The 129122-nt window shown below is 44.6% G+C and overlaps 3 protein-coding genes across 3 annotated transcripts; 2 read left to right on the top strand and 1 right to left on the bottom strand.

Moving 5' to 3' along the window:
• Positions 1 to 25936: 25936 nt before the first annotated feature.
• Positions 25937 to 95862, bottom strand: LOC146175016 (uncharacterized). Its single transcript, XM_084585507.1, has 12 exons — positions 95802 to 95862; positions 95065 to 95188; positions 92875 to 92957; positions 91670 to 91731; positions 88081 to 88152; positions 86113 to 86187; positions 83173 to 83319; positions 82003 to 82101; positions 72885 to 73017; positions 71175 to 71260; positions 70180 to 70419; positions 25937 to 26180 (listed from the first exon to the last, which is right to left on the bottom strand). Exons 1-12 carry the CDS (start codon positions 95860 to 95862, stop codon positions 26031 to 26033), a joined length of 1332 nt encoding a protein of 443 aa, XP_084441633.1. The 3' UTR covers positions 25937 to 26030.
• A 4810-nt stretch (positions 95863 to 100672) lies between these two features.
• On the top strand, positions 100673 to 102712 carry LOC146175017 (uncharacterized). The gene has a single exon (XM_084584299.1). The coding sequence runs from the start codon at positions 100673 to 100675 to the stop codon at positions 102710 to 102712; it is 2040 nt and encodes a 679-aa protein (XP_084440425.1).
• Positions 102713 to 102856: 144 nt separating this feature from the next.
• Positions 102857 to 113144, top strand: LOC146175018 (uncharacterized). The gene is made up of 11 exons (XM_084584363.1): positions 102857 to 103049; positions 103508 to 103582; positions 104137 to 104251; positions 104605 to 104669; positions 105026 to 105079; positions 105185 to 105299; positions 105653 to 105708; positions 108402 to 108595; positions 110271 to 110430; positions 110803 to 110914; positions 112841 to 113144. The coding sequence occupies exons 1-11, from the start codon at positions 102863 to 102865 to the stop codon at positions 112890 to 112892; spliced, it is 1185 nt and encodes a 394-aa protein (XP_084440489.1). The 5' UTR covers positions 102857 to 102862; the 3' UTR covers positions 112893 to 113144.
• Positions 113145 to 129122: the final 15978 nt, after the last annotated feature.

Raw genomic sequence — 129122 nt, forward strand, 5'->3', positions numbered from 1 at the left:
TTTGGTCCAGTAATGACTGCGACATTGCAACTAGCGCCCGGGCAAAATTTTGACGGCGACCATCGAACTGGGCGCGTTCTGTAATACCAGTACATTAACTTTGGCCCAATTTGGCCGAGATCAATTTTCAGGTGACCCGGCAAAATTTTGGGGGTGCCCCAGCCCAAATTTAATGCGACCGTATCGGTCCAGGCGCGGTCCATCACCAGCACATTTTCATGTCTTGCTAACGGTTATAGCGCCGTTATGCAGCTGCGACACTGTTGCAAGCAAAAAAAATAAAAAAATTTTCCGGGGTAGTTGCCTCCAGATAACTGCATTCGCACTAAAAGCCGGCGTCCACCGTTGACCTCCCACGGCAAGGAATTTATACATTTTGGAGCAAAAATCAACTGCACTAAAACGGAAAGTCGAGCTGGGCTAATTTCTACAAAAAATTGAGATGGCACTGCACCAGTGTACGATCTCAGCCCATGCAAGAGAACACAGGGTCTAATGATGAAACGGAACGCACCATGGCCTATAATTGTCACGGCTGTATAATCGTGCAACATTCCTTGGCTCAGCACTTTATAAAATACATACTGCAAGGACTGTTTCACTAACCAACCGTGACTAATTATTCGCATTAAAGAAAAAGTAGAACTATTATGATTTTTCCTTATCAAAAATTGGCAATCATGAATCTGCTTTTCAGTAATAAATATACAAGGTGATGTGGGCAGTTGATGCTATACACTCATAATCATGTAAAAGGCACTGAATAAAATCCCTAGAGCATTTTATTCCACAGAAAAGAGTAAATAAACCTTCGAAAGTGCTGTTTTTAAAATATGCACATAACTACTCTGAAAATCGGCACAATGTACGCAAGACATGACCTCCCCAAAAATATAGTAGAAGTATTTTTGAAGCTGCGAATTCCAAAATATTTCTGTCGCCTAAAAACAAGAACTATATACAAGGTTGCCAAGTCTAAATTAGAGGACAAGAAAATATAAACAAAGCTTCGAAAACGATAAAAGCATTTTGGAGTCGTCGTGACCTAATTGTAATTTTCTGTAATCTAAAGATGTACTCTCTAAGGACGTCGCCCTGTACCACGATTTTTTTTTGGAGAAGTCTCACACCACCTTACTGTACAGCTTAGTGTTCCCGGAGACTGCGAAAAGTCATCTGTTACCACCATAGCGTATTTTCCATCTGAGAACGGACCACAAAAATCAACCGAAACTTCCACACACACTACATACAGCGCGAGATAGACAGAAAAGTCCGGTCTGTTATTAAATTGCATTGGTCCTATTTCTGTGCGTACTTTAAGTTAATCAAATGAGCCCCTCAAGTCCCTAAACCTGTCTGCTCATTTAGCCGCCAGAACTATGTTTTTTTTTTTTTGCCTTTCAGGCTGCATGATGCAATACAAAGATTGAATCAGGCACAAACTAACTAGACAAATCACGCCGCTTACACTCGTTATAGCTCTGCACTAACTCCTTACAGGGCATATATTAAAAGTCGTAACTTAAATAAAAAATTGTTCTAAAACAACTTACATGAAAACGCCATGAATGATCCGCTCAGTTGCCGTGCTGGCGATCGCAGAAGTGGCTGGATCACAAATGGCAGCTTCGGCGGGAGCAAAATGCGCGCGAAATGCGCCGCCGTCGTGATACCTGATAGGGAAGCGCAGCCGCGGTAGAACAGACCCCCCCCCCCCCCCCCCCCTCTTCCTGACACCGTCGCACACACACATAGAAGATGAGCGAGAGAAGTGGGTGGGGAAGGAACATAGAGGAGGAAAAGCAGCGCGGTTCGAGGACGATGCGGCGCTCGCTCCATAAGCCAGATCAGACTCACTGCGCTGTGAAAGCGGGCTGCCGGCGTTGCTTTCCCACGCCTCGTGGCTGCATATCACGTATTCGCGCTAGCACAGCGCATACTCGTTGTAGTCCGCAGAGGTTGTCTATCATTTTCTGCAAAGCTTGTAATACACACTCACGTTTGTGCTCAGTCGCAGCTCGAAAAAGAACCCATTCGCTCCTGCTCAGGGCGTCTTCGGTGCCCCTAAGTGACCGTACGATCAACTCTTGCAAACACGGACCTTACAGCCAGGTGCCATTGCAACAATCCTTTGATCAGCGCTGCGGCTGTTCCAAGCACGTTCAAAAAATGAAGGCGTCTCTGAAATGTTGCAGAAAAGCTGCAGCTAGCGGTTTTGGGATGTTCGGCTTCATTGGTTAGTACCAAGAGAGGGTGGTGGTTGTCAGCGAGGTCGCATAATATGGGAGTTCACCCGAGAAACACTTCCAACTCACTTTGTAACTAAACCATTTCCTCCAAACTTTCAATGCCACGCGTTGTAGTTAGATCACAAGCAGAGCCTTTCACGTGCCACATGCATAGGTGAAAGCCAAGAATTCTCTACATTTAACTTTTCTCCTCACCTTTCCTCCGAAAGAAGCAGGTTGACCTCCGCATCATGACTGCAGAGTTACCAACGTGCATTGATGCCGTACCAACAGAAAGTATTAAGCGCGAAGCGGCTTTTTGGAGCTGCGAGGCGGTGAGTATCTTCAAGCTCTTTTTTTTTTTTTTTAACGCTTTCAGTTGCCTTTTTCATTTTAACAATGTCTGCCTTTTTCAGAGAAAAATTTAAGAGCCGCATGAGCACCTTAAATATTTACTCCCAATTCCCCTTTTAAAGCACCTAACTTTACTAACAGTGCCCTCTTTATCTTTTTTTTTCTTTTTTTTCCTAGTCAGCGCGTAGTGGTCAAACTTGTCATTCCACAGAGCAACAGACATTCTCTACCTTCGGCGTTTTAAAAGTGTGAGGCGGATGTGTGATTGGTCCGAGGAGCGAAAAAGGCACAGGAGACATACGAAAAAGACAAAAGACTGCCGACGAGATACTGCCAGCGGTCCGCGCTACCGAAAGGAGAGTGAGCTGCACAAACTCAAAAAGAGGCGATGCGGCGGCGCGGCCGCCGACGGGTGTCGTCTAGCTCCCGCGCAGGGGTTTCCGATGGGTATCGGGTTAATGCTGGTATTTGCTAGGGTACACACTCGTACACAGACCCGGTCCAACGTTAAAATGGCGAGGAGTCTCTGGCATAAACCTTCCAAGCACTCTTCTTCACAACAGAATAATTCGTTCTACGAGAAGATCACACTTGCCAGTCAGTGGCACTGTTGCGCGATTTTCGCGTCTTTACACAATAATTATTTCGCTCCCCGCCCCTTCTTCCCTCTTTTCGATTCTGCATCCATAGCGAAGCTTGTTTTGTTCCTTAAGCGCAAAATATTGCTTATGTGTTGCTATTCCATCACATCAAACTAAATGTTTTATAGTAATTCGCGCCTTCCCGCTGTGTTTTGGCTGTAGGGGCTCCGGAGGGGGGGGGGGGGGGCGCTGCGGTGAAACTTGGCTCCTCCTAATGCAGAACCCTGCGCACGCCTACGAACAGAACAGATTCGATTGTGTTGGGACCTTGACAGAGGTGCCCTCTATCAACTACTGTACTTCCTGTACGTGGCAGATCTAGCACAGAAGCTGGTTCAGTCTGACCTTGGATTTGATTTAATACACGACCAGCGGGATCGACGAAAAGCGCCAACTCCCGGCTTTGGCATTTGCGGACGACCTGGTATTGATAGCCGAAAACAGCGAAGACCTGCAATGTTTGCTAGATATCTGCCACACGTACAGAGACCACTTACCACACTGGGGCCTCGTTTCAACGCCCGAAAATCAATCGTTGTACGACTGGCCGGCGCCAAAGGTGACTTAGCTGAGTCCATCGCTCTGCGGGGAACGTTTGAGCGCAGATACGGAGTATAAATACCTGGGAGCCATTGTCTGCAATCAAACTGGCCTATATCATAAGTACGCTGTCAGTGTACGCCAGACGGCCCTTCGAGCGCAGTGCATACTTCGCCGCCGATGCTTAATGAGGCTATAACCGATTCGTTATGGTCCGAGACTTCTGGAATCTTGTCAGTATTCCTGCCCGCATCTTCGCGAAAGCGGTTGTCTGTCTCCCATCAGGGACGAGAGGGTGATTAGAGCGGCGCCAGGGAATCGAAGTTGGCCGCACAGCAGCTGGGTGCCACGTGCAATATCCAACGAAGAAATTCAGGGCGATCTCTCCTGGTCATCCCTCAAGGCGCGAGAAGCTTCAAGTAAGCTGGCCTACCGGGACCGCCTCCAGTTCATGGGCCGCAACAGATGGGATCGAAGAGTGTTTGAGCACTTGGCAACTACGTGCATCCACACAAGCTGGGTCAGAGGCCTACTGTGGGCTATACTCAATCCACGAGAAGAAAATTGATCTGTTACTAGCGCCAATTCAGGAACACCTCAAGTCCGATGCGCGGGAAGTATATGAAAGGATGGGGTGGCAGGCTGGGTCATCGAGAGAAACAGCGTGTTGAAACAAGTGCCCTCGGCGCTCGCCTAATTGCGTGGGGAGGGAGGAAGGGTGTCTAACTCTCCTGCGACAAAAGCAGCCACGCTTTCCTTTTTTTTCCTATAGTGCGGAAAGGATGAAAGGGGCGGGCAGGCTGGCCACTAAACGAGTGACGGCTTGGCGATGCCTTGTGCACAGCACACAGCAGTATGCAGGCTTTCTTCGTTTTTATTATTATTTTTTCGTAGCAGTGAGGCATTGACTGCGATGATCTGAGCTGTAGCGGATGGACCTCTTAAGATTCGACTGCTTATGTGCGCGCGACCTGGGCTCAATTGGCCATTTTTGTACTTTAAGCTAAGCCCCTTACGTGACACAACATCTTGCATAATATCACAGCTTAATTCCAAACGTGAACGTACGTTTACGCGCCCTTTAGAAGATGCTCTCTCTCTTGACAGTTCTTTACCGCCACTACAAAACTGCACGTGTGTGCGCGCAAATAACGTTTTCGTTAGAATGAGGGATGATGAATAATTTCATTTACGCCCATCAAGGAATCTTCCTCCCCTTTTAGCAGGATGGAATCCCTTGAGATTTAGCGGTGTCCAGGGCCAGATGGATGATTTTATTTTGGACGTCTTTGTTTTGGCTGATCATTAAAGCCTCCCAGGAATCCAAATTCCGGTGTGGTTCGTTGTATCTAGGGCATGTCCACACCATATGCCTGCAATTTCTTTACAGTATTCGCACCGCGAGTCCTGTATCGCCGGATGCCATCTGCTCGTCCACATCAGCAAAGTGCACTTCGAGCATGTTTTGAAGAGCACCAAGTAACATAGGCAGTGTCTAGAGTGGCGTACGACGGTGTTTTTATGCAGCCTTCGCGTACCGTGTACCACGGTACGTGCAGCACTACGTACTGCTACCTCGTCATGTCCCGGACAAGTGTTTTACAGCGGCGTGTTTAGTGAGAAGTGTCAAAAAACATCGGGCCCCAGCTACATCATGAAAGAGAAGTTCCCAAATGAACACGTGCGACGCCAAATGCCGCGAGTTTGCCGGAGTGGTGCCGCTGCTAGCGCGGTGGACGACGGCGCACTGGCCCTAGTCGTCACTAGGCCTAGATTGTTTCGCATCGAAGCCACCGCTAACGGTGCTTTCGATTTCATCAGCACTGCTGTAAATGGCCTGCCCAGTGTAAAAAATAAAAAAAAGGTCTGCCTACTGTCTTGCAAAAAAAAAAGGATATGGCCATATATGGGCCAGGCCTTAGCAGCGGAGATAGCGTACAAGAAGGCCGGGTGAGCCAGCGCTACACATGCGGCAGCTATTATGCAGAAACTTGCTAGTTATCACAGTGATTCTCACGAAGTGGTCAGTGCGGATACGCCTTTATGTCAGGCTTGTTATTCTAAGAAAGACTATTTCACTACGCACGCTGGCGCAAGAGATCCGCCGCTGCCGTAGCACGCCTCGACGCGGCGATAGGACGATGCTTGAGCGCGCTATTGACGCCAGAGTCGGAAGCAGCTCCACGCATGGTGTTGTAAATAATTAGGATATTTGTAACTGCAGCTTCGTTATGCAACGGTTGCGCGCTGTGCAGCAGTGGTGAGCTGTTATTTGCGTTAACTGAGGCTAAGGTCGGCTCTCAGTTAAGGCATCCGCATATGTTGATGTGGTCCTTATTAATCATCTTCATCTTTGCGTCTGGAATTAAACGGATTAGGTGGAACGCTTCCAACTCAGGTACGTTCTTAGGGCTGCACAGGTGCGTCCATCCATGTTTATATGAAGCCCCTACCGACGAAGGCCGTACCTGAATATTACCAAAATGCATGCCAAATTCGGCATTGTGAAATAATGTTAAAAAAAACGGAGGCAGTGTCCAACGAGCGCATTGCGAAACGGCGAGGTAAATAGCGTATACCTTTGGCCGGCCTCGTGGTCCGGCTTGTCCACTGCTATTTTGGCCCGCCGTGTGGATGCTGTCGCGGGCCAGACCTAGCCGGACCATGCCAACACCTCCTAAACTGTCTAGGAGGTGTTGACCATGCGCGATCGACACCACGCGACCGGTCCGCGGCCCAGTCCGTGGTCCGTCGTGTGGATACACCTTAATTGGGCGCAAACGCGCCTCCTCCGTTCACAGACGCCGCGAGGTCCGTGGTCCGCGGTCCGAGAAAAATGCCCAGCCATTTTCGCCCGCTCCGGTCCGCGGACCTGGCGCGGACCTCATGAACCGGAAGTGGAACGTCACATGACGCTTGCGGACCAAAACAGGTCTGTGGTCCGTCGTGTGGATACACCATACACTTTAGTGCGAGTTGGTAGAGAAAGAAAAAAAAAAAAGCCTGCAACTTTCTTCATATAACCGCTTGTTTTCTGATTAGAATTTTGGCTGCTCGTGTCAGTGTCTGTTTTTCTAATCGGTAATGATTGAGAATATCATGATATGTTTTCAGCTTCTCGCTCTGAAGGGGCTCTCTGCTCGACGAAACCGCACTGGTATCCCGGTGTGTAAGTCCTCGGGCCAGTGCATGCGCTATCTCGTTTATTGCCCCGCCGGAGTGGTGCAGTGGTTAAGACGCTCGACTACTGTGCCGGAGTACCCGGGTTCGAACCCGACCTCGGCGGCTGCGTTTCGATGGAGGCGAAACGAAGAGGCGTCCGTGTGCTGTGCGATGTCAGCGCTCGTTAAAGATCCCCAGGTGGTCGAAATTACTTCGTAGCCCTCCACTACGGCTCCTATTTCTTCCTTTCCGCTTTCACTCCCACCTTCCCTTACGGCGCAGTTGAGGTGTCCACAGAAAACAAGCGAGACAGTTACCGCGCCTTTCCCTTCCTATAAATCACCAATATATCTCGTTTCCTCGCAGGCCCTCGTGGGTCGGAGTCCAGACGAGGTTAATTAGCTCCACCGGTGGTGGTCCGGCAGACATAACCTTAACTGTTTCGGCAGATACCCTGCCTACGTTGTAGTTTCGGACAGCCGATGAGGAACTGGTTACAATCGCCCTTACATTCTGTTGTTAGGACCAGCGTGATGGCCACCTCCTCAGCCGCTGTTGCGTCCCTCACGAGCCCCGGTTTCCGTCCTCCCTGGTTGCTAGGACTACGTAACCCGTTCTGCGTTCGTATTCCGCCGCGTCAGTGTAAACCACGTCCTGTCTGTTTACTAGTTTTTTTCTGTTTACTCTGGCAGCGTCAATGAACTCGTCTAGTGTGTGTGAAATCCCCATGCCGAGAATTTTCTGGGTGGATGTGTACGGAGGGAGGCCCAGGATGATTTTGACACCTTTTCCAATTAGGATTTCAATCTTGTTAACAAACGCACCACCCCAGGAGACTCGCATCTCCACCCACCCCAGCCAGAGGGGCTTTAAACAGCGCGCCTCTCTCTCTTAAAAACAAAGAGAGAGAGAGAAAAAAAAAACACGACAGTGTGAACGTCACCAGTGCCTCCTGGAGGAGGCACTGACGTCACCCATCTGTCACGTGATTGCGCACTCTGCATCTGCATGCCTAGTAAAGCACGTATGGCCTAGAGACGTGAGGCCGTGCGCCCATTTCTGCTCGTGTTTACGCACTATGCGCGCGTTTTGGAATTTTAGCTTGTGCTTTGTAAGTGAACAAATGTGTATACTCGCGTAATGCTGTCAGCAGGCCGCACTGGACGCAAAGTGCCACAACGCAGCGTGCGCACTTTTGGCAAACGATTGGGGCCCTGTGTCACGTTTGAAAGGTTCGAAAGAAGGCCTGAACGATTTTATTCTGCCCGACTACGGGGCAGACGTGCAGTTTACAAGGCAGTGACTGAACTTGCACTGGCTGGCTTGTTGCCGGTGATCGAAGGCGAGCAGCGTTGTATGTGACTACGGCTACCAAAATGCTACCACGCTTGCGATACGCTGTTCATATTTTTAGTGTTCCAAATGCTTGACTGGGCTTTGCTTTTGCTTTTTTTTTATTTTGTACCTTGCAAGTTTGAAGTTTAATATTCATTTCTAACTATATGTGCCTCATTCTGCGCACTGGTGCCGGTTCACACCACGGCGCAAGTTAAAGGAAGTGCACTTTGGTTGTGCGTAAAATTTGTGGTTGGCTTTCGAAGTAACAGCACTTTGCGGACGCTGGGGTTGAAACCACTATTCATCGGGGTTGAAACCACTATTCATCCGCCGCGGTGGCTGAGTTGCTTTGGCGCTCTGCTGCGGATCCCGAGGTCGCAGGTATGATCCAAGCGAAGCGCACGAACTGTTAAAACGCATCTCGGTTTATCTTGGTTTGCTGCTACCACCGTAAATAATTTTATATCCACATTATTTGTTTTTATGATGCCGATATTGTTTATGGTTACCTGGAGTGTAATCTTTTCTTTCGATCACGGTGCTTGTCTTATTGTACTGTTTCACGTATAGTCGTTGGCGTCCTTATTCTGTGCACACATGAGAGATTAACTACTGCGCCGTGTTTGGTGGTTCTTTTAGTGTTGTCGTCAGTAGCTGCAATTACAATGAGGGGATATCTGAAGGTTATGCATCTGCCTTCAAGTAGAAGCCTGCTGTGTGGACTTTGTGGCCTCCATATGGGATTGAAAGCTATGCTTTAAGTTGGTGTCATGAAATGTTTTTGGTTGCTTTATTTTTCCTTTTCTTTTAAAAGTACCGCTTGTAGCTGCATGAACAGCTTTATCTCATGCATTTGCCTACCAAACCTGCTTCTATTAGTTGCTTATTAGAATGGACATACTGCAGGTGAATTGGGGTGCTGGGTTTTCAATTGCAGTTTTTTAATATGTTGCATTTTAAAAATAAAGTTCCAAAAGTCCTCATTGCTTTAGTTGCATTATGTGACACTGCTTTGATTAAATGTATTGAATGAGTGGTGCATGCATGTTGCCTTTTTTCCTTAAATATTTATGACTACGATTTGATGGCAGTTATAACAGCTGACTGAGAGAGAAATAACTAGTTTTTAGCACTGTCCCCTTTTTTCAGTGAATAATAAGGGCCTCTGCTATATTTTGTGTCTGTGTCATGATTATAGCAAAGCAGTGTGATTGCTTATGTACTGTGATTTTGACTTGAAGTGAAGAGAGTCCTTGGGTGTTGACATTATTTGAAGCTGCTCCGGACAGCATGTTTCATAAATCACAGGGCTGCTTTGTTAAGAAAAACCATTCATTGACTTTTTTCTGCCAGTTGTGGGATATAGCTTGCAAGCAATAATATACTAACCAAGTTGCCCTTAATTCATCATGTAGTGCAAGCGACATGAGAAAAGCACCGCTGTGTTCTGCTTTTGTTTATTATTAATGCATTCATTTTACCCCGCTGGGGTGGAGTAGTGGTTACAGTGCTCGACTACTGTTCCCAAGGACACGGGATCGAGTCCCAGCCTCGGCGGCCGCTTTTCGTTGGAGGCGAAAAGCAAGGTGCTTGTGTGCTGTGCGAAGGCAGTGCACGTCAACGATCCCCAGGGGATCACTACGGCGTCTCTCATAGCCTGAGTCGCTTTGGGACGTTAGACCCCACAAACCAAACCAACCAACCAACCACACCATTACTGCATTCTGAAGGAGGGAAAATTATTGAACCAATTTTGGCAAACATGCCTAGGCTTTCTTTGTGAAGCTAACTAGTGTTTTGCTTAATAGCTACATATTCTACTTTGGTAAGTATGAATAACTGGCTTATTTATTTAATGATAATTGGCCACAGTGGCCTAGGGTATGAGCCTTGCATACAGGTGGTGCATTCTATCCTCTAATGTCACTAGGGAGCTATCTCTGCCTGGTGCTCTTCTTAACTGGAATAAAATGCTAGAGAAATGGGTCTGTTCCCCCATCTGTGTCATGAGGCTTTTGGGCTAAAGTGGCCATTGCACCTTAAAAGTTGGTCAATATCATATTTATTGTTTCTTCCTTAGCTTTACGTAGTACCAAACTGTTTGGAGCATTAGGACCTCTGTTATGCTTTTTCATATCCTTTAGTTTCTGCTACCTCTTTTTCATTTCAGAAGTCAGTACATTATTTCAACTCTGTTGTTTTTCGAGTGAAGATCTCGGTAACACAAGCCAAAAAAGCTGGTTTTATTCCCAGTGCATTATTTTTATCCTCTCCGTGATGACATCACAGTGATAAGCAGCTTGCTGTCATGCTAGGGGGCATCACGGGTATGCTGCCTGTTGGCAACTGATTATGCACGCTCATGACGCAGCAAACTCTGTGACAAAACTTATATGCCGTGCATGCTTCTTGTGCCTGTTTAATGATATTTTCACAATATCTTGCTTATTTTCCTTGTTGAAAGTAATAAGAGTTTTATCAGCAAGTGATATGCTGTACTCATGCCTAATGGAATTGGAATTATGGACCACTTGGCGATTCATAATTAGATGACAAAAGTGTGAGAGCAACAAGGGCATAAGAAGACTGAAAACAATGAGCGCAAAGATTATACTGAGGTTTATGAATGCAGGTGTAGTGTGCCAATGAGAAAGATCTTTGGCATATATGCTGAAATATTAGATAAAATTAATTTCCAACCTTATGCAAAAAAGCAGCAGCAGAATAAACAAACGATAAATTTTTGCCTATAGAGGCCACTGAAAACATTCTGACATGTCTGTTTCCCGGAAACGTGCATTTTTTAAGCCTCAGTCAATTCTCTTTGCCCTTTAATTCTTTCACTGATCTTTGTGTTGCAGAGGCGGAGTAGACAAGGACAAATGCATGGACGAATGTGTAAAGTTTGAAGACAGCATGCTCTCAGTGCCTTGAGGAAAAAATTCCGAGCACTTATAACTGCATTAGTGAATCAGGAAGACTGTTTTATACCACAGACAGGAGTTGTTGCTCCTTTGAGTACACGAGGTGCAGATGCAGTCTTCCGATGGCTTTGAAGACTATATCATATTTCAATTTCCTAGTATTCTCTTTATTTTGTGTGTTAGTAAATACATGTTAGCATGCAATTTTTTTTATTTGAATTTTTTATTTGATCACTGACATGTTTTAGGAGGCATGCTCACTTGGGCACAAAATCCTTCAAGGGGCTTTTTGCAGTCGTCTTGTTTTGTGGTGCAAATAGACCTGCACATTCCAAATTTGTCGAGATGAACTGCTGCTCTATTTGCTTCAACTATTCCAAACGGCTTTCCCTGCTCCACCGTGCTCCAAAGCTGCCCAAAACCAGCTGCCACAATAATATACTATTAGATTTAGTGGAGCATGTTTTTGTTCTGCAGTGGGGAATAGTATTAACTACAAAAATGCAATCAACCAATTCTATTAAGTGAGAAGCGCAGCTGGCCAGTGGCACGCTGTGAGTTGAGTATCTGTGCTATAATTGCCGCCATAGTCAAAACGATGGCAGCACACCGGTGGTGGAAATATAACACAATTGCATTATTGCTAATACGAATAAAGTTTTTCATAAAATAGAGAAGCATAGAGCATATTAGGTATTTGTTTGGAAGTAAATTTAAAACGAGTCACAGTTGATTGCAAAAGAAAACACTGTACATTGATATAGGACGCCCTTTCAGTTTTTTTAATCATTGGTGGAGAAAGAAGGGAGAACAGCAAGCGAAGCAGATCCCATTAACTACTGTGAGCCATTAGGAAGCTTGTCCGGCTGCAGAGAACTGCACTAGTTTTTCTAATATTTCTGTTGTGAAAATGAGCAGGTACGTTACCATCGAGCCTCTTATCAATAAATTATAAGCGTGTCAAGCCTTTGTTAGACAAAAGCATTAAGTGTTATGGGGCTGGTGCACCAAAAGTGCCGCCCACGGGGGTGGCGCAGTGATTAAAGCGCTCGACTACTGTGCCCAATGATGTGGGATCGAATCCCGGCCTCGGTGGCCGCTTTTCAAATGGAGGCGAAAAGCAAGGTGCCCATGTGCTGTGCGATGTCAATGCACGTTAAAGAACCCCAGGTGGTCGAAATTTCCGGAGTCCTCCACTACGGCATCTCTCATAGCCTGAGTCGCTTTGGGATGTTAAACCCCACAAGCCAAACCAAGGCAGTCATAAAGCACGCAAGCATTCCATTTAATGCTCTTTTACAAATTGTTGCTCAGGTTAGCTGTATTATTTTAAGCATTGTACATGTTTTGGTCATTTGCATTTTCTTGTGAAAGATGCTTGCGTAGTGAGCAAAGCATTGAGCGTTAAATGCATAAGGATATGTTTCTTTTTTTTTGGGGGGGGAGGGGGGAATAAAAAAATGGCAATTATTAAAGGTGTTTGACCCTTGAAACATGTTCTTGTACATAAAAAAATGCTTCAAAACTTATTTTATTGCCCTGAAGCTGCTCAAGAACGATATTATTACTACAATTTTACTAAATAGCAGCTTGTTTATGAATCTTGTTTTATGGCATAAGTACTGCTTGAAACCACCTTTTTCAATGCAGGCTCTTCTACTCTGAATCTTTGCTTCGCTGGAACTGCTTTTGACCCTTCTATCCTGTTGCTGCTCATCATCTCGGCAGCATAGCTTTCCAGCTATGTGTGGCTTTCAACAAGACGGCTGAAGTAGCAGTGCATTCACTGAATCTGGCTTCATACCTTATTCCGGCCTGGCTACTACCACTTTGAAGCAGCACCTGAATCCTGCTTCACCTACACAAGCCATCACTGCCTTGGGATCGCCTGGGTCATGAAAATGCTATGAATGCAACCTGCAATATCCCTTCTCACACAGGTTAGTTGCCTGCCTCAAATATGTTGTGTTGGTGTCAGTGTTGTGCCCCCTTTTTCTAATTTCTACTGTAGGTTATCCATGGCTGTCAACTTCATTGCTTCAGTGGCCATGTCATATGTCTGAATGTTTTGTCATAAGGCATTGAACTAAAACTTGGAGAGAAACAAGAAGCTCACTTGAATTCCATCCATTCTGTCTGAAAAGCGTCAGTGCAGCTCAAGGTTGGCAGAGTTCATCATTCTGACCTCAAATTTCATGAATGCATCTTGAGCAAATAGTTATTGGAAATATACTTGGCTGTATATCTTTCCATGGTGATGCACCGGAAAGAGCTGAGCTAGGCAAACCAGCCAATTCAGTTCCTTTTTTTGTGTCCTATGGAGAAACTTAGCAAAAGTCTCCTTGGAAATTCAGGCTTTCACTGACAAATACAAAAAGTTTATTTTCTTTAATTTTATTGATGTTAGAGATGTAAAGCTGTCGAAATCTTGGATCGTTTCTCTGTTTGCAGTAACTTAATACCAGATTTACTCATATGAGCTGATCCCCAACTTTTTGCATCAAGAATTTGTTTTAATTAAGCATAGGTTTTTCTTGTATTCGTTAGTCTTGTGATGTCACGATCACCAGCGCAAACCATGGCAGCATACAAACATTCCGCACTGATAAAGTCTGTTTTCATCTTTTGCCTTGGGCTTTTGCATTGGTAGCATGTTCTTCGAATTTGGCAGAATGTTAGTGTGCAGTTTACCATGGGGGACAGTCTAGCATTGAGATGAGCGTAGCAGTTCTAATGTTATCACCAAAACACTGTTAAAGTGTTACATAAAATTTTATTGAAAAAGCAGGACCTTCAGACCCTCAAAGGATTTGTCAAGCTTGAAATTGGGAATGAAAAAGCCTAACCCCTCTCATGTCATAGCTGACAAACATTCGCAATGCACACACATGACTGTCCAGCATGTTTCCTTAACCTCACGTAAAAAGCATGCTTCTGAACTTCTTTTAGCGCTGGTGTACTTGGTTGCTGTATCTCACTGCATATGGCAGGCACTTTGGAACTGATGGTTGGGCAATTTGGTACGCCATTTCAAGAACAGGTGGGCTTAGACAAAGAGGACAAAGGGAAGGTACATACAGATGGGTGCTGACTTGCAACTGATGTTTTACTGTTTGGAACATAGAATAAATAGGTCAGGCTCCAGACAACAAAAACAGAAATTAATCGCACTGATTCATGCGCATAAACAGCTAACTAAAAGAAGATGAAACAGCATCATCACTTGGCTAACAATCCCAATTTTTGCTGATAATTCTGATGTATGCAAAAACCAGATGTATGCAATAAGGGACAAAGCGGGCAACGTCATCACGAATATGGACAAGATAGTCAAAGTAGCCTAGGAGTGCTATACAGATCTCTACAGTAGCCAAAGTAGACAGGACCGTAATGAGATTGGCGGTAGAGAAAAACAGTCAGACGTTCCACCAGTGACAAAGGACGAGGTCAAGAAAGCACTAGAAACTATGAAAAGGGGGAAATAAGCTGGAGAAGATGAGATAACTACAGATTTGCTGATGGACGGGGGGGGATATCGTGCTAGAAAAACTGCCCACCCTGTATACGCAGTGCCTGTTGTCATCGACGGTACCGCAACCATGGAGGAATGCAAACATCCTCATTCATAAGAAAGTGGACTCTAAGGACCTTAAAAATTACAGACCAATCAGCTTACTGTCTGTTACGTATAAGGAATTTACTAAGGTAATCGCTAATAGAATCAGGGCAACCTTAGACTGCAATCAAGCAAATGATCAAGCAGGGTTTCCGAAACGGTACTCTACTATCGATCATATTCATACCATCAATCAGGTGAAAGAAAATGCTCGGAATATAATCAGCCTTTATGCATAGCATTCATTGATTACGAAAAAGCATTTGACTCAGCTGGAACATCGGCGGTGATGCACGAATTGCGAAATCAGGGGGTAGACAAGCCGTACGTGAAAGTGCTGGAAGATATATATAGTGGCTGACAGGAACCATAGTTCTGTATAAAGAAAGTAACAAAATTCCCATAAAGCAAGGTGTTAGGATAGGAGACACAATCTCCCCAGAGATATGGACATCTTAGAGGTTGCTTAGAGGAAGTATTCAGAGACTTCGAATGGGAGCAGTTAGGGATAAGGATAGATGGAGAGTACCTCAGTAATCTGCGATTTGCTGATGACATTGCCTTGCTAAGCAACTTGGGGGATGAACTGCAAATAATGATTGATGCCCTAGCCAGGAAAAGTAGAAAGGTAGGCTTGAAAATCAATATGCAGAAGACTAAGGTAATGTTGAACAGCCTCGGGAAGGAACAGCAGTTTACATTAGGTAGCGAAGTACTGGAAGTAGTAGGCGAATATGTCTACTTAGGACAGGTAGTAATCGCAGATCCGGACCATGAAAAGGAAATAACAAGAAGAATAAGATTGGGATGGAGCGCATTTGCCAAGCACTCGCAGATTATGACTAGCAGCTTACCGGTATCACTCAAGAGGAAAGTATACAACAGTTGCATCTTACCTGTACTCACCTATGGGGCTGAAACGTGGAGGCTAACCAGGAGAGTTCTACTTAAGTTGAGGACAACCCAGAGGGTTATGGAACGAAAAATGGTAGGGGTAACATTAAGAGATAGGAAGCGTGCAGAGTGGGTCAGAGAAATAACTCAAGTTACCGACATTCTAGTGGCAATTAAGAAGAAGAAATGGACATGGGCAGGACATAGTGCGGAGAGGATAACCGATGGCCGCTTAGGGTAACAAACTGGATTCTAAGGGAAGGAAAGCGTAGCAGGGGGCGGCAGAAAGTTAGGTGGGCGGATGAGATTAAGAAGTTCGCAGGGGTCAAGTGGATGCAGCTAGCACAAAACTGGGTTAATTGGAAACATATGGGAGAGGCCTTTGCCCTGCAGTGGGTATAGTCAGGCTGATGATGATGATGAATCACGTTTGCCAAATAAAATGTACTTTCTCATGCACATCTCGCCTAGATAACGGTGCGAAAATAAGGAAGTGGGTATACTTTCCAAATCTAAGCACCCCTCACTTATGGCATTGCGATCATGAAAAAAAAAAGGGAGGGGTGCTTACAATTGAGTGAATACAGTGTAAACTTTAAGTGCCTTTCAAGCACACTGCACACTTTTGAAAAACATCTCAGCATCCACTATAGTGACTGAAAGTAAAGTTTACCAGCTATACTTCCATCAAATGTAAGTGTTAAGCAGTCATGGAGATAAGCTAACAAGGGAGATTATTGAAGCTACACAAATCGCCTGTCCGAAAGACTGCATGTGTCAGCAGCCCTTCCTTAGCATTGTGAGCAAAATAATTACAATTTCTAGCTACAGGGAAGTGATGATGCTGTTTCATCTTTTGGTTGGTTATTTATTTGCTTGAATTAGGTTTTCTTCTTTTTCTTTCCTTTTTTTTCTTCACTGTTTTGAGGCTGACCTATTTATTCCACGTTCCAAGCAATGAAACTTCATTTGCAAGTCATTGCATGTAAGTCTTCATCTCAGGTATGCAGGTCTTGGAATTGAATGGCGGCGCAACACGGAAACGGACACAGACAAGAAGGGGACACCACATGCGCACACTACCAAATTTATTAAACGGAAAGGTGGCATATTTATACGTCCATCTCAGGCATCAGACTCATCGCCACAGTCCGCTCCAAACCCAACACGTGAACGCCGAGCAGCACCAACAGGAAATCAGACAAGATATTTCTAACCTCAGTAGATAAACTATCAAAAACGGGGAAAAAAAAACTTTTTTTTTCTTCTGCCCGATTTTCGAGCACAATCCGCTCAGCTTTTTTGGGCGCTGAGAAAACGACAGGTACGTCGTACCGGCCGGCGACCTTCTTCAGGTTATGTGCCACTCGGTGAATATAGGGGACCACTTGTGGTCGCCTTGATCCCGGCTTAGCATGGGATTTCTTCTTCCCTTTCATTTTTTGTAGGAGGGTCTCCGCTACGCGGCAAACAACAGAACACGGGAAACCAGCCATTCGAAGTCTTTCAATCTGATTGTTGAAACTAGCCTCAGCCATGTGAGCACAAGACCTAAGTAATGCGGACTATAGGCAAAGTGAAGCGATCGCCCTTTTTACAGTCTTGGAGTGTGCTGATTTGTACGGAAGCAGTTCCTTTTTGGCACGGGGGGAATAGAGCGTAGCGTAGCGGAGACCCTCCTACAAAAAATGAAAGGGAAGAAGAAGAAATCCCATGCTAAGCCGGGATCAAGGCGACCACAAGTGGTCCCCTATATTCACCGAGTGGCACATAACCTGAAGAAGGTCACCGGCCGGTACGACGTACCTGTCGTTTTCTCCGCGCCCAAAAAGCTGACGGATTGTGCTCGAAAATTGGGCAGAAGAAGAAAGCCGTTTGCGAAAAGAGGCACGGCAAGCATTACTGTTCCTGTGCTGTCGGAGTGGTCTACGAAATCCCACTGACGTGTGGAGGGGTCTATATAGGCCAGACGGGTCGCTGTATTAACGACAGAGCACGGGAGCATGAGAAATCGTTAGAAAACGGAGGCGGGTTAAATTTGTCTACCCATTGCAAAGAATGCAACTGTGAGCCAATGCTTAATGGTATAAGGATTCTGGGCAGGAGTCGCGATCAGGTGGCACTGGAAATTCTTGAAGCCTTTGTGATCAAAAAGAAGGGTAGCATTTGTGTTAGCGACTCGTCTTTATCCCTCCGTAGAAATGAAGTTTCATTCCTTGATAATTTTTTGTGACGGCATGCACTGTGCGACTTTAAGCCCGAAATTTTTAATGGCCTTGTGATGTTTAGTTAGGCGGGCTGTTAATTTCCTCGCTCGTTTGATTCTGCATTTGCTACCAGTGCATTTTGTTGCTGTTGTTTTAGGTTTGACCGCTGTTGTTTCTTTTGTTTTGACTCTGCTTTTGCTACGATCGTTTTTAGTTGCTTTTAGGTTCCTGACTGTTTTTGCTCCCCCTTTTTGACTATGCCTTTGGTATACGATTGGGTTTGACTGCTTTTGCTTCCTTTGTTTGACTCGGCTTTTGCTATGATCGTCTTTTGTTGTTGTTGGCCTAGTTTTTTTTTTTTGACTGCTTTTGCTTCTTTTATTTTGACCCTGCTTTTGCTACGATCGTCTTTTGTTGTTGGCTTAGGGTTCTGAGTGCTTTTGCTTAACTGTTTTGACTCTGCTTTTGCTACGATTGTTTTATCGTTTTATTTTTTATTTGTTAGGGTTCGGGCTGGTCGCTTCTCATGTCTTACTCTGCTGTTTTCGGTCCTCACTGCATTTGCTATGAGATATGGCCTGCCTTCCGTTTAAAAAAAAAAGGCTTTTTTTGTTTTTGTTTTTGATAGTTTTTCTGCCGAGGTTAAAAATATCTTGTCTGATTTCCTGTTGGTGCTGCTCGGCGTTCACGTGTTGGGTTTGGAGCGGACTGTGGCGATGAGTCTGATGCTTGAGATGGACGTATAAATATGCCACCTTTCCGTTTAATAAATAGTTGGTAGTGTGCGCATGTGGTGTCCCCTTCTTGTCTGTGTCTGTTTCCGTGTTGCGCCGCCGTTCAATTCCATCATGCACCAACTCGCCCCCCAGGCCGTTATTCTGAAGGTCTTGGAAGTGGCAGTGAACATATTTTAAAGTGAACAATGCCAAGCACTGGTGACAAGTTGTGGCTGCACATAGATCTGGACAACAAAAGGGAATTTTTTTAAATAACTGGAAGAATCAGATTGGAAATGAGTGTATTTGACAAGTGCTCTCAGATAATAAATAGTGTTATATGTGGGTCGAGGCCCCATCGGTAGCGTTGGCCTAGCTGCTCCGTGACTCGGCAGAAGGCCTCAGTGGTCCCGTCAACGACGAGGCGTCGACTAACAAAGCAATGTTTAATACAACATCACATAGGAACGGGCAGAGAAGCAGGTCCGGAGAGAAAACTGACACGCTTCCGAAACAGGTGTCTGACGTCTCTGCGATGTCTCTGAAGTCTCTCTGCAGTCTCTCGCAGCGGAATCAGCTGCTGCTTTTTATACGCTCTGCAGTTCACAGGGAAAGGGAGAAGTCATGTCCAAGCAAGCCCTGCTGACTCAGTCTCGGTGGCGCGACAGAAATCTCCACCTCCTCTTAACAGGAGAAGGCGACGCTCTCTCACTCGAGCATCAGGCTTGGCCAGCGTTTGCACACACTCACGCACACAAATTACGGATTGCACACAAATTACGGCACGTGTAAATTCGACGCGCCGGATCACGTCAGAATTGGGCGGTTGATTGCACGGTGCTGCAATGGGCGAAATGCTCGCTGATTTGACTGATGTTACGCTGCGTCGTCTGTCGCACATAACAGAGGCAAATCGTAACAATGGCTTTATATCAACATCCCTCAAAAGAAAGTTTGTGGCAGCCATTTGTTGCCGGCATTCACCTATGAAACAGAAACATGAAGGCTAACGAAAAAGATTCAACCTAAACTGAGTACAACATAGTGGACTGTGGAAAGGAAGATTATAGGCGTAACGTTGAGAAAGGAAGTGGGCAGTGTGGGCTAGACAGCACATGTTCTAGTTACAAGTGAGCAGAAATTGGCTTGGGATGGGCATTCAATGCAAAGACAACTGTCACTAAGAGTAACTGAGCAGACTCCAAGAGGAGGCATACGTCGCACGAGGTGGATGGATGAGATTAAAAAGTTTGTGGGGTCAAGTTGTGTGTGGCTAGCACAGGGCCAGATTAAATAGAGGAATATGGGAGAGGCATTCCCCCTGCAGTTGGTGTGATTATTGGTAGACCTAGATTGCTTCACATTGAAGCCACAGCCAAAGGCACTTGCTAATTGATCAGTGGTATAGTAAAGGATTTACTTACGAAACAGCCTTCCTTGCTATCTCAGTGTCTTATAACAGCAAAAAAAAGACAATGAATTTCAATGATACCTCAGCAGTAGAGCTCACATACAAGAACCTCAATGAGTCAGCACTGCACCAGCAGCAACTGCTATACGGTTGTGATTAAAAACTTGCTTGTACTGCAGATCACAGTCAAAACTTACTGATATTGCAGTTATCACTCAAGGCAGTCTGCAATCATCAAGAAGTACAGTCGATGACCAATTTTTCTGAACTCTAGGAACTGCAAAAATGCCCGAAAATTGGGGTAGTCTGAAAACTCAAATTTTGCAGAAAAAAGTTACTTTACACAAACTTCCGATTGCCACTATGGTGGAGGAAGTGGTAAGTAGAAGCCCAGTCTGATGCTTGACGGTCTCTCCACGCAACAGACAGTGGGCGGCTAACTGGTGTTTGATGGCTGTGCTGCCATATCGGCACCTCGCATGCGAACATGTTGGCTTAGACAACGTCCTGATGCGAAAGCAAACCTGCCAGTATGAGTTCGCTGAACTGCCACTTTTTGAAGGTGCTTCACCGCATAGTTTTTTGCCGTGCGGTGAAGCATCTCCAAAATGCTGCAGGTGTATTTGCAGCGGTGAGCCCATATTTCTGGCTTAAAATTTGCTTTATGCAATTACATTTTCAACCCCCTGTAAGTCTGAATTTATTGATGTTCTACAAAACATGTTATATAGAGGCTTGGCTATTGGCAATGGTGCCGCGGTGAATGCAAATGAAATCTGAAAAATCAAAGAATCAATCATGCGTCTGAAATTTCGGGAGCTCATATACTCTGGAGCATGGGTACTGCCATGAGAAAGTCCGAACAATCAAGTATTTCTAAAAAGTTATGTTTGAATTTTAGGTCGTTGACTATATTCATTTTTGACATACCTTTATCTAAGGGCTTCGTAAGGAAAAAAATTTTGCCATGCTTTTCTGATGCTGGCACAGGGACCCACCATAGTGGCATGTTCAGGCAGTGCTCGCATTGGATGATGACACTAGTTTTGCTGAAGGTACATGTGAAGCAGGAAATGGATCATGCAAGGGTTAAAGTGCTCTATTGATGAATACGTTGACTAATGTCATTAACAGTCGTGATGGCTTGTAAGCAAGTGCAAACATTGTGCTCTGTATAGGCATTTTATTGGGGCTGGCACTGCAGATGATGCGGTGGCTAAACTGTTTATGATGTCACCAGAGAATTTGAACATGCCGGTTGCTGTGAGTAGGAGGAAGTTCAGTCTCAATTTCAATTGCATATTTCAGGAAAAAGAATGCCTCTATGGAGCCCAGACTTGAAAATAAAATAAGGTGCGTTATTATCTGCTCAAATCCAAAACTGCAATATGTTATATGATTATGTCATGGCATCTTTAACTGAACTTATTGTGTGCTTTGACACCTTGAGTGACACTTTATGCTATGCAGTAGTGAATGCACTTGTAAAATAAGATATCAATGTAAAACGAATCGAACGTTTGAAAAAGCATACAAGAAAGAGCAGTTCCTAAAAACTGATCAGTGTCGTAGAAGTAAAAACTTATTTAACAACAACAAAGCTGAACAATTTGTATTAAGGAATCATAAGTCGACACCATCCAAGACAAATTCTTAGCCTGTCAAGAATGGCATTGTGCAGTAGGCCAGAATGAAATGATGACTTCATGGTGATTGGAAGCGGATTGGTCAGCATGTGTTCACCCCAGCAATTGGCTCACAAATAGGAAACATTGAAAATAGCAATGCTGCAGCGTTAGCGTGCCTTGCAACATAGTTGTATGCATTATTGTTTTTTGTTTGATGTTTCGCTCTTTCGTATAACAAATTTCTTAATTTTGTTAAATTAAAGCAGGGTTGTATGTTTTAACATAACAGCAATAAAGGTACTATTCTCCAGAAAATCTGGCATCGGCATTCTGAGCAAGAAATCACAGGCATGTCTCTGGGATATGATAGCAGGCAGCTGATATGTCCAAACACTAATTGGTTGTAGGGTTGTATGATCTCAGGCTACCACGTGACATGGACGGTTTGGCAAGAGCTTCCAACTGTGGCTTCTCATTTCAGATGGGAGGGCGGGAAGAATCAAAACCTCCAAGACCCTTCCATTTAGTTAGGCACATTACTCGTAGGCCATGCAGGCACATTTATGCGGCTTGGTTTAGCAGAGCTTTTTATTTATTGGGTGATCTTTCAGATGACATAGTAGCTTATGACATAGTATGCTAGATTTGTAGTGAGATAATAGTGGCACAAATTAAGGTAGTGAATAAATTAGTGGCGAAGTGCATTTACGTGGGCGAGGGTCCACAAGTGGAATGAGCCGCAGGTCAGTAGATGTTTGCTTAAAGGCTGCCTCCTTTTTTGTTTATTACAATTTCTACCTTTTAAAACACTCAGTGAGGCTACATACCTGGTCAGCTGTTAGTGCATTCCATGACTGCACTCCTAATGGAGTGCACTCCACTTGCATTGTTTGCCTGTACGAAAGTGCACTTTCCAAATGGCACTCCCTATACTCGTGCACTTAAAAGGGGTATAATATTATGCTGCAGTCAAGAAACACAGAAAAGGCAAGGAGATATTCTTTGTCCTCATGCAGTGAATGGGGTGTGGGTCTCATTCCCTTCCTGAGTAGGCTTGGAGAGCTATGGAAAGTTGTTTAGGGTGAAGCGTGATAAGACTAATGTTGAAATTTGATTCTTTCTGCAGAGTTTGTTGCCCGGTTTTTCCAAGCTCGCCATTCACTGCATAAGTCAGCATGGGTATATAAAGGCTGTTTCTTGGGAGCCAGCTGAGTTGGCAAGTGGGTGAAGAGCACGAAAAAATAAAATTGGTTGCATGACTTGAACTTCTTTGGCATATTTGTCTTCTCATTATAGCATATTTGCAACAGTGTACCAACATCAGCATCACGGCTCTTCGATACATTGTGCTGTTCCAATCTTCATTATCAGCCATATATTTTTTAACAGTAATCCGCCAAGATAGGGATCGTAATTTAATATTCCCATCATTGGCCTCAGGTGCCATAGTAAACAATGATGCCTGTACTCTTGCTGTATTCATGATGCAAATTCGCAGAAGAGCTTTCAGAGAACTGCAATCCATGCGCTATCCCGCTGGTTTCTGCTGATCCAAAGATAAAAAATTTGTCCCTTAATATGTTAAATTTGTTTTTTGGGCCGCATAATTGCTTGGTGCAATTGAGTGCTTGCTGCTACATTTGAGGCCTCTGATCAATTTAGCTGGAACATAACTATTGTTTTATATAATATTTTAGTGGTGAAGTTCTGCTCTTATTGCATAAATATGCATAAGTTAACCATCTTAAGAGTGAATTTGGCAATGTCTGGCAGGCCTTCAAGGCCAGCTTTACAGTTACCACTTTTTTATGGAATACAGACTTGGGCCTTCAATGCTGGTCGGCTTCTGCCAACCTGGTGTGTGCCCGACTGTGGGCCCATAATCGGCCAAGCACATTTGGCCGGCCAGGTGGCGTTAAGTCAGGCCTACGTGCTCGGGCCGAGGACGATGGCCGGCTTCTGCCCAACTTATATCTGGCCAACTGTGAGCCGGAATGTTGCCAAGCATGTTTGGCCGACCAGGTTGGCATTCAGTTGAGCATGCGTGCTTGGGCCAAGGATGCTGGCCGGCTTGTACCCAACTTAGTACGTGGCCGACTGTGGGCCATCAACCTGCCGAGCACCCTTGGCCATGCAGGTCGGCTGCCGACCTAAAACCAGTGAATGGCCATTGGTCGGCAGTCGGCCAATGCTGCCTGGGTTGTTCGTCATGTGATGACGTAGAAACAATTGAACATTACGTCCTCTCCTGCCGCAGGCATGCTACTCAGAGCAGAAATTATTTAGAAATTCCTCTTGCTCTTCCAGGATTGCAATTTAGCAGTTCCTGTCCTCCTATCCTTTGGTGGAACCGTCAAAGGGTATGCCCTAAAACCGGTGTGTGAGTTACTTTACAAGTACAATATTGCTACTGGAAGATTTGTGTGTTAGCGCTGATCTGTCTGAATTGTACTCTTTTTTTTCTTTTTATTATTATTTTTAATATTTTAAAATGTTATACCATTTTTATTGTTTTCTATTACTACCGCCTCAAGGTTCCAAAATATTTCAGCAACACTAACTCCTAATCAGTAGGTTATCTATCATACAGTCAAATCGACATTATCATTTATATCACCTACAATGAATTCTGGCGAATCCCCCAAAGTTGGTATGTGCCATTATAATGAAGGAGAAAAAAAGAAGAGGAAGGCAGCTAATGCTTTTGATCAATGTTTGGTTCAGCAGCTTTAAACCCTTGTAATTTTATAGTCTAGCATAACCACATTCGGCTCACTTTCGTTTCGAATATTGAGCATCCCCATGGGGTCAAAATTACTCCGTAGCCCTTCACTACCGCTCCTCTTTCTCTCTTTCCACTTTAACTCCCACCTTCCTCCCTTTCCTTACGGCGCGGTTCTGGCGTTCACAGAAACAAGTGTGACAGATACTGCGCCTTCCCCTTCCTATGAACCAATTATTATTATTATTCTTATATTATTATTATTATTCAGTTCTGTTCCTTTTTTGTGTATTTGTTCCACTTATAGCCTTCTGCCATCGTACTTGGTTGCTTGCCTATTGTTTCTACGATTGGTTCAATATTTTTGTGTATAGTTTTGTTTGGTTTGCGGGGTTTAACGTCCCAAAGCAACTCATGCTTTGAGAGACGCCGTAGTGGTGGACTCCGGAAATTTTCGCCACCTGGGGTTCTTTACCGTGCGCTGACGTCGCACAGCACACTAGCGCCTTGCTTTTCGCCTCCATCAAAAAGTGGCCGCCGCGGCCGGAATTCGATCCCGCATCTTTGAGAACAGCAGTGGAGCGCTGTAACCACTACGCCAACCCGGTGGGAGATTTTTGTGTTTACTTCCTTCTCACATTTGGACTTTTTGTGTGAATTTATTCGTTTCGTGTTTATTATTCTATTTAAATACTGTATTTTATCGCTGTTTTGAACATGTACCTTCTTGCAGGCAGTTATGTTCTTTTTCTTTTGAGCAATCCTTGTTATCAATTTTGCAGGCATGTGTTCGTATGCGCTTCCCTCTTTTGTATAAGTCTAATTTTATATTTTGGTACTACTCCTCTTAATAATGCCCTGGCGGCCATGAGGGTATCGAAAATGAACAAATAATATGCACTACCAACCATCACGACCGAACGACTGGAACGACTTTACTGTCGGCTCTGGCACCTATATTTGCATCATTTACTTTTGTAGCATCTTTTTATTGCAGTCAGATGACAAGTGTTATGAAAACAAATGAGAACAGAGGAGCGCGGATGGCCGCATTGGTTGCGTTTTTGTGACTGGCAGTACGCTTGTAATTTTGAATGCGTGAATTACGTCGATGTCAACCACAAAGCGCCAACACACATAAATACAAAGGGCGGCACGCTCCATCATGAAGGACTACAAGCTACTAGACTCTTTAATAAGTATTGGCACTGCACCGAACGTCCTGCTATCGGGATTGGGCGAAAACAGTGGAAAGGGTAATTATTGGGACGGAAATACAGAGAGTCCGGTGGGTATGTGAGCTGAGCGCATAGCAGCCCATGCATTTTCTGTAAACCTACATCCTGTCAGATGAGAAGTGCGCGTGCTGTATATAGCTGGTACACATAACAGAACGGTTGTAAATCGTTGCACCTGCTTTCTTTATACTTATCTAGGGATTTGCGGTTTCTTAGGAAATCGTGAATTTCATTCAAATTTGGCGCTTTTTTTCTCGAAGTGTGGTTTGTACAGTTTACAAAGTTTCGTCTGAACGAGCTGGATCGTATGTTTGTCCACATTTTATTCGGTGGGTTGAAAATTTTATTCGGAGTCCTCTTGAATCCAGCTCAAATTTAGTCGATGCTGGACAAAGTTCTCAGTTGCTGCTAGTGACCATTGCTGCAGATCACCCCGTTGAATGACGGTAGCTCAGAGAAACACTTTTTCAGTGCTTGCGCGCACCTGTAGACGTCTTCAAACGTGTTGTACGGTGCAACTGGTGCGAAGCGGATGAGAGAGCCCGCGATAACATCACACTGAAACAGGAAAAAAAATGTTTAGTGGCCGTGTCGCGCAAACTCATGACGCTTTAATGAACAGGCAAAGACATTTTGTAATGGGCTCTGGTCTGTGTTCCAGCAACTGCGGATGACTTAAAATTCACACGAACCTGGACAGAGCAACAGACTATTGCTTCTGTTCTCTCTTATGAGATCACTCTGATGTGTGCCTCCTCAGAATTTTGCAGATATTGCAAAGAACTGTCTGGTACAGCCAGATCAGGTTTACGCGTTGTTAAGATTCCGGCGCATCACCGAGCGGTGCGGTGTCTGGTTTCTTCGTCTAGTTCAAAGGAAGCTGTTATTTTCCCCAAGCAGCGAGAAATTAGCCAGCCTCTATGAAACTACGAGCCGACGCATCACTGTTATAAGGATAGGCTTGCCGTACAGAGTTTGTTGAGGCACATAGAGTTTCTAAGAATTGCCACTGTAAATGTGTATAAGAATCAATTATTCTTTCATGAGTTCTTATGTTTCCATCAAGCACAATGTGGGCTCTGAAGTCCGCACCCCCGTGGGTCCTATAAGGGCTACTGATTTAAGCCGACGGGGGGTGGGGGTGCAACTATGTATCTCTCGGTCCGAGTGGGCTGCCCACTTAGGCTTAAGTCAGTCGCCTTAGGGACGGATGAAGATAGCCAAAGTGGGGTTGCGCTCCCTTAACCTGCTTTCTCTGATGAGCTTAGCCAATCTAGTTCACCACAGAGACCTATGTGGAGTTGGTCACAAGGGCCCCAGCTGGCCCCCTGCGGGCTTCCAACGTAAGCCCAAAGTGGGTTTCATTATATAATGGCCCGTGTAGGCAGCCGAAACCTTCATTCAGACGGTATTTTGTGATCTGCCTACCCCGCCATGCTCCCCCGTAGTTTATACATTGGACCTATTGGAGAAGACTCTGAAGACGAACATTTGTTTTCTCATTTAGCCCCTCCAATACTCTGATAATCGCAATTTTGACTTGCCGGAACATTTCCTATAGGGCCCGATGTGGGTATGCTTCAAGGGCAGCCCCTGGTAATAATGCTCCCATGCTAACCTCATATAATATATAAGATCATGCAATATTTTTTTCAACGTCAGCCTTTTATAAAAAATCTGCCAGACTCTTCAGGACTATAGAAATATGCGCAATGAAGCCAGCCTGTACTAATAGACGACGCTGTTAGTGCATGCATCACAGATTTGACCAGAAGTTATCAGAAGTTAATTTTCTCCTTTCACATATGTGTCCGCCGCGATGTGCGCACAAAGCATGCGCGTGTTCCGAACTCGCTAACTGCTCACTGAATAAAAAGTGCGAGAGGGAGTGCCGATCTTTTAAAGTGGTTTCAAATACGCACACAAATATTATCGGCCCATTTCGCTAAAACGTATATGCTGCAAAACGCTTGAATTACACGTAGCTCGCACATGAAGAAATTAAAGCCGGGCAAGCAGCACTTTTGAATGAAATAAAAGCTATTCGTGCTAAATTGACTCATCAACACAACATCTTTGGCAAAAATAAAATAAGGCTTATAAAATTGCGGATGACTGCGCCTCATTGAACACTCTCAAAGGACAGCTTACTAACGTCGAGTGTCTGGCTGAAAACAATTTGCAAATGATAGAATCTATGGTGCATAGTGTAGATTACGCTAAAGACTGTGCTTGTCGTTCTAACTTTGCGTTCTTACGCCTAAAACACACTGACCGCATGGAGTCAGAAAAAGATATTGGTGATGGCTAAGCTGGGTTAAGCCTGTATATCGAAGCAAAAAGCTTCGGCGATGCCATGGCTTAACTTGTGGTTCTTTGGCGTATTTTTGGCTTACTTCGTTGTTCACGATTGCACCTTATATATATTCCATGGCATATCATCACAGTGAAACATTGATTACAGCCGTACATCGCATAAGACTAAACTTTATTCCGATTTCACATCATCATCACCGTTACACTTTTCTATAGACGTAAACACAGCCCGGTGAAATCGCGCGGCACCGGCTAAAGGTCAAGCGGCAGAATCGCGGCGGTGGTTGCGGCGGCTCCGACCAATTGCGCCTCTGCTGTGACGTCACGTGGTTTGCGCATGCGCAGCTGTGGCTTTTTCTAACGACGGAGCACACGCGAGACTCGGCATTGACTACCCTCAAAAAACATTAATCGATCTCTGCGGCACTAACCTCAATGTTTTAATCGGGCCGCTGGTCATTGACAGGGCACAAAGGTTCGTTTGTTACGACACGAACAAAGACAGACCGATAATAGTAAAAATCACACATTTCAAGGAAAAGAATAAGTTGCACCAACGCAAAGAAATTAAAAAGAACCGACTACAGCCTTACTGAAAAATATTCCGCAAACACCCGCCTTGTTCATAAGAAACTCATCGAATTTAAAAAACCCGGCCAGGAAAATTCACTATCCGGGCAAGACAATGCAAATAGGAAATAATACATATGCTTTCGATCATGCGTCTCAACAGGTAGTGTCTATTGTGACGCGTGATACCACAGGCAGCTCCCTCCTCATGGCTTTCAGCCAGCTCCCAACATCGTTCGTTACCTAATTCAATTATGTTTTTTACACTAACATCCGAAACCTTCTGCCAAAACGGGATGCACTCGCATGTCTCACTGAAACCACTGAATTCGACATAGTCGTACTTACTGAAACTTGGTTAAATGAATCTACACGCATTAACGAAATGCATCTCATATTTCGAAATTTTGATGTCTTACGCCTCGACCCTGTTGGCATATAAGGCGGGGCCGTCTTAGCAGCCGCTCAAAGTATCCTTCAGTTCTCCTTCGCGCACCTAATTTTCACCGCCCGCTGCAGCGCTGTCATTCACTCGGAGTCCAATTTGTTACTCTAAGCATCAAATATCCTCTCTTCTCATTACATGCCCGTGCCCATTTTTGCTTCTTGATTTCCACTACAGTGTCATTACCTCGAGTTATTTCTTGGACCCACTGTGCACGTTTCCTGTCTCTTAACGTTACACCCAGTTTTCTTTCTATAGCCCTCTGTGTTGTCCTCCACTTTATTGAAGTCTTTTCAGTAGCCTCCACGTTTCAACCCCATATGTTAGTGCAGGTTAGACGCCACTTTTGTATACTTTCCCCTTGAGCGATACCGGTAAGTTAAAGGATAGTGTTATTCTCCTAATTACTTCCATTAAATTATTAGGATCTGCGGTTACAATCTGCCATAAGTCGACATATTGGTCTACGACTTCCAGTGCTTCGCTACCTACTGTGAGCTGCGGTTCTAACCCAAGGCTGTTGAATATTACCTTTACCGGCCGTTTTGCTGGGATTCGAAGTAGAATGATGTTGCGATCGACTTTAGCTGCAGGTAATAGAATGCGGACGGCCTCTTGCGAGGCAAAGCCTTTCTCGATATTCCAGATAATAATTTTAGTGTCGCTAAAGATCAAGCTAGCCTGCGTTCCAACGCAAGCAAGACCCTACTGAAAAATCCTGTATAAAATTCGTACAGGAAGTCGTATACAGGTTTACTGTACAGCATCTGGAATACAGGATTGGGGGCTATTTCAGCAAATTCCTGTACTGCCCTGGAAAGTCCGGAATGAAACCGCGCGGAGCTCTGATACGGGAATGGCCTGTATTGTTGATGGCCCTCGTTTCCGGAAAAAAAAAGCGTCGCCAGGGTGGAAAAAGCATGCAACAATATAAAATAAAACGACATTTAAAATAATAAAAAAGGACAGGTCATGTATTTCGGACATGACCTGTCCGAAATAAACCCGATTAAGCTTCATACAGGACTGGCCCGCCCTTTTTCACAACAATACCGGATTGGGATGTCATGTATAAGATGCATACCGGGAATGGTCTGCCCTGTATTAACTCTATACCGGACTGGACCGTCCGGAATGAGATTCATACCGGACATGACCTGTCCGATATAAACCCGTTTAAGCTTCATACAGGACTGGTCACACCGGTATCAAATTTATACGGGATAATATAGGACCGGTTCAAACCCGTTTGTCGCGACACGGGATTTTTCACAAGGGAAGCTATTGTGACCTCTTCAACCGTGCCCATTTCTACTCCGAATGGTGGCGGAAACTAGTGCCCCGCGACCATAGACTACCGCAGCGACTGCCGCCCAAGATCAGCCGGTTGCAACGTTTACGTAGGCGACGTCATGTACTCTGATTTATTTTTGTCTTTTAGCCAGTGACTCTTTTACCTTCTCTCCTTGTGGTATTTTGGGTGCATGTTGCGGGGGCAGAGGAGGAACGACATTGTTCTCGCGTCATTATGGAGTTAGGGCGACCTTGTCGCCTGTGCCCCTATTGGCTTTTCGGCCCAACCATTTTAAGATGATCCCATCCCGTGCGTGTCCTACTTAATTTCTCATGCTCGGCGATTCTCACCGCTCCAGCAAGTTCGGTCCAGATATTAAGCACCTCCATTTCTCGCAGGTGATCCGTAGAAGAGGAGATATGTGGACCCAGCGCCCTCTTGACATACGCCAAATTAGTGCGCCTATATTATCTTTTTCAATGGTCCTGATGTTGAGAAAGAGTGCGGCGTAGCATATTCGGCTTAATATGTACGCTTGCATACTGAGCACGATCGCACTCAAAGGCAGACAAACATGCAGTTGTATATGCATGAATCGCCTGTTGACGTCAGTAGCAGTCTTTACGTCCCAATCGGTTATGATATAACGAATTGTCCACGTGATGGCGTCACAGTCATCTCTATCGTTAACATCACTGCCCCTATTAGCATCTACCACGAGCTATCCTATCAATCACTATCTACCACTAACTAGCGGTGGCGATCTCCATGGCAACCGCTCTGTGTTTACGCTAGACAAGGAGAATTGGTTCATAGTCATTGGTTTATATGATTGGAAAAGCGTTGTATATGTCACACTTGTTTCTGTGAACAATGGAACCATGCCGTAAGCCATGGAAGAAAGGTGGGAGTGAAAGTGGAAAGAAGGGAGCAGTAGTATAGGACAATGAAGCAATTTCGACAACCTGGGCATCCTAACGTGCACTAACATGCGGCTGCGTTGTGGCGGAGGCAAACCGAATAGGCGTTTGGAGCCAAGCAGTAACCCTCGCCAACAGCAACATCGGCAGGTCTCACAGCCCTGCTGCGAGGCTGCTTTCTCTGTACGCTGTCAGTGCTCGTTTAAAATCCCCAGGTGGCCGAAATTACTCTGCACCCTTACATTACTACACATATTTCATAAAGGCCCCAGGTGGTCGAAAATACTATGCAGCCCTCCACTACGGCACTTCTTTCAGTCTTTCTACTTTCTCTCATCTTCCACCCATCCCTAATGGCACGTACCAGGTGTCCACGGGTGATTTGGGACAAATACTGCGCCTAGCGTTCGCTGTGAACCAATTGTAAGAAAACTATGAAACGACTGTGGATTGAAAAGGCGGTGTTACAGAGGCTGCCCTGGCAAGACTTGCAGCTTTTGCTCTGGGAGTAGGTTTAAGTCATGCGTAAACCGTAACATTTTTTATTTGATCAATTAGACACAACAAATGTTAGCAACATTAGGCATTGGCTTTTCTGACCATTGTCTCACCGTTGAAGCCAGCTTTTTTGAATTGTTCATTTTCAAATTTTTTTACAAACTTTACCTATTACTCACTCTACTCTCTTTATCAGCATCTTCAAGCAATGGGTTTTCATTCTGAACCTTTCGACACGTCTGAAATTATGTTGTGCCATCGTTTCTTTTTAATTTCTTTAAATATACAAATAATTACAATGCTTTTATTGACCCATCATTGCCTTCCACACAACAATCAGTCAATTACCAGAGACACAAATGAGCGTGATAAGGTGTTTTTTACGCAGCCTTGATTATTTCTAACATGCGGTGCCAACTGCGTTCGCCACTACTACACCGACAGCTTTTCGACCAAAGGAGGTGTATAAGATATCGCGTAAGAGTAAAGGGCTTGGATTTCAGCGAAAGGCACCGTGCGCAGAGCAATAAAAACGACGCACGCACACAACAGCAGATAAAAATTGACTCGGGTTCTTTGCAGCAACCCGTGGACCCTAATGAATGGATCGATGAATGGACAGTTAGACGGACGGACAGACGGACGGATGGCTGGATGGATGAATGGACGGATGAATAGATGGGATGAATAGATGATTTAATGGTGGATGGAAGGATGGATGGATCGATTGTACACCTTATGAATGGACGGACAGTTGGAAGGATAGAAGAATGAATGGACGGATTGATGGATGGACGGGTGGATATTAGGAGAGTCAACGTTGAAACGAGGTAGTAATAGTCATCACCATGCTCACGTTTTCGCTCGCTTTTTAAATTTGGCAACTATTCAACTTTAACGACTTTACAATTACACAGGTTATATTTCAGTACCTTTTTTTCAATTTCGCTCCCAGCGCGTCGTCACCGTGCTATGTATTCACTAATCTTCCAAATGCCACTTCCTAAACTCTTAAGTTTGATTCAATCCCGCTTCCTTTGTTACCTCTACCCTAGGGGCCTCGGTAAGAGTGACTATGTCGGCATCGACATCTAAGTCGCCAACGGTAAGCGCCGTTAGTCGGCGGCCGGCAGACCTCCGAGCATTGCTGTCGCCGCTTGCTCTCCGAGGCGAGACAGCCAGTTCGTATACCTCCTCTACTCTAACAACATTGACCACATTTTTGCCGTAGCTGCCGTCGTGTTGCTGACAATGCACCCACTGGTGTATGAATTACTTGCCTACGCCAGCTTTCCAGCCCAACTTACCTCAAGGTGGGTTTTGTCACAAAGACTCTACGTCCGTGTTACGCGTGCCCTCAAGTACTCTACAAGGAACCTTTGCAGGAAGATTGCGGGCACGCCATGCTCGGCCTGGCACGGGCGATGTGGGACCTGAAGCGGAATTTTCTTGGTGGCTCCATATAGCTAGTCACGGGGTTCTTAGAACCAAGCCCACCTTTAGTTTGAATCCGTCCTAAGGTGCCAACAAGGTACCGATTGGGTAGCATGTGACAGCGCCCGCTTTGAAGCTCTGCATGGCCGATGAGTAACTGCTCCATATCACCGTCACGTTCACAATTGGGACGATGATGATGAGGATGATGTAGGGGTCAGTGGGTAGATGGATGGGTTATTAGAATATTCTGTTTGAGACGGGGTGGTGGCAGTTTCCACCTTTCTCGGTTCTTTACTGTGAAAGCAATTTTACGACAGCCAAAGCGAGACCGCGGGTGGTCGCAGCTACGTCGCTAAGAGGCAGCTACGCGATGAAGCGGCATACTTACGCCACGACGAAAAAGCCTATGACGATAAAATCTACGTATCTACGGTATTCTCATAAAAAATCTTCCTGCCATGACATTTGAATTCTCGCTATGGAGTTGCCAACTCCGGTCGCTCCTTTCATATGGGAGGGTGATATCAGAATCAGCCTGCCCGAACCGTTTCCATTTTCGTTACCCCTACGACACGCTGGAAGGTTCATACGGCTTGGTTGAAGCATGACTTTATATGTAGGCTGGCAGCTTAAGCTCTCCCTTAAAGGATCAGCTTAAGTGTCCCCACCAATCTAATACCTTACACTGATAGGAAATGATAGGGGAATAATGCAGCAGGAAAAAGGAGCTTCAGCTGTTGAATCACAATTAATCATGTGTTAGCCAGAGCTAAACCAATGTAATTGTTTTAGCTATCTCTTTAATGCTGTGGTAAATTTTTGTGAGATTAGTTTTTAAGCTTCCCCCTGCTGCATTGCCGCACTGGTTAGGGCGCTTGAATACTGTGCCCAAGGATGCGGGAGAAAATCCCGGCCGGTGGCCGCTTTTCCATGGCGGCAAAAAGCAAGGCGCCCATTTGCTATGTGATGTCATTGCATGGTAAAGAACCGCTTGTAGTTAAAATTTTCGGAGCACTCTACTAGGGCGTTTCTCATAGCCTTAGTCACTTGTATTAGACCCTGTTAACCAAACGAAACCAGTCATTTAATTTTTATTTTTACACCTACGTCATCGTTCTGATTTTCAGACACAAAACTTCTAATCGCTTTTTACCACCTTGTAACGCAGATTAATTCCCTCCACCACTGGTCTCTGCAAACCCTATGGCCTCAAGAACAGTGACTGCGCCTGCGTCTTGATCCGAACGAATACTATGGCATGCGGGTACATCATGTTGAGTTGTTTATACAAATTTACCACACACTGCAGATGTTTCGTTTTCGTCATGTGATGTAGATTTGCACAGCGTGTTCTAAAGCACCCTGATCTAGATTCTCAAAAGTCGGGCACTGTCTATTGAGTTATCAATAAAAGCGTCATTCCTGATCTGCCTTTTCAAATTTCGATATATTTCTACACTCTGCTTCTTTTTCATGGAATTTATCCACTTTAATCATTGTGTCTTTTGCCCCCTATTTAACTCTACATCTCTGCCCTTCTATATTGCAGACTTAGTGGTTAGTTTCTTGGTTCTTTTTCCCCGTTTTCATTCAACGCTTTTTAAATATCGGAATGCTTTAGTTACCTTCATCTTACCCTCCATTTTCCTCAAGTGTTCTTCATGTAATATTTTATTGTGAGCTTTCGCGCTCCTCCACACACCCAGCCTATATCACCCTGCTCCGCCTCGTTTATGTTATTGCTGCGGGCACCTACTGCTAATCGTCAAAAAACTCTCTGATTTATTTACAATCTCGGCACGCATCTAGGCTCAAAACCAGATACCTAAAAGTGAACACCATACTTCCTTTCCAGATACTCCTCAGCCCTTCAAACCTGTTCTATACCCACAATGTTATCCTAGCATCTGTTCGCTCTTTACAGTTCGTGCTTTTCCGTGTATACTAGTCCTTCGTGCATCCACACTCTGATATTGTGAGCGCTGTATGGCACTTCATCGTAAACATGGGTGCACGTTCTGCTTAATCTTCATCCTTCTTTCTTGAGGAGATCCATCGTCATCGCTCAGTGTGTGATTTGCTTTAATGTGCGACTCGGGCCTCAGGTCTCTAATACACCTGGTGCACCAAGCCCGTCCTTACACCTGGTGATGGAGGTGCGTATTGATTTCCCCGTTGCCTCGTCCACTGCATCTACCTGGAGCTCCGTTCCGGTCGCCGCTTGATCTCTACCACCATCGTCATGGCCCAAGAACCGCGGATGTTTTGTGTTCTTCGCTCTCCACCCAAGTTCCCCTTTCTACTTGGACTCTGAGCAGCCGTCCGTGTGACGCCTAGACGTTGTCCGGCCTACGCGGTGACGACGCTGATGGCTGGCTTGACAACTACGACCTCGTCAGTGCCTTTAACCGATGGGACGACTCCCTCAAACTTAAAACGCGTCAGTTTACTTGACGGACATGGCCAGAACATGGTTTTTGAACCACGAGTCGACAATTCTGGACTAGGCCACATTCAAGACAAAGTAACGCGAGATATTCTGCGCTCCTTCAGTTCGAACGGAATCCGCTAAGAACAAGCTGGCTGCTCGAGTTCAGGAATCCGGTGAGACTTGTTCCTCGTATATTGAAGATGTCCTCGCGCTTTGTCGGTGTGTAAATGACACCATGCAAGAGGCCGAGCGGGTCCGACACGTAATTAAGGGCATTGGATTACTCGCTTTCAATGCCCTGGCTGTGCAGAACCATACCACCATCGACACCGTCATCTCAACCTGTCAACGACTGGGTGAAATACAGTCCATCCGCCTTCAGCCTGATCAGCCTTCCTTCAGTTCTACTGAAGCCTTCGACCTCCGTGTGTTTATCCGCGGACTAATTCGTGAAGAGGTTCTAGCTCGAGGTGATTCGTGCCTCTCCACACATGAGCCGTATCCTCCAAGTACCGGCCTGCACAGCATTATCAAATAAGTGTTGACCTGCATGACTTCACGCCCCCCACCGTCAGCCGCCCCTACCACCTGACTTGTGCCTACGTACCCAAAGATTGCATCGTTGCACCTTGTGTTTGGAACGGCTACACCGCCGGTGCCCCCCGGTACTCATGTAGCTGCATTGGCTACACCTTCAACGGTGCCGTCATATTACCCCACCTGGCACCCAGCCCGCCCTCTTTCTTATTCCTGCGGATACCGGGGCATATTTCCCGTTTCTGCCGTCGCAGACTCCAAAATGAACATCGCGGCTACGACTTATTGGAAACAGATTATTATATTATAGCCGCTTATCCAGCTACAACAACCGTTCATGCCCTTATTATCCCCGACGTTCATCACCCCTCCAGAATGCTCCGCAGGGTCTCATGGTTATCGGCCTTCCAGTCGCCGTACCCCTCAGGTCTCTAATAAATCTGGACCACAAACCGCGTCCTTAAAAATTTATAATCTTGTCATCACCATCAGCCTGATTATACCCACTGCAGGGCGAAGGCCTCTCCCATATTTCTCCACTTTACCCGGTTCTGTGCTAGCTGCATCCACTTGACCCCTGCGAACTTCTTAATCTCATCCGCCCACCTAACTTTCTGCCACCCCCTGCTACGCTCTCCTTCCCTTGGAATCCAGTTTGTTACCCTCAGCGACCATCGGTTATCCTCTCTTCACACTACATGCCCTGCCTGTGCCCATTTCTTCTTCTTAATTTCTACTAGAATATCGGTAACTTGAGTTATTTCTCTGACCCACTCTGCACGCTTTCTATTTCTTAATGTTACCCCTACCATTTTTCGTTCCGTAGCCCTCTGGGTTGTCCTCAACTTAAGCAGAACTCTCTTGGTTAGCCTCCACGTTTAAGCCCCATAGGTGAGTACAGGCAAGATGCAACTATTGTATACTTTCCTCTTGAGCGATACCGGTAAGCTGCTAGTCATAATCTGCGAGTGCTTGACAAATGCGCTCCATCCCAATCGTATTCTTCTTGTTATTTCCTTTTCGTGGTACGGATCTGCGGTTACTACCTGTCCTAAGTAGACATATTCGCCTACTACCAGTATTTCGCTACCTAATGCAAACTGCTGTTCCTTCCCGAGGCTGTTGAACATTACGTTAGTCTTCTGCATATTGATTTTCAAGCCTACCTTTCTACTTTTCCTGTCTAGGTCATCAATCATTATTTGCAGTTCATCGCCCGAGTTGCTTAGCAAGGCAATGTCATCACCAAATCGCAGATTACTGAGGTATTCTCCATCTACCCTTATCCCTAACTGCTCCCATTCCAAGTCTCTCAATACTTCCTCTAAACAAGCTGTGAATAGTACTGGGGAGATTGTGTCTGCTTGCCTAACACCTTTCTTTATGGGAATTTTGTTACTTTCTTTACGCAGAACTATGGTTGCTGTGCAGCCACTATATATATCTTCCAGCACTTTCACGTACGGCTCGTCTGCCCCCTGATTTAAAAATGCCTGCATCACCACCGAGGTTTCAGATGAGTCAAATGCTTTTTCGTAATCAATGAATGCTGTGTATAAGGGCTGGTTATATTCCGAGCATTTTTCTATCACCTGATTGATGGTATATATGATCGATAGTAGAGTACCGTTTCCGAAACCCTGCTTGATCCTTTGCTTGATTGCAGTCTAAGGTTGTCCTGATTCTATTAGCGATTACCTTAGTGAATACCTTATACGTAACAGACAGTAAGCTGATTGGTCTGTAATTTTTAAGGTCCCTAGAGTCCCCTTTCTTGTGAATGAGGATAATGTTTGCATTCTTCCATGATTGCGGTACCGTCGATGACACCAGGCACTGCGTATACAGGGTGGCCAGTTTCTCTAGCACGATATCCCCCCCGTCCTTCAGCAAATCTGTAGTTATCTGATCCTCTCCAGCTGATTTCCCCCTTTTCATAGTTTCTAGTGCTTTCTTGACCTCGTCCTTCGTCACTGGTGGAACGTCTGACTATTTTTCCCTACCGCCAATCTCATTACGGTCCTGACTACTTTGGCTACTGTAGAGATCTGTATAGAACTCCTCGGCTACTTTGACTATCTTTTCCATATTAGTGATGACTTTGCCTGCCTTGTCCCTTATCGCATACATCTGGTTTTCGCCTATGCCCAACTTCTTCTTTACCGCTTTAAGGCTTCCCCCGTTCTTTACAGCATGCTCAATTTTCTCCATGTTATACTTCCTTATATCGGACACCTTGCGCTTATTGATTAGCTTTGATATCTCGGCCAATTCGATCTGGTCTGTTGGATTGGAAGCGCTCATACTCTGGCGTTTCTTAATCAAATCTTTCTCTCCTTAGACAGCTAACCGGTATCATCTCTATCCTACCGCCTACTTCTACCGCGCACTCAGTAATGACATCTCTGAAATTACTGTTCCTTGCCTGTAGGGTAATGTCGCCATCCTCAGTTAGAGCTGAATACCTATTCTGTCGCAAAATCCTGAACTCTTCTGCGCTGCTCCTCACCGCTAATTCGTTGATGGGTTTCTGTCTTACTAATCGGTTGCGTTCTTTCTTCAGATTTAGGCTAATTCGGGACCTCACCATCCTGTTTTCACTGCATCGCACTTTCCCGATTACCTCTACATCTTGCATAATGGCGGGGGATGAACACATTATGAAGTTGATTTCATTTTTAGTCTCTTCGTTGGGACTTTTCATGTCCATTTCCGGTTCTTCTGTTTGCTGAAGAAGGTATTCAAGATTTGTAAATTATTGCGCTCTGCAAACTCAACTAGTAACTCCCCCTGCTATTCCTAGAACCAATGCCATAGTCACCTACTGCCTTGTCTCCTGCCTGTTTTTTCCCTACCTTGGCATTGAAGTCGCCCATTAGTACAGTATACTGCGTCTTTACTTTTCGCATTGCCGATTCTACGTCCTCATAGAAGCGTTCAACTGCCTGGTCATCATAACTACATGTAGGTGCATTATAGGCCTGTACAACCTTCAGTTTCTACCACTTATTAAGCCTAATTACGATGCCTGCAACCCTCTCAATAATACTATACAATTCATCTATATTACCCGCTATATACTTATTGACAAGGAAACCTACTCCTAGTTGTCGCCTCTCTGGTAAATCTTGATAACACAGTACATGCCCGTCCTTCAGTACAGTATATGCCTCATTCGGCCTCCTAACCTCACTAAGCCCTATTACATCCCATTTCATGCCCTCTAGTTCCTCTAACAGCACTGCTAAACTAGCTTCACTGGTTAGGGTTCTAGCATCTTGTACTTGGGGTATTTTATTTATTTGTATTCTAAGCATCTCATCAGTTGAAGAAGTGAAAATTATCAGACCCGACATATTCGCACTACAACTAGAGTGTTTCCTTCGTCTCCACAAGAATTAACGAGTGTTGGCATGCTTACCTCCCTATTCCCTGTCTGCTAACAGTACAATATCGTCCATATACATTAAACCTTGCACCAGAGCCCCCGTTTTCGAAACCGAACTCCGGCAGCTGCGTTCAGATGAAGGCGAAACGGTTTGGCGTCCGCATGCTGTGCGATGTCAGTCCACGTTATGCAATGCTAGTTGGTCGACATTTTCGGAGTCCTACACCAAGGTGTTTCGCCTATGGAGTGGCTTTGGGACGTTAATCCCTATAAGCGAGAACAAACCATGCATTAAACTTGACTCGCACTGCACTACGACCATTTGCTTATTCTGTACGACAGATTTAAGCCCATATTGCTGACTCTCTTGTATCTTCATTTTCATATTTACCATTTAAGTCATGAACGGTGGTAGTAATAGAGGACAACATTTTCTTATTTATTTGCGTATCTCTACACTTTCCTGACTTCTTACATTTTCTCAAGTAGTTTCTACTTTGTTACCCTGGCCATATATCCTATGCGAAATCTGTTACATCATGGAAATGCCTTTATTTTTTAAGTGTTGCAAAATAGTTCCTTGTTTACGTTTGTCGTATGTCCCGTCTATATCTACGAAGGCTCAACACAAAGGTTTTTTTTTGCGTACATGATAAAACACGCAGTTGAATAGACAACGATGCAAAGCTGCGTTTTTCATCCTGTGCTGACCAATTAACTGAATATCCCACCGTATTATTATTTTCAACCCTAGGTACTTCTCTGCAATGGGTAAGAACAATCAGGTTATCACCTGATAGGTTATCACCTGATAGTCTACCATTTCTAAAACCGCTCAGTTCTATATAATTTTCTACCCGTCACTGCATTCTCAATATCCCTACTTGCAAAGATGGTATACAACAGGCCTTGTTCTAATCGGTCTTTATGATTTAGTGTGTAACATATCTCCTAACCTTTGTATATATATTCATTTTACGCTCCAGCCAGCTGCCCACATTCTTTGCAGTTTATCTCTGAGTTACTTGCAAGGCATATCATCAGCGAATCGCAGATCACTAAGGTGTTCCCCATCGACTCTTATCCCTAACTGGTCCCATTCTGAGCCTCTGAATACTTCCTGTAAGCGAACTGTGAATAGTACTGGGTAGATCGTTTATGGGAATTTTGTTACTTTCTTTATGCAGAACTATGGCTGCAGTGCAAAGACCACATATATCTTCCAGTCATTTCGCATACGACTCGCGTACACCCTGATTTCGCAATTACTGTATGACTGCCGAGGTTCCTACTGAGTCAGTTGCTTTTTCGTACGGGCTGGTTTTATTGTGAATATGGTTCTATCATTTGGTGGATGATATGGATATGACCGATAGTAGAGTATCCTTTCCGAAAACATGTTTGATGTTTGGTTGATTGAAGTCTGACGTTGTACTGATTTTTTAGCGACTGCCCTAGCCAACACCTTGTAGTAAGAGATAGTAAGCCGATTTCCCTGTAATTTGTGAAGCCCTTAGCGTCCCCTTTCGTATGAATTAAGTCAATGGTAGCAGTTTTCTATGACTACGGCACCTTCGGTGACACCAGGCATTGCGTATACAGAGTGTTCAGTTTTTTTTAGCACGATAACCCCCCCCCCCTCAAAACGGCCCAGCTATTCTCACCTTTTTATTCTCACAGGTTCCAAACATGGAACATGGTAAGGGAGGGGGTTACAGTATATAAAAAAAAACAATGGTACATAGCTTAAAATACTGAAGTGAACAGTAACACAGGACTGGAACTACAAACAATTATTAGAGCATGCATGCATGATAAATACTAAACCGAGGATTATAACATTTTACAATAGTTAGCGACATTGGGCGAAATCAACTGGCACAGAGTGAACGCAATATAAAACAGTTATTTTGACTGCAAAAAGGTACTCAATTCGTTAATTAATCTTAGTTGGTGAGATATGTTAGCGATACGTTCTGGAAGACCATTCTAACTCAAGACAGTAAGTTGAATGCATGTGTTCGGCCGAAAAGACGTTGAAAACTTATAATGTTATTCTTGCAGTAGGAGGTGCGTGTTAGTAGAGTAAGTGCAACTATTGATGCATACTGACTGTAGATTAGTTTGTGCAGTAAGCAGATAAGCGCGATAACTCTTGTAATCGTGGGAAATAAAACGTGCCGCCTGGTTTTGAATAGCTTCCAGGGATTTGATTAGATACTCTTAATGCGGGGACCAGATGGCAGATACATATAGTTGAGGGCGAACAAAGGTTAAAAATGCGAGTTGCGAGTAGAAATGGGTGCGCTATGTAGATTTCGCTTTAGATAGCCGAGCGTGCGCGATGCCTTGGAGGTTATATTTTCATTTTGCGTAGCCCATGAAAGATTTGCGATAAGGTGAACACCGAGGTATTTATAAGAAAATGTGCGGGTTAGTGAAATCCTGTTTAGTGAATATACCTAGGTTGAGAGCGAATGATTTCGACTGACTGTCATTATTTTGCATTTTTCCGTGTTAAGTGTCATTTGCCATGATCTGCACCAGCTAGTTGCGTACTCCAGGTCCTCCTGTAGGATGACATGGTCTGTGAGAGAACGGATTTTACGATAAATTATGCAGTCATTTACGAACAGCCGAACTGGTGCTCTTGTGTGAAATGGGAGATCAATAATGTATATTACAAATAATTAAGGACCGAGGACGCTACCTTCAGGACATCAGATGTGACGTCGCTAAGGTGTGATGAAAAGTTACTGAAAACAGCGAACTGCTTGCGAAATAACGTAGAGGTTCGAATCCAAGAGTGGATTAGGTTGTTTAAATTAGGCATTTCCCATTTAGTTATGAGGCGACAATGGGAGACGCGGTTAAATGCACTAGCGAAATCAATGAATATGCGGTCAGTCTGGTAATTTTCGTTTATGTTCTTAAAGTGGTCAGTAGTAAATTCGATTAATTGTGTGTCGCAGGAGAATACCTTTCTGAAACCGTCTAGGTGTGGGAAGAAAAAACCGTTTCGCTCCAGGTGGAAGGCAACGTTAGATGCAATGATGTGTTCCAGTAATTTGCACGGAACACTTGTTAGGGATTTGGGGCGGTAGTTATAGACAGAGTGCTTGTCACCAGTTTTATTGACGGGGATTAATTAACAATCCAGTCATCCAGAATTTCGCCAGTTTGTAATCACTGTCTGAAAATATGGCAGAGGATGACACTAGAGGTATCTACATAGTGTTTTAGAATTTTGGTACTTATTCCTTCTAATCCTGAAGATGTAGATATTTTGAGACTTTTGCCTTGAGATGCAATGCCTTGTATAGTGATGTCTATTGCACTCATAAAAGAGAGATTAGTTTCTTGTGGGCTAGGTAGGTCGGATAGTCTTTGTTAGTGAAATAGATCTTAAAAATCGATACAAACAGTTGCAAAGCTCTCCTGAGCAATGAATCACCCGGTTGGATCCAATAAAAAAAATATTGTTACGGGGATGTAACTTAATGTAACAGCACTGCGATGGGCTGAACTCAACGCTGAGACTTCAGTAGCCGTGCAGTGTCCACTCTGTCAGCGTCGTCCTCTTTCTCAACGCTTTGTCGTGCCCGTGTTCATCGGTCGTCGTCTTCGTCAGTGAGCACATCACTTTGGTACCGCGTTTCCAGGTAACACTACCCCCCTTGGCAAAAGGCAACATCCCGGTGCGTATTACGCGTGCGATGTGGAGGGGGAGTAATATGGCTTTAGGCGGGCGACATGTACGATTTCGGAAGTGGGTGTAGCAGTCGGTGACTTTGGGTGGAGCGGTGAAATCTCATAGGTCACGTCGGTCACTGTGCGTAGTACACGGTAAGGACCTGTGTAGTGGGGCAGAGGTTTTTGACACAACCCCACACGACGGCACGGAAGCCAGAGCAACACCAGAGATCCGGAAGGATAGTGCACCTCGCGTTAGTGAGCGTCGTAGCGGCGTTTTTGAGTTTCTTGAGAGATGGTGAGATTCTGACGAGCAATCTGGCAAACAGCGTCGGCTTGGGCGATGGTATCGCGGGCATAGGTTGTGACGGGGCCAGCGGCGGGAAGCAAAGTGTCGAAGGGCAGTAAGGGGTCTCTTCCAAAGAGAAGATAGATTGGAGAGTACCCAGCAGTGTCATGACGCGAAGAGTTATATGCAAAGGTGACAAATGGCAGAGTAATATCCCAGTCGCGATGACTGTCGGATACGTACATTGCGAGCATGTTGGTGAGTGTGCGGTTAAGACGCTCCGTCTGAGGGTGATACTCAGTGGTGAACTTGTGCCGAACGGAGCAAGAACGAAGTATTTCCTCAACAACTCGGGAAAGGAAACAGCGGCTACGGTCGGTAAGGAGTTGACGGGGAGCACAATGGTGTAGTATGACGTCGTACAAAAGGAAATCAGCAACGTCTGTGGCGCAGCTGGTCGGAATGGCGCGAGGGATCATGTACCGCGGGGCATAATCGGTGGCCACAGCGATCCATTTGTTTCCCGACAATGACTCGGGGAAGTGCCCTAGGAGGTCAAGGCCAACACGAGAAAATAGCTCAGTCGGGATAGCAATCGGCTGCAGGTGTCCAGGTGGTAGCACAGGGGGTTTTTACCGGCGTTGACAGAGGTCGCAAGCGACTACATAACGTTGGACAGAGCGGTAGAGTCCAGGCCAGAAGAAACGCCGGCGCACGCGGTCGTATGTGCGTGAGAGGCCAAATGACCAGCTGTAGGGGCGTCGTGCATTTGTTCGAGAACGGCGGAGCGTAGGTGTTGGGGAACGACCAGCAAGTGCTCAGAGCCATCAGGTCGCATGTTGCGGCGGTATAGCGTATTCCCATGAAGGAAGAACAGGGCGAGGGAAGAGTCACGGCTGTGTGTGCGGAGGCGGTCGATAAGAGAACTGAGGGTTGGGTCCAACCGCTGTTCGTCGGCTATGTCGGAAAAGTCCGATATAGAGAAGACACAGGGGTCCGACTCATGGTCAGTAGAGGAAGGGGGATCGACGGGATAACGGGACAGACAGTCTGCATCCTGGTGAAGCCGACCGGATTTGTATACAACGGAAAAGGTATACTCCCGCAAGCGCAGTGCCCAGCGGCCGAGGCGGCCAGCAGGATCCTTGAGGGAAGAGAGCCAACATAAGGCGTGGTGATCGGTAATTACAGTGAAGGGTCGGCCAAACAAGTAGGGTCTGAATTTTCCAACGGCCCAAACGAGAGCCAGGCACTCCCGTTCCGTAATACAATAGTTCTGTTCTGCTGATGACAGGAGACGACTGGCGTAGCCAATAACGCAATGTTGGCCGCGATGTCGCTGTGCAAGAATGGCACCAATCCCGTGGCCACTGGCGTAGGTGCGAAGTTCCGTCGGGGCAGACGGGTTGAAATGGGCCAACACAGGAGGATTGGTGAAAATAGCGATGAGGGTGGAGAATGCGTTAGCCTGCTCTGGTTCCCATGAGAAAGGAACGCCTTTCTTCAGCAGATTGGTGAGAGGACGAGCAACAGCGGCAAAGTTTGGGACGAACCGGCGAAAATAAGAACACAGTCCTATAAAGCTGCGGACATCACGGGGTGAACGGGGACATGGAAACGCACTGACAGCGCGAACTTTGTCGGGATCGGGTTGCACGCCGGTGGCATTTACCAAATGGCCAAGCACTTTAAGTTCGCGGCGACCAAAACTGCACTTCTTTGAGTTCAGTTGAAGTCCAGCACGGCGGAAAAGTGCCAAGATGGAAGAAAGGCGACGAAGATGGCTTTCGAACGAGGGCGAGAAGACAATCACGTCATCCAAGTAACATAGACAAGTCGTCCATTTGAAGCCGCGGAGTAAGCAGTCCATCATTAGTTCAATCGTACAGGCGCGTTGCAAAGTCCAAAAGGCATAACCTTAAATTGGTAAAGTCCATCGGGTGTGACAAAAGCTGTCTTCTCGCGGTCTTGTTCGTCAACAGAGATCTGCCAGTAGCCGCTACGAAGGTCTATGGAGGAAAAGTAGCGGGCTCCATGTAAACAGTCCAAGGCATCGTCTACTCGCGGCAGCGGGTAAACATCTTTCCTTGTAATCTTGTTCAGATGTCGATAGTCGACACAAAACCGCCAACTGTCGTCTTTCTTTCTAACGAGCACGACAGGAGATGCCCAGGGGCTGTTCGAAGGTTCGATGATATCGTTGCCCAACATCTTGTCGACCTCCTGCTGGATGACTGGGCGCTCAGAAAGGGACACACGATAAGGCCTCCGATGTACAGGCTTTGCATCGCCGGTATCAATGCGGTGAGTCACAACTGATGTTTGGCCCAGAGAACCGGCAGCAAAAGTGAAAAATGTCGGAGAAGGATAACAAAAGGTTGTGCAGGTCTTGAGCGTGTTCGGGACTGAGGTCAGAGGCAATCATTGCGGAAATAGGGTCGGTAATTGTGGTGGAGAGTACGGGTGTTGGAAGGACACTTTAATGTGGGCCAGGAGTGAGTGCACAAATGGTGCAGTCTGTGAGAGGGGACAAGGTAGCAAGGGATATTCCTTCGGGAAGAACTTGGGGTGACAGACTGAATTTCAGGATAGGAAGGTAGGTGCTGTTTTGTGTAACGCGTACGATGAGATGAGGAAGAACGACGTTGCGGTCAAGAAAGACCTCGGTGATAGGGCAAGCAAGATAGTCGCCGTCAGGCACAGGCGGGAAAGGTGACAGAGGTAGGCAAACAGCAGAGTCAGGGGGCAGACGAGCGAACTCAGTGGAGCGAAGGCGGGGTGCAGATGGAGGATGTTCTGAGCAGACAGGTAGGTCCAAACGAAGAAGGCCGCTGGAGCAGTCGATAAGGGCAGAGTGGGCCGTTAAAAAGTCAAGGCCGAGGATCACATTGTGAGGGCACTGGTTGAGGACAGTGAACAAAACAGGAATGTGATGACCGGCAAGGGTGACTCGGGCAGTGCACTGCCCAGTGACGGCAGCACTACTGCCATCGGCAACACGAACGGTGGGCGAAGCGGCAGGGGTCTGTACTTTCTTGAGGCCGCTAGCGGCAAAACGATGAGCTCATAATCGAGACTCGGGCACCAGTGTCAATGAGGGCAGAGACGGGAACACCATTCACGAACAGGGACAGGAGCTTACAGGGCGAAGAAATGGGCAGTAAAGGATTTCCAGGTCGGGGTACCAATGCAGCGTCACTTCCGGGAGCTGCATTGGCTAGTTTCCCGTGAAGCGGCCGGCAGAGGACGGCGAGGAACTGCGGCCAGGAAAAGGTAAACGGGAACGGCGGGCTGGCGGGGAAGGAGACCGACTGGACACAGGAGGAGGCGGAGTAGTATTGGTGCGGGGCGGCTCATAACGAGGCGTGAAACGGGAGTGACCGTAATTGGAGTAGCGGTCAACGTAAGGAAAACGTCGAGGTGGTGATGTCCAGCGGCTGCGGCAGTGGCGAGCGATGTGGCCAATACGCGAGCACGTGAAACAGATCGGCCTGTCGTCAGGGGTGCGCCACTCATCAGGATTCCGGTATCGGTAGCGTGGCGCGTAGGTGTTGCGGGGTGTAGCGGTGGCGACCATGGGAGGGATGGAGCTCGAATTGTGTTATTCTACGGTGTGGCTACAGGGGACGCCCAAGTTGGCAACCTCTTGACGAACGACGGCTTGAATGAGGGATATCGTCGCTAGGTTGCTGTCTGAGGAGGGCGGGTTGGATGCAGCAGGGGCGAGCGCTTCTAGTTCACGACGCACAATGCGTATCACATTTTCAGTGTTGGAAGGTTGCCTTAGGGTCGGCAGATCCTCGCACGTGGAGGTAGGGGCAGTGTTGGGGAGCCGATCGAAGCGATGTGCAATGCGTCTGTGTTTGTCCTGCTTGAAATGTCGACAAACCTGCAAAACGGAGTCAACCGTAGCACAGTCCCGACAGAGTAGAAGATTGAAGGCATCATCGGCTATGCCTTTGAGGATGTGCCCCACCTTATCAGGTTCTGGCATGTCTATCAACTTTTCGGCAGAGGGCCAGAACGTCTTGTATATACGTAATATAAAGCTCGGTAGATGTCTGGGCACATTTGGCGAGGTCCCTCTTGGCGGCGAGTTGACGGCCAACTGGTTTTCTGAACAGATCATGGAGTTTTTGTTTGCAAATATCCCAGGAGGGTATTTCTGCTTCATGCGTTTCGAACCAAACGCGTGCCGTTCCAGTAAGGTAGAAGATGACATTGGCCAGCATCAGCGTGGCGTCCCACCTGTTGTGCTGGCCAACACGCTCATAAAGCGAAAGCCAGTCCTCGACGTCGACCTTATCTGTACCGCAGAATGGGCCAGGGTCACGGGGGTGGGCTACGACGAGAGTTGGGGTTGCGGAGGTAGCTGGAGCCGCGTCGGTTGCCATCGTGACGGTTCCGAGGTGACGGCCACTGCGGAGATCCAGCGTCAGATTGTGTCGAACCCGCGACCTCCACCAAGATGTTACGGGGATGTAACTTAATGTAACAGCACTGCGATGGGCTGAACTAGACGCTGAGACTTCAGTAGCCGTGCAGTGTCCACTCTGTCAGCGTCGTCCTCTTTCTCAACGCTTTGTCGTTGTTGTTGTTCTCCTCTAATGTGATGGCCCATATACCCACACAGGGGGATCGGCCAAGAATTGGGGTGCAGAGATATTAGATTTTGAGATGTATAACTATATCGGAAAAAATAATAATAAATGCTAGGGAATAGAAAAGGAAATGTAAATATAATAAACCAAAATATATAAGAGTAAGTGCCCGTGTCCCTCGGTCGTCGTCTTCGTCAGTGAGCACATCACTTTGGTACCGTGTTTCCAGGTAACAATATTATCAGACTTGCGTGACGGGGGGGGGGGGGGAGATGGTTTCCAAAATTTGGCTAGGTTATTTTTCGTGTGTGATTGAAGATCATGTGACAGGAAGTTGTGCTTCGCCTTTCGGACGGCATGGCAGTATGACGGTTCACATGATTTATATTGTGTTTTCGAATACTACGTACAACGGCGCTTCGCTGATCTAAAAAGGCGTTTTGAGATTTGTTATAGCAAGATTTAGATATGTTAACACGAAACGTTATCAGAGGAATGCGACTGCGCTCGACTTCTGTCACTTTTTCCTTGTACCAAGGCTAGTCTTTGTTAACAGATCGGGAGAAAACATCGCTGAGAAACCGCTCAGAGAAACATCCCAAACCACGATTTATAGCGGTGAAGTCAGCTGTGTTATAATTTAGAATTTCTTTAGGATGAGCGCGATGTGAAAAAAAGAGAGCATTAAGTGATAACTGTAGAAGTGTATCATCGCTGAATCCTTCATCAAAAGTTATATGACTGACCCTGTGCGGAGAAGAAGTTTAAATAAGGTCTAAAATATTAGCTTCTCGTGTTGGATGGTCTACCAACTAGACAAAATAAATGTCTAGTGTAAGTTGTACGAATTCATTGGAAGCAGAGGAATTACAAGAAAAGTTACACCAATCAATGTCAGAATAATTAAAATCTCCGAACAAAAAGATGTCAGACTTACGAAACTGATTTCTGATGAGAATGGTATTGTCATTAAGGTCGGCCACAAATTTAGGGAGACTATCCAGAGGTCTGTAGCAGACGCCCAAGACAGTGTTACCCAAGCGGGATTGCATTTCCTACCCATACGATTTCTATCGCACTGGGAATATCGATAAGGAAAAAGTGAATGTTATCTTTAACTGCGATTTACACTCCACCACGCTTTTTGTTCGCCCTATCTTTACGCTAAATTTGCAAATTATTGCTATCCGGCAAAACGTCTTCGCTAGCAACGTCAGGGCGCAACAAAGTGGCTGTTAACAACAGTACGTCACACTTGCTGTTATCGAAATATGAACGTAGTTCAGTGCGTTTAGGGAAAAGGCTACGTATGTTAGTGAATTACAATAGGCGCGGCTGACATGGAATGATGTCGCTAGTTGGCTGCACTGGGGTTTTAATTAATTAAGATTATTAAAACCACAGTATATAATGTTTAATTAAGATTAATTAAACATTGAGGAAAGCGGGGAATGAATATCATCTCAATTCGTTCGATGGTTCGGCTGGTCAAAAGAAAGTTTGGAATAGCTTATTCTAGTGTTAAACCGAAACTTGGCATATATAGCTGACGGTATTACAGTTGATGGCATTAGATATACTGGACTCGCTCTCGCAAATGAGTTGGTTAACTATTTCGGTACACTTGTTGATAGTGAGCACAATCATAGAGCATTAGATTACATTACTAAGCACACAAACAACAGCATGTTCATAACATGCTGTGATAAAAATGAGGTGCTTGAAATATTTAAATGTATGGATGTTTAAAACAGTGAATACGCTTTTGGACTGAAAGTAGAAACCTATCACGCACATCTTGGACATTGTCTGCCCGATTTTAACTTCGATCTATAACTTGTCCCTAACCACTGGCATCTTCTCTTCAGAAATGAAAATTGCGAAAGAAGTTGTAATCTATAAAGGTAGTTCCAAACATGACCTGGGCCGTTATAGGCCAATTTCAACATTGTCAGTTTTTTCTGAAGGCTTGGAAAAAATAATGCATTAACGGCTTTCTAATTTTCTTGAGAAGTATATTGGTGATAACAACTGAACAGTTTGGATTCAGACCTAAGGTTTCGACTGAAATGGCTGTTCTGAAGTAAAAAAATAATAATCCTAAATAACATAGAATTCAAACAAATAACGTTGGGAATATACACAGATTTCTCCAAAGCCTTTGACAAGATTAATCACGAGACTCTTCTACTGAAACTTTCGATTTACGGTGTTCGGGACAACGCACTATCTCTAATCACTAGCTGTTAACCCAAGTATACCAACCGGTTTCCATAGATATTCATTGCTCAAATTATAATAAAAAAAAACGTGATGTACCCCTTATTATTCACTGTACATATTATAATTTAGTGCTGATTGATTCTAAAACAGAATATGTAATTTATGCGGATGATACAACTTTATTTCTTTGAGGGGCCAGTGCGAAGGATATAGTTAAAAGGGCACACAGCCTTTTGGGTAAACTTGAATCCTGATCTGAAATAAATTCCTTACTGATAAATGCGAGCAAAACATTAAAGGCAATATTAGATCGAAAATGTGAAATGAGTGTAGACGTAGATTTAGTCTTGGGTGGTAATAAAATAGAAATAACTAATGTTGAAAAAACACGGCGTAAACTTTAATGAAATCATGTTATGGGACATCTACATCGAGCAGCTGGAAGTTCAACTGGCTAGGGTTGTCGGCGTACTTAGAAGGTTAAAGTGCATGTTGCCTACTAGGACGAAACGTGTAATCTACCGTGCTCTGATTGAATCTCATGTCAAAAAATGTCATCTTGTCTGGTGTACAACGACGAAAACTAATATTCACCAGGTTTCAATATTGCCACAAAATGCAGTGAGAGCAATAGCAAGTGCTTCATATTTATAACACCTTGATTATTTTAAAAATACCGCATTATGATAGCAAGGGTGATCCACCAGTATCGTGTGCCTCAGCTATATACATCCCAGGCACACAGTAGCATTACCTTTCTAGCTGGCCTTGCTAATCTACAGGAAAATACTATTCTTCACAATACAAGACACCGTGAATATTGATGTGTACCCTGCCCACGCACAAACTACGGAATCCAGATAGTAAGACAGGTGCTACCGTCATTCCTATACCAATACACTTTCCCTAATCAATTTATTCAATCAGTTTCACAAAGAGTATCAGAAATATATTCCTACATAGCAATGAAGAGAATGTGACCACGCAAGAAATACAAAGTACACATGCAAGATCACTCTGCGATATTTTTTTTTATTTTATGTACAACTGTGCAGAAAACTATACTCTGTTTTATCGAAAAATACTACATACATTTTATTTCATATCTGCTCTTATTTGTGTTTTTGCTCTTATCCGCTATCGCCGTGTCGAACCACTGCTGGAGATGGGAGCTATGTCAAGCAGCGTGCACGGCTTTACCATAAACCCTGACTACTCATTGGAGGGTCAAATTCTAAAGTTAGAGCTCAGCTACTTTGGTCATCTGATTAGAAGAGAGGAGTCGCTGAAGAAAGATTTGATGTTGGGAAAGGTTGACGGTCACCGGAGAAGGGGTAGGCAGCTAATGCGATAGTTAGATGGCATCCTCGAGGCGCTGCAGATGAAGTTCTGTGATGTTAGGAAGATAGTGAGAGACCGGAAAGCGTGGCGTGATATAGTCCGTAGGGTCATGAAGAGTCGGACACGACTAAACGACTGAACTGAACTGAACAGCCATTGTAAATGACTGAAATAAACTGAAACAAACAGAATTCCCGGACTACTCCCATGAACAAGGAATCCAGTAGATTTTGAGCTGGTGAAGGCTGTGTTAGGTACTAGGGCCATCTCCACAACCACCGTATTGCACACCGTGTCCCGTAAAACACGTACGGGCAAGCCTGGGACCTCTTCTTCTAGGACGCACATTTTGCGCATCTGCCGATGTTCTTAGCACAAGTCCGACCGACCCTTTATCCTCAGCAAGTCCTAGCCTTCCTCCGGTTATGAATACTATTTCAAGCAAAACACTCTCTGGCTGTGCACAATAGGACGAATACGTCTGTTTTTCGTGGTTTCTTAAGCAGGAACTTTCATCTTGCCCCGCCTTTCGGCAATAACCGCAATAAAGCTGTTTGGCTTAGGGAGACATTCTGCAGCCCTATTCCAGGTCGGTAATAATGAGGCATCGGCCTGACTTGCTACTTGATGGAATGTACTTATCACTCGGGATGCCCACCGCGAAATATTTGTTTGCATAAATACAAGTTTCTTTGCCGCTGGCGATCTAGAAAATATTCTACAGCTTCAGCCATTTCATCCAGCGCCTTGAACTCTCTTTGTCGAGGGATAATCACCTCAAGAATCTGACAGTTCCTAACCATCTGTTCGGCCACCGCCAAGTCACAAATTATTTTAAGTTGTGGTCATACCCGACAACTCATCCCATCGATAAAACCTTGTGCAAGCGTGCCGCTGATTTCCTGACTGTTTCTCTATCATACGGCTTACTTTTGCGTAACATTTCGCGGTATCACTCTGCTGTGAACCTAAAAAGTTGGATTATGGCTAGCTTTGCATTATCGTCATCCACAGAATCTGTTGGAGAAAATTACCGAACATATGGATGACCTCCGCAGTCAAAAAGCTACTGAGTGCTGTAGCCCATTTTTCCTTGCGCCAGCTGCACTTTCTGCTATACAGTTAAAACGTTCGAGGTATTCATCCCTGCAATCGTCTAAACGCGGCATCAACGTGTGTGGACTGACCGCTGTTGAGGGCCATGTTGGGGTTCTCGATTACCCACACGAGCTGCACTCTATGTTCCTCAGCATCTGTTAGCAACTTTGCATGTTCGCGTTCGGCTACATATTGCACATTGCCGTTTTCACGCCTTGCTTCTGTTGGGAATTGGCGAACACGCTTTCGGTTGCACTGCATCGCGCTCCTTTTCTGTTCACCGGCAACCCACCAAAGTAGTTCAGAATCTCTCAACCCCAGCTCGGCCTAATTGAAATAAATCCTTTTGAGTGCCTATTGATGTCTATTACAAAGAACAATTAAGTTATACAGACTTTAACATGGTGATGTTGGTGCGAATCTAAGATATTGAAGCAGCGAAAGGCACAGCGCTGTCCCCTGTTCTTCTTTTTCTGTGTTTCTGTGTCTTTCGCTGGTTCAATATGTTGGGTTGAACCCACTTTTTAACGGTTTAAACCGTTTCGTCTTTTCGCAGGCGGCCAATTTCGCGAATTTCGAACGCCTTTCAGCTGCTGAAAGGGGAACGCTGAAGCTTCTATATTCAAGCGACACAACAGGCAGATAAAGCGAAACGAAAGAACTAGAGAGCCAATATAAAATCAGTACTAATGAGAAAAACACATAAACGACAAGAGCACAAGACTGTATGTTATATGAAAGGTTCACCAGATTATGAGTGTCCCGGATGAAGCAGGGATGCCTTATTGACAGGGTGGATTCTGATAGATGAACTGCGACGTATCAGTGGCAGTGCAGGAAAGCAGCGAAAGTGATTTAAATGCGGAGGTGGCAGCCAATGGAAGGTGCACTGTAGTGTCGAATGGACGTCTTGGATTGCCTGCATTACACTATTATCACCTGGCTACGCTTGTTTAGTTGATGCCAAGTTCCTTGGCTGCTGATGGAAGTCCACTGGTGTCTTCCTGTGGGCGTCTCTGATGCTATTGTCACCTAATTCCCTTTCGCCGTATTCTTTGACACGATTCCACCGATGTGTTTCAGTTCTTCCACACTCGTCCGCCCTTTTATCAGGGTATCCCCGCCATGCCTGGGATGAGACGGGGACACCCTGAAGACAGGGCGGACGCACGTGGATGAGGCGGGGACTCCCTGAATACAGGGCAAACGCGGGTGGATGAATGAGCTCTCGTAAGAGGGAGACCACCTAGCTATTGTAAATCTCGGCCACTTACGAACCGCTCCTATACCCTCCTTGTATATATATTGTTACGGTACGCATTGAAAGAGACGATGAAGTGCTGGGCTAGTGGAGAAAGACGACGCTGCAGCTTCGTCTGGTTCTCCTGTGAGTGTGTCCCTGACGGTGAACTGTTGCGGCTACGACGTACCATCGCCTTCTAACATCTCGACGTGTCTCGTAACATCTTGGTGGAGGTGCTGGGTAAGACACCAATACCACAAGCTGGATCTCCGCAGTGGCCGCCAACTTGGTGCTAGCACTATGCAGTCCGACGCAGCTACCTCTACAGCGGCACAACCAGCGCCCACTGTCGTCGTTGCGCAGCCTCGTGATCCGGGAACCTTTTGTGGCACCGATGACATCGACGTCGAAGACTGGCTCGCTATGTACGAGCGAGTCAGTAAGCACAACCGATGGGACGCAACGTTGATGCTTGCAAATGTCATTTTCTACCCGGCTGGTACGGTGCGCGTCTGGTTCGAGACGCACGAAGAAGATCTAGCATCCAGGGACATGTGCTAAGAGAAGCTTGCAGTTACGCTCCATACACGTACCGGGAGCATAAGGGCAGCAGTCGGAAAGGTTCTCCTCCAAGGGTTGAAAGTAGCACGTTTATGAAGTTCTCATTGAGTAAGCGCGACCACTTGCCCACCCAAAACCGTGTTTATATCACATCGAGCGGGATAGAAAGTACGGCAATGCTTTAGCAAAACGACGCAGCAGGCGTCTACCCCCAAAATTTGACAGCTGTGCTGTTCTCGGAGTTTTTACACCTGCAGGACCTATTGCTGCATCCGTATACAGCGCAAGTAACCATTATTGCAGCAAATTACAGAGTTCACAGCACCTTGGATCTTCCGAACTACCCAAACGAAACCTCAACAGACGATGACTATACCCGCGGCTATGGCGGACCGGAAGCGGAAAGGCTTCATTTTTTCCGTCGTCGCCCGCGTGGCAGCCGACAGTGAATACAACCTATACACGCAAGCGGCGCCGCAGCTGCCAGCTGCGCTCGCTGGACATGGTTACATATCGACGCTTCCTGCTTAATGTACACTCGCTTAGTGATGTAAGCAGTCATCAATATGGGTTCGCTACTGCGAGAACTACACTCGATGGCCACATGCGACCCCCAAAGCTTGTGAATGCGCTCTCCGAAACTTTAGACCCCAACCCCGCGTACTTGAGTTAGGCCTACTCGTCGCTGAACGGGCCGGCAGTTAGGCACCGACTAACATTCCTGGCCAAGGTCATTGCTGATGACAAGGGGGAACATATAAAGGGTAGCTTCTTGTTTTCCTTTTTCTTACACTGTTAAGCTATAGACACTTCCAGCTGTTCAGGCCGTTCACTCATTGATTGTCCAGTTCACGCTCGGCCTCCGATCCGAACAAAACAGATCGGACGACCATCCGCTGCACGATCAGTTCCGGTGGCGTCGCGGGGCCTTACACCTCACACTACGGTGATAGGCGACCGTTGGTCGTGCTGGCGTCATCGCTGGCTTAATGCGACAGATCAGTGCGTCTATAAGCTAAGGAACTTGTAACCGTGCAGCCCACTTAGTGTGACCGTATGCTGATGAAAACGTGCCATACTCTACATCGCTTTCCTGCGGTAACATTTTCATAAAACACTTCTGCATGAGGGATGACCACTGTGTCTATCATAAAAAAAAACGAGTTCTTTGATATTTCAGCCTGCATGTATATTCTGGAATGTACACAACGCTGATATAATAAAAGTGAATTGCTGACGACGCTCAGCCGTGTATGCTCTGTGGCTTAACACCAGCATTTCCAAATATCAGTCGCTCTTGGTGGGAAGCGTTTCCCGATTTCGATTTCTATCGCGTTTTTTCTTATATGCGCCACGCTCTAGGCACTAAACTTTTGCGGGTAGAATCACAGGCCTGTATATAATTCATAGAATAATAAAAACAGCAATACATCAAACGACCCTGCCATCGCCCCTTTAACCTCGTCCTTCGTCACTGTTGCAACGTCTGACAGTTTTTCAATACCGCCAGCCCCATTATTGTCCTGATTACTTCGGCTACTATATAGATCAATATAGACTTCCTCGGTTACTTTGACTTCCTGCCCATAGTTGTGATGACATTGCTCGCCTTGTCTCTTAGCGCATACATCTAATGCATATATGTTTTACAACAGAATTTGATACGTGTTTCCAATTGCAGGAGGAGAACGCTAGCGCCTGAAGATTCTAACTAGACAGCAGACTGATCCAAAAATTAAAAAAGGAGTCATGTTTAAATAATAAGCTCTAGAGCCAATACGAAATTAAAGCTGAAAAAAAATATAGTAAAGACGCTTTGCAAAACACTGAAGTGTGCTTGTCGAAAGACTTGCGGCCACATCACTGTATATGCCCATGACGTTTCTTGTGCATCACCACCCCAGTATAATTGCCACAACGATCGCCGAATACCCTTTGAACTACCAAAGTTTGTTCATGTAAACGATTGAGTGTTCGACGGTATCACCATTCGCCGCTGCTGCTAGCGCTCGGCTTCTCTGGCTTTTTTGGCCGGGGATGTGGCGAGATGCTGTGCCCGTTTCCGATGTGCCTCTCCTGCTTTCGTGCCCGGTGATCTAAGCAGCCGCTGTTTCTGCTTGCGTTCGGTATCGCGTGCTTTCGCGTCCGGTGACATACTCAACCACCATACAAGCATCCGCTCCTTCTTCTCACGTATCGTGTTAGGGGGATAAAGCATCCGTCGCCGCTTCTCCCCACCGCTTGCCGCAGTCACTAGGCCGATTCGGCACCATGAGTCTCACTGACTCGACTGCACCCAGACGTCTGTCGAAGGAGCATCACCGCAACTGCTACCGTCGCCGACACGTGTATGCGCCCCACCCACCGACACGTAACGTCACGGTTGCTGTGCACAGCGGCGCCCCCTGCCGACGCAGGTGGTTGCTACGAGGAGCGGTGGAGTGCGCCGATGTGCGTGGAGAAGACACAGCTGGCACCTTCCAATAGACCGCTCCCGGCCTACGTCACAAATGACGTTTTGGAGGAGGGGCGAAGGGGCAACTGCCCGTTGGAGGGTGTGGTCTCGTCTTGTGACAACTTGGTGTGCTTTTTGCAACGCCGTCAAGATCCCGCGTGGTCTGAAGTGATATTCGATTGCAGATAACCAACTTCTTCTTCCAACCAGTTTCTTCCATTCTATACGCGGTCCAAATGTGTTTTGAGCTGCGCAAAGAGGCCTCGACATGGTTCTCAACCGTAATAATATTTTTTGGTATACAAGGGCGTTGGCGTAATTCTGGGGAAAAGAACAAGCACTTATCAGTTTGCTTTATTGCCTTTCCGAACGAATCGTGCTGAATGCTGGCCAATCGCACTCTAAAAGACCCGGGCGACATGCGATCAATTGCAGCGCTTTTAGAGAATCTTGCTCGGCATTGAATTTATTCCAGTTCAGTATGTTGGAGGAGCTAGCCTTCCCACCAAACGGCTTCCAAGGTCATGCCAGCGGCATGATCGCAGAAGTACAACAGCGTGCAACCCTTGACGGAATCGTTATACATATAGCTCGTTCAAAAGCTATGCGCCCCAAGCGAAAAGTGTTTTTACTGAAATCATTCAAGCGTCCTTATGAATATTCGCATGCCTTGCATGAATAGTATTTTGTGGTACAAATCGCCCTTTGTTACTTTCCATACCACGGGACTCATTCGCGTGTTATTTCTAGCTTCCTTGTAACACAGTTTTGGTGACTGTACTACATGCCTAGGCGGAAATAAGTTTTTTTTTGTCTGGCCGAACATAACAAAAACTAAAAATGTCTATAGTTGGGATCGAAATCATCCAGCCAATCACGAAGCTCGCCCGTGCGCTGCTGTGTTCGCTCATTACTGCCTACGTTTCGTGGGGCTCACCGTCTAGTTTGTGAAAATAATAAAAAATAGAAAATGGTGCTTGTAACATGCCTGCATTGACCCAATTCCCAGCATGCTTACGTCCTATGAGTTTCATGCGTTTGGTAGGACTTCAGGTCGTCCGCAAGCGGCCGTGCCAGTTAATTGAACAAAAATAATTGTATGCATGCCTGCCAAGACTGTCATTTTTTTCAAGGAAAAAATTGCGAATAGGTGCGTGTACTAAGGAGTGCCGCATATTATGCCTGATGCAAATATGGCTATCGCAAGATTTGAAGAAAAAATTGCACAGCAGCGGGCAGCTTCCCGCCGCTCCTTGCAGCAGAGAGACCAGGCTAAAAGGAGCGCTTTTGCCCACCAAGCCGGGTGGTGACGTGCCTCCTTGACGTCACATTGCTTGCAAACAGGGAGAGGTCTATTCACGGATGCACGGACGCCGGGAGTATGAGGCATTGAAGGTTTTCGCCCTAAAAAATTGGTGGTGGCTCTCCTCAGCTAGGCCAGGATATACTTAGAGATAGCTACGTTTACCTTTGGTTCGGCTCTACCGATCAGATGCGCCCGTTTTCGTTGCCGGTGGGTGGGCCGTCGGCCGAATGACCTATTAGATTACCGGGTGCGATTTCATCGTTTTTTATGGATCTTCCCGACCTTCTTTCGGTTGCGGTAGAGGTTAGGTGTTCGTAATTATCTCGTCTTGTCTGCTGCTTCGTTTCTTGATATGGCCGCCAAACGAGACGCTCTTTATGCTCTTAAGGCATCTCTTAACGCACGCTTAGCCTTCGAGCTTCATTTTTAGGCGGACGGGCCTCTTCACGCCAAACAATAATTTCGGCCTATGCAGCATCTGGAAGCCGGCGCGCAGCACACGCGCTCGCTGTCAACATGTTCACCCATAGAACACCTCAGTAGCAAAGCGCATAACTCTCGGGGCAATTTAAATGTCCAGATCTGTAGCCAACCACAGCTGCGAAACACCCGTGGAATGACGCAGAAGGTTTGTGAGGTAACGGCGTACACTTGGCTGTGAGGCGTGAGCTAACACATTGGCGCCGCGGTGGCAACGGCGTGGCGAAGCGGCTGAACACCCGCGCAGCGGCGCACCTAGATGCCTTGCTAATGGCGGATGCACAGTTTTGGCTGGCGTCCCACGCAAAACATGGCTCTGACTAACATATTCTAGCTTTCACTAAAAACATACACTAAACAAGCGCACAACACTACAAGTTAATAGAAAGAGCTCACTGGGTTACGAGAATCCCAGGTGATGATGATAATGAAAAAGATTTTTTTATATACAAGGAGGGTACAAAGCGGTTCTTAAGTGGCCGAGATTTACAATAGCTAGGTTGCCTCCCTCTTACAAGAGCCCATTCATCCACCCTCGTTTGTCCTGTATTCAGGGTGTCCCCGTCTCATCCCAGGTGAGGCGGCGATACCCTGAAGACAGGGCGGAAGAGGGTGGAGGAACTGCAACACATCGGTGGAATGACGTCAAAGAACACGGTGAAAGGGAATGAGGTGACAATAGCATCAAAGACGCCCACAGGAAGACACCAATGGACTTCCATCAGCAGCCAAGGAACTTGGCATCAACTAAACAAGCGTAGGCAAGTGATAACAGTGTAATGCAGGCAATCCAAGGCGTCCTTTCGACACTACAGTGCACCTTCCAACGGCTGCCACCTCCGCATTTAAATAACTTTCGCTGCTTTCCTGCACTGCCACTGATACGTCGCAGTTCATCTATCAGAATCCACCCTGTCTATAAGGCATCCCTGCTTCATCCGGGACACTCATTATCTGGTGAACCTTTCATATAACATATAGTCTTGTGCTCTTGTCGTTTATGTCTTTTTGTCATTAGTACTGATTTGATATTGGCTCTCTACTTTTTTTGTTTCGCTTTATCTGCCTGTTGTGTCGCTCGAATATAGAAGCTTAAGCGTTCCCCTTTCAGTAGCTGAAAAGGCGTTCGAAATTCGCGAAATTGGCCGCCTGCGACACGACGAAACGGTTTAAACCGTTCAAAAGTGGGTTAAACCCAACATTTTGAACCAGCGAAAGACACAGAAACACAGAAAAAGAAGAACAGGGGACAGCGCTGTGCCTTTCGCTGGTTCAATATCTTAGATTCGCACCAACATCACCATGTTAAAGTCAGTATAACCTAATTGTTCTTTGTAATAGACATCAATAAGCACTCTAAAGAATTTATTTCAATTAGGCCAAGTTGGGGTTGATAGATTCTGAACTACTTTGGTGGGTTGCCGCTGAACAGAAAAGGAGCGCGATGCAGTGCAACCGAAAGCGTGTTCGCCAATTCCCAACAGAAGCAAGGCGTGAAAACGGCAATGTGCAATATGAAGTCGAACGCGAACATGCAAAGTTGGTAACAGATGCTGAAGAACGTTTTTTTTTTCTTTATTGCCTGACTTCGGCACAATACACAAAACCACTTACAGGGCACAATGAGCATTCATTAATACAACAATCAGCCAGGCGGGTTGTGGCGTCATCATGCTAAAATTCTCTTGGGGTCACTAATGGCTCCAATCTTCCGAGCCAGTCGGGAGCTTCAGGAGCAAGTTTCTGAATTTCAATATATCTATTCATGCCTTCCCGAAAATAGATCCGTGCTGGCCGTGCGTCAGGATTGCAATGGTATCCTGCCATTCTCGAGCGCCAAATACAGTGGAGGGCCATTAACATAATAAGGTCAAATGGCACCCCACGTAGAGTGCAGCTTGTGTGGGTAATCAAGAACCCCAACATGGCCCTCAACAGCGGTCAGTCCACGCACGTTGATGCCGCATTTACACGATTTCAGGGATGAATACCTCAAACGTTTTAACTCTATAGCAGAAAGTGCAGCTGGCGCAAGGGAAAATGTTCTACAGCACTCAGTAGCTTTTTGACTGCTGAGGTCATCCATATGTTCGGTAATTTTCTCCAACAGATTCTGTGAATGACGATAATGCAAAGCTAGCCATAATCCAACGTTTTAGGTTCACAGCAGAGGGACACCACGAAATGTTATGCAAAAGTAAGCCGTATGATAAAGAAACAGTCAGGCAATTAGCGGCACGCTTGCACAAGGTTTTATCGATGGGATAAGTGTTCGGGTATGGCCACAACGTAAAATAATTTGTGACTTGGCGGTGGCCGAACAGATGATTAGGAACAGTCAGATTCTTGAGGCGATTATCCCTCGACAAAGAGAGTTCAAGGCGCTGGATAAAATGGCTGGGGCTGCAGAATATTTTCTAGATGGCCAGCGGCAAAGAAACTTTTATTAATGCAAACAAATATTTCACAGTGGGCATCCCGAGTGATAAGTACATTCCGTCAAGTAGCAAGTCAGGCCGATGCCTCATTATTACCGACCTGGAATAGGGCTGCAGAATGTCTCCCTAAGCCAAACAGCTTTATTGCCATTATTGCCGAAAGGCGGGGCAAGATGAAAGTTGCTGCTTAAGAAACCACGAAAAACAGACGTAATCCTCCACAGCCAGAGTGTGTTTTGCCTTAAATAGTATTCATAACCGGAGGAAGGCTAGGACTTGCTGAGGATAAAGGGTCTGTCGGACTTGTGCTAAGAACATCGGCAGATGCGCAAAATGTGCGTCCTAGAAGAAGAGCTCCCAGGCTTGCCCGTACGTGTTTTACGGTACACGGTGTGCCATACGGTGGTTGTGGAGATGGCCCTAGTACCTAACACAGCCCTCACCAGCTCAAAATCTACTGGGTTCCTTGTTCATGGGAGTAGTCCGGGAATTCAGTTTCTTTCAGTTTATTTCAGTCATTTACAATGGCTGTTCAGTTCAGTTCAGTCGTTTAGTCGTGTCCGACTCTTCGTGACCCTATGGACTATATCCCGCCACGCTTTCCGGTCTCTCACTATCTTTCTAACATCACAGAACTTCATCTGCAGCGCCTCGAGGATGCCATCTAACTATCGCATTCGCTGCCTACCCCTTCTCCGGTGACCGTCAACCTTTCCCAACATCGAATCTTTCTCCAGCGACTCCTCTCTTCTCGTCAGATGACCAAAGTAGCTGAGCTTTAACTTTAGAATTTGACCCTCCAATGAGCAGTCAGGGTTTATGGTAAAGCCGTGCACGCGGCCTGACATAGCTCCCATCTCCAAAAATGGTTCGACACGGCGATAGCAGATAAGACCAAAAACACAAATAAGAGCAGATATGAAATAAAAATGTTTGCAATATTTTTCGATAGAACAGAGTATAGTTTTCTGCGCAATTGTACACAAAAAAAAAAAATATCGCAGCGTCATCTTGCATGTGTACTTTGTATTTCTTGTGTGGTCACATTCACTTCAATGCTGTGTAGGAACATATTTCTGATACTCTTTGTGAAACTTAGTGAATAAATTGATTAGTGAAGGTGTATTGGTATAGGAATGACGGTAGCACATATCTTAATGTCTAGATTCCGCAGTTTGTGCGTGGCCAGGGTACACATCAATATTCATGGTGTCTTGTATTGGGAAGAATAGTATTTTCCTGTAGATTAGCAAGGCCAGTTAGAAATATAATGCTACTGTGTGCCTGGGATGTATATAGCTGAGGCACACGATACTGGTGGATCACCCTTGCATTCACAATGCGGTATTTTTAAAATAATCAAGATGTTATAAATATGAAGCACTTGCTATTGCTCTCACTGCATTTTGTGGCAATATTGAAACCTGGTGAATATTAGTTTTCGTCGTTGTACACCAGACAAGATGACATTTTTTGACATGAGATTCAATCAGCGCACGGTAGATTACACGTTTCGTCCTAGTAGGCAACATGCACTTTAACCTTCTAAGGATTCCGACAACCCTAGCCAGTTGAACCTCCAGCTGCTCGATGTGGATGTCCCATAACATGATTTTATTAAAGTAAACGCCAAGTGTTTTTATAACATTAGTTATTTCTATTTTATTACCACCCAAGACAAAATCTACGTCTACACCCATTTCACATTTTCGATCTAATATTGCCTTTAATGTTTTGCGAGCGTTTATCAGTGAGGAATTGATTTCAGATCAGGATTTAAGTTTACCCAACATGCTGTGTGCCCTTTGAACTATATCATTCGCACTAGCCCTGACAGAAATAAAGTTGTATCATCCGCATAAATTGCATATTCTGTTTTAGAATCAATCAGCACTAAATTATAATCTGTACAGTGAATAACAAGGGGTACATCATGCTTTATTTTATTATAATTTGAGCAATCAATATCTATGTAAACCGGTTGTTATACTTGGGTTAATAGCTAGTGATTAGAGATAGTGCGTTGTCCCGTACACCGTAAACAGAAAGTTTCAGTAGAAGAGTCTCGTGATTAATCTTGTCAAAGGCTTTGGAGAAATCTGTGTATATTCCCTACGTTATTTGTTTACATTCTATGTTATTTAAGATTATTTCTTTTCACTTCAGAACAGCCATTTCAGTAGAAAACTTAGGTTTGAATCCAAATTGTTCAGTTGTTATCACCAATATACTTCTCAAGAAAATTAGAAAGCCGTAATGCGTTATTTTTTCCAAGCCCTCAGAAAAAACTGACAATATTGAAATTGGCCTATAACTGCCCAGGTCATGTCTGGAATTACTTTTATAGATTACAACTACTTTCGCAATTTCCTTCTCTGAAGAGAAGATGCCAGTGGTTAAGGACAAGTTATAGATAGAAGTTAAAATCGGGCCGATAATGTCCAAGATGTGCGTGATAAGTTACTATTTTCAGTCCAAAAGCGTATTCTCTGTTTGAAACATCCATACCTTTAAATATTTCAAGCACCTCATTTTTATCACAGCATGATATGAACATGCTGTTGCTTGTGTGGTTAGTAATGTAATCTAATGCTCTATGATTGTGCGCACTATCAACAAGTGTACCGATATAGTTAACAAACTTATTTGCGAGAGCTAGTCCAGTATATCTAATGCCATCAACTCTAATACTGCCAGCTATATATGCCAAGTTTCAGTTTAACACTAGAATAAGCAATTCCAAACTTTCCTTTGACCAGTCGAACCATCGAACGAATTGAGATGATATTCATTCCCCGATTTCCTCAATGTTTAATTAATCTTGTTTCTGTACGTATTAAACGCTGCTCACGATACTGGACTACGTCTCTGCAAGAATTTCTTGTTATAGGAATTTTTGTCTGGCAATCATTCGAAGAATGTGTGAACTAATACAAGGCTTACGAGCTCGTTTTGGTTTCTTCATATCTGTGCATGACAAAATGTCATGACATGCGCACGAATATCTCAAGACTCACAACTAAACGCCAGAATATAAGATTGGCTGCCAGATCACATTCATTATTTTAACGCGATAGCGTGAAGTGCTCGGTGTCACAGAAAACTCGGTATCGTCGGCGGCCGCCTTCCCGCGTTGTCGGGCGTTTGCTTTGAGCGAGAAATCCTAGAAGCATTAATAAATAAAAATGTGTAGGAAAAATCGAGGACCTGAGGAATCGAACGTGGGCCTCCGGGGTGCGAGACGATCACGCTAACCACTCTGCAACACCAGCTTTTTTTTTTCTTTATTGCCTGACTTCGGCACAATACACAAAACCACTTACAGTAAAGAAGTTCTTGGAAAGGAAGAATTTATTTTTACGTTGGGGTTCGCATTACTTAATTTGTAAACAGCCAGGAACTGTAGACCACGTTTTCCTACATTGTTGGGAAGCGGTATACTTTTGGGATATTTTACAAAGGACTTTAAAAAAGGAATTTCCATTAGACTCGCATGGTATTAGGTACTTGCCAGTAGAGAATGAGGATGGGGTGCCATTTGACCTTATTATGCTAATGGCCCTCCACTGTATTTGCCGCTTAAGAATGGCAGGTTACCATTGCGATCCTGATGCACGGCCAGCACGAATCTATTTTCGGGAAGGCATGAATAGATATATTGAAATTCAGAAACTTGCTCCTGAAGCTCCCGAGTGGCTCGGAAGATTGCAGCCATTAGTGGCCCTAAGAGAATTTTAGCACGACGACGCCACAACCCACCTGGCTGATTGTTGTATTAATGAATGCTCATTGTGCACTCTGCAACACCAGCCAGATGATTTGAAGTGGACAAAGGCGCGTCTATTGATTGCGGTGTTGTTTCATAAATGTCCCTTAAAGAAGTGCATTGCAGCGTTTATTAATAATTATGAGCATGTAAATTGCAGAATTACAGAACACGCAGTTAAGCGAGTGGCAAATTACTTTTCCGCTGTACTTCCTCTTCTCTTGGCGTGCACGTAGCACCATCATGCGTGTGGCGAAGGGAATAACATAGTCAGGGCATGGCCTCCGAGATCTTCATCGCGCCGGCTTGGATCAGCAACGATGTTGCCGACGAACTACGACTGCAACTTGAGGCCCGCGCGTTTCGGCAATGTGGCTGGCAGCGCTTCTACGTCTACGTCCCGGAAGGATTAATAAATAAAAATGAGTATAGCAAGTTGCTCTATGTAGGAATTCGAAACAGAGCCTCCCTTCTCAGTGCGCGCCTCAGCCGCATCGTAAGCGAAGGAACGCTCGGAAACACGTTTCAGAACAAGTAATTACCAAACAGTCATGCTTTGGACAAGTTAACGAGTGTTGTATCATGTGAACTACGTCTTTGTGTAACTCAAAAGCGCGGCAAGCAAATGAGTAGATGGTGCGAACGGGGTGCGGTAACGCTATCGCGGTCCATTCTTAAAGGCGAAGCTTAAGCGTCCTCCAAACGTTTGTCTCGAAATTTGACCGATTCCAAGAAAGTTTGGGTTAGGCTTAATCTAGCGGTAAACCGGAACTTGGTAAGTATAGACAGAGGTCTATATCGCTTTCCCTTATTTCGATAGGAATGTCTTGGTGAAATGTTTGGCCACACCATTCTACGGTGTCATAATTGTAAACATACCATATGCCCTTAAGCCGAAAAATTATTTTAAGGAAACCGGACGGCGCTGCTATATTATCGCCACTACTTTCAGCTGCAAAAAGAAATTTAACGATGAAAATGAGGCATGTGCTGTAATGTAATGGTATCCATCCGGAAGTTGATGCAGGCGCAGTCACTGTTCATGAAGCTCTGTGGTTTAGAGATGCCAGTGGTCGGGTGAATAAACCGGCGGTGGAAGCTAGCAAAAAGCGACTGGAAGATTGGTGGCTTAAAAACAGAGTAATGACATACTGTTAGTAATGCAAAAAAAATATTTTATAAATGGAATGATGGTATAGTCAACCAATCTAAGACAATAATATGTAAGGAGAAAAATGGGCATGATAGCTACTGCTACCACCCCGTTTCAAAGAAGACGCTCCTATATTGCATCCATCCATCCACATAGGGCTCTACTGAGCCGTGTTTCATCGCTCGTTGGATTTACCGTTGCGACCGGTAACAGACGAACTAGCGACAGTGGGAGATCCTGAAAGTGTTAAACGGATGAGTTATTTCTTTTATAATTTTATTTAGTCCTGAGCTTGTTAAGTGCAGGCTAAAGAACCATTTTAACTTTTTCTCCTAGCAGCCTGGTTTTCATACCAGCAGCTAGGTTTTTCGGCGTTCTTCAACTGTTTTGTCGTTTGTTAGTTCTTTTAGGTAGTTGTTCTTTTTTTCTAGGCGACTGGCATTCGCAGATGTGTTTTGAACGCGTGTTTGCTAGTAGTTTTGGTGACTTCCCTTTCGAGTCTATATCCTCAGAACTTCCCAGTAGAAATAGTCCAGTTGATATAAGCTTAAGACGTGCAACCAAAGGAGGTTTAGTGCACGAAGTGTGAGGCGAGGGTTAACCTGAAGGTAACGCGTTTCGACTCTGTAGAGCAGGTGGAAGTTCTGAGTGCGCGCCTTGAAAGGTTTAAACAATAAAAGGACGGTCAAATTTCGCGTGTGGTAAAAGAATTAGGTATAGAAAGGCAACAAATTAGAGACAGTTTTGACAGCTTCCTCCAATGGAAGAAAACATGGCTCACACTGTCCCTGAAAGCAACAATGGCAGAAATTCCAGTGCTGGCCACGTGGCTGAGACCGGCACTGGCATGGAGAGCGAAGGCAAAGTAGGTTACGCAGGGCCGAACCGACTGAGCTATTCAGCAGTAGCTGCTAGAAGTCTGGAAAGAAAAAAAAAATCAGGGAATAAAGATATCCCCAGAGAGAAGGACACAGATAACCCGAAGCAGCAGCCAGTAGTTGGGAGGGAGAGAGAGAATGCCTGGATGCTTATCACCGGGGGTCCAAACAGGAGCAGGGGCAGTCGAGCTATCATGGAACATGTAAAGGGTGTTAAGCGATTATCAGTCGGAACCTTCCCAGGTTGGACAATGCACCCAGTGCTGAGGACAAAAATAGAACAGAAAGCTGGGTTGGTTGTTATTAATTTTTTACCAGCGCGAAAACGACCAGTACCTTTACACTCACAACAACACGAGCGCTTATTTTCAACGGAAGATTTATTATCGCGAACGACATTTATACATAATAGTGCCATATTACACAAAAACCTATTTATGGTATCTGAGCCTTCCGGCAAGTAGTTATCAAGAAAGGCAAAATCACGGTTAATCAATGACGCGACGGTTTCGCGACACACCCGGAACCCCCCTTATAAATGTTATACGCTTCTACTAATCCTCTTACCATCAGATTTTTGCGTTTGAAAATAACAGACGTCTCTTGAAGCCAAAGGGTGCAAGTGTGTTCACATTGTCTGCAATTCAGAGCTAAATTTGATTCGCGTGCTGTTTCAATGAATTAAAGCGTTCCCTAAGGCGATCGTTTAAGCAACATCCTGTCTGTCCAACATACCATGTCGTGCGGTGCGGCGCATGGTATGTAGGATGAAGTACAACAAAAATGGGAATGATATCGACTAAAGAAACTTGATATACAGGCCCTCGCCCAAAGTAAAATAATGCAATCTACCAATCGCTGTCTGGCTGAAATCCAAGATGCCGTTAAAGGTGGGCTACGAAAGTTCTGGAACCATATAAGCTGGTTATGTAAAAAGAACCGGAACCATGGAAGAATGCAAACATTATCCTCATTCATAAGAAAGGGGACTCTAAGGACCTTAAAATTACAGACTAATCAGCTTACTGTCTGTTACGTATAAGGTATTTACTAAGGTAATCGCTAATAGAATCAGGACAACCTTAGACTTCAATCAAGCAAAGTATCAAGCAGGGTTTCGGAAACGGTACTCTACTACCGATCATATCCATACCATCAATCAGGTGATAAAAAAATGCTCGGATTATAATCAGCCCTTATACATAGCATTCATTGACTACGAAAAAGCATTTGACTCCGTTGAAACATCGGTGGTGATGCAGGCATTGCGAAATCAGGGGGTAGACGAGCCATACGTGAAAGTGCTGGAAGATATATATAGTGGCTGCACAGCAACCATAGTTCTGCATGAAGAAAGTAACAAAATTCCCATAAAGAAAGGTGCTAGGCAAGGAGACACAGTCTCCCCAGTACTATTCACAGCTTGCTTAGAGGAAGTATTCAGAAAATTGGAATTGGAGCAGTTAGAGATAAGGGTAGATGAAGAACACATCAGTAATCTGCGATTTGCTGATGACATTGCCTTACAAAGCAACTCGGGGGATGAACTGCAAATAGTGATTGATGACCTAGACAGGAAAAGTAACAATCACATTTTGTCAGAACTCTCTCCAGCGAACCAAGATAGACAGGTCACGGCAGAGAGTTCTGATAAAATGTGATTCACTGGAGAAGGTAATGGCAACCCACTCCAGTATTTCCTGTCAAGAAAACCCTGAAAGCTTGGCGTGACATGGTTCATAGGGTCACGAAGAGTCGGACACGACTGAACGACTGAACTGAAACTGAAACTGAGGGTAATGCTCAGCAGCCTCGGGAAGGAACAGTAGTTTACATTAGGTAGCGAAGTACTGGAAGTAGTAGGCGATTATGTCTACTTAGGGTAGTAACCGCAGATCCGGACCATGAAAAGGAAATAACAAGAAGAATAAGATTGGGATGGAGCGCATTTGGCAAGCACTCGCAGATTATGACTAGCAGCTTACCGGTATCGCTCAAGAGGAAAGTATGCAACAGTTGCATCTTACCAGTACTCACCTATGGGTCTGAAACGTGGAGGTTAACCAAGAGAGGTCTACGTAAGTTGAGGACAACCCAGAGGACTACGAAACGAGAAATGGTAGGGGTAACATTAAGAGATAGGAAGCGTGCAGAGTGGGTCAGAGAAATAACTCAAGTTACCGACATTCTAGTGGAAATTAAGAAGAAGAAATGGACATGAGCGGGACATGTAGTGCGAAGAGAGGATAACCGATGGTCGCTTAGGGTAACAAACTGGATTCCAAGGGAAGGAAAGCGTAGCAGGGGGCGGCGAAAGTTAGGTGGGCGGATGAGGTTAAGAAATTCGAGGGGGTCAAGTGGATGCAGCTAGCACAAAAGCGGGTTAAGTGGAGAAATATGGGAGAGGCTTTCACCCTGCAGCGGGTACAGTCAGGCTGATGATGATGATGATGACGACGATGTAAAAAGAATCAAAGAAAGCAGGAATGGACTTAAAATGACGGGGGAAATTGTTTAAAGAGAAGCAACTACGTGAACTACGTTACATCAGTCGTAGCCGAGTCATTTAAGGGCGACGATAGAGTAATCTCCCCAAATCAGAGAAAAACACAAGATAGCCGGATACAAAGCCGCTTAGAACTGACCAATCTAAACTGAAAAAAGGCGTCAATAATATGTATAAAAGCACATCTACTGGAATATATAAAATAAACAGTGATTTTTAATAAAGCAGGAAAATTCACTTTATAGGGACACGTACCCTTTTCTACATATATGCTGGAATAGCTGAGCGAAGCCACTGCCAACTTTGTTTCGAATTTTAATTTCTTGTTGGTTATTTAACTTTAAATTATAAACACAGCTTCGTTTTGTTATCTCTGTCGTCTCGTGCAAACCAGCAGGCGATAGCCTTCCCCTTCTTGATTTGAAAACGCGTTTCAAATTCCCGTCATACAAACTCATACTTTTATTTCTCCCGAGACCCCGCGACTTGACCCCTGCCGGTGACTAATACACTGGCGCCGTAGCTTGCGTAAGGTGAGTCTGAGGAGCGGGGAAAAATCTAAAACGAAAAATTGCTGGCGTTACTGAAAACGCCCATTCCCGCGCTTCAGCGTTGGCCAAGGCTGCATCCAGAAAATCAGGCCACAAGGACACACCTCGGCACCATTTCCGACTATTGAAGAGCACTTACCGAAATACCCCGACGCAGTAGCTGTTGAACTACGGACGCGGGATCGTAGGCAGAGGATAGGCGAATGCTGAGCTGACTTCCCCTCCTGTCTGCGTCGCGTGGAGTGATCAAGTGGATTGGACGTGTGCTGTCCTCGAGGTCGTGGCTCGCGCCAAGCTCATCAATCAGCAGAAGCTCTAGGTAACCGGTGAGGAGAAATTGCTTGCGTAGTCGCTTCGTCTCTCCCATATCAGAGAATATCTGGGAAGGAGAAAGCGAGCATGAACCACATAAAATATTTTTAACCAGAGTGATTTCGATGGTAGCTCCTATTCAGATGACACCTTTCGGGGAATCTCTCGAGGCAGGGCAGAGTTATAGTAAGGGACCAATTAGCCATGAGCCACCCAAATAGTAGCCTTACGGCGGCTGAGCTCACTCTACCTTTGCACAGGGCTTTTCTTTTCAGCCGTGTAGCTGCTTTAGTGGATACTAATGAGTAGTGAAGTTAAATGTTTTTTCGCGGTAAAGTAATGTAAAACATTGACCATAATATGGGCGAAAAGTCAGCTGCGTACGCAACATTCACGTGGATTTCTTTAGGCGAGCTGGTTTCGCATTCTTCATTTTTTTTGCTAAGAATCGATGCTGGAAGATTACACAAAATTATGTTCCACACACCGGGTCTGACGGGAGTGTGACATGAGAGTGATTTTACTTCTCATTTCACGCAGCGTACCTTCCGCAGCGCTTTTGCTGAATACGCGTCGCATAGTTAAATTTTCTCTACGCAGAGACGTGTCCAATTGTTCATTTTCTGGAAGTTAGCGTTTTGTGATGACTTTTCAACGATATATTGCGTGTTTACTATCTAGTGTACTGTACATGAAGACCCCTTTCATAAATATTAAACGGATAACTTATTAGCCCTAAAACCTACGCCGGTTTATCTTACCCATGCCGTAAGTCATATACTATAGCAGCCAGTCTATTCTAATTATATTTTTAAGGATTACCTGCAGGCTCGTCATGATTGGCGCTATGAGGAGCCAGGGGCCAACGGAGATCTTGAACATGTCCGCTGAGGTGCTGGGATCGTAATCTGCAAAACTTGTAAATCAACGCTAAACAGCATATGCACTGCTTAAGTTTTAGCTGTGAATGAGAGGCTGTAGAAGAGCGTACGCGTCACGAACAATAGAAAATTTATGCAAAAGGAAACCTCAGACAATGTGACCGCTTATTCTGTGATGGGATGTGGCGTAACACCAAGCCATGATAGGCTCCGGCGTTAGCCTGTCACCGGCCGGGGATCTTGATCATAACAGTTGGGAAACTCCGGTTTAAGAAGTGAATGATTTTAGAGTGTATATTTCGAGTTCTTATGAATAATGACGCCATTAAGTAAGGCCCATTAAAAGCTGTCTACTGTTGCCGTTCTTTCCTTCAGAAAATGGCTTTTTTTTTCATTGTTTTCCTCCTTAGTTATCTTCGAAGTTTTTAAATCTTATAATTTTGGCACTGCATCAATTCAAGTGACTTTTTCTCTAAGGCCTGTTCATTTGTCGCCTGTCTTAAGATTTTTAACTCAGACACAGCTTACGTTCATGACCGCGGGCGCCGACATTGTCCGGAAATATCCAAATTTCGACTGATTAGAATCACCGTTTTTTTATATATGGAGCCTAGGAAAGCTTGGAAGCGGGTGATATTAAAGAGCTGTGGTAACCGGTGGCCCATATCGATAGCACCTAATTCTTCAAAATTAAAACATGTGCGAAAAGTCCAGTTTTCAAGCACTCGGACCTCTGTGTAGCGGCGGATATGCCTTTTGGTATGGAAATATATAGTGTGAGCACAGTGTGGCGCGTCATCTTCCACATGGCTGAACGTGCTGCTTCGTCTTCATCCTGCTCTCTCTTGTAAATACCCATCGTCATCGCGGAGTGTGGTTGGCTGCAGTGTGCGACCAAGTCTTCAGGTCTCCAATAAAATGTGATCCCCCAAGTCCGACCTTCGCGTTACCTTACACGTGGTGAAGGTGCGGGTTACAATTTTAATCGGTAGGGCTACAATTGGGGGGGGGGGGTTAAAATTTACCGAACAATAAAAATTTTTTTTGTTTCATCTTCCTAAGGCAGTCTCAAAATGACGGTCATTTTCAAAGTCCTATCTTATTGAGAACATTCTCGCTTAGGCAACCTTCATATCTGAGGAAATAATACGATTTGCAGTGCAGTTCAAAGCGTTTGTTTAAGAAAATGATAATGCAACCATTGTGCGACGTCCAAAATTTAGCCTTTTTGTTTGTAAGCTGTATCGTCTAGATACAGCTTCATACTTTTTAAGGTAGGACTTTTTAATTTTAGGCTCCTATTAAGGCAAAAATTTTGCCATATTTTGTTTATTCCGCAGCCTTGAACAGCTTGATGCCAAAATGGTATATAAGGGTATAACGTAGCCGGTGCAAAAGCATTTCGCGCTCTTCGAAATTAGTCTATAGATTCATTAGCTGTTTTTACAATGAAAAGCATGCCATATTTAATATTTCTTTTCTTCCGTTAGTCATTAAATCATTGACGGCATCTACGCGGCCTGCACGAACTGTCAGTTAAACCCAGCATGTCAGTCGGCAGGTTTACGTTGCGACACTCTTCTTATTCATTTATTCTTTTTCTGCATAAGACAAAACAAAAAGGTATCTTCAGCCGAAGCCGCGAACTCACGCTTAGCGGCGGCGTGCCTGGTCTTGATGTTGATGCCCCACCATCCTCTCAGCTCTGGTAGGAGGCCACACGCCTTGCGGAACTCATGGCGGATGTAGGCCACTCCCAAGGTTCCTACACCGCAGTTCAGGTACTAGGGGCGATATCAGTCGTAAAAAAACAGGGGAGAAAAGGCCAGTCAGTCAATTTTTAACCTCTGCTCATTATTTCAAGAAAAGATAAACTAGGTTTGAGCATCTGTCCAGGAGCGTGAAGAATGCTCATGAATGTTCAGCTTCCATCTTGAAATTAACACACTTCCCAGAGGCATATTCGGTGCTGAAGCCGAAAAGTCTCTATTTGTATTTTATTATCATCTATGTGTTGTGTTTTTCGAACCTGCACATGATAGCGTTCCTCTTCTGCAGTTCAGAACGCATTTGAAATTGGCTACACACAGACACCCTACCCGTATTTCTTTGTGGCAACCTCCCTTCTCCCCCACATGCTACTAAAACACTGGCTCCGCTCCTGATGTACAGAGAACTCTGAAGCAGAAAATATGTTTTACTTGAGACAAATTTAACAACAAAGCATTATGATTGTATTAGTGCAGAAGCTTCGACAGCGTACGGTTAGCTTCTTTGATAAGTGCAATGGGGTTGTTGCCAGTAAAGAATAAACTTTTGTCGCCTGTTACTAGTGTTTTTGCAACACTTTTAATTCAGAAGTACGATAATTTCCAATGTCGTCCCTCAAAGATATTATATATTTCTCTGTAATATAATTTGTTGCTCGCAGTGCGTCATGAAGCAAAAATGCTAGAACTATAAGGGTACAAACAGTTTTGATAGTTTATATTCTTTTTTGTACACCGCGCAATGCCATTTGAAGATGCTTCTAAAAGAGGCACGCTTAAGTCGAAGTTTATTCAAGAATGAGGGGGAATACTCTGAGAACAAAGCTTCCTTAGATATATAAGCTCTCGATCCCTGTAAGTGGATGGCGGCACTCCAACCAAATTACCAAAACAAATACACTTCATATAATAATACATTGACACACGAAATGCGGGATCACAAAGTTGATTAATTATCTCGGATTCAATTAGAGTTAATTCAGGATAACAATGCATTGTAACAAAACAGACTAACAAAAATCTAAACACATGAAATATGAATATGACGACACGCTATTTACGTTGCAAGGCAAAGATTGTAGCGTCGCACTGAATATTGAGCATTTCTATATATTATTTACACACACACACCTGCACATTCATGAGCACAAAGTAATGACACAACCTGAACTGACTACATGAGGAATTGTTCAGTACAGCATCTGTAATAATATTGTGGAAAGAGGGAAGACTGCGCCTTAACTTCAATTTCGTGCGCAGTACTGAAAATGATGGCATCAAGACACACAATTTCACGCTTAGGACGAAAAAAAAAGCTTTTGCTTCAGAGAAAGCGAACATCAAGCCATTATGATTGGATCAGTGCAGAACCTGCTATAATTTACGGTTAGATTCTTTGATAAGTTCAGTGGGTTCATTGCCAGCGAATATTAAACTGTTGTCGTCTGTCTACATTTCAAAAGGTGTGTTCTTATCGAGGTTTATGACTTCATGTTTTTTATAAATTAAGCACACAAATCCGAAATCTGAGCGCAGCTTTTCGATAAATTGAGGCAAGGATTTCGAGCAAGATGCATGTACAATTACAGACAACTATTTATTTTTTACTCATTTTCCATACAACTAGCTCCCCTTCCGCGAGTGACGGATAGTGGGCTTTCCTTTCCTGCAAACAAATTAACTGGCTCTAATTCAGTTTCGATAGAGACTAAACGAAGAGACATCTCTGTGCTGTGCGATATCAATGCCGGTTAAAGATTCCTAAGCGGTGAAAATTACTACGGAGCCCTTCACTACGGCCCCTCTCTAACTCTTTCTGCTTTCGCTCCCAACTTTCTCCCTTCATTTATGGCGTGGTTAAGGGGCCCACAGGACAGGTGTGACAGACATTGCGCCTTTTATTTTCCATAATTCAATTATGATTATTATTGACCCTAATGATTTACCTAATTTAATCAGAGCAACTATTTTGGCACTTGCATACCTTGCCTTGATGCTCCGTTCTGTGGTACCATTCGTTTTTCGATATACAAAATAGTTCCTATTTACAGAGCTAGCAAAGCAACCCGGACACAAAACCGCCTCGGCTGCAGAGCTGATCACGAGGGGTAAGGGCTATGCCGACGCCTCCAAACACAGGAACGGGCTTGAATAGAGCTGCGCTCTAAAATTGCGAGAGAAGCTTGGAATCTACACTGCAAAAATGTGAAAGCAAAAAGCGTTGTTCGCACACACGGGGCACAACGTTTGCTCTCATGATCATTATCAACTAGCTTCAGCGTGATCATCATTGTCATCCTTGTCATTATCGCTAATGGCAGCATCATTTTCATGGCTACTGCATCCTCAAGGTAAACAAAAAAAAATAGAGAATTATGATGTGACTTAAGATAATGGGAAAAACTTTCTTGCATTTAAAGGCATGTAATAAATACCATGCTGAAAAAAGTCCCTGATAGGGCGCAGTTGGTTAAAGCGTTAGGCTGGGGATCCAAGGGATTGAGGTTCGATTCCAGGTGGAGGCTAGATTTATTGATTTATACAGCTAGTTACGCACGAACAGGCGCTAAAAAGCTGCACTCTAAAATGATCCCAGAATACTTCATCGCGGCACGCTGGGAGAGATATTTAATATACTCAAAGACCGGTCACTCACATCTATATATTATAGTCTATCTACATATTCTGCATTCTATTGTAAAGGTGTCGGCCTGTGGCCTTTGTGCATGAGCTCTAATGCCGTACCTAGATTTTTATGCGAAGTCTGATTTTCTGGCTGCCTTCACTTTTTGTTAGATGATAACTTGAAGTCAGTATATAAATCAAGTACTAACTTCCCGGCCTCGGCATTACAAAATATACTCCTTTTGGCACATTAAAACCATTTGTGCAGAAACACCTTTCCTAAAACCATGCTGCGCGTGTGTGATTATGGTGCGCTTTTCAACTAGACGTAATAATCACGTTAAAATAATTTTTCCTAACGCCTATTAAATACGTGACGGCAAAGATTTGGGCCTGTAGTTGGTGATGAAATTTTTATCGCTTTTTTAGAAACGAGATACATTTTGCGTTTTAATTTGAAACTAGGAAAGGTGTTGACGTCATCGAGAGGGGAAATATCTGAGAAGTGGGGAATACATCACTAACAAATTGCAAAATTCATACTGCTAAGCGATTCATAGCACAGGAAGCTATACTATTAAGGCCAGGGAAGAGGAAGACTTGTATTTAGAGGTTAGAGGTGACACAAAAGTAGTACTGCTATTGGTATTATCTATGAAGCCAGAGCCGGCCGAAATATAATCAGCATCAGGAATTGCAAGAATTGCAACAAAAGTATTAGAAAAATCAGCCTGTGCGTTCCCAGCATTGAGCTTCAAAACTACCAATGCTCATGCTCTCAGGAATTCTTACTGCCTCTTCAGGATTTTTTATAATGCCTAAAGCGAATTGCACCTAGAATATTGTCACGACTGAAATCACAGGGAGCCGTGAAGGTACACGTAGCCGAGCACCAGAGAATCAGGTCGGCTTGTTGTTCCGAACACACAGTCCATCCCCAGCGCGCCGCTCGTGCCAACAACAACCGCTTCGTCGTCGTCGGCGCCAAACACGGCTGTCGCGCGGCGCTAGGCACGTGGCATTATTCCCCCCCGTGAAAGAAAACATCGTCCCGATGACAAGGTGAGAGGAGAAAAATATTTAGGCGTGAGGTGAACTGTACAATAACGCAAGGTTTCACTTGCAAGAAGCGCTCAGTCACGCCAAAAGTACGGCTTTAAGCGCACCACATGCACAATTTCAGGCCGCTGGCGTCGAACACTGGCGGTCACAGTTCCATCTGGAATGACTTCGTAATTAACGCTGTTTAAGCGGCGCAGGATTTTATAAGGTCCGAAATAGCGGTGGAGTAGTTTCTCGCTCAAGCCTTTGTGGCGCACGGGGGTCCACACCCACACTTGGCCCCTGGTTCATAGTGGACTTCCCTGTGCCGGAGGTTATAGTGTCGAGAGTCGGTGGCATGCTGCTCCTTGATGTGCAAGCGGGCCAGGTGACGGGCTTGCTCGGCCTGTTCTGCGAAATGGGCGGCATCGGGTTCGACCGCTTCTTCCCCGCACGGGAGCATCGCGTCCAACATCGTGCGGGCCTCTCTGCCATATTTGAGACGGAACGGCGTAAACTTCGTGGTTTCCTGCGGCGCCGTATTGTAGGCGAAGGTGACATACGGCAGGATCTCTCCCACATTTTATGTTCGACGTCGATGTACATTGAGATCCTGTCCGCCAAAGTTTTGTTTAGTCGCTCCGTTAATCCAATTGTCTGAGGGCGATACGCTGTTGTTATACAATGCTCGGTATGGCTGAGAGTTAAGGTGTCCCGCAGTAGCCGAGCTGTAAACGCCTTTCCTCGGTCAGTAATGATGGTCGACGGCGCACCGTGTCTGAGCACAATGTCGTTCATAAAGAATCGAGCAACTTCGCCGGCAGTACCTCGGGAAAGGGCCTTCGTTTCAGCGTAGCTTGTTAAGTAGTCTGTGGCGACTACGATCCACTTGTGTCCGTTCGAGGATAAAGGAAATGGGCCTAAAAGGGACATGCCCACTTGCTAGAAGGGTGTGAGGGGTGGTTCAATAGATTGTAACATACCGGATGGCTTGAGCGTGGGTGTTTTTCGCCGCTGGCATTGTCGACAAGTCTGTACGTATCGTCTAACGCTCGGAGAAAGATGTGGCCAGTAATAGTTCTGCCGGACTCTGTTTAGGGTGCGTGTAAAGCCAAGATGTCCTGAAGTTTGTTCGTCGTGGCAGGCCAGGAGAATTTCGTGCCTTAGATCAGCCGGTATGACTAGCAGGTATGTTTTTGCACTCGACGTAGAATTCTTCTTATAAAGCACCCCATTGCGGAGGCAATACCACGACAACCCCCGAGCAAGATACCGGGGTATTGTAGGATGCCCACCTTCAAGATGGTCAATAATCAGTCGCAGCTCGTCGTCGGCACGTTGTTTGGAGGCGAGATCGGACGTAGTGACTGCTCCGAGGAAGCTATCGTCGTCGGTGGCACCTGACGAAGGAGGGCCGACGGGCGCGTGGGACAGGCTATCAGCATCGGTGTGCTTCCGGCCAGACTAATAAACAACATCGAAATCGAACTCCTGCAGGCGCAATGCCCAACGTGCTAAGCGGCCACAAGGATCCTTTAAGTTTTTCAGCCAACACAACCACTGATGGTCAGTGATGACGCAAAATGGTCGGCCAATAAAGGTACGGGCGGAACTTGACAGCGGCCCATACTACCGCCAAACATTCTTTTTCAGTGGTGGAATGGTTACACTCAGTACGGGAAATGCACGGCTGGCGTAGGCAATTACTTTCTCGACCCCGTCTTGGTGCTGAACTAGAACGGCACCAACGCCGACGTTGCTCGCATCCGTGTGTAACTCTGTGTCGGCATCATCGTCGAAATGTGCCAGGATCGGGGGTGACTGGAGCCGGCGTCGTAACTAGTCGAAAGCCATCTGCTGCTCGGCGCCCCACGAAAATGATGCGTCATCTCGAGTCAGGAGAGTGAGAGGGCTGGCCATCTGCGCAAAGTTTTTGATAAAGCGACGATAATAGGAGCACAGCCCCAAAAACTGTCGGACTGCCTTTTTGTGGGCGGGGACGGGAAAGGCAGCAACGGCAGCAAGTTTCTCAGGGTCAGCTTGGATGCCATCAGCCCTCACGATGTGCCCAAGAAACTTCAATTCGGTGAACCCGAAGTGGCACTTTTGAGGCTTGAGAGAAAGGTTGGCGATCGGACGGCTTCAAGAACAGTTCTCAGGCGGCGCAGGTGTTCCGTGAACGTCGGGGAAAAATTATCACGTCGTCGAGATAAACAAGGCATGTCTGCCACTTAAGACCTGTGAGCACAGTGTCCATCATCCGCTGGAAGGTGGCAGGAGCACAGCAGAGCCCGAATGGGAGGACGCGGAATTCATAGAGTCCATCTGGTGTTACGAAGGCAGTTTTTTCACGCTCCCTCTCATCAACTTCAATTTGCCAATAACCACTCCTGAGGTCAATGGAGGAGAAGTACTTGGCTCGGCGAAGTCGGTCGAGAGAGTCGTCAATCCGTGGCAGCGGGTAGACGTCCTTCTTTGTCATACTGTTAAGTTTCCGATAGTCAACGCAGAAACGAAGTGTTCTGTCTTTATTTTTAACGAGGACTACAGGCCACGACCATGGGCTGCTTGAAGGTTGAATGACGCCATCGGCGAGCATCTCCTTGACTTGCTGTTGGATAGCATCTCTCTCCCGAGGAGACAAATGATAGGGCTGCTGATGGATGGGTCGAGTGCCTTCATGCGTGATAATCCGGTGTTTAATGAACCTTAGATGAAGACGTGAAGCACCCACGAAACTCCAGCAATAGATCTTGGAGTTGCCTCTTTTCAACGGAGGAAAGGCTAGAATTGATGTCGACAGCGTGTACGGCATCATCCGGTTCAGTGCTAGGCGTAGCTTCCTCTGAAGCAAAACATTTGGCGTCTTCGTGCAGATGGCAGACGTGAGCAATGACAGTGCCACGGAACAGATGTTCATTGGAGAAATTGGTGACAAGCACCTCCGTCTCTCTTCAACGAAGGAAACAAAGACCTCTTGCCACAGAAACTCCCAAGGCGAGTGAGAGGGAGACATTAGGCTCAACAACCCGGAGGCCGTGATGTGGCTCGTCACAAGCAGCTCTGGCGAGGATGCTGGCGCGTGGTGACACTGTGAGGCTATCATCGGCGACTCGCAGCGTGGAGTGGGACCCGCGGTACTCATGCTTTTCAGCGGCCAGTTTGGCGGAAAACGTCACCAAGCGGTTCGGTAGATCTATAGTGGCACCGTGCTCACGAAGGAAGTCGATGCCAGGAATAACATCACGAGAGCATTCGCGTAGAACAATAAAAGTCGCAACAAATGTGCAGCCTCGCACCGTAGCCCGGGCTGTACACATACCCAGTGATGCAACCACATGTCCGCCTGCCGTCCGTATGTCTGGTCCGTTCCATGGCGTCATCACCTTTTTCAGTGTCCTTGTAAGCCACCCGCTAAGGATAGAAAAATCGGCTCCCGTATCAACTAAAGCGCCGACCTCCTTCGTGTCGACGATAACAGGGATGTCCAGGGAGACCCGGCCAAGACCAGGGCTTGTCGACGTCGGTTAGGAGTGAAGTGAGCGGTGTGACGGCGGAAGCTGGACGGCAGTTGGTGGTCGGCGTCGGGACAATTTAAGCGACACGGCGGTGATAACTGGTCGGCGATGCGGACGACGTCGGGGCGATCTGGTCTGTGCGGCGAAAACTGGATAGGAATTCGGCGTTCGACGTCGGGGCGAATCGAGTGGTGCGGCGGTGGAAGCTTTACGGCGAATCGGTGTGCGGCGGCCTCGCCCGCAAAGGTCGCCGGTGCTAGTTTTCCCGATGAGGGCTCGAGGAACCATGGCGTCCAGCGGTATACCGTGGCCCAGAAGACGATTCGAGACGAGGCGAAGGCGAGACGATTCGCGACGAGGAGAATGTGGCAGACTACGCTGGCGGGTGACGTACTCGGCGATGTCCTGAGGCCGCTGACCAGGCCGTGGACGAGGGCTGTCAGGGGAAAATCCTCTAAGGCCCATCTGACGATAAGGGCACTGCCGGTAAAGGTGACCTGCCTGGCCACAGTGGTAGCAGAGAGGGCGGTTATTTGGAGCGCGCCAGAGATCAGTCTTCCGGGGCGCCTGGCGCCGATCTGCCCCAAGGGGCAGCTGTTCCGCAGCGTGCACAGCGACCTGGGGCGGCGTGTATGGCGAAGGGGTAGGTAGCAGCCCAGCCCTGCGTGTGACATCAGCATAAGTCATCCGCTGGGTGAGGCCCGGGGTGGTGGTGGAACGACTGTACTTGTCGGTGGCGTGAGTGCGTTCTGGACCTCCTCACAGATGATGCTGGCCAGGGAAGCCGCGCCAGGAGTAAATGATCCATGAAGTTGCTGGAGCTCCTCGCGACCCACGGTGCGAATGAGGTCGCGAAGGGAGCTCACATCTGCCCCGGGATTGTAGTCGGTTTGGTCAGACGGCGGTAGTGTGGAGATGGAATTCAGCGGCCGAGTGTACTGGCTGCATCGCTGCTGCAGCAGTTTCTCCATGATCCCAGCTTCAGCCAGAAACGCCGCGACGGTGGTGGGCGGGTTCCGCACGAGGCTGGAAAAAAGCTGGTCTTTGACACCGTGCTTCAGGTGCCGCGCCTTCTTCTCCTCACTCATGGACGGGTCGGCGCGATGGCAAAGGCGCATGACGTCTTCAACGTACATTGCGACCCCTTCGTTCTGACGCTGAACTCGAGAGGTCAGGGCACGCTCGGCATTCTCTCGGCGGTCACTGTTGGCGTACGTACCGAGGAGCTGGCTTCGGAAGGCCGGCCACGTAGAGAATGTGGCCTCGCGGTTCTCGAACCATGTCTGAGCAGCGTCTTCAAGGCTGAAGTAGACGTTCCGCATTGTTCTGTCGTCGTCGGCGCCAAACACGGCTGTCGCGCGACGCTAGGCACGTGACAATATACTGGGTGTACCTTTTTTAAACAGAATACTAGTAAAATGTGATTTCCTTCGAGTAATTCATTACTATAACCGAATGATTGTTCCGCCGTAAATGTGACTGGTTTTTCCATGTAGTTGCTGAGAAAGTCCAACAGTCATTAGAAGGTTTGAATACTTCGACGAGATTGTTGCAAAAATGACTCTGTTTAAATAAACTATAGATTCTCAACTCACTAAACCGAGGAAAATTTGCTGGATTCGAACATTAGTGTTATTAGATTTGGGTCAGCTCTTATTACGAGAGAATCATACATTCAAGATTCATGTTGTTTATGCTGTCTGCGATGTAGGAGAAAACTGCCACATTTTCTCGTAAAATGTCGAAAAACCAAAGGGTGTTTTGCTTTTTCCTTTGCAACATTTAAAAAACCTTCAGGCTTCATATTCTTCCTCACCTTGTACGTACACCACGCAGCTAGGTCCACTTGCCATTCGTTCAGCTTCATTTCCACGTTACAGACAGCGTGGGCGATATCCCACAACACAACGCATCCCTGGAATATGCCAATACATACGAGCAACGTTTCCATCAAACGGGTTCAGTACTATACACTCAGATGGCGGACAATTAGGGCGATTTATAAAGGATATTTCAATACCTCAGCATGTGCTGTACAGTAATTAAGAAGCAATAAATAAAAAAATCTAGAACATTTTTTTGCTTCGCATTAGCAGGGTTCTCAGGACAGGTAGTAAGGATAGTTATTTTCTAACTTCGAATAAGGAATTTTGTTTTTGATAGTATTTCCGCAGACGTAAACTGTCATCATGGAGAAATATAACCACTGAGGAGGTCCCCTCCTCTCAACGTGAAAAAAACTTCAGAATTTATTGACATAGATGTTGAATCGGGGATGCCTCTGAGGTAATGGTAACAGAAAAGCTCGGTGGGTAATCACAGAGGACAATACGCTGAACGATAGGGGCTCCGCGACGTCGAGTTTCACCGGAAATTGTGCTCAGCAGATGTATATTTCTCTCGCGCTCCAGATACCACTGCACAAAGAGACCATGAAATTGGATGATGAAACACTAAAGGAGTTTACTAAAAAGTGTTAATTGAAAATGTTTAGATAAAACCGCATTTTAATGGCACATTTCAGTCGCTCAGTGCGTTATGCAATACCAATGAGAAATCCGTCTTGACCTCATGGAGTGACGACTTTCATGTAATAGTTTAATCAAGGAAGAACCACAAGCATATATATATATATATATATATATATATATATATATATATATATATATATATATATATATATATATATATATATATATATATATTGTTTTTTTTTTTCCGCTGTTCTAACAACCGACCAAATGATATAATTGGAAGGATAATATAAAATGTCGCCCGTATATATCGTTATTTCTACTAGCTTTTCTTCTATTAGTTTCGCTCGGTTTATATTGGATATATCTCATAACATTCAAATATGACTCCTAACATATCCGTTTTATGAGTGTGAATGAGTAAATTGCCGATAAATTAATTGAAAGTAGATTGCCGAATCGCCGGTCAGCAAGGTTCATTTCTTGAGCATAGTTTGCCTCCAGTCTATCACCTTTTCTCTGGCGGCGTTGGTGATTCCCCGCATGTCCAGAGCCTGGCCGGTGTGGAACTGAACGGCGCTCAGAAGCAGCATGGCGATAGTCTCTCCTTCCTTCTCGATGAGCTCGTAGATGTCGTCTTCCCTGAGGAGAGCTTCTCCCTTCGCGTGGAAACCAACCGAAGGTGCATGCTACTGAGACAGGACATTCAACCTCATGACTTCGTATAGTATTTATCTGATTTGACTACACTGTACTTCATTCGGTACTTTAATATATCAGCCTTGAATGGCGCGTTCTTGAACAATGTAGAACCGGCTGCAAATGTTTCAGAAATATGGGAAAGAAAACATTGAAAGAAAACATGGTGGATTTTAGTCACCGACTATGCTGTTTACCGGACAAAATAGAATGCACATTTTTGGATTAGTGATGGACAACTAATCTGTGATAGGCAGCCCACGCCTCAACGTTTACACACTTGTTACAATTCAAACTTTTTATCATCTTCGCAGCCGGATGTGTAATAAAGTTCGATAGGGATAGGTACCTTTCTGAAACGCCTTTGAACATTCATGATTTCTAGATAAATTAGGCGAGTGTTTTTGAATTCGTCCAAAATATGTAGTCTTTATCTCTTGGGCAGCTGGGCGGTATTGATATATGGCTCCTAATTCCTAAGTAAGCTCGATCCCTGATCAGCAAGCCATATTGAGATCGAAACACAAAAGCTCCTGTGCGCTGTGCTATAAATCGATGTGGTCTAAATTATTCTGTGGTCACCTACAAAAATAGGCATCCACCTCGGGACATATTAATATCAAAGACATGAAACCTTTCTATTTTTTAATTAACGTTATTTTCGGCATGCTGTCGCCACTGCCCAAATGTTTTTAGGTATGAGTTTCAAAATGTGCGCCCACTAATCTGTTTTGATTCTCTGGTGTCATATGCCGCATTTTGACTCGGGTTTGTTCCGCACTTCAATGGAGGATAAATGCTAGGAACACGTGCCCTGTGAGAACTCCAGTTCGTTGAAATTATCCGAATCCCTCCTATAAGGATTGCCATGTCGCGGTGTTTATTATTTAGCCTCTTGTTTATTGTGAGATTGCCCCCTCGTTGGACAAAAATCCGGACCTTATTATTGCGAAAACCTGGCATGGGTCTTAAGCAACGCTTACCATCCCTAGTGAAAAAAACCGTATGAGTCACAATAACCTCAATAGATTTCTCATACTAAACTCATACACATCTCATTATTTCTCATATATTTCTCATATGATTAATGAGTTTAGTATGACATTATATGAGATTTGTATGAGTTTAGTAAGAGTACGACAATTTGTATGAGGTTATGACTCATAGGGGTTTTTCCACTGGGATGTAGCTAGACGTCGTATTACAGACGTGACTTGACGGGCGGGACGTCAAAATTTGAAAATTATTTTGATAGTTTGATGTTAGGTGAACGAGGGCTTGAAATTCGTAACGGTAGCTGATAAAGACCAGATAACCTGCAGTACCTCTCTGCACCCTCCACATCGTTCGTGGCAAGCTCGCCAGCCGTTCTCGTGTTGAACAGCGGCATGTATCCGTAAAAAATACCCTTCGGGCAGGACTCTTACCCCCATTGTCGCCCCTTGCGTGCCATTTGCTCCGTGACCTACCAATAACGGATCTGCATGAAATTGTGAAGAAACCTGTCTTCTGGCAACTCTCCGTTTGTGGTGATATTTCCAAACCGGACTGCTAGTCTATTAAGTGATACGTGTTCAACCTGACATATGGGCATCCAATTGTGTAGCTTATAGTCACCTTGCTACACCACGTGACCTAGCCCAGCGGCTGTTTTCACTGGAGAAGTGCCCTGAGGGCCATCAGAGTTGGAGGTGTGGAAATGTTTCTGTCATAGGAGCAGAAAGCATCATACCGAGGAAATCAAGCTATCTGTTGCGAGGTGGCGCGCACCACAGGACCAAGCGTGGGAGTCGGGCATCGATACTCAAGCGATCCTCCGCCCTCGTACACGCAGATGGTTCTAAGAGCCTCAAAAATATTTCCCTCTACAGAAATGCGCAGCGGTCCTCTCGAGAGTTTACGCTGAGCGCACGGGCATATAGAAAATGATATACAGCAGAAGAAAACAAGCGCGGCATAAGTTGTATATGCTGTTTTCTCTCAGCTTTCATCTGGTCTGTTTAGAAAGCTTGTATTCTCTTCGCTAGTTTTTTGTATGTGATTCCGCGTAGTATGATATATTGCGCTATCCATGGGTAACCATACAAAGGGGATTTAGCAACTCTGACATCAGGTTTTACAAATTTAAATGTTCAAATCTAGTGGGATAGGGAGCTATTTATAACTTATAACATTTATATGTAAGTGCAGAAATGGTGAGGGATAATATCTATTTATCGCCACTGCCCTGCCTTTCAGGCATAAATGGTTCTGGAGCTAGGTGGGCAGAACTCACGTTTGATCTCTGCGTGTACGTATATGGCTAAATCTTCGACATTTTACACCATGGAGTCTTGTTAGAACGCCGCCTGCCCTTCGAATTGAGCTTTGATACGAAGGTGTGCAAAATAGCAGCAAATTGTTAACAGAAAACGCTCGCAAACATGAGATGGGGATTTGTGTCGGCGAAAAAAGGAGTTGTGCTTTGCTGGAAATATAGGTATATTGTTCAGGATAACGCTGTGTTCCAATCATCATTGAGCATTGCTGTAACTGCCTCCAGCCGGAATGCTCGTGCATCGCTGAGAAGAATAAGGGTATCACACTATCATAGCTGGCGAAGACCATAGGGGCATCCCTAAGGGAGCAGTTCACAAACCTGGCCGTCGGGTCGGACAGTCGGAGCTACACCGAAGTCGGAGGTTTATACAGATACTGTCTATATTGAATTCGTGATGCACTAAGACGCTGCAAAAAAGAGGATGATGTCGTACCTTTCGGGGCCGCAGTCGAATGATATTACTGTCGAGATCAAGACCATGATGGTTGACTTGGGACTCAGCTGTAAACTAGAAAACGTTTTGAGCGAAAGCAAAAAGGGAAACAAAATGAGTGCAGACTTCCTCTAAGCTTATTATAGGAGAGCGTTAACATCTCCTGAGTCTTTACTGCCGCTCCCTCTGGAGATGTTTTCAGCGTGACACCATCTTGGTGATGACTTACATAAAAACCCTTGATTTGCGTTCCAGGTATTTCACATGCACCCATCAGCATACAGTCGTAAGGTACCACAATTTGTACAAAACCCATCAAATAAATATGAAGTACTTTTTTAGCCAGGGCTTAGGAACGCGCATGCCTAGCCTTCATTAGTACCCTGTCTGACTAGGAATACAAGGAAGTCTCTGGGTTGATTGGCATCTGTCTTTCTCATATCTAGTGCGCTACCTGACATAGCATCTCCTACAAGCTCGATTTCGTAGTCTCGACGTCACACATACCGTGCAACTATTCAATACACTGCCGTCAGTTCTCCGCTACTGCCTACCAGAGTAACGCTGACGCCTTTACACCCTCAAGGCTAAGAATTTCGAATATTCTGGACAACAGAGCATTTAGTGCTATCGCGTTAAAAGTTTGCGTAGGTTTACTTTTGCTTACAAAATTTACCGATGCCAGTTGGAGAGCTGCTTGCTGTTGGGTGCTTCAGCTACACTATGGGAAGGAATAGGTAATACTTCATGCTGGGCCTTGAAATCAGGAGAATCAGAAAGTTCTTCAGGATTTATTTAGGGCGCACTGGTTTTAGTCACCAGTCTGTAATTAGTAGTTGTTATGTACAGTTGACAGTACGCCTATCTATAGCGCTGGAGCCTTTCCACTCTTAAGGCTAACATGCCGAATATTCTGGACAACAGAGCATTTAGTGCTATGGCGTTGAAAGATTGCGTAGTATTACTTTGCTACAGAATTTACCGATGCCAGTTGGAGAGCTGCTTGCTGTTGGGTGCTTCAGCTACACTATAGGTAGGAATAGGGAATACTTCGTGCTAGGCCTTGAGATGAGGAGAATGATAAAGTATGTTTTCGGTCCTCAGGCTTTAATTAGAAAGCTTTGGTTTTGGTCACCAGTCTATAAATAGTGGCTGTTATTTATAGTTGACAGTACGCATATCTATAGCACTGGAGCGGCGTGCAGCAGACCGCACAATTAAATCTTGCCTCAGCTTCGTATAAGCAGTACGCTGCGGTTGTCAGGGCAAATAGGTTTTATAGGCGCTGTCGTCGTTGCAGATGCCATCATTGGACTCTACAGCAGCGCAATTGCCCAAAATGTTTGTTTTCTACGCTGACGACTGTGCATATGTATAATACAACGCCTTGCGGCTCGCTTTATCTTCAACCGGTATAGGCGCCTCGACTCTCCGTCCGCTATGTTGCAGCTTGCAGAATTGGAACCACTGGTAGATAGAAGAAAGAAAACATTTGTCTCAAGAAACATTTCTCAAGAAAACATATATTTCTCTCGACTAGGTATCCGACCCGAAAACTATATCGCCAAAGATTCCACGCGACCCTCACGCCATAAGCACAGCTTCTGTCTAGCACCTATTTTTGCGCGCACCGACACATATACTCTTTTTTTCCACGAACAGTGTTTAAATGGAATGCTCTACCTCCAAGTTCTGAATTCTTTCACCCTCCTTGATTGATGTACTGTAGCTGTTTGGTGCTGTGCATTTTCTTATTTTGTCTCATTGCACCATGTACTTGCTGTGTTATTCGAAATTAATGCATATATTGTATAACTGCTTGCTCTTGCTGGCCTTTTTGCGTTTGCTGATGTCTGATATACTGTCGCTTATGTACCCTCTCTCTCCTGCTTGGACATGCGAAATGTCCGCAGTATTTCATAAAAAAATAAAATAAATAATAATATGAGCGTTTTTCAGTGTACTGACTAAATATCCAGAAAAGGCGTCCGCCTCCACCACCATCTTGCAGCGTTTTCCTTGCGGCCGGTAGTACGTCATCTGGAAATGAGCAATGGAAGCATTTAGAAGCGCTAACAGATTATCTCCTTAAGGACGGTGATGTCAAAGCGCCTGTAACTGTATTTTGTTCTATAGTTACAGAGTGAAATGCTGGACAATAGAGGAGGACAAATCGGAGAGCTGTGTTTTGTTCTCCTCTCTTATCTTGTGTTTCGCGCTGTGTACTTATGGAAACTCTTCACCAACTCGACCAATAAATTGCTTTAATTTTGATTATCTTTGGTTTGAAATGATATAAAACCGGCAATGCACTGCAATCGCTAAAAATAAACTTTCTGAAGGCCGGCAAGCATGTGTTCTCAGAAATATAATTTTTTTTTAATTTTGTTAAGTACAGAAACGCTTTGAAAGCTTGGATAATAGAGAGATGTTGAGATTTGGTTCAAATTTTAGACGCAAACTAAATTTTCGCACAGTGCCGAGTCAATTGCGAAGTTAACACCTCACTAATAATGGTGAAAGGAAGCATTATTGTTTGTATTTTGCGCCAGCTTTGGTAAAACCAACGTGCGTCAGTAAAATGCCAGCCGTCACTAATGTGCTTACACAGAAACTGAAGGCGAGGAAAGAATGTGCGTGCACACTGAACAATAAAAATGAATGTGTTGATATTGTTTTAATTATCTCAGTTCAAGTTAGCTGCTCTCAACAGATTGAAAACGTTGTTCGGAGAGGACGCTGTTCATGGCATTTCCCATCGAATTGGGATCGCTCTTATTATTCCGCTATTGCTCTAGAACAGGGGTGGACAGACTGTTGCTCTCGGGCCGCAATTGGCTATTTTCTGGCCTAAGTGCTAATCGCGACACTATGGTATTTTATAACCCTTTCCGCCTTCACACAGGCAACTATGTGGGCTGTTCCTGACTGCAACCACGCCATTCGTGCCAAAGTTCAAAGTGCTTGCTTCACAAGGGGGGCACGTATAATAGACACGCAATGAGCACTCGGTGCATTAATGAAATTGACTCAGCTCACCAGCTTTGCTGGATCAAAAAAAAAAAATAAACGTTTCCATATGTAAGCTCAGCGGCTTAATGCCTAAGTGAGCATGAGCTGTCTGGCACGTGCTGCCTAAATGTTCCTGTACAGCGATGTGATGTTATTCAAGTTGTTTTGCAGCCCTCATTACACAACGGTGTTCACTTAGCGCCAAACATAAACGATATTTACTTTCAGCCGTATGCAAGGCACGATCCCCTTTGTACCAATGCACACGTCCGTGACCATTTTTCATTTTCCTACTCCTGCTGTGTCCCATCCATATTTATGGCAATGTTAAAGCAATTACTCGATGCAGGCACCCACTGGACGTACATGCCGAGTGCTGGCGTGCTTTTGTGACGGTCCTTTGGCATCACTCTGAAGTATCGCCGTTCTAAATGAGGAATGTTGCTGCTTCGTTTTTTTATGTTGCGGCGACACTAACTGCGACATGGCCGTTCGGTGGCCTCCCAGTGACCTTTTAGCTGTCTAGTGGGCTTGTAAGCAACGATGCTGTGTGTTTGGGGGTCTTTGGAATGAATTTCTACCCACACCCTGGCCACTTCGGACTTCAAGTTTGGGAAATAGGTGGGAAAAAGCCTGCTGTTTGCTTTGTTGCCTTTCAGGACCTGTTTTTAAGCGATCGAACCGTAGCTGTGCCTGGCAGACAGATTAAAGGGTGCTTTCCACAAGCCGGCATGCTGTGCATTTTTAAACTGTGCCACGGGATGCTGCGGAACGGCGCTGTTTGAGAGAAAACGCAAGGTGTTCTCCACTTGCACAAGTCAACATTGCTTTGGCGAAGTGTTCTTGGCTATGGTGCAAGGGCGGTCGATTACAATGTCGATCTCACTCCCCCGCTATCAATCACAAGCCCGATTGTAATTGAGTGTACATGTAGCGGCGGGCATACTGTCGACAATTAGTCAAGAAACGCGGGGGGGGGGGGGGGTGCCAAGTACGGGGCGGGAAGCCCTATGCGTTGCGCTCGCGAGGCTCGGCTCAGTCGAGCAATAATTTAGAGGCCCCAGTCCCGGCCCGAGCTCTGGATTTGGGCATGTCACCACAGATTGCGACTAGAGCTGCGTTATAAAGGGTACCACGGGTAGGAATGCCGGCGCCGGTTTCCATTGTGCCAAGAAAAGGCGACCAAAATTCCCACACTTGTTATCAAATAGTCGCGTGACGCAGACGTGAAGAAAAGCTTCAGGTTCATCGCCTCATGAACGTTAAATATTTGATGTTCGGCTCTGATAATTCTATGCATGTATTTCCCCTATATATATGCACCACTGGCCGGCTACCATTTGACACCAGATGTCCTCACTTAAGTATCAGTATTGTGATGAAACCGTTTGTCGTGCGACCTTCATTAGGACGTTTTGCGAGTTTTGGTTGCTTATGACATACATGTGAAATAGGCGGATAGCCGGCGACAAGGACTTGAACCGACGACATCTACCATTCAGATTGCATGATTTCCAACCCAGCTTTCAGGAAACCTTGGTTATAATTGCCTCGTGAAGAATGACAGTCAACTGGATAACTCAGACACACTAGTCTAATAGAGTTTTAGCTGAACTGAAATATGTGATAAAACTTCACTCGAAAAAAGGTATTTCAAAGTAGTATAGTAGTATAGCGACATCATAGAATACGACCAAAGCGGCTGCCTCGCAGTGTGAAGCTCTTGGGATCGATTCGCACTGTGCGGACATACCCCTGTTTTTCTTTGTGATGTACTGCTCTCTATATGGTTGTAAAAACGTTGCTGAGGAGAATCATTATGATTCAGATGAGACTGCCTCGCAGCAAAGACGGATGGAAAGAACGGCAAAGAGAAAAAGGAAGTAGAAACGCAGTCGCCAAATCTAGAGTATTCTTTTTTGCCATAATTGAAGTTTTCTGCTGATTTTGACGATGACTGCGATATAGGAGAACAGACATTTTGTAATGACATCAATATTTTGTGCAGTTGTAGCCGCGAACTGCAACAGGGCAGAAACGACGGACTACGAAAAAGAGCTGATAAAAAACTATAAAATTACTAACACTGTGCCAGGTCATCAGAAACGTCTCACTTCGACCAATGTATAGAATATTCCCTCGTGTTTGTGACACAGTACTGTACATTTTGACTTGAAAATATAGCCTTTCAATTTATTTGTACATTAAAAACAAGAGCGCTCATCCGGAATATTTCTTAAACCGCCAGTCCGGGAGCAAAAACATAAATGGGGCTGCTAGGACAAATTATCCGTAGTGAGGAAAATTGTTTCATGTTCCCGGGTGCTGACAACTGACAGTGCACAAAAAAGAGGTACCCTCGTCATATTATAGTTATCTCTTTCTCTCAGCTACATCTAAACTACTCCCCCTTTAGTTGCTTTATTCGTCCAGTAATATAGCTCTGCGATCAGGTGCGCACAAGTTTAGCAATTCCTGCTGCCGCGGTTGGAGTACCCTAAGGAGGCCCTCAGTGGCAAGGCTATTTGCGCAGAAGGCCGCTCACCATCAGCAAATGTAGGTTGACGACGCAGCCGTTCATGAATACTATCTCGTCTCGATCGGCACCTGCGAAGTCATGTTCACAAAGGGTTATTTATTATAAGTAAACGTCATTTTAGTTTTCAACGTGCAGTTTTTTCGCCAGAGCTACATGCACCCCATCGACATCTTTTATGACAGAACATTATGAACCAAAAAAAGCAAGAATGAAGTTGAGTTCTGCTCTTTTTCTTTGTTCGCTAAAATTTACCTAACGAAGCATTAAACGCCGCGCCAAGCTTATGGAGGACATTAAGCACCGCCTTTAAGGATATGGATTGATAGCATTGGCGTCCACATGGCAAACAAACCCCGACTTTCACCGAGTCGTTTTACCGAGCCTGAGTAGCCGAGGTTCAGAATGATTGACTCGGCCTCCAAGAGCACTGGAATGATTATCTTTTTTCACCTTCCCATTTCAAATAAACAACCAAAGATGAGAGCTCATCTCAGATTCCGGATGTTATATGGCCACAAAGCTGCATAAACCATCGAACAATAAATTTTTGTGACGTTTCTCTCTTGACGTGGAGGACAATCTAACGCCGACAATGCCAACGCCGATTTTTCTGATGAACCTGGAATCTGGCGCCACCGTGTTAAAACACACCTCGCCATCCTTTCACTGCTCTCTCACAACATAGATAACACATCTCATCACTATTCAGAGGTATATAGAACAGTAAATTTAGATTTGATAGCACCATCGGTCCCGTTTCTTAGGTTTGTCTCTGAATTGGTGTTCTAGTATTCAGGTCTTAAGGTGAGACATCCGCACGCGGCGACGACCCGTGTGAAGACTAAGAAAGGAGCCTGATACTATTACAGCTGTCAGTGAAGTGTGGCAGTGGAAAATGCGCTCGATGCATTCGGAATTCATCTTGGGAAGGTTTCCATTCTATTCCCATTCTTAGGATCACATTGGTTTAAAGCTCCTGACTTCCACCTAAAAGTGTCGATGTCTGTTGCTTCCTCTTCAGCTGGTTTCCTACGCAGTTGTTTAGCTGAAACGCTATTTTGCTACTACTTTCTTCCAAAGGCATTATATTGCACCACGATGCAAACACTCCCTTAACAATGGCTTTCGTGATCGTGTCGTCTATTGGCCAGCCAGCATTTCTTATTTGTTCCAAGAGGAGGCTCTCATCGAGCGCACAAACTGCCTCTCACCTACAATGTCCGCCATGAGCTGTTTTGGGTACTGGTCGCTGTAGGAGGACGGCAGGTAGCCCTCCGTGAAGCATTGCTTTCCCCTACGTCGAGAAAAAGCGGCGGGGAATGCATCACACTGATCCGTCTACTCATCCGCGTGTAGACACTGAAAAACCAGAAACTCGCTTTTAACTAATCCGAAAATTGATACTGCCCACCTCACTCATTCTTTTCGCCCATCGGAAGTGTCGTTTGTAGGTTGCTTATCTGTAATGATTGCATTATATAATTGATCAAATACCGAATGAAAACCCATGAACTTTTCGCATATTTTCCGCATGGTTTGCATAGTGTCGCGGTACCGTCAGGGCCGTTTATATTATATTTCCAGAAGTGAAACCAACTAACGAGCGACATTTATGAAATTTACACTTTTAGATACATTTTCTTTGGTAGATTAGGATAAGCGCTTGCTTTTGTGACGAATGAAAACGCTTTTACCTTAGGATAGCGCTTGAAAATTTTAAAAATGCGTTTTTTTATATTCCTCGTTTTCGCTGAATATTTTTCTACGCTTATTATTATACCATGTGAACCACTTCTGCGTTCCATGCAGTACTTGTACGCGTTTGCAAAAATAATAGATACGTATTCCTGCCTAAAACTTGTACTGAGCCAAAACGCTCTATCCGATCATTTACAAGTTGACACTCAGCTATTGAACCCGTCTCCTCGATTTCGAAGCTGAAGAGTTGGAAATTCGTCACAATTAGTTTTAATGTAAAAGTCCTACACACAGACCAGGTAAATCATTACCAAAACTACTGAGACCTTGCTCGAATTTGGAAGGCTGGAAGGTCAGCTTCAAGGAGAAGACGAAGACAAGTTATTATAAAAGAGAAAACGATTACATGGGTCCTCATGAAGAAATTGCCATTATCTCCCATCGAAACAAAGGGAAAAAACTAGCGGGGGCTTCATGAAGCGCCTACTATCATTAGTTGACACCCGGTGAACTCAGTTGTTGCCGTGTGGTGAATAGAGCTTCTGCTCTAAAATGTAAAAAAGAAATAACAAAATGACCAACACAGGAGCCTTGGAGCATTACACGTATTGCCAGGAATGCAGGGGAAAAGATGTATGATCATTACCAAACTTTGCCCTCTGGCTTCGTAAACAACATTTACTTAATGCCGGCTCGCGAGTTATGAGGCCTGAAATGTCTCCTAAATTTAATTATAACTTTACGAGGAATCATTGCAAGATATTGCTAAGCTTCATCAGTACAGAATTAGGTGCATTCTGAGGGCAGATACCGAGTTTTACCCGCTTTGTTGACAAGAGGATAAGGATAAAACGCATGAGGATAAAACGCTCATGAGGATAAAACGCATGACATTATAAGTACATTGTTCAATAACGTTTCCTCTTCACATGAGTTACTTTACACATAATTTATTATTGGTCGGGCATTTCATATGCATTGTCCATATATTGCTGTTAAAGAATGCGCATGTGTGTACCAATGTTCACAGAGAAATTTGTAAAAATTTCGTACATTTTTACTCTTTAAACTGCGAGCCATACGTTTGAGCCGTTTGTACAGGTCGACTGTCCAGAAACACGAACACCTTACAAAGGAAATAGGTCAGTATTAAGTATAATAAGGAACGAAGCTCAACCAACTCCACCAATTAGCGTGATTTAGTTTTTATTCGCGGGAACAAGAAAATAGTGACGACCGTCAGCAATGAAGGTGAACCCAGCTTTTTGATTTTCGTAACCGGCAACGTGGCTTGAAATATCGAGTGTCAAAAATATGCATTGCAAAGCTGGTTGAGTTTGTTTTCCCGTATTGCATATTTATAAAAATGGCGCCACCATATTGTCTGATACAGTAGTCATGCATGCGATGTGCGTACTATATGAGGAATACCAACTTTACAAAAACTTTAAATAAATTTGACGGCTATGCGACGCATGGTGACAACATTTTACAAATGCTCTGACCATGTCCAGTTTGCATAGAGCACCGAACCGATTGAATTTAAAGAATGCGTGATTTTTACCTGAAACCCATTACTGTCATGCTCAGATAACTGAGAAAAAGAGCATATATTTTAAATTTCCCAACAGCAAACATTACTAAAAACGGACCTGACATTCGTAAAACAGATAAGCGGTACATTTATCAGCAGCATCACTAACCTCTTTCCCCAGTCGTCGAGAAGCTTTATGAATTCGGCATCTACGTCCTTAGGCTTGAGACCAAGAACTTGGCTGCACAAGTAGATGCTTTCATGGTCCGCAGACTCGATGAAAGCCGCGTCAACTGAAAGCGTACGCCAGAGAGCAAGTAAAAGTGAAAATTAATGATAACGGATGGTAAAGACTATTAAGTAAATGAATGATGATAAAAAGTAATCACTGGCAAAGATTGTGAAGTACACACGTGTGAGGGTACTGTTTCTTCACCATGCACCATTATTATGAAATCTACGTCAAGAAATGACAGATAATAAACGAAAGGGATCGGCGCGCTGCCACGTTAGGGCACCTCCGACTAATTTGTTCCCAGCCATAGGGTCTGCCGACATTTGCCTAAAGGCGTGCTGGTGATCTTCTTGTTGATATTGACATACTCAATCCTTGTCTCCACTCTGCATTGGTCGTGAACGCGTCCCTTCTTGAAAGGAGGGGATGGAAGATCTAATGTTAAGACGCTAGCCCTGCCACGTTCGCTACCGCTGCGTGATCTGTGCAGTTCGGTGACTTTTTCAACCATGAGATGAGGTCTAGGGCAGCGCAACCCATGCTCCGAACATTTCCAATCAGCCAAATTTCTACCCTGCGGTGATTTCTGTCATTGAGGTTACGCCTACTTATCCGTCTAGGTGATGGCTTTGAGGTCTTGAGGCGGAATTTGCACTCTCTACATTTTCAACGTGCTGTGAGGACGCCACCATCTGCTCCCGCACCATATCCCGTGACCACGCGACCACCCATGATGGAGCACCGCTGAGCCATCCTTTGTGTTGCAGCAGCCGCAGGAGATACCCACCTCCCAAGGCTTTCCAGGCAATAACTCGAAATAGCGGCTGTATAAAGTAGAGCGGGTAGGCCAGCACAATTTCTAGACCTACGACTAGCATATATTCTGTTCGCTGGACGGTGCAGGTCGCATCTGGTTTGAAAATCATGAGAACACTATTTCAATAAGGAGTTCATCCAACGACCAGTTCCTGTGAGTTTTCCCCCCCGTTCTCCGAAAATAACGAGCCGAGTTGCTCCTACAGGTGAGATTTCAGCTCCATAACCAGATCGTCCTCTTTAAATCAAGGACATTCGAGGTTATTCCGTCGGGCTCATCCCAACATGTCGGTGGAAAAAAGCTTCGCTAGCTCGGAGGGGAATCAAGGAGCAGATTTTTGTTGATCTATAGTGATGTGCTCCAAGACCGTCACAAAAGTTCTGTCCGGGGTCACCACTTTTGAGAAGATGCTCGAGAAGCGATTCAAGCACTAAGATCGGCAGTCCATCACTATCCCACTGAGCACAGAATATCTTGTAGCCATCTTGTAACGTCTATATTGGTCACAAACATCTTGGGCTACCAAAGACATCTAAAAGATGTCATCTGATGACCTCTAGAAGACATCTTTGACAACATGTCTGGAAGTTGTCTTCAAAGAGAATAAGATGGCTCCAAGCCAGCTTATACTAAGTGTCCTCTAGACATCCTGCTTCAGAAGTCTACAAGACTTCCTCACAAGACAATTCATGGTCACATAAGCTGCTACAGTGCAATATGTTTACAACACTAGATAGCACTGTTCTGCATGGTGCAAGTAGGTTGGCCAAGGTTCGCTCTAGCAACTTTTTAGCATGCAATGTTGTGTCCGATGTCTGTTTTAGCACTTTTAAGCCTACGACCCAGGCTGTTCAGTAAAGATTCAGTCGACTGTTTCCTCCAAGGTGGAAATTTAAGCATTCAAAGTGGTTTATGGACCAATTCCCAGACAGTTCGAACTGGAACGTGCTGAATATTCTTGTCAATTTCTCCTGTGCCAGCAATAACTTGTGTGCTATATAGGTTACTAGCCATAAGAATAAAATGTTGTAGAACCTTTCAGCGAGAGAACAGATGAGTGTTTTATTTTTCACTTCAAAGGCAACAAACAATAGTGATCTCCCATGACCAATATGACACCAAGCAATGCAATTTAGTACAGTACCTGCACAGAATGTTTGCAGAAAGGAAATACCAAACCATGCATCTTAAAAAACTATATGGCACCTTATGACAGCAATGTACATGAAAAAATACCATTAACAGAGATCTGATAAGCCTTGCTCAAAGACATGCACCAGGAAATAAAACTCTTATATCATTTATATCATGGAATTAAGAGTATTACCAAGCATTTGTTTGAATGCATAACGACCAGTGTTCTGGCATAAACTGATGCACAAGCATTCTAGACAATAATAAAAACTGCCTTGTCAGTCACTTTCTTATGCTGCTCACAGTGTGGAACTCTAACCAGACACTTAGAGAACTGCCCTTGGCTATGTCATGAAAGTTTTTACCTTCAAATAATATAGGCACAAAAATTTTGCATAAATGGACCAATGCATGAAAGGACATTCCAGCTCAATGCAGAATTTTTCTGGTAAGCCATATATGACAAGAAACATGATAAAAAAAAGCAGTTTTAAAATTCATGGCAACATGTACTACAGAAATGCACCTTACTTCCAGCAGTATTGAATATGAGGTGTGGTGTCCACTCTACTTTTGTTTTCTGTGTGCTGGTAAGATGATTCATGATACCGTTAATAGCTCAGCTGTCAGCAACTGATAGTGGTACAAGGTCAAACAATATATGAAATATGTATTTGCAGAATGCTATAAATTGATATCACTCTCCCAGATCAGATTGCAACACTCAGTTGACAACATAGCAAATATAGCAACGACATTACTATTACACACCTCGATGGCCATTTCTATCCAAATGGTTTTACACATCAAACACAGGAATGTCACTAGAGAACAGAAAGGTACGCAAAGAGATCCTCCAGAAAACATATGGTAAACAAGTTGCATAACAACTGCTACACACACCAATAGAAAACTTGATTAATAAAGTTGAAAACTGCCCAAGAAAACAACAGTACAAGAAAGGTCAATGGACAAGGGCCACTATACTATAATTTTGCGGCAGTTTTCACAAAAAGTTTTCAGTTACAAAAAAAAAAAAAAAGAGGAAAAGGGACTATGTATGCGTTACTATTACTCTTCACATTCTGCAACCACATCAACTGAAACGAATTGTAAAAAAGAAAGGAAGCAACTATATACTTCGTCTCACAAGCTGGTCACAGCATTACAAAAGGCAAGGGTGATCTGGACCAATCAGGATGGCGTGCACTACATGATAGTGCTTCTACCATCCTGTGCAGCCATCGGTGACAGAGCGTGCATGCAGGTCATGTGTGTGTTATCCCCATTGGCCCAGAACACTTGTTTTGTAGTGCTGGAAAGAACTTGTGAAATGAAGTTTAGAGTTATGCACCACATTTTTCTTTTATTCTACTATTACAATGAATGGAAGCCACATAAAGACAGCCAAGAATAGAATGTCTGTTAACACACGCAGATGCCATCATAAAGGCTTGCAATAAAAAAGCAGCAAAGGTAGTGCTCTGTTTACTCTATACAACTGCTGACACTGTCAAAATAGAAAAAAAATCAAGCACCTAACGCTTGCATGTCAGTGTTACTGTACAACCAGCACTGAAGGCACTGAAAGACGGCAGCAGAAACTGTTGCACATCCCTGCAAAAATACACAGCCAGAATTAGAAGGCACTGTAAAAAAGATCTACTGCTTGTCACGTTTTGCTGGCATCAATGCAAGGCATTAAAAAAAATATCGAAGGGGTGAATATAACTGTTACACATTCTATAATAAAGGCGTTGTAAATAAAAACTGAGCAGGGATGGGCTGTGCCTCCCTAGAAGGCAAAGGCAATGAATTAAGGAACTGTAAAGGGTTTCATGTCGTTACGGTTCTAACTCATCCACTGAAAGACAGTGATTCAAGCTGCTTCTCGTGTCACTTTTCAAGGTGGCTGCGTAGCAGCGCCTTTGGGTGCGGCCTGTCCTGGTCACAAGAAAACCACCTCTTTTTTTGTGACCTTGGCAACACTGCTGAGTTCCGTAGGTGTTGAAAACTTTGGATGTCGCACCTGCCAGAATTAAATTCAAAAACAAGATTTAGATATATGCCCTCTCAAACACTAATAAAAACACCGCCGAACTTATTGACTAGAACGGCTGCTTCCATGCAGCCTGAGCCCGCGAAGCGAAGTCCCTGCAGCGTTTGTGCGAAAAAAAATTACATGTCCAGCGGATATATGCGTATGTGAACAGGGCAGTTTATTCGGAAGGACTTCCTGCTCACATTTCAACAGATAAATGCTGACTATATAGTCCACCATGCTGACTAGTTCTGCCACCATTCCCGCGATCTTTTGCTTGTTAGTACACACGGGAGCAGGCTTGTGTAGAGCGCTCGAGCAATGCCCGGCGAAACAGAAGAGACAAATTTTTATAGTAGGTAATGTGCTCCCGCATTACTGCACAAATGGTAAAAGCACAGCTCAGTGCTCGCCCCAACGGAACTGCGATATAGTTTCACCTTACCTACTGCGGCACACCGCTCTACACTATGGGAAACTCATGCATGCACGGGGATAGTTCTGCAGCGGTAATTATCCATCATCTACAAAGAGAAGGGCGGCGCATTTGGTCATTTTACAGCAACATTAAGTAACTCGCTAGATAAAACACTTTCTTACTCACCCAGCGAAGCTTGTATGTATACATCACCGACGAGATCGACTTACAACGAGTAGTCAAAACATGTCAGTCAAAAAATGAAGGTACAGGAGCCGTTGCACAACCGAAATCCAACAGCAGCCGAAGAGCATTTCACGATCGCACGGCGTATTGATACAATAACTTGAAAACAACGCTAAAATTTGCCACGAAATTTACTAATACAATCTGTGCACAAACAATCCAACTATTATTTGAAGTGTTTCACTTGTGGACAATGTACACTCCTCTTGTGCAATTATTTTGGCTGAACTATTTTTTCTATCGCCGTAACAAGGAGAGGAGCAAAAAAGAAAAAAAAAAAGAAAGCGTGCAGTTCCAGATTAGGTTCGCATTGTTTAATTACGTTCTTATAGAGGCAGCTAGTAAATTGAAATGTACTTTTTAATTGAAGCAACGTATATATATTTATATATATATAACATATATGTAAGTTTAAGTATCTTTAAGTTAACTTTGGTCTTACTTGTTTTTTGTGCGGTCCGGTTTTGAGCAGACCAGAAAGCATGGCAGGAAATCGCGCGCGCGAACTCTGAAGCCATCCGACGCAACTATATTTTCTGGTGCTTCACTGTGCTCGCAAATTAAGGTACGTATAGAACCGTTCATTCGTTATCTATGCCATAACTGTAGTTTGTCTGAAGCTGTCACCATGCACCGGCGAAAAAAAACGTTTAGTGAGCTGTCGCGATGGCAGAAATGGCGCCGACTGAACGACGAGGTTTCCGACCTCATTGCTAGAGAGGGTTGTAGCGGCGCTAATGTGCCCACGAATTTTGATGGGGAAAGTTCTCATGAAATTAATCCTGAGGAGGCGACCATCTCATCTGAAGAGGAAACTCATGACACGCACCGCGATGTAAGTCATTTGCGTGACGCGCGGGAAGGCAAGCATGCCGCCGCCTGCGGCATGGCCATTGCCGGGAGCGCTGACAGCGTGCAAAACGCTTCGGTAGACGACAGTGCGCAGGGTGGTAATGACCGCGATATATCTGGAACAGAGCGCGCTCCTGCTCTTTCAGACATTGAGTGGTCTGAGCAGTCTAATGAGCTAATTGATGCTCTCGGAAGCGACGCGAACATCTCGGATGAAGCCGAGCTTCAGTATGAGAGTGCACGTGGTAATGAGAGCTCCTCTGGAGAGCATGCAGACTATCATGATGATGGCGACTCAGAACATGATGATGCAGACTCAGAACGCACCATGAGAGATTTCTTGAGACAGTGGGGTAGCACTCATAATGTAACACACACCGCGCTTTCTTTGTTATTGAAGAAAATGAGGCGACATTCATGCTATTCCGGTTTACCAAGTGATGCACGGACATTACTGTCTACACCTCGTAGAGTGAGTGTCAGAAGTGTGCCGCCAGGTTCATACTGTCATTTTGGCATTGTTGAATGTCTGCATGCTGTGTTGTCACATGCAGACATGTCAGCAGTGCCATCTGAAATTGGCATTTTGTTTTACGTTGATGGGCTGCCGCTGACAAAGAGCTCACACTGCCAGTTTTGGCCAATCCTTGGAAGAACACATGATATACCTGGCAGCAGCGTTTTTCTGATTGGCTGTTACCATGGTAGCTCAAAGCCAGATTCAGTTGAGGAGTACCTGTTAGATTTCATCGATGAACTAAAAACTCTGCTGTCAGATGGGCTGCCCTTCGCTGAGAAGTTGTTCAGCGTGCATGTGAAAGGGTTTATTTGTGATGCTCCAGCAAAAGCTTTCTTGTTGGGCGTCAAATCTCACACAGGCTATTTTGGCTGTTGCAAATGTATACAAGAGGGCAAGTTTGTGGGTGGCTCAGTAGTATTCCCAGAAACAAATGCACTTCTGCGAACTGATGACAGTTTTTTGCAAAAGACTCAGGAAGAGCACCACGTCAGTGACACTCCCCTTAGGTCGTTACCCATAGGACTCGTGTCCCAGTTTCCATTAGATTACATGCATTTAGTCTGTATCGGGGTCACCAAAAAGTTATTGGTTCTCTGGATGAAGGGCAGCAAATTGTACCGCCTGCCATCTGCAAGTCTAAGTGAAATTTCTCAACGCTTAGTTGACCTTAAGCAGTTCTGCTGCACAGAGTTTGCACGTTTGCCACGGCCATTGAAAGACCTAGCATTTTGGAAGGCAACTGAGCTTCGTTCTTTTCTCCTATACCTGGGTCCTACTGTACTGAAAGGTATCTTGGATCAACAGAGATACGAGCATTTCCTTGTTTTGCACGTTGCTATCAGAATTCTTGCAAGCCCGAGCATGTGCAGGACTTACAATGATTATGCCAAGGAACTCCTAACTTTTTTTGTACGAACCTTCAAAACATTATACGGTCTTGACAAGGTTTCATACAATGTGCATAATCTTGTGCATCTAGCAGATGATGTTATAAACCATGGGGCGCTTGATAACTTTAGTGCATTTGCAGCTGAAAGTTTTATGTTTCAGCTGAAACGTCTTGTCAGGAGCTCAACCCGTCCCCTCGAGCAGTTACACAACAGAATTAGTGAGCTCAGTGCCAGCGGTGAGTTGTATGCCATGCAGAAAACATTGGGGCAACCAGTTGAATATAGGCAAATGCACACTGGAGAACAGCTTCTGCCAGACTTCTGCAATGGGCCACAGTTTCAAGCTGCTCTTTTTCCAGAGTTCATCATAAAGTCCACTGTTGGGGATAACTGCTGCCTCCTCTATGACTCCAGCATTGTGTTAGTAGCAGATTTTTGCTACGATAAATCTGGATCTAAAGTGCTCATTGGAAGACAGTTCACATCATTACGTGACTTTTACAATGTACCATGCAGGTCCAGTGACTTGAACATTTTTGTTGTATCTAAACTATCACCTTACAAAGTGTGGCACTTGTCTACTATCCAGTGCAAGTGTGTATTGCTGCCACATTTGAGGTCGAGCAGTGAATATTTGGTCTTACCACTTCTACATTCTGTTTAATTTTGTTTCACATTCCTGCTTTGTTCAGTGTGAGTTTTGATATTTTTGGTCTTACCACTTCTACATTCTTCTTAATTTTGTTTCAGATTCTCGTTCTATGCAGTGTGAGTTCTTATATTTTTATTTTTGAAGCTTTTCCTCAAGCACAGGATGTTTGCTGTTGTAAGATTTTGCAAAGACAGCAGCGTGGAGGTTGTCCCATCAAACTGGCTCGAAAATGGCCAGTGCTTTTGGCCACGACATTTGAAACCGTCAAGAACAGTGAAAGCTGTCAAACACAGGGAAGTGCCGGATTCAACATACACGAAGTATGACATTGTCGTCTTGAGCATGGAAGGTAGGGAACCTCAACATTTTCTGCTCCTCCTTTCCACTCTTGTGGCTGGCTTGTTTTTTCGTAATTGCACATATTTCCATACTCTTTTATGGTCTTCTATATAACAACTGGTAGTATGTACTCAACATCTGAGAGTATGAGGTTAGTTTGCTTAGGATAGTGACCTGTGAAAATGTATACTTAAGTGAATTATGTATCTAAAGAAGGCACTGAAGTAACTAAAAATGTACAGTGGTAAGTGCTGAGGCACTGCAAGTATGACAAGAAATGCAAGCACTGCATGGAGCGCCTAGTGCACTCACCTGTCTGCATCGTGCCTGGACCTTTTATACATTTTGCATCACTGCTTTATGCAATAAGTGTCTTTTGTTATCAGTATGCTACCAAACTGCTGGTCTGAAAGAATAGCTGCTTTAGTTTTTTAATAGTGCGTGGTAAATCTGTTTTTACTTTCTTAGACACCTATGACAAAGCCAGAATGAAGTTGAAAAAGGCTGAGGATACTGATGACATAGCAACATCAACAGATCAAGGTAAATATGTGTAATCTTACCTATTGTGACTTTTGCAACATAATTTTAGCAGTCCTTATTTCTGTCGGGTACAAAAACTGAATCCAAAATGTGAAACAAGCTAAAATTGAAGATTTTTTTTTCTATTTCTCTTTGTTCAATTAAGGTGTTTGCATACTCTAAAAACAGTATTTTTGCTTTTAGTGACATTTCTTCATGGCTCTAAGCTTGGTTCTAAGAGGTTACAAATTTCTAAATGGCTGTGCTACATTATAATCACTAATATTGAGACTAGCAAATTGTAAATAATTTTAATCACTGAGCCATACACATGTAGCAGCACGCACCTTTTTAATTTTAACATTTCATGGCTGAACAGGTGGTAAAGTGGTATACACAGACAAACAAAAACTTCAGTTGCGAGTTAGCGCCTGTCCGTGTCGTTCTGTTGTTGTCCGCATGTCCTTTCCACACGTTTTCAGTCGTGCATATGAACCAACTTGGCCAACTTTGTGCTCATAGTAAAATGTTTTTGTACATGTCAACTGCTTACAATGCCTTTGTTTGTTTTGTAGAGAAAGGTCGTGGGAAACGAAAGAGGCGCATAGTGAACTGGTCCTCCGATGATTCCGATATAGATACTGATCCAGGGCTGAGAAATTTGCCTCCACCTCCCTTCAGCCATCGAGGGTAAAAAAATTTTGCTTTTTTTTAGAGCAGGACCTGAGGCAGAGTTTTAGATATATAATACCCTGGTTTTATACAGTGCACACGTACAAACATGTTCCCACAGAGGATAAAGTTGTCTCCCATATGCATAGTAAATAAAAGGATTTTGTGTGGCTATCTTATCTTTTTTTATGTGACAGGTAATTAAGGCAGTTATTAATGTTGCAAAAGTTGAAGATATTGCACTCTAGATTAGCCAGTTTGATCTAAACTGAAACTCTACCAATATGAGAAAAACTTAATAATTCTGAAAAAAAAAAATTGGACATGTGTAATGAAGTCCTTATTCGTTTTATTTCTAACATCTTATTCAGGGTTTGCAGTGCACCTGTCTCCCAGGAAACTGGTTTTCCTGGCATTCCGTCCTGCTCTATTAATGGTAAGCGCATTTATGACTGGTTCCAGAAGCTAGGATTTCTACTAGGATTGGCTGATTGTATATTTACTTAAGCTTCTTAAACATGTTACTGCACATGGCTACCATAAAAATTAATGCAAATTGTGTTTTAGGGTTGGAAAAGAAAGGAAACTTGGTGCAGTAATTGTGTAGCCTCTCACTAATAGCTGCATTGACGAGCTTTGCATTTGAAATCTATATGCTGTTAATCTATGTTCTCATGAATTAGGTATTGTGTTTGCACTGAAGTCACTTATACCATACCTGCAGGCTTAGCCGTTCTGTTCCAAATAGAAAAGTCTTTTGGGTAACAGCTAGTTATGTATAATTCTATGCAGTGCCTGAGCACCAATGTACAGTAAATCACCAGGAGGCATCTTCAGCTCCCATCGGTAACTAAAACTTTATTGCACTTGAGACATCAGAACATTGCATATCTTTCACACCTTTTTCATTGTTTTAAAAACATACTAACGATTCCTTCAATCCTTTTCTAGAAAGAGCCAATGGAAAACGTCGGACACAAACTATGTCCTTGTCTTCTGATGAGTACAATGGGGATGATGACGAAGAGATAAGAAGCTTTCCTCTAACCCCATTCAGTCGGCGAACGTAAGGGAAATTTTTCTTTTTTCAGAGGAAAAACAAAAACCAGAAACATGTTTTAGAGTATATAATACCCTCACTTTACACGATGTATACATGTACAGCATGGTCCCATAAATGCTGAATGTCCCCGGTAAGCAACTTTAATATAGCAAGAGGATTTTGCTTAAATTTGTGTCTAATTTAACAGGTAAGGTTGTTATTGATATGTTTCAAAGGTCATTGCATTATTTATCTTAATGCTACTTTCATCTAAAAAGAAATACAACCGCATTGAAAAGAATGAAATGGCTGTGAAAGCATTCAGCATCTGTAACAAGACTATAATGCATTTAATGTGTCTCATTCGGTGATTGCAGTGCAGCCACTTCCCAGGACAAAGGGCTTTCTGACATTTCATCCTTCACTTTCAATGGTAAGTGCATCTACAACCATTTAGATTCATAAACTATGATTTTTATTGGGAATGGCTGCTTGTGTGCTTCACCCGCTGCAGTGACATAGCAATTAGGGTGCTTGACTATTGTACCCAAGGATGCTGGGTTGTATCCCGTCCATGGCAGCTGCTTTTCTATGAAGACGAAAAGCAGAGTGCCTGTGTTCTTTGCAGTGTTTGTGCATGTTAAAGAACCACCCCAGGAGGTGTAAATTTTTGAAGCACCTCACTATGCTGTCTCATAGCCTGAGTCACTTGGGACATTAAACCTCAAAAACCAACTGAACCAACCATGATAGTATGTTCGTTCAAGCTCCGCAAATATCTTGCTATTGTGAGCCACAGTAGTTGATGCTTCAGAGTGGCAACAAATTCTAGAAATGTACTTGGTGCAGTTATCGTGTAGTCTCTCGCTAATTAATAATGTAGCTGCATTGGAAAGCTCAGCATTTTGTACCTATAATCTGTGTTCAGAGGAATTAGGAACTGTGTCTACACTTGAATCACCTTGCAGAGTGCTATATTCCTACAGGCTTAGCAGTTCTGCACCAGATAGAAAAGTGATAGTTACAATGATATACATATCTTTGTTAACAGCAAGTTGTATATAATTGAATGTAGTGCCTGAGCGTCATTTCCCTGCGAATTATCAGCACACATATTCAGCGACCATTTGTAACTAAAATTTCTTTGTATTAATGCCATCAAAACATTGCACATTATTTCATTCTTTTAAAAATGTACTATGACTCTTGCATTGCAGCCTGATTCTGTGAGCTGAAAGTGTAGTGTTTTATATCACTGTTAACAGTGTTTTATCTAAAATGGGTCACACTTAGAGAATAAACTGGTAAGGTTAATACACTTGAATTATGCTAGTTGAGCTCTAGTACATTTAATCTTTCTGTTGGGGTGCCACAACAAATATTGCTACACTATAGACTGCCTTAAAGATGAAATTGATGGGAACATGAAATTGGTCATACCAGTTAATCAAAAAGCCCTCTAAAAATGGTATGCAAGCAGGCTAGGTCTGTCTATACATGAGTGTATGTCTTAACTGATAAGAATGGAAACTGAATAACATAACTTTTTGTAGGAGAGCTGCAAACAGAGCCTTTATTGCATTTAGAGCATTCTCTGGTCTAATGTTTGAAAAGTGTCTGCAAAATTTAAGAATGCTATGAATTTCAGTGTGTTTGTATGTTTGTAGTTTGATATTTTTCTGCCATGCTTTGATGTGTGCTAGATTGAAGTATCCATACATAAATAAATATTGCATTATGCATGGAGTGAGCTGAAGAGAAACAAGCTCACTATACACTGAAAATGGTGCTGGCAGTTTTTCCCTTGTCTTTTTTCCTTTTGTTTGTTGTATCCCACACCTGCTCTATTTTTTCTGGTTGTTCACTTTCCATGCTGCTTTAAGCGTGTTGAAGGTGTCTATCAAGGTAGCCATGAGTGTATTTTATCTTCCTTCTCCTATGGCATACCTCTTACTAGCGGTCCATTTGTAGAAATGTGTAAGTTTACTTCTCTGCAAGGCTTGCTTTTCAACCAGTCTCGTTCTCAGACAGCACTTTCACATTATTTGAAGTAACAGAGGCAAATTCTTCTATCTAAGTAAACTCTGGCATGTCTCCAGTTGACTTCAAGATGACTCGGGAAGAGGTATAGAAAAGGTACAGTGGTTGAATACCACCCTTTTACATGTAAAAAAAGAGGATGAAGGGGATGGAGATTGCCCAACGTTTGCTTCTTGAGCATGACTGGTTGTGGCCCATTCTTCACATTCCCTGTAACATTTTTGCGAACTGCCAACATGACCATCCCATAAAGAGGCGTCTGCCTCTTTTGGTTTCGACGAAGACTGCGAAAGTGGCATTTGGGAATGAGACATTTTGGTTGGAAAACAAGCCTTGCAGAGAAGCTGACATACATATTTCTGCAAATGGTCCATTCTATGATCAGACACACTTTTGCACCTTTCCTTATACCCTGAAAATGCACGGCAATATCTGGCCATCTATGCTGGGATAGCCCACTGCAACTCTCGTCATTTGAAAATGGGTCTCTGGAGTGCTGTGGCAATGTGCAGCATGTTATGGGCTTCCAATGCCAAGATGTTTTTGTCAAATGTCCTGTCATGAAACATATTTACATTTCAAAATTCCTGCATAACTGCCTTTGGGCTCAATAAGAAAATATAGTAAAATATTTTCCTTTCTTGGATTACTTTTGGGGAATCACATTGAGGAAGCTGTGAATAAAGTATTTTTATAAGCTGTATATTTTTAATAGCAAATTGTTGCTTAGTGCTGTCTAAAAACATGGGAAGTATTCAGAAATATGAGCAGTTTTCCTTCACTCCATGTCTAAAGGAATCTCCTTTTACCACCTTCGCACTGCACTATGATACCAAGGATTTTTGTCATTCTGTTTATTGGTGGCTTCTCAAGGGAAAATTTAAAGATGTATAGCACAGTATATTACATTACAAATAGAGTTTTCTTTCACTGCATTAACCCCCGACGGTGAGCAATGGTTGATGGTACAAAAGGGCACATTCAGGAACATGCAGAATTGTAAAGTACTAATTTATTTATTTGCTACTGTGCAATACAGCTAAAGTACCTTTAATTAGCAGGCTTGCACTCTATTTATGCTTTCAGACAACTGTGTTCTCCTGCTGCGAGAAATCTGCTTCATCAAAAAACAGCTTGCAACAGTGATCAAGATTCTTTCGAAAAAAGGAAATTCCGAAGACATTACCGAGGAATGTGTGTCGCTGCCATTGAGAAGTGACGAAGACCTCAATGAGGTGGAAAGGAAGCTACAAGAAAGCAAACAGTTCTGTGCACAAATGGTAAGGTTACTTGAAAGTTCGTAAATTATATTCTTATCTTTGCACAATTAAGCAAATATGAGCAATCTGCTGAACCATACTTTACAATTAATGCCGAGCCTGGTTGTGTATTTTGGTTGTGGCACTGACATAGCCAGAGTTTTAGCGTGTAAATAACTTATGTTCAGTTTAATATCCAGGACAGTGCTTACATTGGGCTGATGCCACTTCAAAAAAAGAAATTTGTAGTCATGAAGATAAAACTATCATTTTGTAACTTTATTTTGCAATATGCACTCGTTGCAGCTCATGCAGCACCGGTCGAATTTTTTTCCCAGCTTTGTGCAAGAATTATGTAAGAAACTTGAGTCACCTGACATAATCATGTATGCAGACAACACTAATGTATTCTTTACAGCCCGTTCCTCTACTGCTCTAGAAGATATCGTCAATTCTTACTTTGAAAATCTGTATATCTGGCTACAGGCTAATAAACTTGCCTAAATCTTTCTAAAACAAATTATATTATATTCCGACGAATAAATACTGTCGATCATTATCTCTTAAATGTAAGGTATGAACAAACACAACTTAAACAAGTCAATAACCATAAACTCCTTTGTGCTTGGTTTAATGAAAATCTTTCATGGAACACTCATGTTTCCAAACTGGTTGATGACATCAGCAAAGTAGCCGGTTGCCTGTACAAGATGGCTAGTTCAGTACCGGTTTGTGTTCAATATACCATGCGTTGCTTTATTCGCGGCTCACATATTGCATCCTCATTTGGGGTATGACAACCCACAGAAATCTTGAGAAATTAATGGTCGTTCAAAAGAGGGTTCTAAAAGCGATCGAAGGGTATTATGGTAGACCACAACATTTGCCTACTGCACCGTTATTCCTCAAGCATGATATGCTAAAAGCCAATCAGATTTATTATTTCCACTTGTTACGACACATCCATCGGTACAGGCTACATGCATCAATACCAGATCGTAGCCCAGCGAGATATGAACTTCGAACCCACAAGAAACTTACCTCTAAAATTGTAAGAAACTACGGCAAACAAACACTAACCTACCAAGTTTCCACTGTTCTTAACAGGCCCAATCTTAATGTTGACTTCACCATTAGCAGCATCACATTCAAACGTGACATTAAAGCATACCTAATTGCAAACAATATTGAACTTTCTCCAATCGCATTTCAAGATTTCTGTATGTTGATCTTAACACTTTGGTTAAATTTTCTTGTTTGGGGCAAATGAATCAATCGCCTATGTTAGCAGCTTATGACTGGATGGCCAATTATGATTCTATTGTATATCTCTGTAACGTGGTTTATTTTGTTTTTGTTGTGTACTTTTTTTGCTGCTGTGGTTTTGCGTGTGTAACAGTCTTTTTGTGGCATATGCATTTATTATTTGTGTTAAGTTGTATATGCCTAGATTGATAATGTATTATTTCACTGGTCTGTCAAACTTTGCTTGGGTGTCGAGGCCTCGTCAGGTTTTTCCACCTTTTGCCTCGGCTGCCTCTTTCTGTACAAACAAAACAAAGAAAAAAATATACCTGGTTTCATTGAAGTATGAAACTTGTAGACATGTTGCGCACTATCTTGCTTTATTTTCAGTGCTAAAAAGCAGCTCTGTTGCTAGGCAAGTATCACAGTTTGTTTGAAAATTTTACTACAGGCTCGACAGCTGGCTGCCATTGGGGGGAGCACACCCCGATCTGCGACCGCCCGCATCCTGGCAAAAATGGTGCACGATTCTCTTGGCCAAAAATTCAGCCTTTATGGCAAAAAGGGCAAGCGTCCCTTCGTCGACCTGCAGATCTTTGGTGTGTTGCAAAGTGAGTTTCAATTCTTTGTAAGAGTGAATTAGAATCACAGTTAGTTGACAGAAATATCACAGACCTGAGATGTAAGGACTTAAATGGCTAATAACAGCTGTTAGCAGTGAATATAATCATGCATAGTGAAAGTCACAATTTTGCTCAATCACCAAAGATGACGGAACACAAAGTTATAGTTTCCAATTGTAAAGATTGAACAAATTTGTTATTTTGCACTTGCACTATAGGTATACATTGTTTCTCTGCCAAGCACATGAAATGCTGTCACATGATCAGGCACCTCAGCAGGAAATGGCTGAAAACATGTTTTAACAGAATCAGGCTCTAATCATTTTGTGTCGGCTTTCATGTCTTTATTGCAATTAACAGAGGCTGTCCGACTGATAAATGGGCTCTCGGGTGCGACCTTGGAGCAAATTCAGCAGGCTACAAAAGGCTGGTTGAAAAACTGTCCAGCACGGATGCAGAACGCCACTAAAAGGTACATACACAAGTAGAAGGCAATGTTTTCTTTTGTTATTTCTAATCTTTTACCGTTATGCTACACAAGGGAAACCATAATTTTTAAAATAGAAGTAAATGAAATACACACAGGGAGATACCTATAGCCACTTGGTGTAATTACTGCCTGCCTTCTGTGATACGAATATGCGTGTGCGTGCGTGCGTGCGTGCGTGTGTGTGTGTGTGTGTGTGTGTAGTGCATAGGGAGGAAAACCTGTGGTCGCTTAGAGTAACAAATTGGATTCAAAGGGAAGGAAACCTAGCAGGGAGCGCCAGAAAGTTCGGTGGACAGATAAGGTTAAGTTCGCAGGGGTCAAGTGGGTGCAGCTAGCACTGGACCAGGTTAATTGGAGGATTATGGGAGAGGCCTTCACCCTGCAGTAGATATAGCCTGGCTGGCTATGATATATGTTGGATATTTCATGTAACTTGAATCAAGGGTTTAAACAAAGTGAACTTTCCAGCTTACTGAGACCAACAACACATTCTTTGTCATCATGTATAGTGCTCCAGAGTATCTTTATATTCCACTCAATTAGCTAATTAACTAAGATTAAATGTGCAAAATCTTTATTATTCACTTTAGTGTACAGTGCACTTCATTAAGTTGTAGACGGGGTTAAATCACAAACTACCAAGTTTTTCTATTAACCTATATTCATCGGAATCATTTTTTCCAGCATTTAAAAAAAACCTATGAAATGCGGAAAAATGCCATGTGTCTGCAATCTTGCACTGTCATATTGCACTGCCAAACGTGTTTTGAAATAACAAAGTATGCATGCTCACAATCTCGAAATGAGCAGCTGATGAATACCCCCTATCGGCATAGTCTCAAAACTGCATCAGCGCATTCTTCCGGAGAACAGAAAGCACGAGCTGCGATAAGCGACAGGCAGGCCACCCGCAGCAATCTGAAACGGAGATTTTATCAAGCTAGCACACTGATGAAACAAAAAAGGAAGAAGCGCTCAAGTCGCCTAATGCAAGGTAGCAAGCCTCATTTCTTTGTGTCATAGTGGAGACCGTAAAATGAGCGACGGCCACATACTTGGGCACAGTTACTGCATGCATTTGTTCGTCCAAACGTTCTTGAGAGCACTGCAATGTTATATCACGCAGGCACAATCACATGGTATTTTTTTATATATTGCGGGATATATTATCAAATGCAGGAAAAAATGGCCACGTCATGGTACATTTGTAGAAAAAAAAAAAGCTTGTTTCCGAACCCGCTCCAGAAATAGATGAAACTCACTTTACCCCATAGTGAATAATGAATATTTTATAAAATTTATCCTATCTAGTTAACTAATTGAGCACAAGGTAAAATTACTCTGAATGCTACATGACGGAAAATGATATGCCGTTTGTTTAATCAAGGTTTGATGCACATTATTTTCTTTCAATCAAGTTATGTGAAACACCCGGTATCTATAATGTGAATGAGGGGACTTGTGATGACATACACACAAGTAGTGCGTTGTTTCCTTTTGCAGGAGATAAGTAGATAATTTAAAACGGGCAAGTAGTTCTCAAACATTTCAGTATTTTGCTGAGACTCGGCAGTGATATACTTAGCTAGAGAGCGAACAGTCCAACTTCCGAGTAGAAAAGCAAAATAAGTAAATCTTAAGCGACTTGCCTTTTTTACCTAGCTACTGATTGTAGCATTTTAGCTTCACTCCTATTTCAGTTTAAAATATAAATGCATGCTTCAACCTGGTGATTTAATCCTTGACATTGTCCTTCCTCCCAGAAAGCTTGTGCATATCTGTGTTCGCTGAGGGCTTGTGTATCTAATAGGTATTAGAAAATGCCTTTCCAATGACATTTTTATGGCTTCTGGGCACTGTAAAAAATTTTCGACTGATTGCAAATATGAGTTTTTTTTTTTTTTTCAGAATTGAGAAAACTTCTGTACAGGGAGAGGAAAGGCCACAAGAGCGCCCGTGAATTTTCACCTTTCTATGTTCGTTTCTGTTGCCGGGCTCGGATAAGTACCCTCGGACAGCCAGTTTCTAGTCATTGAATTGTTTCAAGTTCCTTGCATTCTTAGTTTTGTGTATCCTCTGAGTTGTGTTCAGTATGTTTTTTTTGTGTGTGTGTTCTGAGCTTGTATGTGCTCAGGATACTCCCTTTTTTTTTATTGTGTATTTCAATTTTCTGCATTGTTTTATCTATGTGCTATATATTTTGATTCACAGATGGATGATTTGTTTTATTTTGCACAAAGATTGTGCACATAATTGATTTTTTTCTATGTGCTATATATTGCTATTCATAGAATTTATTTTTTTACTTTGCACGAATGTTGTGCAGATATTTATCTATGCTTTATTTATTATGTGATCTGTTCTGTATCTATCTGGGACATTATAGTAATCAGATTGGATACTTCGTGTAATTTTGCACGAGCATTGTGCAAATTATTTATTTTTATCTGTGCTGTAGTATCATATTTACATATAGATTTTTGTTATTTTGCACGAACGTTGTGCAGATATTTATTCATTCTGTGCATTACTTCTTACGTGTTCCGTTCTTTTGTCTGTCTGGGATATTATTGTAATCAAAGTTGGAGCCTTTGCTTTATTCTGCACGACCATTGTGCAATTTTTTTTTGCATCTCTAATTCACCTGGTGCTTTATCCCTGTGCATACCCATGTTCATTTATTCATAATCATTTTGTGTTCCTTATCTAAGCATATAGTTTATTTTTCATCCTTGTTTTTATCTTGGGTAGAACAGCATTATTTATTTTCCACTGTTGGTGGTTGCTGGTTTTTCTATCCTTTATTTTCATTGCATTTCTGCAATTTTTAGTCATAAGTAAGACATTGTAACTTTGGAGTTTATATTTTTGAGAAAATTAAATATACATTGTTTTTGCATTTTGTTTAGCATCATGTGTAGTTGGCGAATTGCCTATAATTGGCTGTTCACCGTGCAGTGTGGCATACTTTGATACAGTCTGCATCAGCTAACAGTTTTGATCCCTGCAAGAGTTAATGGCCGACAGTAGTGCATCGTTACCATTTATTTCTAGTAATATTGTTTTCTTGAGTACAGCAGGCGTTTTCGTGTTTCATGCTTCGTATAATTTTAAACTTGGGCCGAACTGCATTATTCTTTCGTAATTTGCATACGATTGCTGGAGGCTTTCTTTGCTTTTAATATATTTTGCATTTTAAGTCATGCAAACCAAGCATTTCAACTTAGCGGAGTATACTGTTGAGAAACAAATGCTCTGTACTTTAGACTTCTGGTTTCCTAGCATTATGTGTAGTTACTGCCGAGCCACCCAACAATAGCCATTCACTATGCAAGGTTGCATATTTTGAAATAAAAAAAAAAACAAAGTGCTCACCCACTGGGTGGCAGATCCAATGCCTCTGAGAATAATTACGCAGCACTCTTTATAATTTGCATTTACCGTATTTACTCGCGTGTAACCCGCAAAAATCTGCTAACTTTCCAGGGAGGGGGGTGGGGGCTCATGGCAATGCGCGGCTCCCTGTGTAGTCCGCCATTCCCATCAATGCTTGTCAAGCTGATAGGGAGCCAACAAAAGGCATAGCCAAATCCACATCCATAGCATAGTCTGTTTATTCTCCATGCCATTACTCATGCTTTGTTCAGCCAGTAGTTGTTGCGCCTGCTAGGTGCTGTTTCAACACCCACCTACCTCATGATGCCTGGCTACCTGGCGGCATGAAGTCCTTGCTACATGCCACTCGACGTATGACTGAACAAGCCATTCAAGGCACACATGAAACGGCTATGTATGCCCAGTGGATGGCCGACGGTCTTTACTTCCTTACATTGACAGGACGCATGCGCAGGCCCAATACTCCACTGCTCTGCCAGTGGATCATGGATGCGTTGAAAGTGATACCGGCCAAATTGGTGCATAAGAGCTTCAAAAAAATGTGCCATCAGCAACAGCTTGAATGGTTCAGAGGATGACTAAGTCTTTCAGACTGGCGAAGTTTCAGATGGTAGCAATGAGTGCGGCGATGATTGAGAATCTGAAGAGCAGTGAGGGTGTGGCGGCCGTTTGAATAAATGTTATGAAAGTGAAATAATCAGAGAATGTGCAGTTAAATCTTTCTAGTATTTTTTTTTTCATCTAGATGTGTTGGTTATACGTGACAAATTTTTTTTTTTCAGAGTTTGAAGTTAGGGGTGCGGGTTATATGCAGGAGTCGGTTATACGCGAGTAAATGCAGTACTTCTAGTGTTGTTTTCTTGGGTTAGGCGTGTTTTCTACATTTCCATTCTTAGTACAATTAAGCATGGTTAGAACTGCTTTATATTGTCTTTTTTGTACTGCTGCTTGTGGCTTTCTTTGCTTACAATAAAATTTAGAAATTTGCAGTTCATAACCAAGGGTGTTAACTTTGCAGCGTGTAGATTGTTAAAATTGTTCTGTGGTTTATGTATTTGGGTGCCTAATATTGTGTGTAGTTTTTGACAAAAATATTCAAAGAGCACCTAGCTGTACATCGTGCAGTGTGATTCATTGTAATAAAAACCCATACAATTCTGATCGACATGCTGGTGGCTCCAATGCCTGTGAGAATTAACGATCAACAATGTTACATCAGTAACACAAGCCACTAAAGCATAGAACATGGCCACAGAACTCAAACTTATTGTATCAGCTTAAACATGCGAGAGTTGCAGCTAATTTTAGGAACATCTGATAGGATCGTTTGTATTTTGTCTGATAATGTTGTTAAAAAACGCTACACATACACAAGGTTTTCAGAAAATTTTGCTGAAAATGGGGAATAAATTCGAACACCTTCCAAGCTCATTTTAGGCCTATAGAATGTCTAGACATTTCTACGATATGTCTTGCAAGACATCTTGTAGCTTTAAAAAGTAGGTGCATTATCAGAGCTAGAAGACTGCTACAAGATGTACCAAAATATACAATCATCCTGCATGTCTTACCGAAATGTTTCATAAACATCTAGTAACTATCTTAGGAGCTACTTCAGACATCCATAAGACAACTTGTTTTTCTTCGGCAAGATGGCTCATAGCCATCTGGTAGACTGTCTTATGCTTAGTGAAAAGGCCTTTAACAATGTGCAATATTTATCTTTTAGACTTCCACAAGATGTCTTGCAAGACATCTTGTAGATTAAAAAAGTGGGTGCATTAGCTGAGCTACAAGATAACTACAAGACACATCAAGATATCTGGAAATATCTTGTCAAGACATCTTTTATACACTTATTAGCTATCTAATAGGTCAGCTGAGATGCCTCTTAGACGTCTTGCTTGTCTTGGCAAGACGGCGCATAGCTGTCTATTAGATGGGCTTGTGTTCACTGGGTATGCTACCGCCATCGTTGATACTGGCAGCATGTTCGCAAGACCATACGAGCCCAAATGCCTTAATAGACAAGGAGCCGCAAGAACTCTTGGACGGCAGCACTGCCACAAGTATCCAGCCTTTCGCAGATTTTTGGAGAAGGGGTCAATCAGGCGCCCACTACACCCGACCCACTCCAACCAATACGACACCGGGCCATGGCCTACACCGCACTCACTCGTCCTGCCTGTCCTCCAAGTAAGCACCAAGATGCTCTTGCGTAGATCCATCCAGCACCTCTTGCTCAGCATCCTCGGGCACGTCAAAGGAAAAGCAATGTCTGGCGCACCTGCGATCATCGCCCACAGTGCTGCCACTCTGGGAGGGGCTGGCCTGCTGTACCGAAACTACTTTTACTGGCGAATGTGCAGTGCCGACGAGCGAAAACCGCAGCGTGGTGAACGGCCCCTGCCATTGACGCATACCTAAATGGTCGCGTCCGCAATGCCCTACGACTGTTCCCGACTGGCCTTCACTCCGGCACTACTCTAGTACTCCTCGCAGACACGCCCAAGCGCGAGTCCGCTCGCATAGCACCTGCATAGAAACACGAAGCAACCTTTGGGGAAAGGTTGCTCATCGATGAAATGTTCAAGGTCTTGAAACGCTGCACCATTACAGCCACACTGTTTCAAATGATATGCACAAATATTTCAATCTCTCGCTGGAACCCTAACTGTTACCACTGACAAGAGCATTACAGTGGAGGAATCCGACATGACAGGGCTCGGGGATACCGGCACGATAACTCTGCATTTATTGGGCCATCTGCTGCCAATCGGAAAAAGGTACCTACACCCTGGACAGGCCGGCAATTCATACTGCCGGAGACTACTTAATCATACAGACCGGCAAATGCATGTCTAAGGTAACAGAGAAAGAAGAAACGTACCTAGCAATCTTCGTTGTACTTTCCAGTACTCCCATCACGTCATTCTTGGCATGCATTTGTTAGCAGAAAATGGTGCCGTATTTGAAATTAAAACAATGTAACCTTATAAAGCAAGAAAGCAATAAACAGTGTTTCAGAGCGACCAAGAGTACTGTATATTATCTATTATCACGTAACAATTCCGGCTCATTCCAGAGTGACGATATCTGTCGCTGTGAAAACGCTGCCAAACTCTGAGGGTGCTGTGGAAAGTAAACAGATGCTGTTTTTCGATTAGAGCCCTGCTGTCGCTGAGGGAACCGTTGGCCTAGAGGTTGACAAAGAAGATATCCTATTGACAAAGTTTGTCGGTCAGCATTAGCATCTAAGCATTGGGACTGTGGTGGCTCACATTTGTGCTATAGCACATATTTGAAACACCCTTGCTCTTGCGACGGTGTAATCTGCCGAGCCGGAAAAGCCTTCAAACAATTTACAGTCCAATGTTAACCCCACGCATTCCCAACTGTAGCATTGCAATCTGAAAGCTATCATCCAGCGCTATCAGGCGACCTTTTCTAAATCTCCACGTGTTGACAGAAACGATCTCGCCAAAGACCGCATTATTACGGTTGACACCATGCCCCTCTTTGATGATCACGTTACCGAGTGTATCCGACAAAACGCGTCGCTATCACCCGGAAAGTGAAACAGATGCTTATTGACGATGTTATCCAGCTCTAGCGGAGTCTGTCCACCGTACCAGTCATTCTTGTAAAGTAAAAGGATGTTACACTGAGATTTTACGAGGATTACCGCCGGATGATCAAATTTACTAAAAAGAGACGTGTACCACCAACCCACGAATCGATGATGTCCTGGATTACCTCTGCGTCGTAAAAATATTGCTCTTCGATGCTCCTGAAATCCGGCTGCTGAAAAATAGAGGTAGAAGAGAGCCACCGAGAGAAAACAGCATTTTTTACTCCGGATGGGCGGTGCGAGTTTTAGGCTACGGCCTGTAATTTTTACTTTGCACCGGCCACTTTCCAACGGCCTATAGACTCCCAACGGCCTATAGACATAGGGCTTGAAGACCTTAAGTGGCAGACAAGTCTCGCTTACCTTTACTATGCTCTGGTTTTTGTCCCAACATTTGAGGGGAACCTTCGGCGCCTCGAAACACTTTGCATAACGGTATCATCTTCTGGGCTTACCCTAAAGAACGAGAACTGGCATTTTGCTTACACCGAGCTTAATACTGGGGCCAGTCGCAAACTACGTTGGTGTCCTTCCATATCCCCTGAAAACGACAGCTATGGCCAACCTTCCTCCGCCCCATAACGGAAAACTGTTCGGCGATTATTTGGCTCAAGTGATTACTACCAGAGCTTAGCCAGATGTCGCTCGACTTGCCGAGCCCCTAACACATCTGACAAAAACAAATACTCCTTTCACTTCGGATACACCTCAAGTTCAAGAATTTCAAGAATTTTAGTACCGTCTCCAAGCCCCTCCAACTTTGGCTCAGTTTGACGACAACGCCGTCACGGTGCTTCACACCGATTCAAATGACGTTGTCTTGGGCGTCTTCCTATTTTTAATTCAGGCTGCCAGGAATGCTCCATTTCTCCCGCTTTTCGTTGTCTGTCTAAAGCCGATTAGAAGTATCCTGTCACCGAGGAAGAAGGCTTAGCCATTGTATGAGAGACGGTGAAGTTTTGGTCATATAGTTATATGAAACCTTTGTATGAAGATACTAAATACTATGCTCTGTGTTGAGTCGCGAAACTTGACGATCCATGAGCCTGCCTTGTACAATAAAGTCACCAAGTACATGAATTCGACATACCTGACACCAGACCTCGGACGTAAATTACCTCACGTGCCCCTGTGGATGCTACAACGATGATATCCATAATGACGCCATACACTGAAATGCCATCAATGGTGCAGAGTGCCTCGCTGAACGACCATGTGCAGACCCCGAACGTTTTCTCATCATGAACTTCTAAAAGGCGCATGTACAATTGCTCGGAAAGCTTTAAAGTGTGTTCTTACATCGTTGTAATGCGCGACGCATTTCTGATGAAGCGAAAAGTTTCCACTTTTCATATACCCTACCAAATTATTCTGCCTTATAACCTACGCGATGAAAATTCACAAGCTTACGTCAGGACACTTCGAAGTCATCTGGACATCTGCAAAAATCTAGGAAAGTACTACTGGCCTTGTTTTAAGGCGGACATTTCACACTGTGCCAAAACGTGTGGAGGCTAGCAGCGTCGCAGACTGCCGTCGTAAAAACTTGCTCGGTCCTTGAAGCCAATCGACCCTCCATCGAGGCTGTTTCATCAGATTGCAATAAACATGCTATGACAATTCCCAGTGGGGGAGAATACGGATAAGGTAATATATTCATGCATAAAATCTATCCAGATAAACTACCGAAAGTGATACTTTCTCAGTTTATGCTAGGTATTTCACCACGTTAAACCTCGCTAATGGTTCCTGACGAGTCATAGTAACACTCATGTTAAAATGTTAGAATGCCTTGGTGGTGAGGAAGGAAAGAAGCCAACAGTCGGCGAGGCCAAGGAAAGCGTAGGGGATTTTACTTTATGTTCTTTTTTTTTAATGTTTACTTAGCAAATCAGAGAAATTAGTAATGTTCTTGTTCAGGTGAAGATAATTAAACACAAAGTAGCAGAAAAAACAACGTGCCGACGGTGGGAACCGAACCCACGACCTCCGAATATCGCGTCCGGCGCTCTTCCAACTGAGCTACATCGGCCGCTGTCCCCCCTGCTACTTGCTTGGGTATTTATGTTGTCTGTATACGAACCTTGAGAGTGTTCACCAGCGCCACCCTCAACCATAGCGGCGGACGTAGAACGTCCTTTGTTACCGCCAGCGTCACGTAGAACGTGATCAAGAGCGAGGGCGAAAGCTGTGCTAGAAACCTCGTACGCTACCTATGGCTTCAGGACTGCCACAACCGAGACCCCGTAAGCTACAAGCAGAACAATTAAGGGGAAATTAGGGTGCTCGTTATAATACATGAAGGAAAGAAGCCAACAGTCGGCGAGGCCAAGGAAAGCGTAGGGGATGTTACTTTATGTTCTTTTTTTTAATGTTTACTTGGCAAATCAAAGAAATTAGTAATGTAATCTTGTTCAGGTGAAGATAATTAAACACAAAGCAGCAGAAAAAACAACGTGCCGATGGTGGGAACCGAACCCACAACCTCCGAATATCGCGTCCGGTGCTCTTCCAACTGAGCTACATCGGCAGCGGTCCCCCCTGCTACTTGCTTGGGTATTTATGTTGTCTGTATACGAACCTTGAGAGTGTTCACCAGCGCCACCTTCAACCATAGCGGCGGACGTAGAACGTCCTTTGTTACCGCCAGCGTCACGTAGAACGTGATCAAGAGCGAGGGCGACAACTGTGCTAGAACCCTCTTACGCTACCTATGGCTTCAGGACTGCCACAACCGAGACCCCCGTAAGCTACAAGCAGATCAATTAAGGGGAAATGAGAGTGCTCGTTATAATACATGAAGGAAAGAAGGCAACAGTCGGCGAGGCCAGGGAAAGCGTAGGGGATGTTACTTTATGTCCTTTTTTAATGTTTACTTGGCAATTCAAAGAAATTAGTAATGTAATATTGTTCAGGTGAAGATAATAAACACAAAGCAGCAGAAAAAACAACGTGCCGATGATGGGAACCGAACCCACGACCTCCGAATATCGCGTCCGGTGCTCTTCCAACTGAGCTACATCGGCCGCTGTCCCCCCTGCTACTTGCTTGGGTATTTATGTTATCTGTATACGAACCTCTAGAGTGTTCACCAGCGCCACCCTCAACCATAGCGGCGGACGTAGAACGTCCTTTGTTACCGCCAGCGTCACGTAGAACGTGATCAAGAGCGAGGGCGAAAGCTGTGCTAGAACCCTGTTATGCTACCTATGGCTTCTGGACTGCCACAACCGAGACCACCGTAAGCTACAAGCAGATCAATTAAGGGGAAATGAGGGTGCTCATTTTAATACATGAAGGAAAGAAGCCATCAGTCGGCGAGGCCAAGGAAAGCGTAGGGGATGTTACTTTACGTTCTTTTTTTTAATGTTTACTAGCAAATCACAGAAATTAGTAATGTAATCTTCTTTAGGTGAAGATAATTAAACACAAAGTAGCAGAAAAAACAACGTGCCGATGGTGGGAACCGAACCCATGACCTCCAAATATCGCGTCCTGTGCTCTTCCAACTGAGCTACATCGGCCGCTGTCCCCCGTGCTACTTGCTTGGGTATTTATGTTGTCTGTATACGAACCTTGAGAGTGTTCAGCAGCGCAACCCTCAACCATAGCGGCGGACGTAGAACGTCCTTTGTTACCGCCAGCGTCACGTAGAACGTGATCAAGAGCGAGGGCGAAAGCTGTGCTAGAACCCTCTTACGCTACCTATGGTTTCAGGACTGCCACAACCGAGACCCCCGTAAGCTACAAGCAGAACAATTAAGGGGAAATGAGGGTGTTCGTTATAATACATGAAGCAAAGAAGCCAACAGTCGGCGAGGCCAAAGAAAGCGTAGGGGATGTTACTTTATGTTCTTTTTTTTTTAATGTTTACTTGGCAAATCAAAGAAATTAGTAATGTAATCTTGTTCAGGTGAAGATAATAAACACAAAGCAGCAGAAAGAACTACGTGCCGATGATGGGAACCGAACCCACGACCTCCGAATATCGCGTCCGGTGCTCTTCCAACTGAGCTACATCGGCCGCTGTCCCCCCTGGTACTTGCTTGGGTATTTATGTTGTCTGTATACGAACCTTGAGAGTGTTCACCAGCGCCACCCTCAACCATAGCGGCGGACGTAGAACGTCCTTTGTTACCGCCAGCATCACGTAGAACGTGATCAAGAGCGAGGGCGAAAGCTGTGCTACAACCCTCTTATGCAACCTACGGCTTCAGGACTGCCACAACCGAGACCCCCGTAAGCTACATGCAGATCAATAAAGGGGAAATGAGGGCGCTCGTTGTAATACATGAAGGAAAGAAGCCAACAGTCGGCGAGGCCAAGGAAAGCGTAGGGGATGTTACTTTATGTTCTTTTTTTTAATGTTTTCTTGCAAATCACAGAAATTAGTAATGTAATCTTGTTTAGGTGAAGATAAATAAACACAAAGTAGCGGAAAAAACAACGTGCCGATGGTGGGAACCGAACCCACGACCTCCGAATATCGCGTCCGGTGCTCTTCCAACTGAGCTACATCGGCCGCTGTCCCCCCTGCTACTTGCTTGGGTATTTATGTTGTCTGTATACGAACTTTGAGAGTGTTCACCAGCGCCACCCTCAACCATAGCGGCGGACGTAGAACGTCCTTTGTTACCGCCAGCATCACGTAGAACGTGATCAAGAGCGAGGGCGAAAGCTGTGCTACAACCCTCTTACGCTACCTATGGCTTCCGGACTGCCACAACCGAGACCCCCGTAAGCTACAAGCAGATCAATTAAGGGGAAATGAGGGTGCTCGTTATAATACATGAAGGAAAGAAGCCAACAGTCGGCGAGGCCAAGGAAAGCGTAGGGGATGTTACTTTATGTTCTTTTTTTAATGTTTACTTGCAAATCACAGAAATTAGTAATGTAATCTTGTTTAGGTGAAGATAAACACAAAGTAGCAGAAAAAACAACAAGCCGATGGTGGGAGCCGAACCCACGACCTCCGAATATTGCGTCCGGTGTTCTTCCAACTGAGCTACATCGGCCGCTGTCCCCCCTGCTACTTGCTTGGGTATTTATGTTGTCTGTATACGAAATTTGAGAGTGTTCACCAGCGCCACCCTCAACCATAGCGGCGGACATAGAACGTCCTTTGTTACCGCCAGCATCACGTAGAACGGGATCAAGAGCGAGGGCGAAAGCTCTGCTACAACCCTCTTATGCTACCTATGGCTTCGGGACTGCCACAACCGAGACCCCCAGAAGCTATAAGCAGATCAATTAAGGGGAAATGAGGGTGCTCGTTATAATACATGAAGGAAAGAAGCCAACAGTCGGCGAGGCCAAGGAAAGCGTAGGGGATGTTACTTTATGTTCTTTTTTTAATGTTTACTTGCAAATCACAGAAATTAGTAATGTAATCTTGTTTAGATGAAGATAATTAAACACAAAGTAGCAGAAAAAACAACGTGCCGATGGTGGGAACCGAACCCATGACCTCCGAATATCGCGTCCGGCGCTCTTCCAACTGAGCTACATCTGCCGCTGTCCCCCCTTCGACTTGCTTGGGTATTTATGTTGTCTGTATAGGAACCTTGAGAGTGTTCACCAGCGCCACCCTCAACCATAGTGGCGGACGTAGAACGTCCTTTGTTACCGCCAGCGTCACGTAGAACGGGATCAAGAGCGAGGGCAAAAGGTGTGCTAGAACCCTCTTACGCTACCTATGGCTTCAGGACTGCCACAACCGAGACCCCCGTAAGCTAGAAGCAGAACAATTAAAGGGAAATGAGGGTGCTCGTTATAATACATGAAGGAAAGAAGCCAACAGTCGGCGAGGCCAAGGAAAGCGTAGGGGATGTTACTTTATGTTCTTTTTTTTAATGTTTACTTGCAAATCACAGAAATTAGTAATGTAATCTTGTTTAGGTGAAGATAAATAAACACAAAGTAGCGGAAAAAACAACGTGCCGATGGTGGGAACCGAACCCACGACCTCCGAATATCGCGTCCGGTGCTCTTCCAACTGAGCTACATCGGCCGCTGTCCCCCCTGCTACTTGCTTGGGTATTTATGTTGTCTGTATACGAACTTTGAGAGTGTTCACCAGCGCCACCCTCAACCATAACGGCGGACGTAGAACGTCCTTTGTTACCGCCAGCATCACGTAGAACGTGATCAAGAGCGAGGGCGAAAGCTGTGCTACAACCCTCTTACGCTACCTATGGCTTCAGGACTGCCACAACCGAGACCTCCGTAAGCTACAAGCAGATCAATTAAGGGGAAATGAGGGTGCTCGTTATAATACATGAAGGAAAGAAGCCAACAGTCGGCGAGGCCAAGGAAACCATAGGGGATGTTACTTTATGTTCTTTTTTTTTAATGTTTACTAGCAAATCAAAGAAATTAGTAATGTAATCTTGTTTAGGTGAAGATAATTAAACACAAAGTGGCAGAAAAAACAACGTGCCGATGGTGGGAACTGAACCCACGACCTCCGAATATCGCGTCCGGTGCTCTTCCAACTGAGCTAAATCGGCCGCTGTCCCCCCTGCTACTTGCTTGGGTATTTATGTTGTCTGTATACGAACCTTGAGAGTGTTCACCAGCGCCACCCTCAACCATAGCGGCGGACGTAGAACGTCCTTTGTTACCGCCAGCGTCACGTAGAACGTGATCAAGAGCGAGGGCGAAAGCTGCGCTAGAACCCTCCTACGCTACCTATGGCTTCAGGACTGCCACAACCGAGACCCCCGTAAGCTACAAGCAGAACAATTAAGGGGAAATTAGGCTGCTCGTTATAATACATGAAGGAAAGAAGCCAACAGTCGGCGAGGCCAAGGAAAGCGTAGGGGATGTTAATATTTACTAGCAAATCAAAGAAATTAGTAATGTAATCTTGTTTAGGTGAAGATAATTAAGCACAAACTGGCAGAAAAAACAACGTGCCTATGGTGGGAACCGAACCAACGACCTCCGAATATCGCGTCCGGTGCTCTTCCAACTGAGCTACTTCGGCCGCTGTCCCCCTGCTACGTGCTTGGGTATTTATGTTGTCTGTATACGAACCTTGAGAGTGTTCACCAGCGCCACCCTCAACCATAGCGGCGGACGTAGAACGTCATTTGTTACCGCCAGCGTCACGCAGAACGTGATCAAGAGCGAGGGGAAAAGCTGTGCTAGAACCCTCTAACGCTACCTATGGCTTCAGGACTGCCACAACCGAGACCTCTGTAAGCTACAAGCAGAACAATTAAGGGGAAATGAGGGTGCTCGTTATAATACATGAAGGAAAGAAGCCAACAGTCGGCGAGGCCAAGGAAAGCGTAGGGGATGTTAATTTATGTTCTTTTTTTTAAATGTTTACTTGGCAATTCAAAGAAATTAGTAATGTAATCTTGTTCAGGTGAAGATAATTAAACACAAAGTGGCAGAAAAAACAACGTGCCGATGGTGGGAACCGAACCCACGACCTCCGAATATCGCGTCCGGTGCTGTTCCTACTGAGCTCCATCGGCTGCTGTCCCCCCTGCTACTTGCTTGGGTATTTATGTTGTCTGCATACGAACCTTGAGAGTGTTCACCAGCGCCACCCTCAAAGATAGCGGCGGACGTAGATCGTCCTCTGTTACGCCAGCGTCACGTAGAACGTGATCAAGAGCGAGAGCGAAAGCTGTGCTAGAACCCTCTTAGAGTACCTATGGCTTCAGGACTGCCACAACCGAGACCCCTCGTAAGCTACAAGCAGATCAATTAAGGGGAAATGAGGGTGCTCGTTATAATAGGTGAAGGAAAGAAGCCAACAGTCGGCGAGGCCAATGAAAGCGTAGGGGATGTTAATTTATGTTATTTTTTTAATGTTTACTAGCACATCAAAGAAATTAGTAATGTAATCTTGTTTAGGTGAAGATAATTAAACACAAAGTGGCAGAAAAACAACGTGCCGATGCTGGGAACCGAACCCACGACCTCCGAATATCGCTTCCGGTGCTCTTCCAACTGAGCTACATCGGCCGCTGTCCCCCCTCCTACTTGCTTGGGTATTTATGTTGTCTGTTATACGAACCTTGAGAGTGTTTACCAGCGCCACCCTCAACCATAGCGGCGGACGTAGAACGTCCTTTGTTACGCCAGCGTCACGTAGAACGTGATCAAGACCGAGGGCGAAAGCTGTGCTAGAACCCTCTTACAGTACCTATGGCTTCAGTACTGCCACAACCGAGACCCCCGTAAGCTACAAGCAGATCAATTAAGGGGAAATGAGGGTGCTCGTTATAATACATGAAGGAAAGAAGCCAACAGTCGGCGAGGCCAAGGAAACCGTAGGGGATGTTACTTTATGTTCTTTTTTTTAATGTTTACTAGCAAATCAAAGAAATTAGTAATGTAATCTTGTTTAGGTGAAGATAATTAAACACAAAGTGGCAGAAAAAACAACGTGCCGATGGTGGGAACCGAACCCACGACCTCCGAATATCGCGTCCGGTGCTCTTCCAACTGAGCTAAATCGGCCGCTGTCCCCCCTGCTACTTGCTTTGGTATTTATGTTGTCTGTATACGAACCTTGAGAGTGTTCACCAGCGCCACCCTCAACCATAGCGGCGGACGTAGAACATCCTTTGTTACCGCCAGCATCATGTAGAACGTGAACAAGAGCGAGGGCGAAAGCTGTGCTACAACCCTCTTACGCTACCTATGGCTTCAGGACTGCCACAACCGAGACCCCCGTAAGCTACAAGCAGATCAATTAAGGGGAAATGAGGGTGCTCGTTATAATACATGAAGGAAAGAAGCCAACAGTCGGCGAGGCCAAGGAAAGCGTAGGGGATGTTACTTAATGTTATTTTTTTTTAATGTTTACTTGCAAATCACAGAAATTAGTAATGTAATCTTGTTTAGGTGAAGATAAATAAACACTAAGTAGCAGGAAAAACAATGTGGCGATGGTGGGAACCGAACCCACAGACTCCGAATATCGCGTCCGGTGCTCTTCGAACTGAGCTACATCAGCCGCTGTCCCCCCTGCTACTTGCTTGGGTATTTATGTTGTCTGTATACGAACCTTGAGAGTGTTCACCAGCGCCACCCTCAACCATAGCGGCGGACGTAGAACGTCCTTTGTTACCGCCAGCGCCACGTAGAACGTGATCAAGAGAGAGGGCGAAAGCTGTGCTAGAACCCTCTTACGCTACCTATGGCTTCAGGACTGCCACAACCGAGACCTCCGTAAGCTACAAGCAGATCAATTAAGGGGAAATGAGGGTGCTCGTTATAATACATGAAGGAAAGAAGCCAACAGTCGGCGAGGCCAAGGAAACCGTAGGGGATGTTACTTTATGTTCTTTTTTTAATGTTTACTAGCAAATCAAAGAAATTAGTAATGTAATCTTGTTTAGGTGAAGATAATTAAACACAAAGTGGCAGAAAAAACAACGTGCCGATGGTGGGAACCGAACCCACGACCTCCGAATATCGCGTCCGGTGCTCTTCCAACTGAGCTAAATCGGCCGCTGTCCCCCCTGCTACTTGCTTGGGTATTTATGTTGTCTGTATACGAACCTTGAGAGTGTTCACCAGCGCCACCCTCAACCATAGCGGCGGACGTAGAACGTCCTTTGTTACCGCCAGCGTCACGTAGAACGTGATCAAGAGCGAGGGCGAAAGCTGCGCTAGAACCCTCCTACGCTACCTATGGCTTCAGGACTGCCACAACCGAGACCCCCGTAAGCTACAAGCAGAACAATTAAGGGAAAATGAGACTGCTCGTTATAATACATGAAGGAAAGAAGCCAACAGTCGGTGAGGCCAAGGAAAGCGTAGGGGATGTTAATATTTACTAGCAAATCAAAGAAATTAGTAATGTAATCTTGTTTAGGTGAAGATAATTAAACACAAAGTGGCAGAAAAAACAACGTGCCGATGGTGGGAACCGAACCCACGACCTCCGAATATCGCGTCCGGTGCTCTTCCAACTGAGCTAAATCGGCCGCTGTCCCCCCTGCTACTTGCTTGGGTATTTATGTTGTCTGTATACGAACCTTGAGAGTGTTCACCAGCGCCACCCTCAACCATAGCGGCGGATGTAGAACGTCCTTTGTTACCGCCAGCGTCACGTAGAACGTGATCAAGAGCGAGGGCGAAAGCTGCGCTAGAACCCTCCTACGCTACCTATGGCTTCAGGACTGCCACAACCGAGACCCCCGTAAGCTACAAGCAGAACAATTAAGGGGAAATGAGACTGCTCGTTATAATACATGAAGGAAAGAAGCCAACAGTCGGCGAGGCCAAGGAAAGCGTAGGGGATGTTAATATTTACTAGCAAATCAAAGAAATTAGTAATGTAATCTTGTTTAGGTGAAGATAATTAAGCACAAACTGGCAGAAAAAACAACGTGCCGATGGTGGGAACCGAACCAACGACCTCCGAATATCGCGTCCGGTGCTCTTCCAACTGAGCTACATCGGCCGCTGTCCCCCCTGCTACTTGCTTGGGTATTTATGTTGTCTGTAGACGAACCTTGAGAGTGTTCACCAGCGCCACCCTCAACCATAGCGGTGGACGTAGAACGTCCTTTGTTACCGCCAGCATCACGTAGAACGTGATCAAGAGCGAGGGCAAAAGCTCTGCTACAACCCTCTTACGCTACCTATGGCTTCAGGACTGCCACAACCGAGACCCCCGTAAGCTACAAGCAGATCAATTAAGGGGAAATGAGGGTGCTCGTTATAATACATGAAGGAAAGAAGCCAACAGTCGGCGAGGCCATGGAAAGCGTAGGGGATGTTACTTTACGTCCTTTTTTTTAATGTTTACTTCGCAAATCAAAGAAATTAGTAATGTAATCTTGTTTAGGTGAAGATAATTAAACACAAAGTAGCAGAAAAACAACGTGCCGATGGTGGGAACCGAACCCACAACCTCCGAATATCGCGTCCGGTGCTCTCCCAAATGAGCTACATCGGCCGCTGTCCCCCCTGCTACTTGCTTGGGTAATAATGTTGTCTGTATACAAACCTTGAGAGTGTTCACCAGCGCCACCCTCAACCATAGTGGCGGACGTAGAACGTCCTTTGCTACCGCCAGCATCACGTAGAACGTGATCATGAGCGAGGGCGAAAGCTGTGCTCGAACCCTCTTACGCTACCTATGGCTTTAGGGCTGCCACAATCGAGACCTCCGTAAGCTACAAGCAG

Source organism: Amblyomma maculatum, chromosome 11, assembly GCF_055883805.1.
Source record: "Amblyomma maculatum isolate TAMU_Amacu chromosome 11, ASM5588380v1, whole genome shotgun sequence".
In the NCBI taxonomy this organism is placed as follows: Eukaryota; Metazoa; Arthropoda; class Arachnida; order Ixodida; family Ixodidae; genus Amblyomma; species Amblyomma maculatum.

Excerpts from the sequence above, each read along its gene's own strand:
- LOC146175017 (XM_084584299.1), top strand. The coding sequence starts at position 100,673 with ATGGCCATTGCCGGGAGCGCTGACAGCGTGCAAAACGCTTCGGTAGAC.
- LOC146175016 (XM_084585507.1), bottom strand. The coding sequence starts at position 95,862 with ATGGGTGGTCGCGTGGTCACGGGATATGGTGCGGGAGCAGATGGTGGC. Across the intron at positions 95,189-95,801 it reads TGGTGGCGTCCTCACAGCAC|TTGACGCGGCTTTCATCGAG; the intron begins GTTGAAAATGTA and ends GTACGCTTTCAG. Across the intron at positions 91,732-92,874 it reads GCTCATGGCGGACATTGTAG|GTGCCGATCGAGACGAGATA; the intron begins GTGAGAGGCAGT and ends ATGACTTCGCAG.
- LOC146175018 (XM_084584363.1), top strand. The coding sequence starts at position 102,863 with ATGTTTGCTGTTGTAAGATTTTGCAAAGACAGCAGCGTGGAGGTTGTC. Across the intron at positions 104,252-104,604 it reads CCTCCCTTCAGCCATCGAGG|GGTTTGCAGTGCACCTGTCT; the intron begins GTAAAAAAATTT and ends CATCTTATTCAG. Across the intron at positions 105,709-108,401 it reads TTCATCCTTCACTTTCAATG|ACAACTGTGTTCTCCTGCTG; the intron begins GTAAGTGCATCT and ends TTATGCTTTCAG.